At 38.2% G+C, this 144,179-nt stretch overlaps 3 protein-coding genes across 3 annotated transcripts; all 3 read left to right on the plus strand.

The window, feature by feature from the left end:
- Window positions 1-25,994: 25,994 nt before the first annotated feature.
- On the plus strand, window positions 25,995-64,441 carry LOC306639835 (uncharacterized protein; the record flags this gene model as incomplete). The annotated part of the gene is made up of 4 exons (XM_079103541.1): window positions 25,995-26,009; window positions 27,846-27,932; window positions 63,588-63,803; window positions 64,202-64,441. The coding sequence occupies 4 exons, from the start codon at window positions 25,995-25,997 to the stop codon at window positions 64,439-64,441; spliced, it is 558 nt and encodes a 185-aa protein (XP_078959667.1).
- Window positions 64,442-86,350: 21,909 nt separating this feature from the next.
- Window positions 86,351-87,295, plus strand: LOC306639836 (mas-related G-protein coupled receptor member X1-like; the record flags this gene model as incomplete). The annotated part of the gene is made up of 1 exon (XM_079103542.1): window positions 86,351-87,295. The coding sequence occupies one exon, from the start codon at window positions 86,351-86,353 to the stop codon at window positions 87,284-87,286; it is 936 nt and encodes a 311-aa protein (XP_078959668.1). The 3' UTR covers window positions 87,287-87,295.
- A 31,640-nt stretch (window positions 87,296-118,935) lies between these two features.
- On the plus strand, window positions 118,936-127,174 carry LOC306639928 (mas-related G-protein coupled receptor member X1-like). Its single transcript, XM_079103605.1, has 2 exons — window positions 118,936-119,117; window positions 125,910-127,174. Exons 1-2 carry the CDS (start codon window positions 119,107-119,109, stop codon window positions 126,931-126,933), a joined length of 1,035 nt encoding a protein of 344 aa, XP_078959731.1. The 5' UTR covers window positions 118,936-119,106; the 3' UTR covers window positions 126,934-127,174.
- Window positions 127,175-144,179: the final 17,005 nt, after the last annotated feature.

The raw sequence follows: 144,179 nt of genomic DNA on the forward strand, positions 1-144,179 counted from the left end.
ACCTGTCCCAGCAAGAACCCACATTACCTTAAAGGTCCTAAAATAAGATCTTCTTCTTTTCCAAGGATGGAATATCTATTACTCATGGTGTTATAATATCACCTCTACATCTTTATGAATTCCTACACCTGTGAAAATTTTGAGTGGTGCTTGGAACTTATCCCAAGGATGTTGATTGGGAATGTTGGAACCTTGGAATTTCTCATGTAATAGAGCATCTGCTCTGCATTGCAGAGCCAAGGCTTTAGAGTACTCTAGACATGGCTTTGTATACATCCTCCAGGACTCTGGGGCCTTTGATTACTACTTGAATGCTTCAAGGCTCTGTATCCTCTTGTAATGGCCAAACACTGCATCCCACATAGAAGTGTGATGCTGAGAATAGTGACCATACAGCAGGTGCTAATGTCTGGTTTGTATTCCCAAGAGTAACATTAAAGTATTCTGAGCATGAACACACGCATCTCAGCCTGGTAGATGGAACTCACACCACAAATGAAAGAAGAGCTACATTTCTGGAACTTTCTAAAAGAAGATCCTGATCTCTAGCAGAGTGATCCTCGTCTCTGAACTTCTTGTTCTGGAAGGCAACACAGCTGTGCTCTGACTCCTGAGCTCTGCATGTGAGGAACACCTCTCCATCTACATCCTTACTCCATGTGTACACATTCTAATCCCATCTTCTTATAAGAACACCTTTTGTCTTATAGAAGCTCCGCCCTAATAAATATTTCTTAACTTCATTTGCTCTGAAAGGAATCTATCTCAACATACAGTCACATTCTGAAGTAATGAGGAATTATGGCCTCCACATGTATTGTAGATCTTCCACAAGTAAATATGGAAAGGACATAATTCAACCTATAACATCTTCCTTATTGAAAAATTTCTGATATAACTCACTTGAGAAATTTTCTGAATGTTTAGTTAAATTATTTATGAGATAGCTGCTTTACTACAACAAAATTCCTGATACAGCCTACTCAAAGGTCAAGCTCTGGGCCAGGATCCATGGTGAATGACAGGACTGCATAAAGAAGAAGGATTATGATTTCCATCCAGGAAGTAGAGAGTTTATTGAGTGAGGCCAGTCACCTTCTTCATAACCATCACACACAAACTCTATGAGTAGCTGAGAACCAAATTTGCAGAATCCATGCCAAGGACCTAAGACTTCCCACCAAGTCCCATATTTTAAAGATTCCACAGAATATCTCAATACTGCCAACCTAGAGATCAATCAAAATCACATGAATGCTTGGGTGGGGGACACAATGAAACAATATCCAAACCATAGAATTTCACCAATGACCCCCAAAGTTCATATCCATCTTGGCTCCTAATACAAATTATATTCTTTAAAAACAGACATAGTCTAGCATAGCTAGAGCATGAAGAGCAAAAACTGAAGCCATGTAAGAAAAGATTTCAAATGTTGAGTGCCTACATCGCACAAAAATAAATAAAAATTTTCATGAAGTGCAGAGATGACAAAAAATATATGTGCTCAACATTTCATATTTAATAATGGAAGTGAGTAAATTAACTTCTTCATACTGACAAGTTAATTTGTTCTTCAGAAGTAAAAATGAGAAAATAAAAACTGATAGATGTAGGAATTTATGAGTTCAGTAGAATAGAATTCCCAGAGATTTTGATTTTGTTTACATTTCTCTGTAATTTGGAACACAAATATAGAAGTAAATGCATTACTTCATAGGTAAACAACTAAAAAAAAAAAATATGAGGCCAGGGTGTGATAAGACCTGAGAAACCCAATGATATACCTCCTTACTTAGTAATAATGCTCCATTATGAAAATTCACATTGCTTACGTTACTACCTAGGATCATAGTTGGCAATTAAAACAAAGAACAGAAATAACTTATAAAGAGGTGAACCAAAATAAAAAAGATTGAAGAGACTGATATGTGAGTGGAAGTAGGGCAGAACCCAGAAACACCTACATGAAGACTGAAGATTAAAATGATGCTAATCATAAAAGGAAAGTTTGAGAAGCTGAGAATACTGAGGAACACCATGCAGAATGGAAAAAGCAATGCCACATGTGAATCTCAACCTAGGTCCTTTTGCTAGAAAGAGCATTCTTGATGAAACTTGAATGGGAGTTTTGAGAGAAGGTATGCAAGAATACTTTGTACTAATTTGCAGCCCCACCAGCAATGTATGAGTGTACCTTTTTCCCCACATCCACGCCAACACCTATTGTTACTTGTATTCTTAAAAATCGCCATTAATTGGGGTGAGATGAAATCTTAGGGTAGTTTTGATTTACATTTCTCGTATTACTAGAGAAGTTGAACATTTTTTAATATATCTGTTGATTGCTTGTAGATCTTCTTCTGTGAAGTGTCTATTTATTTCCTTAGCCCATTTGTTGATTGGATTATTTGTATTCTTGGTAGAGTTTTTTGAATTCTTTATATATTCTGGAAATTAGTGCTCTATCTGAAGTATGAGTGGCAAAGATATTCTCCCACTCTGTAGGCTCTCTCTTCACATTACTGATAGTATCCTTTGCTGAGAGAAAGCTTTTTAGTTTGAATCTATCCCGGTTATTGATTCTTGTTTTTATTTCTTGTGCTATGGGAGTCCTGTTAAGGAAGTCTGATCCTAAGCCAACAAGTTGAAGATTTGAACCTACTTTTTCTTCTATAAGACGCAGGGTCTCTGGTCTGATTCCAAAGTCCTTGATCCATTTTGAGTTGAGTTTTGTGCAGGGTGAGAGATAGGGGTTTAGTTTCAGCCACTCTGGAAAGCAAGGTGGAAATTCCTTAGAAAACTTGGAGTGGAACCACCATTTGACCCAGCTATCCCACTCCTTGGCCTATACCCAAAGGACTTAAAATCAGCATACTACAGTGATGCAACCACATCAGTGTTCATAGCTGCTCAATTAACAATAGCCAGATTGTGGAAGTTTCATCAACCTAGATGCCCTTCAATTGATGAATGGATAAAGAAACTGTGGTATACATATACAATGGAATATTACTCAGTCGTGAAGAATAATAAAATTATGTAATTTACAGGCAAATGGATGAAATTGGAGAATATCATGCTAAGTGAGATAAGCCAATCTCAAAAAAAAAGGACTGTCGCTGCCCGTGGCAAAAGCCACGCAGATATTGTTACCGCCTGCAGCAACAATTGCGCGGGTATTTATCGGAGGTGGACTGGAAATGAACTACTTCTACTATCTTCATTTAGTGGGCTGCTTTCTTGCTTGTTTGAACCCTAGCTTATAGAGGAAGAGAGGCTTTGAGAGGAGAGGGAGAGAAAGGCTTTGCATAAGAGAGAAAGAGTCTTTGAGAGGAGAGAGAGAGGCTTTGCCCAAGAGAGTATCTTTGCTTAAGAAAGAATCTTTGCTTATCAGAGAGGCTACACTTTCAGAGATGCTACTTCTTAGTTCTGCTGCTTCTTCTTAAGGGTGCATCCTGCATCCTGCGTTCTTCACTCTGCAATCTAGAGATGTGGCTTAGTCCTGTGTTCTGCCATCTGCAACCTACGTTCTGCCATCATTCAGAGGTGCTGCTTATCCCCCGCCCAGTGATCTAGAGGTGTGGCTTATTCTCTCTACTAGCTGCTTATCTGGTTATCCGTGGTGCTTCCTATAGGTGTGTCTTATATACCTAAGGCAGCCAATCAGCTTAGGATTAACACAATTGAGGCACGCCCCGCAGTACTAATCAAGAAAGAATGGAAGGGTTTCAAGATGGCAGACTAGAGGGTGGCTGCATTTCATGTTGCTCCAGGACTCAGGATTCAAAAGAGGAGATATTGAGAGACTTGGGACCAACTCAAAGCAGCCGAGTGAGTCTCTCCCACTGGGGAGGCGTCACGGATGGAACAGTAGTCCTAGAACGCAGGGAACTTTGTGAAGTAGAGCTGCCCAGCGAGACACCCCTCCCCCCGCTGGAGCAGTGAACTCGGACAACTGGGAGCATCTGCTCAGCACAGCGCTTGGACTCGGAGCAACCACTGGGGCTCCAGCGGCTGCCCAGGGGAGGAGTGGCAAGGAGAGTTGTGTGGACTCAGAGCAACCACTCCTGAACACCGGGGTCTGCCCGGAGGAGGAGGAGGAGGAGGAGCATGGCCGCTTGGATTCGAAGTGATATACCAGAGCTACTGGAGGTTGCCAGAGGAGGAGCTACGTGGCGAGCTGCTTGGACTCAGAGCGACCACTTCTGAACACCGGGGACTACCTGGAGGAGGAGGAGGAGGAGGAGGAGCGCAGCGGGTCGTTTGGACTCGCAGTGACTGCATTAGAGCTCCAGGCGGCTGCTCAGAGGAGGAGGCGATTGGTGAGTTGTTTGGACTCAAAGCGACCACTACTGAACACTGGGGGGCTGCCTGGAGAAGTGTGGTGGGTCGCTTGGTCTCGAGTGGCCACACCAGAGCTCCGGGCGGCTGCCCGGAGGAGGCGTGCAGTGGGTCACGTGGATTCAGAGCCACTCAGAGTGACTGCTCCTGAACACCCGGGGAGTAACATGGAGGAGGAGGAGGAACAGGGAGGGTCACTTCGACTCGGAGTGATTGATTGCCCAGGGCTACGGGAAGTTGGTGGGAGGAGGCACACAGTGAGTTGCTTGGACTCCTAGTGACCGCACTGGAACACCGGGCGGCTGTCTGGAGGAAGAGGCGTGCGGTGGGTCTTTGGGACTTGGAGCAATTGTATGGGACCCCAGGTGGCTGCTCAGAGGAGGGGCCGCATAGCCAGGCGATTAGGTGCAGAGCAGGGTCCCAGGATCTAGGAGGCTTCTTGGTGGAAGAGCCGCACAGAGACACGCTTAGGGGCGGAGCGAAGGTTCCAGGACTGCGGGCAGATTCTCTGAGGAGGGGCAGCCTAAGGAGATTCATCTGCGAAGGGTGAGGCTCCCAGGCCCAGGAGGTAGGGCTGGGCCCCTGGGAACTTTACAGAGGAAGGCAGCCCAGCTCAGGTGGTAGCTGTAAATTGAGGGGAATCTCTAGGAGGGGAACTGACCAGTGAGATCTCCCCACCGGGTGAGTCTTCCCTGCCGGGTGAGGTTTCCTCACAAGGACGGTAAAACCAGAGACACAGGCCCAAACAGGCCTTGCCTCAGCCTGCAGCCTAGTTCCCCTTTTGATGACCATTGGTCAAAAAGTGGAGACACCTCTGCCCACTAGCAGGGAATATACCCAACCTGAAAGCCACCATTCCTAGAGAGGCAGCTTCCTTGTGGAGCACCGCATTATCAACTTCCTCCAAGACTTGAGCATACTGAAGGCTAAGAGGGGATATATAGAAATCTTCAGGGACATTATAAATCAATAGAGGAAATCTGCACTATCTCAGCGGTCCACTGATACCTGAACAATATGAGAAAACAAGGGAAGAAAATGCCGCAAACAAATCTAGATGTTACATCAATAAAATCCAATGACAGCATGACAGAAGAAATGACAGAAAGGGAGTTCAGAATGTAATAATTAAAATGATCAGGGAAGCAAACGAGGAGATGAAAGAGCAAATGCAGGCATTGAATGATCGCACCAATCAACAGTTAAAAGAGCAAATACAGGAAGCAAAAGATCATTTCAATAAAGAGTTAGAGATATTGAAAAAAAAAACAAACAGAAATCCTTGAAATGAAGGAAACAATAAACCAAATTAAGAACTCCATAGAAAGCATATCCAGTAAGATATAACACCTGGAAGACAGAACCTCAGACATTGAAGACAAAATATTTAACCTTGAAAACAAAGTTGACCAAACAGAGAAGATGGTAAGAAATTATGAACAGAATCTACAATAACTATGGGATATCATGAAAAGGCCAAATTTAAGAATTATTGGGATTAAGGAAGGCCTAGAGAAACAAACCAAAGGAATGAACAATCTAGTCAATGAAATAATATCGGAAAATTTCGCAAATCTGAAGAATGAAATGGAAAATCAAGTTCAAGAGGCTTATAGGACTCCAAATACACAAAATTACCACAGACCCTCACCAAGGCACATTATAATGAAAATGCCTAACATACAAAATAAAGACAAAATATTAAAGGATGTGAGAGCAAAGAACCAAATTACATTCAGGGTGAAACCAATATGGATATCAGCAGATTTTTCAATCCAGACCCTAAAAGCTAGAAGGGCCTGGAACAATATTTTTCAAGCCCTGAAAGAAAATGGATGCCAACCAAGAATCTTACACCCAGCAACACTTACCTTCAAATTTGACAATGAAATAAAATCCTTCCATGAAAAACAAAAGCTAAAAGAATTTACAAAAAGAAAGCCAGAATTACAGAACATTCTCAGCAAAATATTCCATGAGGAAGAGATGAAAAACAAAGAAGCAAATCAGCAAAGGGAGGAATTATCCTAAAGGAATTGTCAAATAAAGGAGGAACCAAGTCGTGTCAAATAAATAAATAAATAAAATTTTAAAAATGAACCAAATGAACGGGAAACCAAATCATATCTCAATAATAACCCTGAATGTTAATGGCCTGAATTCATCAATCAAAAGACATAGACTGGCAGATTCAATTAAAAAGAGAGATCCAACAATATGCTACAAGAGACTCACCTCATAGAAAGGGATACCCATAGACTAAAGGTGAAAGGATGGGGGAAAACATACCATGCACATGGACTCAGCAAAAAAGCTGGAGTATCCATCCTCATTTCCGATAATGTGGACTTCAAGCATAAATCAGCAAGATATAACAATCATAACCATCTATGCCCCAAACAGTGGCTCATCCATGTATGTCAAACAAATCCTTCTCAATTTCAGAAACTAAATAGACCATAACACAATAATACTAGGTGATTTTAACACACCTCTCTCACCACTGGACAGATCTTCCAAACAAAAATTGAACAAACAAACCATAGATCTCAGTAACACAATCAATAATTTAGACTTAACGGACATTTATAGAATATATCATCCAACAAAGAGTGAATACACTTTCTTCTCAGCAGCACATGGATCCTTCTCTAAAATAGACCATATATTATGCCACAAAGCTAATGTTAGCAAATACAAGAAGATGGAGACACTACCTTGTATTCTATCAGATCATAATGGATTGAAGTTAGAAATAAGTGAAAGAGTAAAAAACAGAAACTATTCCAACATCTGGAGATTAAACAGTATGCTATTATATGATGAATGGATAACAGAAGATATTAGGAAGGAAATGAAAAAATTCTTAGAGGTAAATGAGAACAAAGAAACATCATATCAACATCTCTGGGACACTATGAAAGCAGTACTTAGAGGGAAATTTATTTCATGGAGCGCATTTAATAAAAGAAGTAAAACTCAACAAATAAATGACCTAACACTACAGCTCAAAGCCCTAGAAAAAGAAGAACAGATCAGCACCAAAAGTAGTAGAAGACAGGAAATAGTTAAACTCAGAGCTGAAATCAATGAAATTGAAACAAAAGAAACAATACAAAAAAATGACAAAATAAATAGTTGATTCTTCGAAAAAATAAACAAAATTGATAAACCTTTAGCCACACTAACAAAGAGAAGATGAGAGAAAACCCAAATCACTAAAATTCAGAATGAACAAGGAAATATCACAACAGACAGGATTGAAATACGAAACATAATTAGAAGCTATTTTGAAAATCTATACTCCAACAAAATAGAAAATTTCAAAGACATCAACAGGTTTCTAGAGACATATGAATTGCCTAAACTGAACGAGGAGGACATACACAATTTAAATAGACCAATTTCAAGTACTGAAATAGAAGAAGTCATCAAAAGCCTTCCAACAAAGAAAAGTCCGGGACCAGATGGGTTCTTAGCCGAGTTCTACAAAACCTTCAAAGAAGAGCTCATTCCAATACTTCTCAAAGTATTCCATAAAATAGAAGAGGAGGGAACCCTCCCAAACTCATTCTATGAAGCCAATATCACCCTGATACCTAAACCAGACAGAGACTCATCAAGGAAAGAAAATTTCAGACCACTATCCTTAATGAACATCGACGCAAAAATTCTCAACAAAATTTTAGCAAATCGCATACAAAAACATATTAAAAAGATAGTGCACCATGATCAAGTGGGTTTCATCCCAGGGATGCAAGGTTGGTTCAACATCAGGAAATCAATAAATGTAATTCACCATATCAATAGACATAAAGTCAAGAATCACATGATTATTTCAATAGATGCAAAAAAAGCATTTGATAAAATACAGCGTTCCTTCATGCTCAAAACACTAGAAAAAAATAGGGATAGTGGGAACATTCCTTAACATTGTAAAGGCCATCTATGCTAAGCCCATGGCTAATATCATTCTAAATGGTGAAAAACTGAAAGCATTCCCCCTAAAAACTGGAACAAGGCAGGGATGCCCTCTTTCACCACTTTTATTCAACATCATTCTTGAGACTCTAGCCAGAGCAATTAGACAAACCAAAGAAATTAAAGGGATACGAATTGGAAAAGAAGAACTCAAACTATCCCTGTTCGCTGATGACATGATCATATATTTAGAGTAACCTGGAAATTCCACCAGAAAACTCTTAGAACTCATAAGTGAATTCAGTAAAGTAGCAGGTTACAAGATCAATGCTCATAAATCCAATGCATTTTTATACATAAGTGATGAATCTTCAGAAAGAGAAATCAGGAAAACTACCCCATTCACAATAGCCTTGATAAAAATAAAATACTTGGGAATCAATCTCACAAAAGAAGTGAAAGATCTCTACAATGAGAACTACAGAACACTAAAGAAAGAAATTAAAGAACACCTTAGAAGATGGAAAAATCTTCCATGTCCTTGGATAGGAAGAATTAATATTGTCAAAATGGCCATACTACCTCAAGTGCTATACAGATTCAATGCAATTCCAATTAAAATCCCAATGACGTACCTTACAGAAATAGAGCAAGCAATTATGAAATTCATCTGGAGGAATAAGAAACCCAGAATAGCTAAAGCAATCCTTAGCAGGAAGAGTGAAACAGGGGGTATTGCAATACCAGATCTTCAACTCTACTACAAAGCAATAGTAACAAAAACGGCATGGTATTGGTACAAAAATAGAAAGGTAGATCAATGGTACAGAATAGAGGACACGGACACAAACCCAAATAAATACAATTTTCTCATACTAGACACAGGGGCCAAAAATATGCAATGGAGAAAAGATAGCCTCTTCAACAATTGGTGCTGGGAGAATTGGAAATCCATATGCAACAGAATGAAACTAAACCCATATCTCTCACCATGCACGAAACTAAACTCAAAATGGATTAAGGACCTCGGAATCAGACCAGAGACCCTGCAGATTATAGAAGAAAAAGTAGGTCCAGATCTTCAACATGTCAGCTTAGTCCTTAACAGGACTCGCATAGCACAAGAAATAAAAGCAAGAATCAATAACTGGGATAGATTCAAACTAAAAAGCTTCCTCTCAGCAAAGGAAACTATCAGCCCTGTGAAGAAAGAGCCTACAGAGTGGAGAAAATCTTTGCCAATCATACTTCAGATAGAGCACTAATCTCCAGAATCTATAAAGAACTCAAAAAACTCTACACCAAGAATACAAGTAATCGAATCGACAAATGGGCTAAGGAAATGAATAGACACTTCACAGAAGAAGATCTACAAGCAATCCACAAACATATGGAAAAATGTTCAACATCTCTAGTAATAAGAGAAATGCAAATCAAAACTACCCTAAGATTCCATCTCACCCCAATTAGAATGGCGATTATCAAGAATACAAGCAACAACAGGTGTTGGCGAGGATGTGGGGAAAAAGGTACACTCATACATTGCTGGTGGGATTGCATATCAGTGCAGCCACTCTGGAAAGCAGTGTGGAGATTCCTTAGAAAACTTGGAATGGACCCACCATTTGACCTAGCTATCCCACTCCTTGGCCTATACCCAAAGGACTTAAAATCAGCATACTACAGAGATACAGCCACATCAATGTTCATAGCTGCTCAATTCACAATAGCCAGACTGTGGAACCAACCTAGATGTCCTTCAATTGATGAATGGATAAAGAAACTGTGGAATATATACACAATGGAATATTACTCAGCCATAAAGAATGATAAAATTATGGCATTTGCAGGTAAATGGATGAAATTGGAGAATATCATGGTAAGTGAGATAAGCCAATCTCAAAAAACCAAAGGACGAATGATATCGCTAATTAAGTGGATGATGACACATAATGGGGGGAGGGAAGGTTTAGTGTTAGGGTTAGAGTTAGAGTTAGGGAGGGGGGCAAGAATGGAGGAAGGAAGGGCTGTATAGAGGGTAAAGAGGGGTGGGAGGGGTTGGGGGAAGGGGAAAAATAACAGAATGAATCAAACAACATTACTCTATGTAAATTTATGATTACACAAATGGTATGCCTTTACGCCATGTACAAACAGAGAAACAACATGTATCCCATTTGTTTACAATAAAAAAAGTAAAAAAAAAAAAAAAAAAGAAAGAATGAAGAATATCTGATGACCACTAGTACAAAGGAGACATTAACTAATCAGGCAAAAGTAGATCACACCGTGTTAACATTAATTATGTGCCACCTCTTAGCTCAACGCCAGCCGCCATCTTAGGGTTACCCAAAAATGTCTTCTGCAAAGGACAAATGATTTCAATGATAAGTGGATGATGAAACATGATGGGGGGTGGGAAGCAGGCAAGAATGGAGGAAGGAGAGACTGTATAGAGGGAAAAGGGGGTGGGAGGGATGGGGGGAAGAAAAAAATAACAGAATGAATCAAACACCATTATCCTATGTAAATGTATGATTACACAAATGGTATGCCTCTACTTCATGTACAGACAGAGAAACAAGATGTACCCCATTTGTTTACAATAAATAATTAATTAATTAATTAATTAATTTAAAAAGAAGCAAAAAAAACCAATTTGTACTATTTAAACTTTTCTGTAAATTTGAAACTTTGTCAAAATTAAAGAAAAGCAATATGCCTACATTTTCATTTTTGAAGAGGAAACATGAAGTTTTCTTGAGGAAGATCCCCCAAATACAACATAAATGTATAAATAGTGATTCCTAGAGTCCTTTGAGACCTACTGCCAATAATTAATCACAGTGTTCATATTTGAGTAAAAGAAAATATCTATATCTATTGAGGGCTATATGTTATAGTCACAGCTGACCCAAACCTCCATCATTGCCTCATGTGACAAATGGTAACCAAGTAATAGACTCCCGGGGCATTAATGTCTGACATTATAGGCCAATCCTGGTCATCTCTTCACTTCTAAAATACAGCATTGGAATGGCAGACTGACTTAGCAGTTAACAAAACCCTCTTATTAGTATTGGTGTAAAGGACTCTAATATGAAAGATCAGGTGGATACCCCTGAAATTCTACCACCTTCTATTCAATAGATGTAAATAATATTGCATTCCAGGGAAATGGTAGAAATTGGCTATGTCAAACATATAACAGATGTGTGTGTGGTTATCCTGATGGGATGACCATAGTTTTACCAGTAATACAGTAACGCAGTAACACAGTAATACAGTAACACAGTAACACAGTAATACAGTAACACAGTAACACAGTAATACAATAACAGGACACGTCAGATGGTAGATAACTGATATCTATCAACCAGTAGTATTAATTGCAGCTACTGAGCCAGATTTGACATCATTACTAGAACACAAAAATATGGACTAGGAATATAGCACTACTTTTGACCCAACAAATGTATTCTTTTCAATATCCATTAGTAATGAGAAGTAGAAGCACTATGCTTCAGGTGGGTTAGGAAATAGTATACAATACTTACATACTCTCTGTCAGACAATGTCCTGAATGTAGAAATACTGTATTTCTCCACTATATTGATGACATCATAGTAATTTGAAATGATACAACTGGCAACTGCTCTGGATATCCAGAGAATGATAATTACAAAGAATCAAGGTCCTGACCACATTTGAAGTTCTTAGGAGTTTGATAGTTTAAGGTTTGTTGGGACATCCCCTTCAAAGAAAAAGATCCTTCCACATTCAGCATTCAAGAAAAGAGTTGGAGAAATCCCAACATTTAAAACTATCAGGTTATTTTAAATAGGTACATTATAATTATACATAATAGTTGGATTCATTGCTACATATTTGTACATGAACACCACAAAATTTAATCCAGGGGAATTAAATTGACAAACCTCTTTGATTTTGGAGGTAGCACATTGCAAGCAGGGAGATATGGATCTGATTCAGTTTTCCTACCACTGTTTTGAACACTCAGGGCCTGAATGTCTCAGAAGTTTGCTCTAGCCTCTTACCAAAGGTTGTGGAAAGCTGGCAAACTTCTATGGGCTGCAGGAGCTTGAGAAAAGGGGGTGTAGCACACCAGGAACCTTATCCCCAGACCTTTCTTAAAACACACACTGAAACAAAAGTGTATTATTCAGAAAGACTGGAAGCAAATTAATAGAGTAGTAGGAAATGATACTAATCTTTAGGGAAATGTTTATTTCATATAAAGGCAAAAATAAAATACATTTTAAATGTTTATAAAAATCCCATCTTGCTCTGTGAAAGTAGCCAGGCAATAAAAACACATTGCAGGATGCCATTCCTGTAAGATTCCCACAACAGACAAATCAGTAGAGGCAGGAATTCTCTGGGTCTAAGGAAGAACAGGATTTGGAAGGATGCAAATTAGAAATGGGGACAAACAGCTAAAAGATACAGGGTTCCTGGGGGTGAAGAAAATGTTCTACAATTAGATTGAGAAGGTGTTTATACAGCTCTGTGTATATACTAAAAACCAGTGTACTCTGCATTTGTGTCACACATAAATGCCACTAGAAAGCACACACTGCAAGAGCATGAAACAACCAAATGAATAGGATCCAGCTGATACCAGTCAGCCTCTGTGCTTGGCCACCCTAAGGCTGGTATAGTGAGATCATGGACGGAGCAGCCATGGTACCAGGGGTGAAAGTTAGGTATGGGCCTTGCAGCACCGTCTCACTCTCTCTCTTAAGGTTTGTATATGAGGTGTCCTCTAAAAGCTTCTGTTTATCTAGAAATATGCAGATGAAATGATTAGGTTCTGAGAGCTGGAACACAATCAGTGGATTCATTCGTTTGATGGATTAATAATTTGAATGAACTCAGAAGCAACTATAAGCAAGTGAGGCATGCCTGGAAGAAGTAGGTCTTTACTGGTGGAGTGGCTTTGGATTTCTTTTTATTTTACTCTTTCTCATCTCCCCTCATCTCCCCTACTCTTCTCTCCTCTCCTCCTTTTCTCCACTCTTCTCTTTTCTCTCTCTCTCCTTTTACTTCTCTATCCCCTACTTCTTCTACCTGGCACTCATGAGCTGGGGAACTTTCCTCTGACATGCCCTTCCACTATGCTGCTATGCCTTACCTTAGACCAAGAGCAATGAAATCAGTCAACCAGGGCCTGAACCTATGAAAATATGAACCCAAATAAAATTTTTCTCCTCTAATTTGTTATTGTTAGTTACTTTGGTTACAGTGAGAAAGCTGACTAAAATGTTCATTAGTTGATCTGACTCATGTATGCTGCTGAATGCCCAACCAGTCAATAATGAAACCCTATATCGTTGCCCCCATGATGGTATTATCACCTAAGAAGACCAACCAGCACATATTGACAGTTGGTGATAGCTTGAATGTTGCATCCACAAAATGACAGCATTTCATCCTGACCAGGGTTGACATGTACTTCAGGTGTGACTATTTCCCTTTTCTTCCCACCATGCCTCCAACAGTACCATGATCCACGGACTCACAGAATCAGGGACAGGAGCAAGGTGACACAAGTGAGATACTTAGCCTATAATAGGAAATGTCATCTTAAAGATTGTTTCCAATGCCCCTTCTCTATTTGCTCTAATACCATCTCTGCACAGAGAATCTCCTTCACCAACTTTACTCATACAGCATTGAGTGGGGCCAAGCAAAACTCTCAATGGCCAAAGAGGAAAGCAGTGGGTGCATGGAATCCACTGATCATATCTAGTACCCCTAGGTAGTTATAGTGGTGAAGAACCCTCTTCTAGATACAATCGAGGCATTATGGATCCTTAAACCAAGAGTCACTATCGGTGGAGAATGAACCTTGAAGGGAAAAACATTTAAGCCCATAAAAGAAAAGATGGAATAAGGCGTGGGCCCACTAACCATCACTCTCAGAGACTGTTCAGGGAATGGACCTTCCACACAAGCAACAAGAGGCTATGAGCACCTCTAGGTTCTGTTTCCCAAAAGACCATGTGCACACCAGTGTCCAAAACAAGAGTCTCCCTGATCTTGACAAGGTCACTGCTCCTGACCTCCATGTGTCCTCCATGCCAACAGAACATCAAAGAAAGGACTCAGCATGATTCCAGGTACAATTGACGCTGATCACCATGAGGACGTGAGGTTGCTGCCACATAGGAGACTGATTTTTTTATATAATATGTGAAAGCAATTTATTTTTAGCATAAATGGCATTTTATCACTTAGGCAGTTTTTTATGATCACTTTTTAATTTGATAAAATTTATTGTCTACTCACAGTCCTCACAAACAGGAAAGTAAGATTTAAGTCTCATTTTTGATTCTTGCACTTATTTTTTTCATGTTCCTACACATTTTTATAATGATAATGAATAAGATCGTGGTATGCTTCTAGCACCAATACCTTATTACTGATTTAAGGTTTTTTGGATCTATGTTATTTTAAAATAACTTTAATTATATTCTGTTTGTATGTGGTATTTTCTTTTAGTCATTATTTATTAAAACAAAATTTATTTGGGAAGACCTCATCTATAAGAGATAAGCTTTGAAATAACATTGAAAATTGTGAAAGTATTTGTGCCTGAATATTTAGTGAGATGTTTTCCACAAGTTATTTGGACTAGTGATTTTAAACATTCATTAAAAATTGTTTGTCTAGTTATGTTGGATCGATTTAAACATTTTTCTTTTATTTTCTGTGAATACTTTTTTTATCAAAATCTTTTTTCATTTTACAGACTGCATTTTGATTCATTGTACACATAAATGGGATACAACTTTTCATTTCTATGGTTGCACACAATGTAGATTCACACCATTCATGTAATCATACATATACATAGGGTAATACTGTCAGTTTCATTCTACTATCTTTCTGTCCTCCACCCTTCCGACCCCATTTTCCTCTACACCATCCAAAGTTCCTTCCTTCTTCTCTTCCCCTCCACCACCCCTCCCTTGTTATATATTGACATGCACTTATCAGAGAAAACATTTGGCCTTTGGTTTTTTGGGCTTGGCCTATTTCACATAGCATGATATTTTCCAACTTCATTCATTTACTAGCAAATGCCATAATATTATTCTTCTTTATGGCTGAGTAATATTCCATTGTGTATATATACCACAGTTTCTTTATCCATCAGTCAGTTGAAGGCATCTAAGTTGGTTCCACAATCTAGCTATTGTGAATTGGGCTGTTATGAACATTGATGTGACTGCATCACTATAGTATGCTGATTTTAAGTCTTTTGGGTATAAACCGAGGAGTGGGATAGCTGGGTCAAATGGTGGGTCCATTCCAAGCTTTCTGAGGAATCTCCATACTGCTTTCCAGAGAGGCTGTACCAATTTGCAACTCCACCAGCAATGTATGAGTGTGCCTTTTTTCCCACATCCATGCCAAAATTTATTGCTTGTGTTCTTGATAACAGCCATTCTAATTGGAGTGGACGAAATCTTAGGGTGGTTTTAATTTGCATTTCTCTAATTACTAGGGATGATGAGCACCTTTTCATATATTTGTTGATCACCTGTATATCTTCTTCTGTGAAGGGTCTGCCCATTTCCTTAGCCCATTTATTGACTGAGTTCTTTGTATTTCAGTTGTAAAGCTTTTAAGTTCTTTATAAACTTTACAGATAAGTGCTCTGACCAAAGCGTGTGTGGAAAAGATTTTCTCCCACACTGTAGGCTCTCACTTCACATTATTGATTGTTTCTTATGCTGAGAAAAAACTTTTTAGTTTGAATCTATCCCATTTATTAATTCTTGCTTTTATTTCTTGTGCTATGGGGGTCTTGTTAAGAAAGTCTGGTCCTAAGCCAACATGATAGAGACTCAGGTCTACTTTTTCTTCCATTTGATGAAGGGTCTCAGGTCTAATTCCTAGATCCTTGATCCGTTTGGAGTTGAGTTTTGTACAGGGTGAGAGATTGGGGTTTAATTCCATTTTATTACATATGGATTTCCAGTTTTGCCAGCGCCATTTGTTGAAGAGGCTATCTTTGTCTACATTGTAAGTTTTTGGCATCTTTGTCTAGTATGAGAAAATTGTACTTATGTGGGTATATCTCCATGTCTTCTATCCTGTACCATTGGTCTATCTCTCTATTTTGGTGCCAATACCATGTCATTTAATAATACACTGCCTTCAAGAAACTCATTTTATAGGAAGAGAGTTAGACTGAAGGTGAAATGATGGGAAAAATCATATCTCTCAATGGATTGCAAAAACAAGTGGGGGTTTCCATTCTCCTATCAGATAAAGTGAACTTTGAACCAAAGTTAGTCAGAAGGGATAAACAAGTACTTTTTATACTTCTTAAGGGAATCATACACCAACAAGACTATCAATAGTAAACATTTCCAAACAGTGGAGCATCTACATATATCAAACAAACCCATCTCAATTCAACAATCAAATAAATCAAAACACAAACATACTCATTGATGTTAACATACCTCTCTTACCACTGGAAATATCTTCCATTCCAAGACTAAATAAAGAAACTACAGACTTAAATGATACAATCAATGATTTACACTTAACAGACATATATATATATATATATATATATATATATATATGTGTGTGTGTGTGTGTGTCTATATATATATTCCATCCAGCAATGAGCGAATACACTTTCTTCTCACCAGCACATGGATCCTTCTCTAAAATAGATCTTATGTTATTGCCACAAAGCAACTCTCAGCAAATACAAAAAAAATAGAGATAGTACTCTGTGTTCTATCAGATCATAATGGAATGAAAAAAGAAATCTATAAAATAAAAGATAGACCCTACTCCAACACCTAGAGGCCAAATCGTATGCTATTGAAAGGTAAATGGATAGCAGAAGACATCTGAAAGGAGATACAAATATTCTTAGAGGTAAATGACAGCACCAATACAAAATCAAAATCTCTGGGACATTATGAAGGGAGTGCTAAGAGGAAAGTTCATTGCCTTGAGTGTATTCATTTAAAAAATAAAAAGTCAACAAATACATGAACTAACATTACATCTTAAAGCCATAGAAAAAGAACAAATCAACACCCAAAGTAGAAGATAGGAGATAATTAATAATAATAATTAATAATTAAAATCAGAGCTGAAGTCAATGAAAGTGAAACAAAAGAAACAATTCAAAAAATTGACAAAACGAAAAGTTGATTCTTTAAAAATATATGTACAATTGATAAACCCTTAGTTACACTAAAAAGAGAAGAAGAGAGAAGACTCAAATTACTAAAATTCATGATGAAATAGGAACTATCACAACAGACACTACTGAAACACAGAAGATAATTAGAAACTATTTTGAAACTGTGTATTCCAATACAAGAGAAAATATTGAAGAAATCCACAAATTTCTAGAGACATATGACCACCCAAACTGAATCAGGAGGACATACACAATTTAACAGATCAAATTCAAGCAGTGAAATAGAAGACACCATCAATAGCCTACCAACCAAAAAAGTCCAGGACCAGAAAGATTCACGGCTGAGTTTTTCAAGAACTTCAAAGAAGAACTAGCACAAATACTTCTCAAATTATTCGATGAAATAGAAAGGAGGGAATCCTTCCAAACTCATTCTATGATGCTAATAGCACCCTGATTGAAAAAAAAAAAAAAAAAAAAAAAAAAAACAGACAAATCCACATAAAGGGAAGAAAAATTCAGATCAATATTCAGAATATTTTTCCTGAAACGAGGTATGGGCATTGCTGGGTTTCAGAATGGGAATTTCAGGGATTCAAGATGGCGGACTAGAGGGTGGCTGCGTTTCGTGTTGCTCCAGGACTCAGGACTCAAGAAGAGGAGATATAGAGAGCCTTGGGACCAACTCAAAGCAGCCGGGCGAGAGTCCCCCACTGGGCAGGTGTCCCCGACGGGGCAGGAGTCCTGGACGGGGCGGTAGCCCCCAAAGCAGGGATCTTTGCAAAGTAGAACGGCCGGCGAGGCGCCCCTCCCCCCCGCCGGAGCAGTGATCGCAGACAGCTGGGAGCATTGAAGAGGGGGCTGCCCAGAGGAGAAGGAGAAATACGGGCTCGGCACGTCGCTTGGAATTGGAGCAGCTGCGCCAGGGCTCTGGGCGGCTATCCGGTGGAACAGCGTGGTGAGTGGCTTGGTCCCAGAGCATCCGCTCCTGAACATAGGGGGGTTGTCTGGAGAAGGAGGAGGAGCACGGCGGGGTGCTTGGGCTCGAAGTGACTGCACCAGGGCTACGGGAGGCAGTCGGGACAAGAAGGTGCACAGTGAGTTCTTGGGACTCGTGACGCACCAGATCTCTGGGTGACTGCCTGGTGGAGAAAGTGGTGCGTGGTGGGTCACTTGGTCTTAGAGCGACCGCACGGAACAACAGGTGGCTGCCGGAGGAAAAGGCGTGTGGCGGGTCACTGGGACTCGGAGCGATTGTAAGGGGCTCCAGGTGGCTGCTCAGAGGAGGGGCCGCATAGCCAGGCGAAAAGTGCAGAGCAGGGTCCTAGACGGCTTCTTGGTGGAAGGGCCCCACAGACAAACTGAGGGGCAGAGCGAAGGCTCCAGGACTGCAGGCAGCTTCTCTGAGGAGAGGCAGCCGAAGGACATTCGTTTGCGAAGGGTGAGGCTTCCAGGCCCAGGAGGTAGGTCCGGGTCCCTGGGAACATTGCAGAAGAAGGCTGCCCAGCCCAGGCGGTAGTTGTGAATTGAACGGAACCTCTGGGAGGAAAACCGACCAGCGAGACCTCCCCACCGGGTGACTCCTCCCTGTTGGGTGAGGTTCTCCCAAAAGGACCGTAAAATCAGAGACACAGGCCCAAACTGGTCTTGCATCAGCCCATAACCTACTTCCCTTCTGGATGACCATTCATCAGCAAGTGAAGGTACCTCTGCCCACTAGCAGGGAAAATACCCCACCAGAAGGCCACCACCCCTAGGGAGTCAGCTCCCTTGTGGAGCACTGCATTATCAACTTCCTCCAAGATTTCAGGCTACTGAAGACTAAGAGGGGATATAATAGAAATCTTCAGGGATATTATAAGACAATAGAGGAAATCTGCAATATCACAGCGGTCAACTGATACCTGAACAATATGAGAAAACAAGGAAAGAAAATGCTGCAAACAAATCTAGATGTTACATCAATGAAACCCAACGACAGCATGGCAGAAGAAATGACAGAAAGGGAGTTCAGAATGTAAATAATTAAAATGCTCAGGGAAGCAAATGACGAGATGCAAGAGCAAATGCAGGCACTGAATGATCGCACCAATCGACAGTTAAAAGAGCAAATACAGGAAGCAAAAGATCACTTCAATAAAGAGTTAGAGATATTGAAAAATAACCAAACAGAAATCCTTGAAATGAAGGAAACAATAAACCAAATTAAGAACACCATAGAAAGCATAACCAATAGAATAGAACACCTGGAAGACAGAACATCAGACATTGAAGATAAAATATTTAACCTTGAAAACAAAGTTGAACAAACAGAGAAGATGGTAAGAAATCATGAACAGAATCTCCAAGAACTATGGGATATCATGAAGAGGCCAAATTTGAGAATGATTGGAATTGAGGAAGGCTTAGAGAAACAGACCAAAGGAATGAACAATCTATTCAATGAAATACTATCAGAAAATTTCCCAAATCTGAAGAATGAAATGGAAGATCAAGTACAAGAGGCTTATAGGACTCCAAATATACAAAATTACAACAGACCCACACCAAGGCACATTATAATGAAAATGCCCAACATACAAAATAAAGACAGAATTTTAAAGGCCGCAAGAGAGAGGAATCAAATTACATTCAGGGGGAAACCAATACGGATATCAGCAGATTTTTCAATCCAGACCCTAAAAGCTAGAAGGGCCTGGAACAACATTTTTCAAGCCCTGAAAGAAAATGGATGCCAACCAAGAATCTTATACCCAGCAAAACTTACCTTCAAATTTGATGATGAAATAAAATCCTTCCATGATAAACAAAAACTAAAAGAATTTACAAAAAGAAAGCCAGCATTACAGAACATTCTCAGCAAAATATTCCATGAGGAAGAGATGAAAAACAAAGAAACAAATCAGCAATGGGAGGAACCATCCTAAAGGAATTGTCAAATAAAGGAAGAACGAAGTCGTCTCAAAATAAATAAATAAATAAATAAATAAAATGAACCAAATGACCGGGAATACTAATCATATCTCAATAATAACCCGGAATATTAATGGCCTGAACTCATCAATCAAAAGACACAGACTGGCAGATTGGATCAAAAAGAAAGATCCAACAATATGTTGCCTGCAAGAGACTCACCTCATAGAAAGAGATACACATAGACTAAAGGTGAAAGGATGGGGGAAAACATATCATGCACATGGACTCAGCAAAAAAGCTGGGGTATCCATCCTCATTTCAGATAAGGTGGACTTCAAGTCAAAACTAGTCAAAAGGGATAAAGAAGGACATTACATATTGCTTAAGGGAACCATAAATCAGCAAGACATAACAATCATAAACATCTATGCCCCAAACAGTGGCTCATCCATGTATGTCAAACAAATCCTTCTCAATTTCAGAAACCAAATAGACCATAACACAATAATACTAGGTGATTTTAACACACCTCTCTCACCACTGGACAGATCCTCCAAACAAAAATTGAACAAAGAAACCATAGATCTCAATAACACAATCAATAATTTAGACTTAACGGACATTTATAGAATATACCATCCAACCAAGAGCGAATACACTTTCTTCTCAGCAGCACATGGATCCTTCTCTAAAATAGACCATATATTATGCCACAAAGCTAATGTAAGCAAATACAAGAAGATAGAGACACTACCTTGTATTCTATCAGATCATAATGGTTTGAAGTTAGAAATAAATGAAAGAATAAAAAACAGAAGCTACTCCAACACCTGGAGATTAAACAATATGCTATTACATGATGAATGGATAACAGAAGATATTAGGAAGGAAATTAAAAAATTCCTAGAGGTAAATGAGAACAAAGAAACATCATATCAAAATCTTTGGGACACTATGAAAGCAGTACTTAGAGGAAAATTTATTTCATGGAGCGCATTCAATAAAAGAAGTAAAACTCAACAAATAAACAACCTAACACTTCAGCTCAAAGCCCTAGAAAAAGAAGAACAGACCAACACCAAAAGTAGTAGAAGACAGGAAATAGTTAAACTCAGAGCTGAAATCAACGAAATTGAAACAAAAGAAACTATACAAAAAATTGACAAAATAAATAGTTGGTTCTTTGAAAAAATAAACAAAATTGATAAACCCTTAGCCACTCTAACAAAGAGAAGACGAGAGAAAACCCAAATCACCAAAATTCGGAATGAACAAGGAAATATCACAACAGACACGATTGAAATACAAAACATAATTAGAAGCTATTTTGAAAATCTATATTCTAACCAAATAGAAAATTTCGAAGACATCAACAGGTTTCTAGAGACATATGAATTGCCTAAATTGAACGAGGAGGACATACAAAATTTAAATAGATCAATTTCAAGTAATGAAGTAGAAGAGGTCATCAAAAGCCTACCAACAAAGAAAAGTCCAGGACCAGATGGGTTCTCAGCCAAGTTCTACAAAATCTTTAAAGAAGAGCTCATTCCAATACTTCTCAAAGTATTCCATGAAATAGAAGAGGAGGGTACCCTCCCAAACTCATTCTATGAAACCAATATTTCCCTGATACCCAAGCCAGACAGAGATAAATCGAGGAAAGAAAATTTCAGACCGATATCATTAATGAACATTGACGCAAAAATTCTCAATAAAATTTTAGCAAATCGCATACAAAAATATATTAAAAAGATAGTGCACCACTATCAAGTGGGTTTTATCCCAGGGATGCAAGGTTGGTTCAACATCAGGAAATCAATAAATGTAATTCACCATATCAATAGACTTAAAGTCAAGAACCACATGATTATTTCAATAGATGCAGAAAAAGCATTTGATAAAATACAACACCCCTTCATGCTCAAAACACTAGAAAAAATAGGGATAGTGGGAACATTCCTTAACATTGTAAAGGCCATTTATGCTAAGCCCATGGCTAATATCATTCTAAATGGTGAAAAACTGAAAGCATTCCCCCTAAAAACTGGAACAAGACAGGGATGCCCTCTTTCACCACTCCTATTCAATATCGTTCTTGAGACTCTAGCCAGAGCAATTAGACAGACCAAGGAAATTAAAGGAATACGAATAGGAAAAGAAGAACTCAAACTATCCCTATTTGCGGATGATATGATTATATACTTAGAGGAACCAGGAAATTCCACCAGAAAACTGTTAGAACTCATAAGTGAATTCAGTAAAGTGGCAGGTTACAAGATCAATGCTCATAAATCCAATGCATTGTATAAAAATGCATGCCTCACATAAGTGAGGAATCCTCAGAAAGAGAAATTATGAAAACTACCCCATTCACCATAGCATCGAAAAAAATAAAATACTTGGGAATCAATCTCACAAAAGAGGTAAAAGACCTCTACAATGAGAACTACAGAACACTAAAGAAAGAAATCGAAGAAAACCTTAGAAGATGGAAAGATCTCCCATGTTCTTGGATAGGCCGAATTAATATTGTCAAAATGGCTATACTACCAAAAGTGCTATACAGATTCAATGCAATCCCAATTAAAATCCCAATGACGTACCTTACAGAAATAGAGCAAGCAATCTTGAAATTCATCTGGAAGAATAAGAAACCCAGAATAGCTAAAGCAATCCTTCGCAGGAAAAATGAAGCAGGGGGTATCGCAATACCCGAACTTCAACTTTATTACAAAGCAATAGTAACAGAGACGGCATGGTACTGGTACCAAAATAGACAGGTAGATCAATGGTACAGAATAGAGGACACGGACACAAACCCAAATAAATACAACTTTCTAATACTAGACAAAGGCGCCAAAAATATGCAATGGAGAAAAGATAGCCTCTTCAACAAATGGTGCTGGGAGAATTGGAAATCCATATGCAACAGAATGAAACTAAACCCATATCTCTCACCCTGCACGAAACTGAACTCAAAATGGATTAAGGACCTTGGAATCAAACCAGAGACTCTGCAGATTATAGAAGAAAAAGTAGGTCCCGATCTTCAACATGTCGGCCTAGGACCAGACTTCCTCAACAGGACTCCCATAGCACAAGAAATAAAAGCAAGAATCAATAACTGGGATAGATTCAAACTAAAAAGCTTTCTCTCAGCAAAGGAAACTATCAGTAATGTGAAGAAAGAGCCTACAGAGTGGGAGAATATCTTTGCCAATCATACTTCAGATAGAGCACTAATCTCCAGAATCTATAAAGAACTCAAAAAACTCTACACCAAGAATACAAATAATCCAATCGACAAATGGGCTAAGGAAATGAACAGACACTTCACAGAAGAAGATGTACAAGCAATCAATAAACATATGAAAAAATGTTCAACATCTCTAGTAATAAGAGAAATGCAAATCAAAACCACCCTAAGATTCCATCTCACCCCAATTAGAATGGCGATTATCAAAAATACAAGCAACAGGTGTTGGCGAGGATGTGGGGAGAAAGGTACACTCATACATTGCTGGTGGGGCTGCAAATTAGTGCAGCCACTCTGGAAAGCAGTGTGGAGATTCCTTAGAAAACTTGGAATGGACCCTCCATTTGACGCAGCTATCCCACTCCTTGGCCTATACCCAAAGGATCTAAAATCAGCATACTACAGAGATACAGCCACATCAATGTTCATAGCTGCTCAATTCACAATAGCCAGACTATGGAACCAACCTAGATGCCCTTCAATTGACGAGTGGATAAAGAAACTGTGGTATATATACACAATGGAATATTACTCAGCCAGCCATAAAGAATGACAAAATTATGGCATTTGCAGGCAAATGGATGAAATTGGAGAATATCATGCTAAGTGAGATAAGCCAATCTCAAAAAGACAAGGGATGAATGATATCGCTAATAAGTGGAGGATGACACATAATGGGGGGGAGGGAAGGGTTAGTGTTAGGGTTAGAGTTAGGGTTAGGGAGGGGGGCAAGTATGGAGGAAGAAAGTACTGTATAGAGGGTAAAGAGGGGTGGGAGGGGTGGGGGGAAGGGGAAAAAAATAACAGAATGAATCAAACAACATTACTGTATGTGGATTTATGATTACACAAATGGTATGCCTTTGTGCCATGTACAAACAGAGAGGCAACATGTATCCCATTTGTTTACAATAAAATAAAATTAAAAAAAAAAAAAGAATGGGAATTTCCAGAACTTTCTCCCTTCTGATCCATATCCCCATAAGCTCTCCTGTATTCATCCCTTTGAAATCTGTTTTCCTTAAGAGAATGGAAATTTCTACATGAATTTAAGGAACAGTTGACAGTCTGGAATTGCATCCAGACATGAGCTGTTATGAACACAATTTCACTGATTAACTTGCTTTTCAAAATGATTCTACATTAAGTATCTGAAAGGTCTAAAGGAGGAAATAGAGCAATCCAACCCAGGGTGGTTACATGGCTACTACTCTTTGTCAGTACCTAGTAACATGGGGTTATAAATACCTTGAAAACACTGAAAATTATGGTCCTTTTTAAATTTAATTCTCTTAAAAGTATTATGTGACAGGGGAGAATTGAAATTGGAGAAATTAGCAATTTCTACACACCCATGTCTCTCAGATTCATCACTCACATGAAAATATTCTCAAAACTTCTCAAAAAAAATAAGCAACATAAGAGAGATCAGTGACAAATTTGTAGATAGTACTTGAAGTCTCAGGTGCTGTGTCCTATGCCTGTAATCCCAGAAGCTCTGGAAGCTGAGGCAGGAGGATCATGAGTTCAAAGCCAGCCTCAGCAATTTAGTGAGGCTCTAAGAAACTCAGTGAGTACCTGTTTTGAAATAAAATACAATAAAGGCTACAGATGTCTCTCAGTGGTTAAGTGTCCCTGAGTTCAATCCCCAGTACCAAAAAATAAAAATTTCTTAGGTAGACCAGGGGCTGGCATCCGAATGACTCCTGTTGGTGTCATTTCAGAAAATTTTGGCTCTAGCACTTATTAGCATCAGACTAAAGCAATAGCTTAAAAGAAAGAAAGAGAGAGAGAAAGAAAGAGAAAGAAAGAAAGAAAGAAAGAAAGAGAGAGAGAGAGAGAGAGAGAGAGAGAGAGAGAGAGGAAGGAAGGAAGGAAGGAAGGAAGGAAGGAAGGAAGGAAGGAAGGAAGGAAGGAAGGAAGGAAGGAAGGAAGGAAGGAAGGAAGGAAGGAAGGAAATATGTCTGTCAAATCTTCAGTCTCTTATATTAACAGAGGATATTACAATAGATGGTCATTAAGGAACACAGGGTTCATTAGTGAAAAAAATAAACATAACTTATGTAATATTGAGCTTCTAATTGAAATGAATCAAACATCACACCCTAATGACAGCTGTGTGAACTGTAAGTCTTTTCAATGCAAAGAACACAGGTTCTTGTTTTCTTTTCACATCTTTTTCTGGCCACTCAATGATGGGAAGCTTCTTCTCTAAGACAGTACATGATGGAGACCATCTCTTCGGGCCTGGATACCTCTAAAATTTCAGAAGACATTAACTAATTGGAGGCCTCATTTCCCTGTGAGTACTCTTGATTCCTAAGTCATGGCTCTATTTCTGAGACAACGATGGGCACCTGGAATGTATATTCCTAACAAGTTTGGAATATACATTCTACCACCTTTCTATTGTTCTCTATTTAACTGGATCCCCTCCAATTCTGGAATGTACTTAGGCTACATTTCATTTTCATCCATAATTTGACCATCATGTTGCATATAATGTGGGAATTGCTCCTCTGCTTTTCCTGCATCCATGTGGGATCAGCACACAGAGGGTGTAAGTCACAAGGACTGGACTGAGGGCAGACCATGAGACAGCACTGCAGGGTTCAAATTCATAGTAAATGAGGTCAAGGGCTTATAACATCCTGTTTGTACTACAATTTCATCCTCTATAAAATGGGCAAATACAAATTCTTGTATGAAAGTTTTCCCACAAGATTCAAGGATACAATGAACAGTAAATTCTCAAACACATGCCATTTGTTTTCCACTCAGGAAGGAGCATGCCCTTTGCCCCAGTTGATACTTGTATGAGAAACTCACCTTCTATTCAAGCCCTAAACTTCTTCTTCAACACCTTACAGAAACCTCCCCAAAACATTTTATCTCCAAAGTAACTGTGCTAAGAATCATCTGGGTGAGAAAATGAAGTACATTTCTACTATACACACTGCAGAGCACCACTTAATAGTCCTCCAAATACTCCAACACTTATCTCTCTCTTCAGTGGCATTTGGAACCCACATGGCTTATTTGTTTCTCATTGGTGTTGCTAGAAGTCAATTCAAATACAAACCCCACTCCCACTGTGGATGAAAATGCTTTTAAGTGCTCAATAAACCATCTTGAAGCCTCATTTTAAATGTATTCAGTACTCAGCTTAATTTCTTTTGAGTACACATAAGAAACGCTAAATATACCCAGAAATTTTCACAAAAATACTGACAATCTCAGGTTTCTTTCATCTCACTTTTTATATATTTTCTAATATCTTTTATTGTATTTTCATTAAATCAGAATCTTCACTATGGTTAGAATTCATTCATGCATTCATTGAATGAATATGAATACACAAGATGCTGCACATAGAACTAGATGCTGGAAATACAAACACTGCTTCTGTCTTCACTGAGACTTACACTTGAGTCACTTCTAGTTCACCAGGCCAAGTCATCCTCATATCTGTCTGAGAAAGAACCCACATTCCATTCTGAGTCTTAAAACAAGGTCTTCTTCTGTTCTTAGGATGCAACATCTATTAGTCATGGTGGTGTCATGGCCAACTCTACATCTTTCTGAATTCCTGAACCTGAGAGAAAATTTCTGAATGCTGCTCACACTCAGTGGTGCTTTGCTCCTTCACTCAAGCATGTTGAGTGGAGAATGTTGGGAATAGAATTCCCCATGCAATAGAGCATCTGCTCTGCAGTGCAGCATACAAGCATTGGAGAGGGTCAGAAGTAGGTTTGTATCCAGGTCCCAGTTGTGTCTGGTCTTTGATAGTTTCCCTAAACTCTGCAAAGCTCTCTTTCCCCACTTCTAACATCCTGGTAGTAAATCAAGTGTAGCAGGATTGTCTTGAGAATAGTATTCATGCACCAGATGCTCACATCTGGTCTGTGTTCCCAGGCACAACAGGGAGGGTTTCTCAGCATTAATCCAAACATCTCAGCCTGAGGGATGGAACTCACACCAACAGATGGAAAGGACAGGACTATCACTGCAACTTTTTTTCAACATTTTTTAAATTATTGATAGACATTTTTTACTTATTAATTTATATGGGATGCTGAGAATCAAACCAAGTGCCTAACTTTTAACAAGATCAATCTGATCCAGAATGTGGTGATCCTCATCTTCCCAGGTTGTTCTGGCAGGTAATGTGGTTGTGCTGTGACTTCTGGGTTTTTACAGGCAGAGAAACACTACTCCATCTACATCCTCAATCTAACTAGTGTCTACTTCCTCTTCACCTGCTACATCATTATGGATTTCTTGCAGGTACTCATCAGGGATTTCCATCCCAACACTATCTTCCTCCATGTCTTTGCCATGGATCATACTGTGTACACTGCAGGCCCCACCAGGCTCAGTGCCATTAGTACTTAGCACTGTGTGTCCTCACTGGCCTATCTGGAACCACTTCTGCCACCCAAAACACATTTCAGGTGTTTTGCCCTGCTCTGTGTCTGCTTATTGATTCTGAGCTTTCTGAACAGGTATTTTCATAGATTCCTGGATATAAAATATGAAGATCATACAAAAGAATGCAAGGCCTGGTGTCTTGCATCTAATGTTTTCAATTTAATGCATCTAATATTATTAGGTGTGAGTTGCTCTGAGTCCTGAATGGCACTGTTGGCTTGGTTCTTCTGTGGATCCCAGCAGATGCAGTTGACAGGCCTTATGTGAAAATCCAGCTCTTGTGTAAGTCTTCCTCCTCTGAAGCCTGTACACCCACTTTAAAACATTTTTTTTTTCTCCTGACTTTTCTAGTTTTCTTAAGTAAAATGTTGGTCAGAAGGTAAAATATCTCCATCCTAGATGACAACACCAGTAAACTTCTCAAGTTATCTTGCTCCTAATCTTTCTTATTAAATGTTATCTCTTTTTCAATTTTTCTGCAATGGAAAGAATAACTAACCAAATCCACAATTGTCTGGATTTCTACCAGATATTGCAGGAAAAGAACAAGCCAGAAAATTTGCCATCAAACATCCTCATGGTTCAAAGTCCTCACCAATTCTCTACATTCATGAAAACAAAAGACAGATTATGTCAAATAGCCCTCATGCTACATTTTGACATCAAAACAAAATATTCACTCCTAAAAACATTTTTAGATGGAGAAACTCCATATAGTTAGATCACAGGCATTGTTCCATTCCCTATTCCCACAACTGTGATTGAGCAAAGGATCGCTTCCCTCCAGGAAGCTGGCGCTTCCTGTGCCTTTCCATGAAAATTTGGTCATCGCGGAAAGATTCCTCTTAAGAAGCTGGAGTGTTCAAGGAAACTGCCATGTCTCTTATGGCCTTGAAGTGACTAAACTGGCATACTGTTTAAAAATTAATTGAAGTCAAGTCCAAAATACTGTCAAATCCAAAACAACCAGCCATGTGAACCCAGGACAAAGCCACAACCTGTTGTTCCTATCCTCTTCCAAGGAATATGTCCAACATACTGGGTCAGAAACCACAAATGAAAACCAAAGAGTAATAGAAAAAGGAAAAGCTTGTGAGGTAAGGGACAAAGAGTGAAGCAATGGAATATACCCACATTTCTGATGATTTTTGACCTGCTAAAAGCCTTTGTTGAGAGCAGGAAAGATAACTAATCTTCCAAATAAATTATAAATATTATTCCTCACAAAAAAAAAAAAACTCAACATTAAACTTTTTTATAGCCTTGATGTACTTAAAGGCTTAAGAATTGGTAAAGATTTTCAGAAATGCATCTAAATTTTGCATGTCACCAGCACTTCTTTGTGCATATAGTACCAATACCATCTCTTTGGTTTCTTTGTTTCAATGCAGGTCCTCTCACATGTCTAGCTAGTGCTCTGCACCTGAGCTCCACTCCAGCCAAGACCCTCCTTTCAGATTAAACCTTTGTTTTAGCATCCTGTGATACATCTGTCATGATAATGCTTATCTACTGGACAAAGGCTGAAGAGCACAGTGGAAGAGTAGATGGAACCTTTATCTGTAGTTCTACCTGTAAATTATTATTTATTTATATTCACACCACAAATGAAAGAAAATATCACAAAAATTTCTACATTCACTTATTTATAGTGGTGAGTGTGTGAATGCTTATGATATATTGTACTGGCCTTTGAACCTAGCTTATAAGATTCTCTCTAGCATCCCCTATGTCCTCATTTATGTTGACTTCAACATTCATGTAGGTTGTCCATCTGACAAATGAACATTTGAATTGTCTTTAAGCAATTCCTTCTGTAATAATTAAAGACTAGCAAAAACTGTAAAGATAGCAGAGTTTCTGTATATCCACTACCCAGACTACACTATTGGTGATATTTTACATTAATGTAGTACATTACCAAAATCAGGCACTTGATGGTAGTACCATCAAATCACCTACACTACAGATCTCATTTGGGTTTCATTGTTTTATGTAGGCACTGCTTATGTGTGAAAACCTATGACATTTAATTATTTTTAAAAATAAAAAAGGTAACCAGAGTACCTGAAATACTTTACCTCTACCAATATATAAATAATCCAGTATCCAAATACTTCCCACATTTAAATTTGAAAATATATATATATATATTATAAGTGGACTATAGCAGTATCTTATGTGGGTGTGTTATGAGATATAATTCCATGCCTGTAAATGGTATCCTTTTCTTCTTGGTCCTCCTTCTGCATGTCTGTTACTTAACCTCCTCTACTTGTAAGCATATTTACTTTGGATAAGATTCACCTTAATGAATTTCTCTTAATTCTTTTGAAGGATGCCATCTCCAAATAGTTATATTCTGAGATAATAGAGATTAGGACTTCCAAATAAATATTTCTAAGACAATTCAACACATAATTAAGGTTCTCATGAAATATTTGTCAAATCAACCCACAGAAGAAAATTTCTGAATTTTCAAATTACCTTCTTTATTATTTAGCTTTACCTACTATAACAAAATTTTGGACACAGACACTCATGAAATGAACAGGTTACATTAGCTTATAGATTTGATTGAAAGTCAAAACCTCATAGCCCACTCTGGGTAAGGCCCTATGGTGGGTGGTGGAAGTGGGCCTGGAATAAGGGTCATATCTCCAAACATGAAGCAGACAGCTGGGCGGGGCCAAGGTTGCTCCTTTATAAAGACTCTCTCACAAGAAATCTAGGGATTGCATGAGAACTACATTAACAAAAAAGCCTCCAATGACCTAAAGAATATTACTATGTCCCACCTTTCAAATATTCCACAAAACCTCCCCCAATGCCACTCTTGAAATATTGCAGCAATCACATGAATGCATGAGAGAACATAAGCCATATCCAAACCAAATCATTCTTCAAGCCCCCAAGATTTATGTCATCTTAACTTCCCATTCAAATTACACATTTTAAATTAATTTTTAATATATTCTAATTAGTTGGGCATGACAATAGAATACACTTGTACATTTTGAGAGATCATACATAAATGGAGTGTAATCTCATTTTTCAGATTATACATATTGTAGGGTCACATCGGTCATGAAGTCATACATGTATATGAGGTAATAATGTCTGTTTCACTCTACTGTCATTCCTTCCTCCATACCCCTTCCCCTCCATTCACTCCTGTCTACCTGATATAAAGTAACTCTATTCAACTCTAACCTCCCCGCTTTATTGTCAATTAACATCTACATATCAGAGAAAACATTCAACCTTTCGTTTTTTGGATTTGGCTTATTTCAGTTAGCATGATATTCTCTAACAAATGATATATAAACTACTATGAGTATAATAAGAAAAACAAAAAGGGAAACATGAGATAAAAACAAAATTTGGAATGTCTACACAACATGAAAATTTAATATAAAAATTTCATAACATGCAGGAAGAAAAAAAAGAATGTTTAATGTGCTGAACACTTCACATTTTCTAAGAAATGTCAGTTGATTAACCTCTTTATAATGGCACATTAAATATACAAATATGTTTGCCACAAAGAGTTGAAAATGAGAAAAATACAAATGGGTAGAGCAGTAAGAAGAAAATAGGATTCAATGAGAATAGGATTTCCATTCTTTTCCTCTGTCATTTGGAAAAAATGTATAGAAATAAATTTATTATTGATGAGACAAAAGCAAAAAAAAAAAAAGAAAAAGTGGGGCCAGGGCATGATGAGCCTCTAATGACCCAATGATATACTTTGTCATCTATCAATGAAACTCAGTATGAAAGCACACTTTGCTTACATTGTTATCTAGGATCATAAGTGACACAGCACAGAGAAAAGCAACCACTTACAGGGAGGTGGAGTGAAAGGGATGGAAGGGAGAGGCCAATATGTGAGTGGAATTGACACAGATGCCCAGAAACACCGTCATTAAAATGAGGCCTCAAATGACTGTGGTCTCTAATTTGCTCCCAATCCAAGGACTAAAAATCATAGGGCCATTCAGAATCTTAAAAGCCTCAGTTGATCACCAGCTTTCATGTACAGCTTCCATAGGTATCTCTCCACTGGGAGAACCAAGAATTGTACCGTGGGGTCACTCCATCCCAGAAAGATTCTCACCTAATCTACAGCTCAGCTCTCCACTTCTGCACAGGAGAATGGAAGAAAGGTAAGAACTGTCCGAATTCTTCTGAGGTATGGGGGTTTGCTCTCAGTTCACATCCCTGTGTTTCTACCATAGGGGGCTACAGGGAGGGGATCATGGCCCTTCTTTAAGGGAAAGTCAGGAGACAGACTCATACTTCTGAACACTGGTTTCTTGAAGCTCCCAATTTGAGAGTTGAAAATAGCATTAATGAGAACTTTTCTCTTTCTGATTTAGCTCATTCTCACCTTTTCCAATGATTTATATCTGCTGTCATGGGTAGATTTCTGACTTTTATAAAAATTCATTTAAAAAGTAAAGCCACATGGAGGTATTACTTATTGGAGATAAGACGCTATAAAATGGGTTTCATTGCTTTCATTTACTTTTCAAAAATACTTTCCTTTTGTATTTCTTAAGGTTCTAACAAGAAACAGATGGTTTAAATTGGAATGATTGAGAAATACACCAGGAGTGATTATTTTCAAAGATGTGCAGGATTACGGGAAGAATAGCAATGCATGGAGAGGCACCCTCAGGAAAGCAAGGGTCGAGCACTGTTTCCATACCTAGACTGTAAGGGACAAAGGAGGTAGCACTAACCAGGGACAGAGCCTAGCCTGGGTGTAGCTGTATTACTAAAGAGGACCAGGCAGGTGGAGGAGCAGTGCCACTGCCAACACACTGCCTGCAGGAGAGAGTTAGGAGATTGAAAACTCAAATCCCTCTCCTCCCATTCTCTACTGTCCTGTCTGTATCACCAGGTAGCTCAGTTCACCCAGAAAAAGAAGGAAAAGGATGCCATTGTTGGGGTGCTAAGAAGCCACCAGTTTGGAAACTCTATCAAGGGAGAGAAGAAGGATGGAATAAAAACTGTCAGGACAATGAAACTGTCCCTCACTGCTCCTGCTATCTTCCTACACTCTGGGGTTTTCTCAATCTAATATCATTGAATCCGTTGCCATTTTATATCCACTGAAATTATTCTTCTTATTAACATATTATTTTTCTTGCATTAACTTTATGAAACTATCACCTACATTAATAAAAAATGGCTTGAAAGTGGAATGTCATTTTAAAGGCAAAATCTTTATTCTTCTTTGAGTGAAAGTGTGACTAAAACTGAACCACTAATGAACTTAACAGGATATGTGTTAGACCCGTGCTGTAAGCTCCAGAGCAGCAGACTCAAGGAGACCTTGATAGTGCTGCTCCCCAGGCCTGGAAGTGTCCCATCATCCTGTGGTCCTAAATGGTTCCAGATATATCAGAAGGGATACAGGAGAAAATAGAGAAAGAAATGCAGGCTAGTGCTAGTGTTAATCCTATAACCCAGCAGTGGTTACATCACTCTCCTCACTGCATTTGGCCAATGCCTAGTCATGTGGTGATATCATCATTAAGATAGGAAGGTAAATGGGATACCTGAGACCTAAAACTCAGAGAATCAGTATCACAGAGGAGAAAATTGGTGTTATTGGGATAATTTAGAACTTGTAACAGGTGCTAATGGTGTCTCACATTCTGTAGTCATATGAGATTCCATGGAAGCTCTGAAAACAAAACAAGGCAAGATGGGACAGAGAACAGTGGCAAAGAATCAGATAGGGCTCCAGGAAACCAGAGGCTGGAGTTGGACCTGCTCTTGAAGATGTGATTTTGGAAAATTCCTTTGAGTAAGCCTGAGTTTATTTTTGTGTTAGGTAAGGTATTATGATAGATGATCTGTAAAGAACACATGCTAAGTATTGGGGTCAAGTAGTGAATAAAGCAAACAAGACATGCCTTGAAATTGGAAGGTCTTTATAGAGCTATATGTTTGATGCCAAAGGCATATACACCATACCCTAAAGAGAAATATGGAAACTGCATTCAGTCAAGACACCAACATTTCCATTTTTCCTTCCTGTTTCCTGTGCAAATCAACAAATGTTGAGGAAACTTAGCTATCTAAGAAAACTTATGATGGATGCCTTCATTTCAGATGCCTCTCTGTAGACCCAGAGGAGAATGTGCCCTCTATTCCCTTCAAAGCCTCCTTCCCCTGTGTGTCCTCTGGATTCCGAGGTCATAGATGCCTTTGTGAGACAGCAAAGGGCTTCTGAATTCTCATATCTGCTCCTGATTTATACCCATGTCCCTTTTGTGCCCTATTTGATTGGCTTCTCTTCCCCTCTGTTTCTGAAATTTGCTCATCTTAGATTTTCTTTTATTCTCAATTTGACTGCCATCTGAGATATAACTTGGGATTTACTACTCTGTACCTTTCTCATCCACATGCAATCAACACAGAGTGGTGTCAGGTCCAAAGAGCTGGCAAATTGTAAATCCTTGGGTGTCAAAATGCACAGTGTGTGACATCAGGGGTTATCAAGTGATCCTGCTTGTTCTCCAATTTCATCCTCTATAAAAATTGCACAGAAGAGCTCATAGGCTCTTCAGAAGAACCAAAGAAATTATGTGGTAACCTCTAAATTAACTCCTGTTAAATGTTATATTACGAGTGAGAGCCTCTCAATGCAGAGCTAGCCACAAGTCCCCAAGCCAGCGGAGACCTCCGACACGCAATCAGCTTCTGGGACCAGGGCTGGGCAGCCAGAGACCTCTCCAGGCAGCCTTGTCCCCCTCCACCTGCAGGCTTTTTCCACGGGGCGATCCAAGATGGTGGACTAGAGGGTAACTGCATCTCCAGTCGCTCCAGAACCCAGGATTCAAGAAGGGGAGGCATTGAGAGACTCGGACTAAAACAGAACCACGGGGTGAGTCTCCCCCACCCAGCGAAGCTCACCTGGGCAGCAGGCCCGGATTCGAGTGGCTTATTAGAGTAGGACAAGGCAGATAGAGTCTCCCCCAGGCAGCTCTGTGCACTCTGGTGGTGAGCTACTCCCACAGGGACAGAATCTCCAACCTCGCGGAGCAGGCCCCCCAATGAGAGGCTTTCTGCACAGAAACAGCGTGGCCAGCTCCGGCCCGCCCCACTGCCAGCTCCAGGCCGCCTGCAGGTTGCTTCAGTGACCAGCACAGGGCGCCAGAGACTTCCCCAAGCAGCCCAGCCCCCTCCGGTGGGAAGCACCTCTCTAGGCTAGCTTCTCGGGGCAAACTGCCCAGTGAGAGCCTGTCTATACAGAGCCAGCCACAAGTCCCCAAGCCAGTGGAGACCTCCGACCTGCAACCAGCCTCTGGGACCAGGGCTGGGCAGCAAGTGACCGCTCCAGGTCTCCCTCCCTGGAACCAGTAGCGGGCTAGGGGCAGCGTTCTTCGGAAGCACTACATTATCAAGTTAATCCAAGACTTCAGGCTACTGAAGGCTGGTAGGTGATACACTGGAAATCTACAGGGACACTATAAGCCAATAGAGGAAATCTACAATATCACAGAGTCCCACTGACATCTGACCAATATAAGATAACAGGGAAGAAAATGTCTGAAACAAATCTAGATACTATATCAATAAAACCCAATGACAGCACAGCAGAAGAAATGTCCGAAAGAGAGTTCAGAATGTACATAATTAAAACAACAGGGAAGCAAACGAGGAGATGAAAGAAAAAATGCAGGCATTAAATGAATGCACTAGACAACAGTTAAAAGAGTAAATAAGGGAAGCAAAAGAACATTTCAATAAAGAGTTAGAGATACTGAATAAAACCAAACAGAAATCCTTGAAATGAAGGAAACAATAAACCAAGTTAAAAACTCCATAGAAAGCATAACCAATAGGACAGATCACCTGGAAGACAGAACCTCAGATATTGAAGACAAAATATTGAATCTTGAAAATAAGGTTGACCAAACAGAAAAGATGGTAAGAAATCATGAATAGAATCTACAAGAATTATGGGATATCATGAAAAGGCCAAATTTAAGAATGATTGGGATTGAGGAAGGCTTAGAGAAACAAACCAAAGGAATGAACAATCTATTCAATGAAATAATATCAGAAAATTTTACAAATCTGAAGAATGAAATGGAAAACCAAGTACAAGAGGCTTATAGGACTCCAAATATACAAAATTACAACAGACCTACACCAAGGCACATTATTATGAAAATACCTAACATACAAAATAAAGACAGAATTTTAAAGGCCGCGAGAGAAAAGAATAAGATTACATTGAGGGGGAAACCAATAAGAATATCAGCAGATTTTTCAATCCAGACCCTAAAAGCTAGAAGGGCCTGGAACAACATTTACCAAGCCCTGAAAGAAAATGGATGCCAACCAAGAATTTTATACCCAGCAAAACTTACTTTCAGATTTGACGAAGAGATAAGATCCTTCCATGATAAACAAAAGCTAAAGGAATTTACAAAAAGAAAGCCGGCATTACAGAACATTCTCAGCAAAATATTCCATGAGGAAGAGATGAAAAACAACAATGTAAATCAGCAACGGGAGGAACTAACCTAAAGGAATAGCCAAATAAAGGAGAAACCAAATCATGTCAAAAAACAAAAATGAGTCCAATGACTAGGAATACAAATCATATCACAATAATAACCGTGAATGATAATGGCCTGAACTCATCAATCAAAAGACATAGACTGGCAGATTGGATTAAAAAGAAAAATACAACAATATGCTGCCTGCAAGAGACCCATCTCATAGAAAGAGATACCCCTAGACTAAAGGTGAAAGGATGGGAAAAAACATATCATGCACACAGACACAGCAAAAAAGCTGGAGTATCCATCCTCATTTCAGATAATGTGGACTTCAAGCCAAAACTAGTCAGAAGGGATAAAGAAGGACATTACATACTGCTTAAGGGAAGCATAAATCAGGAAGACATAACAATTATAAATATCTATGCCCCCAACATTGGCTCATCCATGTACGTCAAACAAATCCTTCTCAATTCCAGAAATCAAATAGACCACAACACAATAATACTAGGCGATTTTAACACACCTCTCTCACCGCTGGATAGATTGTCCAAACAAAAATTGAATAAAGAAACCATAGATCTCAATAACACAATCAACAATTTAGACTTAAACGACTTATATAGAATATACCATCCAACACGAATACACTTTCTTCTCAGCAGCACATGGATCCTTCTCTAAAATAGACCATGTTTTATGCCACAAAGCTACTGTTAGCAAATACAAGAAGATAGTGATACTACCTTGTATTCTATCAGATCATAATGGACTGAAATTAGAAATAAATGACAGAATAAAAAAACTGAAACTTCTTCAATACTTGGAGGTTAAATAATACACTATTATACGATTAATGGATAACAGAAGACATCAGGAGGGAAATTTTAAAATTCTTAAAAGTAAATGAGAACAAAGACACATCATATCAAAATCTCTGGGACACTGTGGAAGCAGTACTTAGAGGAAGATTTATTTCATGGGGCGCATTCAACAAAAGAAGTAGAAATCAACAAATAAATGACTTAACACTACAGCTCAAAGCCCTAGAAAAAGAAGAGCAGACCAACACCAAAAGTAGTAGAAGACAGGAAATAATTAAAATCAGAGCCGAAATCAATGAAATTGAAACAAAAGAAACAATCGGAAAAATTAACAAAATAAATAGTTGGTTCTTTGAAAAAATAAACAAAATTGATAAACCCTTAGCCACACTAACAAAGAAAAAGAGGGAGGAAACTCAAATTACTAAAATTCGGAATGAACAAGGAAATATCACAAAAGACAGGATTGAAATACAAAACATAATTAAGAGCTATTTTGAAAATCTATACTCCAGCAAAACAGAAAACTTCGAAGACATCAACAAGTTTCTAGAGACATATGAATTACCTAAACTGAACGAGGAGGACATACACAACTTAAATAAATCAATTTCAAGCAATGAAATAGAAGAGGTCATCAAAAGCCTACCAACAAAGAAAAGTCCGGGACCAGATGGGTTCTTAGCCAAGTTCTACAAAACCTTTAAAGAAGAGCTCATTCCAATACTTCTCAAAGTATTCCATAAAATAGAAGAGGAGGGAACCCTCCCAAACTCATTCTATGAAGCCAATATCACCCTGATACCTAAACCAGACAGAGACACATCAAGGAAAGAAAATTTCAGACCAATATTCTTAATGAATATCGACGCAAAAATTCTCAACAAAATTTTAGCACATCGCATACAAAAATATATTAAAACGATAGTGCACCACAATCAAGTAGGTTTTATCCCAGGTATGCAAGGTTGGTTCAACATCCAGAAATCAATAAATGTCATTCAGCATATCAACAGACAAAAAGTTAAGAATCACATGATTATTTCAATAGATGCAGAAAAAGCATTTGATAAAATACAGCATCCCTTCATGCTCAAAACACTAGAAAAAACTGGGGTAGTGGGATCATTCCTTAACATTGTGAAGGCCATCTATGCTAAGCCCATGGCTAATATCATTCTAAATGGTGAAAAACTGAAAGCATTCCCCCTAAAAACTGGAACAAGGCAGGGATGCCTTCTTTCACCACTTATATTCAACATTGTTCTTGAGACTCTGGCCAGAGCAATTAGACAAACCAAAGAAATTAAAGGGATACGAATTGGAAAAGAAGAACTCAAACTATCCCTGTTCACTGATGACATGATTATATATTTAGAGTAACCTGGAAATTCCACCAGAAAACTCTTAGAACTCATAAGTGAATCAGGTAAAGTAGCAGGTTACAAGATCAATGCTCATAAATCCAACGCATTTTTATACATAAGTGATGAATCTTTGGAGAGAATAATTAGGAAAACTACCCCATTCACAATAACCTCGAAAAAAATAAAATACTTGGGAATCAATCTCACAAAAGAGGTGACAATGAGAACTACAGAACACTAAAGAAATAAATTAAAGAAAACCTCAGAAGATGGAAAGATCTCCCATGTTCATGGACAGGAAGAATTAATATTGTCAAAATGGCCATACTACCAAAAGTGTTATATAGATTCAATGCAATTCCAATTAAAATCCCAATGATGCACCTCACAGAAATAGAGCAAGCAATCATAAAATTCATCTGGAAGAATAAGAAATCCAGAATAGCTAAAGAAATCCTCAGTAGAAAGAGCGAAGCAGGGGGTATCGCAATACCAGATCTTCAACTATACTACAAAGCAATAGTAACACAAATGGCATGGTATTGGTACCAAAATAGACAGGTAGATCAATGGTACAGAATAGAGGACATGGACACAAACCCAAATAAATACAATTTTCTCATACTAAACAAAAGGGCCAAAAATGTGCAATGGAGAAAAGATAGCCTCTTCAACAAATGGTGCTGGGAAAACTGGAAAACCATATGCAACAGAATGAAATTAAACCCCTATCTCTCACCCTGCACAAAACTCAACTCAAAATGGATCAAGGACCTCAGAATCAGACCAGAGACCCTGCATCTTGTAGAAGAAAAAGTAGGTCCAAACGTTCAACTTGTTGGCTTAGGATCAGACTTCCTTAACAGGACTCCCATAGCCCAAGAAATAAAAGCAAGAATCAACAACTGGGATAGATTCAAACTAAAAAGCTTTCTCTCAGCAAAGGAAACTATCAGCAATGTGAAGAGAGAGTCTACAGAGTGGGAGAATATCTTTGCCACTCATACTTCAGATAGAGTGCTAATATCCCGAATCTATAAAGAACTCAAAAAACTCTACACCAAGAATAAAAATAATCCAGTCAACACATGGGCTAAGGAAATGAACAGACACTTCACAGAAGAAGATGTGCAAGCAATCAACAGATATATGAAAAAATGTTCAACATCTCTTGTAATAAGAGAAATGCAAATCAAAACCACCTTAAGATTTCATCTCACCCCAATTAAAATGGCGATTATCAAGAACACAAGCAACAATAGGTGTTGGCGAGGATGTGGGGAAAAAGGTACACTCATACATTGCTGGTGGGGTTGCAAATTAGTGCAGCCACTCTGGAAAGCAGTATGGAGATTCCTCATAAAACTTGGAATGGAACCACCATTTGACCCAGGTATCACACTCCTTGGCCTATACCCAAAGGACTTAAAATCAGCATACTACAGAGATACAGCCACATCAATGTTCATAGCTGCTCAATTCACTATAGCCAGATTGTGGAACCAACCAAGATGCCCTTCAGTTGATGAATGGATAACGAAACTGTGGTATATATATACAATGGAATATTACTCCGCCTTGAAGAATGACAAAATTATGGCATTTGCAGGCAAATGGATGAAATTGGAGGTTATCATGCTAAGTGAGATAAGCCAATCTCAAAAAACTAAAGGATGAATGATCTCGCTGATAAGCGGATGAGGACATATAAGGGGGTTGTAGGAGGGGTTAGTGTTAGGATTAGGGTTAGGTTTAGGGTTAGGGATAAGGACGGTGGTAAGAATGGAGGAAGAAAGGACTGTATAGAGGATAAAGAGGGGTGGGAGGGGAGGGGGGAAGGGAAAAAATAAGAGAATGAATCAAACAACATTGCCCTATGTAAATTTATGATTTTTAATTAAAATTTAAAAAATGTTATATTACAAGAGGTTCCCTTTACCTGTTTGAAAATTGTTTGAACAACTCTTTATGCCCCAAGCCATGCCCTCTATCAATTTCATTACATATACTCTTCTCACACAAAAACATTCATCAAGAAGAAAAATGCTACTGAGGATAACCTCTGAGAATGAAGTAGGTTAATATTGTATACACCACTTAGTAGTCCACTGTAGATAGTCTCCTATTTCAAGTACTTCTTTTCAGGGGCACTTGTACCCCACCCTCATTAAAACCCTCCTGTTCTGTATTGCTAAGCATTTCAGCTGAGACACAAATCTGACCCCCACTCTGTTCATCAAATGCCTCTGGGTGCTAAACAAAGCCATCTTGCATCCACACTGCAAAGGCACATGAGTAGTCAACAGCAGTTATTTGGTCACACTAAGTAATTTGCTTCACTCCAAAAGACACACATAAATTTAAAGTGAAAACAGGAAGTGTGGGGATGTAGTAGTTTCAGAGCATTTGCCCACCATTCTTAAGGCCCTAACCTCAATGTCCATACTCTATAAATGTTGGAAAGAAGAAAAATGATATTCTATATCACTGTAAACCAAATGAAATCAGGGATGCATGCATAAAGAGGATGATTCAGAGATGGAAAGACAGATGATAGATGATAGATGATAGAAAGATAGATGATAGATAGATAGATAGATAGATAGATAGATAGATAGATAGATAGATCAAATGAACAAGGCTTTATGTCAAACATGAAAAGAGACAAAGAATGTATCATGTAATATAAATGAGGTCAATTAATTAAGAGCATATAATGATTGTGAATATATATGCACCTGACATTGCAGCCCACAAATAGACAAAGAAAATATTACAGGATCTAAAGGATCAGAAAGATGGCAATATAATAATAGTGGGAGATTTCAATATGCACTTTCAATACTGGACACCTAACCTAAACAGAAAACTGATAAAGAATCACAGAACTTGAAAAATACTTTAGACCAAATGAACCTAACAAACATATAGAGAATGCTGTATCCAACTGAAAGACCAACCACATTCCCCTCAAGTGCACACAGAACATCTGCCAAGATGGACCATAAGTAGGACACAGAACAAATATTGTTAAATCTAAGCATTTTCATACCACATAATGTTTCTGAAAACAAAGGTAAAAAATAAGAGTAGATAAAAGGTGACAAAGAGGAGAGCATAAGGAATAGGAAGAAGAAAGAGAAGGAAGGAAGGAAGGAAGGAAGGAAGGAAGGAAGGAAGGAAGGAAGGAAGGAAGGAAGGAAGGAAGGAAGGAAGGGAGGGAGGGAGGGAGGGAGGGAGGGAGGGAGGGAGGGAGGGAAGAAAGAAATATATATGGATCACCATAAAATGCAATAAAATGGGGTATATCTGGACATAAATATCAATAATAACCTTGAATGTAATTGAATTAAATTCTCACATAGAAACACACAGTGTGACTTACAGGATTTTAAATAGTCATCAAGAAGAATTTTGTAAAGTTCACAAATGCATGAAAATCAAACATACTCCTGAACCACAAATGTAGCAATAAAGAATCAAAAGAAAAATTGCTAATAATATTGAGAAAGATGAAAAAAAAATGAGCACAACATACCAAAACATGTGGAGTGCAGCAAAGGCATTTCTAAGAGGAAAACTTATAGCACTAAATTCAAACATTAAAAGCAAAGAAATATTTCACATGAACAACTAAAGCAATGTCTCAAGAAAATAAAAGAGGAACAAACAAAACCAAATGTTAGCCCAAGGGGGAAAAAGTTAATATCAGAGCATAGAAAATAAAATAGACTTGAGAAAAACAATACAACAATGAAAAAAGGAAAACATAGTTTGACTTTGAAAAGACACACAAAATCAACTAACACTTATCTACACTAACAAGAGAAAAAGAACAGAGACTCAAATCAATAAAATCAGAAATCAAAGATAAGATACCACAACCAAAGCCACAAAAATAAAAAGATCCCAAGAAGCAATTACTAACAAGTACATTCCAAAAAATTGGGCACAATAATAAAATGAATAAAATCGTAGACATCTATAACATAGTAATGCTTAATCAAGAACAAGTATGAAATATCATCACAGCCATAATAAGCAAGGAGATGGAAGCAGTGATTAAAAAACAATTCATATCAAACCAAAAACCCCATTTGATCAAAAAAAAATTCAAAATTGATGTCATCACTGCTCAATTGGATCAAATAAAGAACTCACCAATTCCCCACAAACTTTCCCAAAAAGTAGAAGAGAGACTGTAGTCTTGTGTCTTCTTAGAAGACTAGCACTAACTTAACACTAAGGTCATACACAGAAATAAAGAGACGAGAAAGCTACAGGATACTATTCATGATGAACATATACACAAAATTTCACAATAATCTCCTAGCAAACCAAATCCCATACAAAAAATATCAAACACCACAATCAAGTTGAATTTATCCCAGGGGTACAAGAAAGCGTACACATTCTTAATTCAATAAATATGAATCCACATTTAAAAAATAAGTGGGACAAAAGTCATATGACCATTTCATTAGATGCATAAGGATCATCTCATCAATTCAATATTCTTTCAAAATAAAAAATATAACAAATTAGGGATCAAAGGAAGGTACTTCAGCACAATAAAGCCCATACATAGGAACCTAAAAATAACACTATTCAACACTTAAATATTGAAACCTCTTCTCCAAGAAATGGGCCAAGACAAGAATGCTCACTCTTGTCACTTCTACTCAACATCAGAACACTGAGGAAACCAGAAAGACCAGAAAGTAAAAATAAAGGAAAGAGGGTCACTGTTTTCTGATGACATGATTACATATACAGAAACTTTATAAATTCCATTTAAAAAGTGATAGATGATATAAAATTCAATAAAGTCGTAAATACAAAATGATTGCACCAAAGTCAGTAATGTTTCTCAATGCTAACAATGAAAATTGCAGAAAAAGAAATGAAGAGTAACTCCATTCCCTACAATAAAAATCCCAACAATTTTATAATATTTATAATATTCATAATTAAATAAAATAACAAATAATACAATTATAACAGAAAAATTAACTTTCAAAACCTTGGGGTAAATTTAATTAAGAAAGTGAAAACCCTGTAACTATAGTGTAAACCCTATAAAACATTTATTAAGGAAATTAAAGGAGATACAAATAAATGGAGAAATATGTACATGAGTAAAAAATTAAAATTTTTAGTGTATTTGGATTTATCACATCACATTGAACATATGTATTTATTTTACTTGGACACCTCATTTTTTCCAATTCTAGTTATTTAATAGTTTAAATTTTACTCATTTCTTTGACATGCAAACTATATAATATACTACATTCACTTATGCATTAGAAGTTCAATTTGTAGAATTTGTCATTATTCAACTTTTCCAGTACAATGGTATACTTATTCAGACATTATATTGTTTTAATCATCCCAGTTTCTCTTCTCTTTCAGAATAAGTAATTCTGATTCATTTTCTCTTATTTGTAATGGCCTCTTACAGATACAGACACACTAATGACTGTTGGTACAATACATGGCACGCCACCACCTGCTTAAACTCTCTCCTTGGCTGAGGTGGTGTTTCAGAAGAGACCTGGGGGGTGTCCAGGAGTTCCAAGCCATCCCTGCCAGCTGCTGGCATACCTGCCCCACTTGGCCCTCAGGACACTCTCCTTCTGAAACCATGTTATCAAGCTCAGCAGCAATTCCCCAGACTTAAATCAGAGGTCATTTTAAATACCTCTCATCTGCTACCTGCACTGACCAAAGACTCCATTACTTGGCATTCTGAAACACCCCACTCTCTGGGTTTTCCCCTTTATCAAGCAGTTTTTCCTTATTATGTTTCACTCACTAATCTGATACTAAGCTTCACTAAATTCCCATTTTCATTTCTGTCTAATTCTGAGACATTTGATTCATTCCCTATTTCCTGATTGTGAAGATTGCTGGGTCCAATGCTTCCTCCAGATTTGTATCTGATGAAGACCCCTTTAGAACTCTTCATTATTCACTCTCTGTTTGGTTTCTCTTGGAATGTTTCAGCCCTGAAGGATGAACTCCATAAAGCTCATAGTCTAATCTAGGTCACACTGAAATGCCAATTCCTGACAGACTGGGTCTGTATTAGTTTGCCAAGACTTTAATAACAAAGTATTATACATGTGGTAGATGAAACAAGAGAAATTTATTTTCTCACAATTTTGGAAGTTAAAGACTGCTATTTTGGAGTTGAATTGATCCATTTTTCTGAAGAGCCACCTCTCCAGGTTGCTTTATGTCATCATCTCCTTCATGTATTTTCATATGATCTTCCCTTTCTGGATCACTGTCCTAATCTCCTCTTCCAGTATGGACGAGAGTCATGTTAAATTAGGAACTACCCTGATCATCTCATTTTAACTTTATCACCTCTTTAAAGAATCCCATCTTCAAAAAACATAATATTCTGAGGTACTGAAGATAAGGTCTTCAGAATAGGAATTGAGGGAGAAATACAATTGAGCCCATAATAATTTTCCTGTTGAATATTTGCTAAACAAATCAACTGAAAAGCTCTTCTGAATATTTGAAACTGGTTGTAATTCAAATGTTATTTTTAAAAATGATGAACAGTTTAGATGACTGGAGCATGAGCCATAAGAAGGAAAGTCATATGAGATGAAGACTTAAAATTTTGATCTCAATGCAAAAGGAAATAGCAATTACATTAAGTGGAGTGAAGAGAAACTATATGTTCTATGAGCCACACTCTTTACATTTTATTAAGGAAGTCAATTAAAGGAAAGTCAACTAAAGTCAATTAAAGGAAAATGGTGCAACCATTATGGAAAGCAGAACCACTATGGAAAGCAGTATGGAACTTCCTCAGAAAACTTGAAATGGAACCACCATTTGACCCAGTTATTCCACTCCTCAGTATATTCCCAAAGAACTTAAAATCAGCATACTACAGTGATGCAGCCACATCCATATTTATAGCAGCTCAATTCACAATAGCTAACCTCTGGAATGAAACTACATGCCCTTCAACTGATGAATGAATAAAGAAAATGTGATACAGATGTGTGTGTGTGTGTATATATATATATATATATATACACGTAATTTATAATTTATATATATTAATGGTATATTACTCATCTTTAAAGAAGGATGAAATTATGGCATTTGCTGATAAATGAACAGAATTGAAGAATGTCATACTGAGCAAAATAAGCCAAAACCAAAAAAAAACAAAGGCTGAATGTTTCCTCTGATATGCAGATGTTAATTTACCATAAGTGGAGGATGTCTGGGGAAGAACAGAGTGACTCTATATTATGTAGAGGATAGTAAAGAGAGGGGAAGGAGTATGGGGATAGGAAGAATACTAGAGTGAAACTAACAATATTACCTCATGTACATATGTTGACTGCATGAGCAATGTGATCCTATAATATGTACAATGAGAAAAATGAGAAATGACACTCCATTTATGTATGATGCATCAAATGTATAATGCTTTTTACTTTCGTGTACAACTAAATAGAACAAATAAAAAACTAATGAAAACAATTATTATTCAGAGCTAATAATTGTGAAAGAAACTGGAATGGAAAGCACAGTAAGTAATGGCTGATAGAGAAGGGGATTCTGGAATATCTGCCTTGTATATAATTCTTTGTTGTTGGGAAAGAAATTATACGCATGAATGCATTACCTGTGATAAAACAAATACCCCAAAACATGGGAACAAGCCATGATGATCTTTGAAGAGCCATTCATATATTTTACAAAGTGCACATTGTAAGTCTGCATTGCTAACAATGCTATCCTGGCTCACAGTTGACAAGTGATCCAGAATAGCAATAACTCACAGTAGGTGAATTGGTTGGGATGGAAGAACATGGAACAGAGGCCAAGAATATCTTGCAATAGAGCATACCTTGAATGCCTCTGGTTTCTGGATTGCCCACAGTACTGTACAGGAAATCAAAGGGTTTAATGTCTTTATTAGCTTTCCTTGGACACCAGTTTTCACTCCAACTCCTGCAGGCAGATCCCTTGTAAATAACAGAAAAGAGCAGTCTGGCATCACTCAATCCTATAAGTGTAAACCCCCTTCATCCTGGGTAAATTCTCCACGTCTGGGCAAAAAATGAACAAAAGGAAAGGTTAAACAGCAAAAGTTGTCCTCTTTCCCTAGCTGAAATCTGCACCAGCAATTCTTCTTATATTCAATCCTGCACTTTTTCTATAATTACTCCAGTCAATTCTTTGGTCTGCGAAGTAACTGTCCTAAGAATCCACTGGCAGATAAAATGAGGTACGTTTCTCTTGTACACACCCAGGAGAAACACTTAGTAGTTCTCCACTCATATCCCAACATTATCTCTCTTTTCAGCCGCACGCAGACCCTACCATTGCTTATATCTTTCTCTTTGTGTTGGTGCATAATTCAGTCCAAATACAAATTTTACCCCAACACTGTATAACAATGCTTCTTGATGTTCAACAAAGGCATTTAAGTCCTCACTTTTGAAATGTGAAAATAAAACTTTCTTCATCTTCTTTTTTATGAATTTTTGAATACCTTTTAATGTATTTCCTTTAAGTCAATATCTTCACTACTCTTACTTAGACTCTTCATTCATTCATGCTTTCATTCATTGAATAAATATGAATACACAGTGTTGGGAGTCATATATGAATTATGGGTTTGTTTGAGCCAACATAAAGGATGAAGCTAGTTTTCTGGGAATTCCTAGGTGAAATTTCTTAGTTTGAGGATACACAGATCATGTTAGTGCCATGTCTTAGCTCACAGACTAGCATCAAACAGCCTCCCAGAGATGGGCATAACCTCCCAAACACCAAATAACCTGTTTACTGCAAGACCCCTGCCACACTGAGAAACAAGACCCTCTCCCACTGTAACCTTTTCCCTGCCTTTGATGTACTCCTCCTTAAAGAACTGGGACATTTTTCTGTCCTTCAGTTCTAGTTCCTATCAGGGCAGGAACACAAATCAGGAGTTACATTTTTTTAATCTAATTTTTGGCTCTGTCTTTATTTCTTACTGATTATTTCAGACTTTTTATTTTCCCAGGTGCTTCACATATCCTGCTCTGTCAGGGTGCTGATCACCCCATCAGAACACAGGATGCTATACACAGAGTTAGATGCTGGAAATATACAGAGTATTCTGTCTTCACTGACTGGCACATTTTGCCATTTATAGTTCATAATGCTCAGCCATCCTTATACCTGTCCTCGCATGAACCCACATTCCCTTAAAGGCCCTAAATCAAGGTCTTCTTCTGTTCCAAGGATGGAATCACATATTAGTCCTGGTGGTGTCATGATCACCACTACACTGTTATGAATTCCTACACCTGAGAAAATTTTGAGTGGTGCTTGGGGCTTTAACCCAAGTATGTTGAGTGGGAATGTTAGGACTACAGAATTCCTCATGAAATAGAATATCTGCTCTGCAATGCAGAGTCAAGATTTTAGAGTACTCTAGACATGGCTTTGTATCCAGCCTGCAGAACTCCCTGTATGCTGATTAGTGCTTGAACCCTTCAAGTCTCTGTATCCCCCTTGTAATGGCCTAACACTGCATCCCACCTAGAACTGTGACCCTGAGAATAAAAATCACACAGCAGTTGCAAATGTCTGCTTTTCATTCCCAAGAGTAACAGTCCAGTATTCTGACCATAAGCTAATACATCTCAGCCTGGTAGAAGGAACTCACACCAACAAATGGAAAGGAGAGGGACATTTCTTGAACTTCCAAAATAAGATCCTGATCTCTAGCATGGTGATCCTCATCTCTGAACTTCTTTTTTTGGCAGGCAACACAGTTGTGCTCTGACTCCTGAGCTTCTGCATATGAGGAACACTACTCCATCTAATCATTGACTCATGTGTACACATCTTAAACCCACCTTCTTTTCAGAACATCTTTCATCTTATAGAAACTCCACCCCCATTGATACTTCTTAATGTAATTTGCTATTGAAGGATTCCATCTCCACATATAGTCATGTTCTGAGATAATGAGGAATTATAGCCTCCACAGGTGAATATTATAGATCTTCCACAAGTAAATATTGAAAGGACATAATTCAACCTATAACATCATCCTTATTCAAAATTTTCTGAATTAAACCACTGAATAAATTTTCTGAATGTTGAGTTAGCTTATTTATGAGATAACTTTTTTTTTTACTACAACAAAATTCCTGACACAGATACTCATGAAGGTAAAAGGTTAAATTAAATTAGCTCTGGGCCAGGATCCATGGTAAATGATGGGAATGCATACAGAAGAGAAATCATATTTCCAGCCAGGAAGTAGAGAGCTGATTGAGTGAGGCCAGTCATGCTCTTTAATAACAAATCTCTCACAAGTACTTTATGAGTAGCTGAGAACCAAATTCTCAGAGCCCATACCAAGGACCTAAGGACCTCCTACCAGGCCCCATATTTTAAAGGTTCCACAGAACATCCCAATACTGCCACCCTATAGACCAATCAAAATCACATGAATGCTTGGGCGAGGGACAGAAGAAAACAATCCACCAATGACCCCCAAAGTTCAAACCCATCTCAGCTCCTAATACAAATTACACTCCATAAAAAAGACAATATCCTTTCCAAGTTTTCTGAGGAATCTCCATACCGCTTTCCAGAGTGGCTGTACCAATTTGCAACAACACCAGCAATGTATGAGTGTGCCTTTTTGCCCACATCCAAGTCAACACTTATTATTGCTTGTGTTTTTGATAATAGCCATTCTAATCGGAGTTAGATGAAATCTTAGGGTGGTTTTAATTTGCATTTCTCTTACTAGGAATGATGAGCACTTTTTCATATATTTGTTGATCACCTGTATATCTTCTTCTGTGACATGCCTGTCCAGTTCCTTAGCCCATTTATTGATTCGGTTCTTTGTATTTTGGGTGTAAAGTTTTTAAAGTTCTTTATAAACTTTGGAAATTAGTGCTCTGTCTGAGGTGTGTGTGTGTAAAAGATTTTATCCCACTCTGTAGGCTCTTTTTTTTCACATTATTGATTGTTTACTGAGAAAAGACTTTTTAATTTGAATCTATCCCATTTATTGATTCTTGCTTTTATTTCTCATGCTATGGGGGTCTCCTTAAGGAAGTTTGGTCCTAAAACAACGTGATGGAGATTCAGGCCTACTTTTTCTTCCATTTGGTGAAGGGTGATTCTCAGGTCTAATTCCTAGATCCTTGATCCATTTTGAGTTGAGTTTTGTACAGGGTGAGAGATTTGTATTTAATTTCATTTTACTACATATGGATTTCCAATTTTGCCAGCACCATTTGTTGAAGAGGCTATCTTTTCTCCATTGTAAGTTTTTGGCACTTTTGTCTAGTATGAGATAACTGTACTTAATGTGAGTATGTCTTCATGTCTTCTATCCTGTACCATTGGTCTACCTACCTATTTTGGTGCCAATACCATACCATTTTTGTTACTATTGCTCTATAGTAGAGTTTAAGGTCTGGTATCATGATACCTCCTGCATCACTCTTCCTGACCAGGATTGCTTTGGCTATTCTGGGACTTTTGTTCTTCTAGATGATTCATGATTGATTTCTCTATGTCTATGAGAAATGTCATTGAGATTTTAATGGAATTGTGTTAAATCTGTATAACACCTTTGGAGGTATGGCCATTTTGATAATATTAATTCTGCCTACCCAAGAACATGTGGGATCTTTCCATCTTCTAAGGTCTTCTTCAATTTCTTTATTTCGTGTTCTGTACATTTCATTGTAGAGATCTTTCACCTCTTTGGTCAGATTGATTAGATTGGTTCCCATGTTTTGTTTTGTTTTTGAGGCTATTGTGAATGAAGTTGTTTTCCTCATCTTCTTCTCAGATGTTTCATCATTTATGACTAAAAATGCTTTTACTCAAAGTACTCCAGGAAATAGAAAAGGGGGAAATTCTTCCAAACTGATTCTATGAAGCTAGTATCACTCTGATACCAAAGCCAATAAAGACACATCAAGGAAGGAAAATTTTAGACCGATATCTCTAATGAATATAGACACAAAAATCCTTAACAAAATTTTGTATGCAAATTGCATAAAAAACATATTAAGAAGATAGTGCACCATGATCAAGTGGGGTTCATCCCAGAAATGCAAGTTTGGTTCAACATCCATAAATCAATAAATGTAATTCATCACATCAATAGACTTAAGGTTAAGAATCATATGATTATTTCAATTGATGCAGAGAAAATTTTCGACAAAATACAGCTCCCCTTCATGCTCAAAACACTAGAAGAAATAGGGATAGTAGGAACATACCTCATCATTGTAAAGGCTATTTATGCTAAACTCACAGCCAATATCATTCTTAATGGAGTAAAATTTAAAGCATTCCCTTTAAAAACTGGAAGAAGACAGAGATGCCCTCTTTCACAACTTCTATTCAACTTCGTACTTGAAATACCAGCTATGGCAATTAGACAGACCAAAGAAATTAAAGGAATCCGAATAGGCAAAGAAGAACTCAAGCTGTTACTATTTGCTGATGACATGATTCTCTATTTAGAGGATCCAAAAAACTCCACCAGAAAACTTCTAGACCTCATAAATGAATTCAGTAACAGCAGGATATAAAAATCAACATGCATAAATCTAAAGCATTTTTATTCATAAGCCATGTTAACATCTGAAGGGAAAATAAGGAAAATGATGAAAACCACCCCATTCACAATAGCCTCAAAAATATAATTGGGAATCAATCTAACCAATGAGGTGAAATATCTCTATTTTTAAAAAATGCAAAAATGGCAATCTGAGTATCTGAATTACTTTACCACTAGGAACATTTTAAAAATCCAGTTTATCCAAATGCTTCCCACATTTAAATTTAAAAATATTATATATATGTACATATATATATATATATATATATATATATATATATATATTATAAGCAGAGTATAGTGGTTTCTTATATGGTTGTGTTATGAGACATTTTTTCATGCCTGTAAATGGAATCCTTTTTTTCTTGTTTCTTCTTCTTGGTCCTCCTTCTGCATGTTTGTTACTTAATCTCTTCTTCTTATAAGCACACCACAAAGCATTTACTTTGGATAATATCCAGCTTAATTGATTCCTCTGAATGTTCTTGAAAGATGTCATCTTCAAATAGTTATATTCTGAGATAATGGAGTTTAGGACTTCCAAATAAATATTTCTAAGACAATTCAACACATAATTATGTTTCTCATGAAATATTTGTTGAATCAATCCACAGAAGAAAATGTCTGATTTTTTAATTTACCTTCTTTATTATTTAGCTTTACCTACTATAACGAAATTTCTGACACAGCTACTCATGAAATAAAGAGGTTAAATTAGCTTGCAGATTTGACTGAAAGTCAAAACCTCATAGCCCACTCTGGGTGAGGCCCTATGGTGGGTGGTGGAAGTGGGCCTGGAATAGGGTCATATTTCCAAACATGAAGCAGACAGCTGGGTGGGGTCAGGCTTGCTCCTTTATAAAGACTCTATCACAAGAAATCTAGGTGTTGCATGAGAATTACATTAACAAAAAAGTCTCCAATGACCTAAAGAACATTATTATGTCCCACCTTTCAAATATTCCACAAAACCTCCCCCAATGCCACTCTTGAAACAAAGCAACAATCACATGAATGCATGAGAGAACAGAGAAACCATATCCAAACCAAATCATTCTTCAAGCCCCCAAGATTTATGTCCATCTTAGCTTCTCATTCAAATCACACTTTTAAATTAAATTTTAATATGTTCTACTTAGTTGTACATACCTGTAGAATGCACTCATACCTTTTGAGAGATACATAAATGGAGTGTAATCTCTCATTTTTTAGATTATACATATTGTAGGATCACATTGGTCATGCAGTCATACATGTACAAGAGGTAATAATGTCTGTTTCACTCTACTGTCATTCCTTCCCCCATACCCCATTCCCCTCCCTTCACTCCCCTCTACCTAAAAAAGTAATTCTATTATTCCATAGCCCCACCTTATTATGAATTAGCATCCACATAACAGAGAAAACATTCAACCATTGATTTTTTGGATTTGGTTTACTTCAATTAGCATGATATTCTCTAACTCCATCCATTAACAAATCATATGTAACCTACTGTGAAAAACAAAATGGGAAGACATGTATGATAAGAAATAAATTTGGAATGTTCCCACTACATGAAAATTTAATGATAAAAAATTCCATGAAGTGAAGGGAGGGAAAAAAGAATGTTTTATGTGCTGAACACTTCACATTTTGTAAGAGATGTCAGTTGATTAACCTTTTATACTGACACATTAAAAATGGAAATATGTTTGTTAATCAGAGCTAAGAATGGGTAGAGTAGAAAGTAGAAAATAGAAGTCAGTGAGAATAGTTTACCATCCATTTTCTCTGTCAATTGGAAAAAAAAATGTATAGAAATAAATTCATTATTGATGAGATAAAAAATAAAAACATATGGGGCCAGGACATGATGAGCCTTTAATGACCCAATGATATACTTTGTTATCTAGTAATGAAACTCAGTATGAAAGCACACTTTGCTTACATTGTTACGTAGGATCATAGGTGGCAAAGCACAGAGAAAAGCAACCACTTACAGGTAGATGGAGTGAAAGGGATGGAAGGGAGAGGCCAATATGGGAGTGACTGATATAGATGCCCAGAAACACCATCCATTAAAATGAGGCCTCAAATGACTGTGGTCTCTAATTTGCTCCCAATCTATGGACTGAAAATCATAGAGGTCATTCAGAATTTAAAAGCCTCAACTGGTCACCAGCTTTATACGCAGCTTCCATAGGCATCTCTCCACTTGGAGAACAAAGAATTATACTGTGGCATCACTCCATCTCAGAAAGACTCTCTCCTAACAGCACAGTTCAGCTCTCCACTTCTGCACAGGATGATGTGCAGGATGATGATGAATGGATGAAAGGTAAGAACTGTCAGAATTTCTGTGAGGTATGAGGGTTTGCTCTCAGTTCACATCCCTGTGTTTCTACCATAGGGGGCTACAGGGAGGGGATCATGGCCCTTCTTTAAGGGAAAGTCAGGAGACAGAATCATACTTCTGAACACTGGGTTCTTGAAGCTCCTAATTTGAGAGTTGAAAATAGCATTGATGAAATCCTTTATTCTTCTGATTTAGCTCATTCTCACCTTTTCCAACGATTTATATCTGCTGTCATGAATAGATTTCTGCTTTTATAAAAAATCATTTAAAAGTAAAGTCACATGGAGGTATTGCTTACTAGAGCTAAGATGCTATAAAATGGGTTTCATTACTTTCACTTTCTCTTCGAAACTACTTTCATTTTATATTTCTTAAGGTTATAACAGAAATAGATATTTCAAATTGCAATAATTGAGGAATACATGAGGAGGGATTATTTACAGAGATGTGCAGAATTAAGGGAATAATAGCAATGCATTGTGAGGTGACCTAAGGAAAGCAAGGATATAGCTCTGTTTCCATACCTAGTCTGTAAGGGACAAAGGAAGGAGCACTTATCAGGGATAGAGCATAGCCATGGGTGTAGCTATATTTCTAGAAGATTACCAGGCTTATGGAGGAACAAAGCCACTGCCAAAATGCCTAGCAGGAGTAAGGAGATTGAAAACTCAAATGCCTCTCCTCCTATCCTTTACTGTTCTGATTGTATCTCCAGGTAGCTCAGTTCACCCAGAAACAAGAAAAAAATGAATCATTGGTGGGGTGCTAAGAAGACACCAGTTTGGGGATTCTATCAAGGCAGAGAAAAAGGATATAATAAAAACTGTCAGGACACATGAAAATATCCCACTCTGCTCCTTCTACCTTCCTATTCTCTGGGGTTTTCTCAATCTAATACCATTTGAGCCCTTTGCCTTTTTTTCTCCATGAAATATTTTTTACTATTTACATATTATTTTCTCTTGCATTAATTTTATAAAACAATCACCTACATTAATAAGAAATTATTTGAAAGTGGAAGCTCATTTTAAAAGGCAAAACCATCCTTCCTTTTAAGAGTGAAAATGTGGCTAAAACTGAAGCACTACTGACCTTAACAGGATATGTGTTAGACCTGTGCGGTAAGCTCCAGAGCATCAGGCTCAAGGAATTTGATAGTGCTGCTCTCCATGCTGGGTGTGTCCCATTATCCTGTGGTCCTAAATGGCTCCATACATATCAGAACGGACGCCTTGAGAAAATAGAGAAGGAAATGCAGGCTAGACTCCTTCTATTAGTCCTATAACCCAGGAGTTGGTTACATCACTCTGCTCCCTACCTTTGGTCAATGCCTAGTCACGTGGTGATATCATCATTAAGACAGGAAGGTAAATGGGATCATTGAGACCTAAAACTCAGAGAATCACTTTGACAGAAGAAAAAATTGGTGTTATGGGGGTAATTGAGAAGTCGTAACAGATGCTGATGATGTCTCACATTCTGTGGTCCTATGATGATGTTTTGGAAGCTTTGAAAACAAAATAAGATAAGAGGGGGAAGAGAACAGAGGCAAAGCATCAGATAGGGCTCCAGGAGACCAGAGGCTGGAGTTGGACCTGCTCTTGAAGATGCGATTTTGGAAAATTCCTTTGAGTGAGACTGAGTCTCTTTTTGTGTTAGGTAGGTTATTACAATAGGTAATCTGTTAAGAACACAGCCTCAGATTGCTCACTGTCAGGCGTTTGTCATCCACCATTTGCCTGCCTCTCACCTGTCCATCGCCTGCCTTGCCCCTATCCATCACCCAACGCTCGAGGTTCACCTCCCGATCCTCCGACAGCTGCCAGCAGATTGACCGCAGACTGCCAGTGGAGAACCAGCTGCCTGCTGCTGCCTGGAAGTTCACTGTTACAGTACCTGCAGGTTTGATTACACGTGGCTGCTGCCATTTTGAGACAAAAGCCAGACCCTGTAGGACCCCTGACAGGACTGACTGAGTCCCATCTCCAGGATCCCTCAGCCCAACCCAGCACTCCCTGCCTCTGGGGCCCTCACATCAACTGACTGCTCCCTGCTGCCAGGACCCCCAGACCAACTGAGTGTGCCCTATCACCGGGAACCCAGACCAACTGATTGCACCCAGCCTCCTGGATCCCACAACTACACCAAACACACCCAGACCACTGCTGGACCAACTGCATCCTGTCTCCAGGACCTCCAGCTGACCACATCCACCCCTGAGCTGCAGCTCCCCATTTGCCAACACATTTGGAAGCCAGAGCAGCCATCTTGGATAATCCTGGAAGCCATAGCTCCGACCTTCGGGTGGGGCAAATCCCATCCTGAGATGCCTGCTGGAGGCTTGAGCTTATTGTCAGGTACCTCTCATACATCAGGCTACTGAACACTGGGAGATTTCATTAGTATATGACTATTATACAGTAGATTTTCTTTTTTCTCCTTTTTTAAAAAAAATATTTAAGTTTTTATTTCTTTACGTTTCTTGCTTTCTTTTATTCTGTTTACCTGTTCCCTCAGAGTCGCTTTCTCCCTTATTTACATAATGTTATTGTCCCCATAGGGGCTATTTGGTCTAGGATTGCATAGTGTCTGATTTGGGTACTGCTAATATTGATCTCCCCTTAAAGAAAGGGTTTTGGACACATATAGGGACGCTATAAGCCTATAGGGGGAAATCTGCAATACCCCAGATCTGCACTGCTAGAGGGGAAGATACATGAACAACATGAAAAAACAAGGGAAGAAAATGATCCAAACAAATCTAGATTCTATACTAATAGAATCCAATGACAGTATGTTAGAAGAAATGTCAGAAAAGGACTTCAGATTATACATGATTAAGATGATTCGCAAAGCAAAGGATGAGATAAGAGAGCAAATGCAGTCAATGAATGATAATACCAGTAAGCTGAAAGAGCACCTGCAGGAAGCAAAAGATCATTTCAACAAAGAGATAGAGATTCTCAAAAAAAAACCAAACAGAAATCCTTGAAATGAAGGAGACAATAAACCAAATAAAAAACTCAATGGAAAGCATGACCAACAGACTAGACCACTTGAAAGACAGAACCGCGGACAATGAAGACAAAATATTTAATCTTGAAAACAGTTGCCCAAACAGAGAAGATGGTAAGAAATCATGAACAGAATCTCCAAGAACTATGGGACATCATGAAAACACCAAATTGAAGAATTATTGGGATTGAGGAAGGCACAGAGATACAAATGAAAGGAATGAATAACCTAGTCAATGAAATAATATCAAAAAATTTCCCAAACCTGAAGAATGAAATGGAAAATCAAATACAACAGGCTTACAGAACACCAAATGCACAGAATCACAACAGATCCACACCAAGGCACATTATAATGAAAATGCCTAATATTCAAAATAAAGATAGGATTTTGAAGGCCGCGAGAGAAAAGCATCAGATTACATATAGGGGGAGAGCAATACAGGTAGCAGCAGACTTCTCAACCCAGACTCTAAAAGCTAGAAGGGCCTGGAACAACATATTTCAAGCTCTGAAAGAACATGGTTGCCAACCAAGAATCCTATACCCCGCAAAACTAACCTTCAGATTTGAAGATAAAATAAAATACTTCCATGATAAACAAAAGTTAAAAGAATTTACAAATAGAAAGCCTGCACTACAGAATGTTCTAAACAAAATATTCCATGAGGAGGAAATGAAAAACAACAATGGAGGTCAGCAAAGGGAGGAACTACCTTAGAGAAAAACCACTCAAAGGAGAAACCAAGCCAACTTAAAAACCATAAGTAAGCCAAATGGCTGGGAATACAAATCATTTCTCAATAATAACCCTGAACATTAATGGCCTAAACTAATCAATCAAAAGACATAGACTGGCAGAATGGATTACAAAGAAAGACCCAACAATATGCTGCCTGCAAGAGACTCACGTCATAGAAAAAGACATCTACAGACTAAAGGTGAAAGGATGGGAAAAAATCTACCACGCACATGGACCCAGTAAAAAAGTGGGGGTTTCCATCCATATATTAGATAAAGTGGACTTCAAGCCAAAGTTAGTCAGAAGGGATAAAGAAGGACATTTCTTAAGGGAACCAGAAATCAGGAAGACATAACGATAGTAAATATTTATGCCCCAAACAATGGTGCATCCCTGTATATCCAACAAATATTTCTCAATTTCAAGAATCACATAGACCACAACACAATAATTCTGGGTGACTTTAACGCACCGCTGGCACCACTAGATAGATCTTCCAAACAAAATCCAACCAAAGAAACCATAGAACTCAATAACACAATCAATAACCTAGACTTAATAGACATATATAGAATATTCCATCCAAAAACGAGCGGATACACTTTCTTCTCAGCAGCACATGGAACCTTCTTGAAAATAGACCATATGTTATGCCACAAAGCAGCCCTTAGGAAATGCAAAAAAAATAGAGATACTGCCTTGTGTTCTATCACCTCATAATGGACTGAGAGTAGAAATCAATGACAAAGTAAGAAAAGGAAATTACTCCAACACTTGGAGACTAAATAATATGCTATTGAATGAAACATGGATAACAAAAAACATCAGGGAGGAGATTAAAAAATTCTTAGAGGTCAATGAGAATGATGATACAAATTATCAAAATCTCTGGGACACTATGAAAGCGGTACTAAGAGGAAAATTCATTGCCTGGAGAAAATTCCAGAAAAGAATGAAAAGTCAACAATTAAATGACCTAACATTACAGCTCAAAGCCCTAGAAAAAGAAGAACAGAATAACAGCAAAAGTAGTAGAAGACAGGAAATAATTAAAATCAGAGCTGAAATCAATGAAATTGAAACAAAAGAAACTATTCAAAAAATTGACATAAAAAAAAGTTGGTTCTTTGAGAAAGTAAACAAAATAGATAAACCCTTAGCCACACTAACAAAGAGAAGGAGAGAGAAGACTCAAATTACTAAAATACATGATGCAAAAGGAAATATCACAACAGACACCACTGAGATACAGAACATAATGAGAAGCTACTTTGAAAATCTGTATTCCAACAAAATAGAAAGTACCGAAGACATTGACAAATTTCTAGAGACATATGCTCCTCCTAAACTGAACCAAGAGGACATACACGATTTAAACAGATCAATATCAAGCAATGAAATAGACGAAGCCATTAAAAATCTACCATCCAAGAAAAGACTAGGACCAGATGGATTCTCAGCCGAGTTCTACAAGACCTTCAAAGAAGAACTCATTCCAATACTTCTCAGAGTATTCCAGGAAATAGAAAAGGAAGGTACCCTACCAAACTCATTCTATGAAGCTAATATCACCCTCATACCCAAACCAGGAAAAGACACATCAAGGAAAGAAAATTTTAGACCAATATCCTTGATGAATATAGATGCTAAGATCCTTAACAAAATATTGGCAAACCGTATCCAAAAACATATTAAGAAAATTGTGCACCACGATCAAGTGGGGTTCATTCCTGGAATGCAAGGATGGTTTAACATCCGTAAATCAATAAACGTAATCCATCATGTCAATAGACTTAAGGATAAGAATCATATGGTTATTTCAATTGATGCAGAAAAAGCATTTGACAATATACAACACCCCTTCATGCTGAAAACACTACAAAAAATAGGGATAGTAGGAACATACCTGAACATTGTAAAGGCTATTTATGCTAAGCCCATGGCTAACATCATTCTTAATGGAGAAAAACTGAAACCATTCCCTTTAAAAATGGGAACAAGACAGGGATGTCCTCTTTCACCACTTCTATTCAACATTGTCCTAGAAACTGTAGCCAGAGCAATTAGGCAGACTAAAGAAATTAAAGGGATATGAATAGGAAAAGAGGAACTTAAGCTGTCACTATTTGCGGATGACATGATTCTATATTTAGAGGATCCAAAAACCTCCTCCAGAAAACTTCTAGACCTCATCAATGAATTCAGCAAAATAGCAGGCTATAAAATGAACACGCATAAATCTACAGCATTTTTATACGCAAGCGATGAAACAGCTGAAAGGGAAATGAGGAAAACAACTCCATTTGCAATAGCCTTAAAAAAATAAAATACTTGGGAATCAATCTAACCAAAGAGGTAAAAGATCTCTACAATGAAAACTACAAAACACTGAAGAAAGAAATTAAGGAAGACCTTAGAAGATGGAAAGATCTCCCAAGTTCTTAGATAGGCAGAATTAATATTGTCAAAATGGCCATACTACCAAAAGTGTTATACAGATTCAATGCAATTCCAATTAAAATCCCAATGACGTACCTCACAGAAATAGAGCAAGCAATCATGAAATTCATCTGGAAGAATAAGAAACCCAGAATAGCTAAAGCAATCCTTAGCAGGAAGAATGAAACAGGGGGTATTGCAATACCAGATCTTCAACTATACTACAAAGCAATAGTAACAAAAGCAGCATGGTATTGGCACCAAAATAGACATGTAGATCAATGGTACAGAATAGAGGACACGGACACAAACCCAAATAAATACAATTTTCTCATACTAGACAAAGGTGCCAAAAATATGCAATGGAGAAAAGATAGCCTCTTCAACAAATGGTGCTGGGAAAACTGGAAATCCATATGCAACAGAATGAAATTAAACCCCTATCTCTCACCCTGCACAAAACTCAACTCAAAATGGATCAAGGACCTCGGAATCAGACCAGAGACCCTGCATGTTATAGAAGAAAAAATAGGTCCAAATCTTCAACTTGTTGGCTTAGGATCAGACTTCCTTAACAGGACTCCCATAGCACAAGAAATAAAAACAAGAATCAATAACTGGGATAGATTCAAACTAAATAGCTTTCTCTCAGCAAAGGAAACTATTAGCAATGGGAAGAGAGAGCCTACAGAGTGGGAGAATATCTTTGCCTCTCATACTTCAGATGGAGCGCTAATTTCCAGAATACATAAAGAACTCAAAAAACTCTACACTAAGAATACAAATAACCCAATCAACAAATGGGCTAAGGAAATGAACAGACACTTCACAGAAGAAGATGTACAAGCAATCAACAGATATATGAAAAAAATGTTCAACATCTTTAGTAATAAGAGAAAAGCAAATCAAAACTACACTGATTCCATCTCACCCCAATTAGAATGGCGATTATCAAGAACACAAGCAACAATAGGTGTTGGAGAGGATGTGGGGGAAAAGGTACACTCATACATTGCTGGTGGGACTGCAAATTAGTGCAGCCACTCTGGAAAGCGGTGATTCCTTAGAAAACTTGGAATGCACCCTCCATTTGACCCAGTTATCCCACTCCTTGGCCTATACCCAAAGGACTTAAAATCAGCACACTACAGAGATACAGCCACATCAATGTTCATAGAGGCTCAATTCACAATAGCCAGACTATGGAACCAACCTAGATGACCTTCAATTGATGAATGGATAAAGAAACTGTGGTATATATATACAATGGATTATTACTCAGCTATAAAGAATAATAAAATTAGGGCATTTGCAGGCAAATGGATGAAATTGGAGAATATCATGTTAAGTGAGATAACCCAATCTCAAAAATCCAAAAGAGGAATGATCTCACTGATAAGCAGATGATGACACTTAATGGGGGGTGGGAGTGGGACAAGAATGGAGGAAGGAGGGACTGTATAGAGGGAAAAGACAGGTGGGAGGGGTGGGGGGAAGGAGAAAAATAATGGAATGATTCAAACATCATTACTCTATGTAAATTTATGAATATGCAAATGGTATGCTGTTACTCTATATACAAACAGAAACAATATGTATCCCATTTGTTTACAATAAAAATAAATTTAAAAAAAGAACACATGCTAAGTATTCGGGTTGAGTAGTGAATAAAGCACACAAGACATGCCTTGAAAATGGAAGGTCTTCATAGAGCTTCATGTTTGATGCCAAATGCGTCACACCCTAAAGAGAAATGTGGAAACTGCATTCATTCAGGACACCAGCATTTCCATTTTTCCTCCTGTTTCCTGTGCAAATCAACAAATGTTGAGGGAACTGGGCTATTTAAGAAAACTTTTGATGGATGCCTTCACTTCAGATGCCTCTCTGCAGGCCCAGAGGAGAATGTGCCCTCTATCCCTTGGAGGCCTCCTAAGCCCTATGTGTCCTCTAGATTCTGAGGTCATAGATGCCTTTATGAGACAGCAAAGGGCTCCTGGATTCTCATATCTGCTCCTCATTTCTACCTATATCCATTTTGTGCCTTATTTGATTGGTTTCTCATCCTCTCTGTTTCTGAACTTTGCTCATCCTAGATTTTATTTTATTTACAATTTGCCATCTGAGATATAACTTGGGATTTACTACTCTGTACCTTTGTCATCCATATATGATCAACACAGAGTGGTTGTAAGTGCTGGTACAAAGGTAGAATCTGGGATGTTGAAATGCATACTGTTTGACAACAGGGGTTATCAAGTAATCCTGCTTGTGCTCCAATTCTATCCTCTGTAAAAATTGCACAGATAGAAATTCTTACCTCATAGGATTTGGGGAAGAACCAAAGTGAAACTATGTGGTAACATTGAAATTAATTCCTTTTAATTGTTATGTTAAGAGTTGGTCCCTTTACCTTTTTAAAATCTGCTTGAACAACTCTTTGTGCCTCAAGCCATGTCCTCTTATCAATTTCACTGCATGTACTCTTCTCACACAAAAACATTCATCGAGAAGAAAAATGCCACTAAGGATGACCTCAGAGGGAATGGGGCAGGTTAATATTGTATACACCACATAGTTCTCTGTAGAAAGGCTCCTTTTACAAGTACCTCTTTTCAGGGGCACTCGTACTCCACCCTCGTTAACACCCTCCTGTTCTGTTCTGCGAAGCATTTCAACTGAGACACAAATCTGACCTCCACGCTGTTCACCAAATGCCTATAGGTGCTACATGAAGCCATCTTGAATCCACATTGCAAAGGCACATGAGTAGTCAACGGCAGCTATTTGGTCACACATAAGTAATTCTAAATACACCCAGGACTGCTCACATTAAGGATTATAGTGAATGGCATTTTCTTCATCTCATTATGTGTGTGTTAAGGTCTTTCACTGTATTTTCATTTTGTTTTCCACTTAGCCCACATCACCTAGCACTGTAAGGATTCAAGTTCATATATTCATTCATTATATAGATACTGAGGGCATGTGGGCCACACATAGAGCTCAGCACTGGGATTAAAAAGTAAACTTGTCTTCAATGACTGACACACTGAGCTATTTCTATGCCAAGTCATTCTCAGTCCTGCTTTAGCAAATCTCACATTACCCTCATGGCCATAAAGCCAGGTCTCCTTTTGCCTCCTTAAATGAAGCCCTCGTTGTGATGGGGATATTGTAATCACCTCTTGGTCTGCCTCAATTTCTGTACCTGAGAAAAAAACTGTCCCAGGATAGACAACTACTGGTCCCCTCTGAGTGGGAGTGTTCAGATTATAGCGTATTTCTTTGTCATTTACGTTCAGGTCAGAGAGCTCAGGGTGTTCAGAAAATGACTACTGATTTTGATTTCATACTTCAGGAATCCCCTATACTTCACCTATGTTTCCCTAGTCTTTGAAATGGATATAGTAATCTCCACATAGCAGGGTGATCCTGATCAGCTGAGCTGTTGCTCCTAGTGCTCAAGTGTTCTTTGTTCCCAGGGGCCCCACTGAAGAGATGAGGAGCCTGGGACCAACCATCTCAGCCTGGAGGACAGATGCCATGCCAACCAATGGAAGTTATGAGGACCTTCCTCCAATTGGTGACATGAATGAACTGATTCTACTAGTGTAGAATCATTTCCCTGTTTGGGCTGGCAGGAAATGCATCTGTGCTCTGGTTCTTGGGTTGCTGCATGCACAGAAATGCCTTTTACATCTACATCCTAAACCTGGCTGCTGCTGACTTGCTCCTTCTCTGCCTCTATATTACTACTTACCTGATAGAATTCATCAAAAACATCTTGAATATTCACATTGTTTCCTATAGCATCATACAAATGGGGGTATTTATTTTCTACATTGCAGGCCTATTAGCACTGAGCGCTGCCTGTCAGTCCTGTGGCCCATTTGGTACCACTGCCATAGCCCAAGACACACATCAGTTATCATGGGTGCCCTGCTTTGGGCCTTGTACCTGTCTCTCAATACCCTTGACAGGGTCATTTTCTTTTTTATCTCAAAAAAAAAAAAAAAAAAACAAAGTTCATTCTAAAGGATTTCATTTTACCCTAATTGCATGGCTGGCTTTTTTATTTATGGTTCTCTTAGGGTCCAGCCTGGCCCTGCTGGGTCCAAGCAGAAGCCTCTGACCAGGCTGTGTGTTACCATGTTGCTCATGGCTTTGGTCTTCTTTTGTGGTATGCCCTTCAGGGTCTGTTTGTTCTTGTTAATCAGAATTCAGAAATATATTATCACAAACAGTTTCCTTTTTCTGTCTTCACTTGTCTTATCCTCTGTTAACAGCTGTGCCAACCCCATCATTTACTTCTTCTTTGGCTCCTTTAGGCAGCAGTTGCAGGCATGGAACCTCAAGCTGGTACTTGAGTGGGCTCTGCAGGACACTCCTGAGAAGGAGGAATGTGGAGGCAGCCTTCCTCAGGGAACCCTGGAGATGTCAGGCAGCAGAGTGGAGCAGGGGTGAAGAGCCTTTGCTCTGGTCCATCAGATGTGCCTTCAAGAGGCAACAGTGCCCAGCCACACTGACAGTTGTCTGCTCTTCTCTCAGCCTTGTGCCCTTGAAATATTTCCATGCCTTCCAATGGGTTTATGTTAACCTAGGTTTTCTTCTTTCTCTTATGGAAACCAATCTTAAGAACAACTCAATCCACTTTTTATATTTTCAATAACTGTCTCATGATATCTTCATCTAAATCTTTTCACTGATGCTTTTCTTTGACATATTTATTCCAATGGAAAAATAATACTCACACAAAGTTATAAACCTCTTATTTTTTACTACTTTCTACATGAAGTTATAGAAAATAATGATCTCTTACCTCTGTCTATGCTATGAGCAATTAGTCTTGTTATCTGTTGGGACATTGATGCAGATAGAAAGCCTGGTTCTGAATCAGTGAGTTCTGGTACAGTAAATGTAGAGTTCTCTGTGGTTTGAAAGTAGAGTCTACCTGCATAAGAACAATACAGGAAATTAAGTTTATGTAAAGTGTTCTTGTAACATTTGTCCATGCCATAATGACTAGTTGCCTTGGGTTTTAGCAGTTAAAACCATGACCTTTTTTTCCTATTTTTATCCCTTTAATTTCTTTGATCTGTCTAATTGCTCTGGCAAGTGTTTCAAGGAAGGTGTTGAATAGAAGTGGTGAAAGAGCGCATCCCCATCTTGTTCCAGTTTTTAGAGGAAATGCTTTCAGTTTTTCTCCATAAAGAATGATATTGGCCGTGGGCTTAGCACAGATAGCCTTTACAATGTTGATGTAGGGTCCTACTATGCCGTTTTTCTAGTGTTTTGAGCATGAAGGGGTGCTCTATTTTATCAAATGCTTTCTCACCATCTATTGAAATAATCATGTGACTCTTAAATTTAAGTCTCTTGATGTTATGAATTACATTTATTGATTTCCTGATGGTGAACCAACCTTGCATCCCTGGGATAAACCCCACATGATCATGGTGCACTATCTTCTTAATATGCTTTTGTATGCAATTTGCATACAAAGTTTTGTTAAGGATTTTTGTGTCTATGTTCATCAGGGATATTGGTATAAAATTTTCTTTCCTTGATGTGTCTTTGTCATTTTGGTATCAGAGTGATATCAGTCTCATTGAATGACTTTGGAAGGGCTCCCTCCTTTTCTGTTTCCTGGAATACTTTGAGGAATATTGGTATCAGTTCTTCTTTAAAGGTCTTGTAGAATTCGACTGAGAATCCATCTGGTCCTGAACTTTTCTTGCTTGGTAGGCTTTTGATGGCTTCTTCTATTTCATAGCTTGAAATTGATCTGGTTAGATTGTGTACATCTTCCTGATTCAGTTTGGGAGGATCATATGTCTCTAAAACTTTGTCAATGTCCTCGATATTTTCTCTTTTGTTGGAGTATAGATTTTCAAAATAGCTTCTAATTATGTTATGTATTTCATGGTGTCTATCATGATCTTTCCTTTTTCATCAAAAATTCTAGTAAATTGAGTTTCTTCTCTCCTTCTCTTCATTAGTGTGGCTAGGGGTTTATCCATTTTGTTTACATTTTCAAAGAACCAACTTTTTGTTTTGTCTATTTTTTAAATTGTTTCTCTTGTTTCAATTTCATTTATTTCAGCTCTGATTTTAATTATTTCCTGTCTTCTACTATCTTTTTGTGTTGATCTGTTCTTCTTTTTCTAGGGCATTGAGGTGTAATGTTAGGTCATTTAGTTGTCGACTTTCTATTTTTTTTAAGTATGAGCTCAATGCAATGAACTTTCCTCTTAGTACTGCTTTCAGAGTGTCCCAGAGATTTTGTTATGTTGTGTCATTGTTCTCATTTACCTCTAAGAATTTTTTAATTTCTTCCCTGATGTCTTCTGTTATCATTGCATTATTCAATAGCATATTATTTAGTCTCCAGGTGTATGAGTAGTTTTTGCTTGTTATTTTATCATTCATTTCTAATTGCATTCCATTATGGTCTGATAGGATACAGGGTAGGATCTCTATTTTTTTGTATTTACTAATGGTTTCTTTGTGGCACAGCATATTGTCTATTTCAGAGAAGGATCCATGAGCTGCTGAGAAGAAGTATATTCACTCAATGATGGATGGATGAAATACTCTGTAAATATCCATTAAGTCTATATCATTGATTGTATTATTTAGTTCTATAGTTTCTTTGTTCGGTTTTTGTTTGGAGGTTCTATCCATTGGTGATAGCAGTGTGTTAAAGTACCCCACTATTAATGTGTTTTGGTCTATTTGATTCTTAAAATTGAGAAGGGTTGAAGAACTTAAGCTATCACTATTTGCTGATGACATGACCCTATATTTAGAAGATTCAAAAAACTCCACTAGAAAACTTCTAGAACTAATAAATGAATTCAGCAAAGTAGCAGAATATAAAATCAATACATGTAAATTTAATGCATTTCTATTCATAAGTGATGAATCCTCTGAAAGGGAAATTAGGAAAATCATTCCATTCACAATAGCCTCAAAAAAATTAGTTGGGAATTAATCTAACAAAAGAGGTAAAAGACCTCTGCAATGAAAACTACAGAACATTAAAGAAAGAAATTGAAGAAAACCTTCAAAGATGGAAAGATCTCCCATGTTGTTGGATAGGCAGAATTAACATTGTCAAAATGGCCATTCTACCAAAGGCTATATACAGTTTCAATGCAATTCCAATTAAAATCCCAATGACATTTCTCATAGAAATAGAGAAAGAAATTTTGAACTTCATCTGGAAGAACAAGAGACCTCGAATAGCCAAAACAATCCTGAGTAGAAAAAGTGAAACAGGAGGTATCACAATATCAGACATTAAACTATACTACAGAGCAATAGTAACAAAAACAGCATGGTATTGGTGCCAAAATAGACAGGCAGACCAATGGTACAGAATAGAAGACAAAGAGACAAAACCACATAAATACAGTCACCTCATACTAGATAAAGCAGCCAAAAACATACCTTGGAGAAAAGACAGCCTGTTCAATAAATGGTGCTGGGAAAACTGGAAATCCATATGAAATAAAATGAAATGAGACCTCTATCTCTCACCCTGCACAAAACTCAACTCAAAATGGATCAAGAACATAGGAATTAGACCAGAGACCCTGCACCTAATAGAAGACAAAGCAGGCCCAAATCTTCATCATGTTGGCTTAGGATCAGACTTTCTCAACAAGACTCCCAAAGTACAAGAAATCAAAGCAAGAATCAATAAATGGGATGGACTCCAACTAAAAAGCTTTTTCTCAGCAAAGGATACAATCAAGAATGTGAAGAGAGAGCCTATAGAGTGGGAGAAAATCTTTTCCACATGCACTTCAGATAGAGCACTTATCTCCAAAATTTATAAAGAACTTAACAAAACTTTACAACAAAAATCCAATCAATAAATGGGCCAAGGAACTGGATCTACATATCAATCAAAACCATCTCAATTTCAACAATCAAATAAAATAAAACACAATAATACTCAGTGTCTTTAACACACCTCTCTCATCACTGTATACATCTTCCAAACAAAAACAAAGAAATTATAGAACTCAATAATACAATCAATGATTTATACTTAACAGACATGTAGAATATTTCATCCACTAATGAGCAAGAATACTTTTTTCTCAGCAGAACATGAATCTTACTCTAAAATAGACCATGTGTTATTGCCACAAAGCAACTCTCATCAAATACAAAAAATAGAGATAGTACCCTGCATTCTATCAGATCATAATGGAATAAAATTAGAAATCAATAAAATAAAAATAAATGCTACTCCAACACCTGGAGACTAAAAAATATGCTATTAAGTATGAATGGATAGCAGAAGACTTCAGAAAGGAGACAAAAACATTCTCTAGAGGTAAATGAGAGCACCAATACAACATATCAAAATCTCTGGGACACTCTGAAGGCAATGCTTGGAGGAAAATTCATTGCATTGATCATATTCATTAAAATAACAAAGTGTCAACAAATACATGACCTAAATTACATCTTAAAGCCCTAGAAGAAAAGAACAAATCAACACCAAAAGGAGTAGAAGACAGGAAATAATTAAAATCAGAGCTGAAATCAATGAAACTGAAACAAAAGAAACAATTCAAAAAATTGACAAAATGAAAAGTTGGTTCGTTAAATATATATATATATATATTATATATATATATAATATATATATAATATATATAATTGATAAACCCTTAGTCACACTAACAAAGAGAAGGAGAGAGAAAAGCTGTAAAACTCGTGATGAAAAAGGAAATATCACAAAAGACACTATTGAAATATAAAATTAGAAATGATTTTGAAAATATATATTTTGATAAAATAGAAAATCTCAAAGACATCAAAAAGTTTCTAGAGAAATATTATCTACCCAAACTGAATCAGGAGGACATACACAACTTAACAGATCCATTTCAAGCAATGAAATACAAGATACTATCAAAAGCCTACCAACCAAGAAAAGTCCAGAACCAGAAGGATTCTCAGCCAAGTTTTTCAAGACCTTCAAAGAACTAGTACCCGTACTCCTCAAACTATTTCATTAAATAGAAAAGGAGGGAATTCTTCCAAACTCACTCTATGAGGCTAATATCACACTGATAACAATACGAGAAAAAGACACATCAAGGAAAGAAAAGATCAGACCAATATTCAGAATATTTTTCTTGAAACAAAATACAGGCATCACTGACTATTGGGTTTCAGGATGGGAATTACCAGAGCCTTCTCCCTTCTGATCCATCCCCCCATAAGATCTCCTACATTCATACTTTTGAAATATGCTTTCCTATAAAGAATGGCAATTGTTACATAAATTTAAGGAATAAGGTGACAGTTCAGCATTGCATCCAGATATGAGCTATTATGAACCCGATTTCACTGACTTATTTGCTTTTCAAAATGATTCTACATTGAGTATCCAAAAGATCTAAATGTGGAAACAGATAAATCAATCTGAAATAATTGAGGATTATTAAAACTGGGAAGGAGAGGACCCTGGCCGGACTGACTGAGCCCCGTCTCCAGGATCCCTCAGCCAGACCGATTGCTCCCTGCCTCTGGGGCCCTCACATCAACTGACTGCTCCCTGCCACCAGGATCCCCAGACCAACTGACTGCGCCCTATCACCGGGAACCCAGACCGACTGATTGCACCCGGCCTCCAGGATCCCACAACTACACCAAACACACCAGACCTCCAGGACCCCTGCCGGACCAACTGCATTCCATCTCCAGGACCTCCAGCTGACCACATCCACCCCTGAGCAGCAGTTACCCATTTGCCAACACTTTTCGAAACCAGAGCGGCCATCTTGGATAATCCTGGAAGCCATAGCCCCGATCTTTGGGTGGGGCAAATCCCATCCTGCGATGCCTGCTGGAGGCTTGAAGCTCATTGTCAGGTACCTCTCATGCATCAGGCTACTGAACACTGGGAGGTTTCATTAGTATATGACTGTTATACAATAGATTTTCTTTTTCTCCTTTTTAAAGAATTTAAGTTTTTATTTCTTTACTTTTCTTGCTTTCTTTTCCTTTTGTTTACCTGTTCCCTCAGAGTCTCTTTCTCCCTTTTTTGCTAACATCTGATTTCTTTTGATTACACTCTCACCCTTTCTATTTTCTAGAACTTCTGTATATTCTTTTCTTATCCCATTAACAGCCATATTCTACATCCCTCTGCATCCTCTTTGTACTCCATTAGAAACTGCAGACCTTATTGCAAACCTGTTTGTTTTACCGAAGATAACATTTGAACTCATTTTGCTTATTATGGCAATTTTGTTATTGTCTCCATAGGGGCTATTTGGTCTAGGATTGCATAGTGTCTGATTTGGGTACTGCTAATATTGATCTCCCCTTAAAGAAAAAGTTTTGGAAACCTATAGGGCCACTATAAGCCTATAGGGGGAAATCTGCAATACCCCAGATCTGCACTGCTAGAGGGGAAGATACATGAACAACATGAAAAAACAAGGGAAGAAAATGATCCAAACAAATCTAGATTCTATAGTAATAGAATCCAATGACAGTATGTTAGAAGAAATGTCAGAAAAGGACTTCAGATTATACATGATTAAGATGATTCGTGAAGCAAAGGATGAGATAAGAGAGCAAATGCAGTCAATGAATGATAATACCAGTAAGCTGAAAGAGCACCTGCAGGAAGCAAAAGATCATTTCAACAAATGGATAGAGAGTCTCAAAAAAAAAAAAGTGGAAATCCTTGAAATGAAGAAGACAATAAACCAAATAAAAAACTCAATGGAAAGCATGACCAACAGACTAGACCACTTGGAAGACAGAACTGCAGACAATGAAGACAAAATATTTAATCTTGAAAATAAAGTCACCCAAACAGAGAAGATGGTAAGAAACCATGAACAGAATCTCCAAGAACTATGGGACATCATGAAAACACCAAATTGAAGAATTATTGGGATTGAGGAAGGCACAGAGATACAAACGAAAGGAATGAACAACCTAGTCAATGAAATAATATCAGAAAATTTCCCAAACCTGAAGAATGAAATGGAAAATCAAACACAAGAGGCTTACAGAACACCAAATGCACAGAATCACAACAGATCCACACCAAGGCACATTATAATGAAAATGCCTAACATTCAAAATAAAGATAGGATTTTGAAGGCCGCGAGAGAAAAGCATCAGATTACATATAGGGGGAGACCAATACGGATAGCAGCTGACTTCTCAACCCAGACTCTAAAAGCTAGAAGGGCCTGGACCAACATATTTCAAGCTCTGAAAGAACATGGTTGCCAACCAAGAATCCTATACCCAGCAAAACTAACCTTCAGATTTGAAGATGAAATAAAATCCTTCCATGATAAACAAAAGTTAAAAGAATTTACAAATAGAAAGCCTGCACTACAGAATGTTCTCAACAAAATATTCCATGAGGAATTTCAAAGCCTCACTTTAAATGCATCCAGTGGTCAGTTTAATTTCTTTGAGCACACATAGGTGTGCTAAACACACTAAGAAATTTCCACAAAAGACTGACAATATGAAGTTTCTTTCATCTAACTTATATTTTCTAATATCTTTTACTGCATTTTCATTAAATCAAAATCTTCACTGTGGTTAGAATCCTCATTCATTCATGCATTCAATGAATGAATATGAATACATAAGATGCTGTACATAGAACTAGATGCTGTCAATACAAACACTGCTTCTATCCTCACTGAGACTCACACTTTGAGTCACTCCTACTTCACCAGGTCAAGCCATCCTCACACCTATCCTAGCAAGAACCCACATTCCCTCCTGAGCCCTAAAACAAGGTCTTCTTCTGTTCCCAGGATGAAACGTCTTTTAGTCATGGTGGTGTCATGACCACTTCTATGTCTTCCTGAATTCTTGCACCTGAGAGAAAATTTCTGAATACAACTCCTACTGAGTGGTGTTTGGACCCCTCACTCAAGCATGTTGAGTGGGGAATTTGGGGAATAGAATTTCACATGTAATAGAGCATCTTCTCTGCAGTGCAGAGTACAGGCTTTAGTGAGGGCCAGAAATGGGTTTGTATCCAGATTCCAGGACTGTCTGACCTTTGATAGATTACTTAACCTCTGCAAACCTCTCTTTCCTACCTTGTAACAGCCTTATAGTAAATCAAATGTAGCAGGGTGGTCCTGAGAATAGTAATCATGCAGCAGGTGCTCATGTCTGGTTTGTGTCCCCAGGAGCAACAGGGAGGGTTTCTCAGCATCAACCTGAAAATCTCAGCCTGAGGGATGGAACTCACACAAACAAATGGAAAGGACAGGATCATCACTGCAACTTTTAATGAGAAGAATATGATCCAGGAAGTGGTGATCCTCATATCTACCCAGGTTGGTTTGTCTGGCAACATGGTTGTGCTGTGGCCCCTGGGTTTTCCAATGCACAGAAACACTATATCCTCAATCTTTCTGTGTCTGCTTCATTCGTGGGTTCCTCAGCATTAACCCAAACATTTCAGCCTGAGGGATGGAATTCACACCAGGAAATGGAAAGACCAGTATCATCACTGCAACTTGGACCAAGTAGAATCTGATCCAGAATGTGGTGATCCTCATGTCTGCCAAGGTTGTTCTCGCAGGCAATGAGGTTGTGCTGTGGCTCCTGGGCTTCCGCATGCACAGAAACAATACTCTATATCTACATTCTCATCTTAACCGGTGTCTACTTCTTCTTCACAGGTTACAACGTTATAGATTTCCTGCCACTATACATGACATTTTCCATCCCAACACTATCTTCTTCCTTCATGGTTTTGACATGTATCATATTTCTGTACATTGCCCACCACAGCATTCTCAGAGCCATTAGTACTTAGCACTAACTCTCCACGCTGTAGCCTAGCTGGAACTACTTCTGACACTCAAAACACACTTCAGGTGCCGTGCATGTCCTCCTCTGGGCACGCTCATTGCTTTTGAGCATTCTGAACAGGTATTATCATGGATCCCTAGAATAAAATATGAAGACGATACAAAAGAATGTACAACCTGCTATCTGGTATCTAAGGCATTCAACCTTCTGTCTGGTATCTAATATTTTCATGTGTGAGTTTCTCTGGATCCAGAATGGCACTGTTGGCTAGGTTCTTGTGTGGATTCTAGCAGATGCAGTTGAGTAGACCTTACGTGAACATCCTGCTCTTATTCAGTCTTCCTCCACCGAAATCTGTATACCCTCATTAAAAACATTGTTGTCCTGACTTTTCTAGTTTTCTTAAGAAAATAACAGGTCAAAAAGTACAATATCTCCATCCTACTTGACATTACCAGTAAACTTACCAGTAAACTTCTTCCTTATTATTCTTATTAAATGTTATCTCTTTGCAAGTTTTGACTGCAATGGAAAAAAATCACTGTTGTAATCCACAATTTTCTGGATTTCTACCACATATTACAGAAAAGGAAGACACTAGAAGGTTTGCCTTCAAACATCCTCAGGGTTCAACATCCTCACCAATACTCTACATTCATGAAATCAAAAGACACATTATGTCATGCTATACTCTGACATCAAAGCAAAATGTAACTCCTAAAAACACTTTTTGATGAAGAACCTCCAGGTACCTGGGCCCCAATCATTGTTCCACTCCTTACTCCCACTACCCTGTTATCAAGCAAATTATTCACTTCCCTCCAGCCAGCTCACCTCACCAACCAGAACTCAAAATACCTAGGGAAGCACAACCTGAGTACTGGATGGGGAAGAGTACTTCACCTAGAATCAGGTTATCTGTATTCTCAAGCTGATCAGTGACCACCGGGGCCACATGCCTATCCAGGGCAACTCAGGCAGGTAATGAAGTTACAGAATTGAACTGATCTGATCTTAATACCACAAGACGTATGGAATGTGTGTTCAGAGTAAATGTGCAGTGTTTGATATGAACTGAATGCAACTACTATACTGAGGAGGAAAGACTCACAAGTTACTAACTCTATACCATAAGTATACACATAATGAACATAGACTCTTTGCACCTGTTTGTCAGATACCTGCATTTTGCGGAAGCATTATGATGCTCTTTCTGTATGTCAGTATAAATATACTGAACCCAAATACTGACAATACACCAATGCTGACCCTAAAAATAGGTGTGATTTGGTTCCTGTGCCTGGAAGATTACTGTAGAGAATGGAAGATGAGATTCCCTTATATACACAGAAAATGTAGGCACAACTGACTCTGAATCCTTCCAAGATACAAGATGAGATGGGGAAGAGAGAGGGAGAAGATCTCAATAGCAGTTGCATATACAGAGATGAGTAAATCTGGCAAGTCTTCTTGAGGTACTTAAAATTTAAACTGACGACTCTACAGTTTTGCCAACTATACCAGCTTTTGGTGGTAGGCATTCAAGGATAAATAGAATCTAGACAAAATGAAATGGAGAAAGGTAATTCATAAGGTGTTTTTAATAAATTATTATGGTTCTTTAGTGAATGGTTATCACAATGCATACATCTAATTCCCTGTGTCTCTCCATGTATTTGGTCATACTGCAAAGATTCTCTTTAAAAGTTGGAGTGCTTAAGAAAGCAGTCATGTCTCTCATTGGCTTGAAGTGACAGAAATTAACATAATGCTTAAAACTTCATTAGAGTCAACTCCAAAATGCTGTTAAATTCAAAATAACCAGTTGTGTATGCCCATGGCAAGGTCATAACCTGTTCTTCCTACCCTCTTCCAGGAATATATCCAACCTATTGGGTCAGAAGCCACAAAGGAAAACCAAAGAGAAGGAAAAGCTTGGGACATAAGGGGAAAAGAAAGAAGCAGTGGAATATATCCACTTTTCTGATGCTTTTTGACCCGCAAAAAGTCTTAGTTCAGAGCAGAAAAGGTAACTCATTCTCAAAACAAATTATAAATATTATTCCTCACATAAAAATCCAACACTAAACTTTTTTATAGCTTTGATATGATTGATGGCTTAAGAGTTGGTAAAGAGGCAGAGGTTGGACGTCGTCGCTGAGCCACCACACCCCCACTCCAGGTCAGACACCAGCGCTAGCCTGCCACCTCACACTGAGGTCAGAGGCCAGTAGCTGAGCCTGCCTACTTTCCCCCTTACTGCTGAGGGACACTGCACCTGCCACCATGCTGACTCAGTGCACCCTCACAGGCTCCCCAGCTCCTTTGGAGGCTGGTGCAGGCATTTTGAATTATTCCTGAGGGTGTGGCCATCATCATTGGAAGGGTGGCTACCTTCTGAGACACCTACAGGAGACTGGAGACCTTTTGACAGGTACCTCTATTTACTCACATCCTACACCCTTCACCATCCTCTTGTTCATAATGAGAAATACTGTAAATAGTAATCAAACTGATCCTGTTCATTACAATAATGTTAAAGTCCTTATAGGGGCTATCTGGTTCAGGGATGCATTTTCTCTGTATTGGGTGGTACTGTTATTGATCTCCCCTTCAAAGGAGAGGTAGTGAAAAACTGCAGGGTCATAATAAGCCTGCAAGGGGGGAACTTCAGTATCTCATATTCACTGCTAGAGGGGAATATATAGAAACAATATAAAAAGCAGAGGAAGTAAGTGTCCCTAATAAACCAAGATGCTATTGTGATAGAATCCAATGACAGCATGGCAGTAGAAATGACAGAAAAAGAGTTTAGAATCTCCATACTTAAAATGATCCATGAAGCAAAAGATGAAATAAGAGAGCAAATGCAGGCAATGCATGACCATTCCAGTAATCACTCAAAAGAACAAATGCAGGAAGTAAAAGAACACTTCAATAAGAGATAGATTCTGAAAACAAAAAAAAACAGAAATACTTGAAAGAAACAATAAGCCAAATTAAAACTCAATAGAAAGCATCACCAACAGAATAGATCTCATGGAAGACAGAATCTCAGACAATGAAGACAAAATATTTAATCTTGAAAATAAAGTTCAACAAACTGAGAAGATGTTAAGAAGTCATGAATGGAACCTCCAAGAATTATGGGATATCATGAAAAGACCAAATTTAAGAATTATTGGGATTGAGGAAGGCACAGAGATACAAACCAAAGGCATGAACAAACTGTTCAACAAAATAATATCAGAAAATTTCCCAACCCGGAAAAATGAAATGGAAAATCAAATACAAGAGGCTTACAGAACACCAGGTACACAAATTTACAACAGATCCACACCAAGACACATTATAATGAAAATACCTCACACACAAAATAAAGATAGAATTTTAAAGACTGTGAGAGAAAAGTGTCAGATTACATATAAGGGGAAACCAATACAGATATCAGGCAGATTTCTCAGCCCATACTCTAAAAGCAAGAAGGGCCTGGAACAATATATTTCGAGCTCTGAAAGAACACAGTTGCCAATCAAGAATCCTATACCCAGCAAAACTAACCTTCAGATTTGATGATGAAATAAAATCTTTCCATGATAAACAAAAGTTAAAAGAAGTTACAAATAGAAAGCCTGCACTACAGAATATTCTCAGAAAAATATTTCATGAGGAGGAAGTGAAAAGCAACAATACAAGTCAGCAAAGGGAGGAATTACCCTAAAGGAAAAGCCAATCAAAGGAGAAACCAAGTCAAGTTAAAAACCAAAAATAAGCCAAAATGACCAGGAATACAAATCATATCACAATAATAACTCTGAATGTCAATGGCTTAAATTGAATCATCAAAAGACATAGATTGGCAGACTGGATTAAGAAAAAGGACCTAACAATATAATGCCTGCAAGAGACTCATCTCATAGAAAAAGACATCCACAAACTAAAAGTGAAAGGATGGGAAAAAACCTACCAGGACATGGACCCAGCAATAAAGCAGGGGTCTTTCTCCTCATATCAGATAAAGTGGACTTCAAACCTAAGTTAGTCAGAAGGGATAAAGAAGGACATTTCATACTGCTAAGGGAAGCATAAAACAGCAAGATATGACAGTTTTAAATATTTATGCCCCAAACAATGGAGCATCTATGTATATCAAACAAACCCTTCTCAATTTTAAGAATCAATAGACCAAAACACATTAATAGTGGGGGACTTTAACACACTGCTATCACCAATGGATAGATCCTCCAAACAAAAACCGAACAAAGAAACTATAGAACTAAATAATACAATCAATGATATAGACTTAATAATTACAGAGTATTTCATCCATCCATCATTGAGTGAATATACTTTCTTCTCAGCAGCTCATGGATCCTTCTCTGAAATAGACCATATGCTATGCCACAAAGAAACCATTAGTAAATACAAAAAAATAGAGATCCTACCCTGTATCCTATCAGACCATAATGGAATGCAATTAGAAATGAATGATAAAATAACAAGCAAAATCTATTCATACACTTGGAGACTAAATAATATGCTATTGAATGATGCAATGTTAACAGAAGACATCAGGGAAGAAATAAAAAAATTCTTGGAGGTAAATGAGAACAATGACACAACATATCAAAATCTCCGGGACACTCTGAAAGCAGTACTAAGAGGAAAGTTCATTGCATTGAGCTCGTACATTAAAAAAATAGAAAGTCTAAAACTAAATGACCTAACATTATACCTCAATGCCCTAGAAAAAGAACAGATCAACACAAAAAATGGTAGAAGACAGGAAATAATTAAAATCAGAGCTAAAATAAATGAAATTGAAACAAGAGAAACAATTCTAAAAATTGACAAAACAAAAAGTTGGTTCTTTGAAAATGTAAACAAAATGGATAAACCCCTAGCCACACGAATGAAGGAGAGAAAAAACTCTAATTACTAGAATTTTTGATGAAAAAGGAAAGATCATGATAGACACCATGAAATACATAACATAATTAGAAGCTACATTGAAAATCTATACTCCAACAAAATAGAAAATATTGAAGACACTGACAAATTTTTAGAGACATATGATCCTCCCAAACTGAATCAGGAAGATGTACACAATCTAACCAGATCAATTTCAAGCAATGAAATAGAAGAAGCCATCAAAAGCCTACCAAGCAAGAAAAGTCCAGGACCAAATGAATTCTCAGCTGAATTCTACAAGATCTTTAATGAATAACTGATGCCAATACTCCTCAAAGTATTCCAGGAAATAGAAAAGGAGAGAACCCTTCCAAATACATTCTATGAGGCTAGTATCACTCTGATACCAAAACCACACAAAGACACATCAAGGAAAGAAAATTTTAGACCAATATCCCTGATGAACATAGATGCAAAAATCCTTAACAAAATACTGACAAATGGGGGCTGGGGATATGGCTCAGTTGGTAGAGTGTTTGCCTTGCAAGCACAAAGCCCTGGGTTCAAATCCCCAGCACCACAAAAAAAAAAAAATACTGACAAATGGCATACAAAAATATATTAAAAAGATAGTGCATCATGATCAAGTGGGGTTTATCCCAGGGGTGCAAGGTTGGTTCAACATCAGAAAATCAATAAATGTAATTCATCAATAGACTTAAAAAGAAAGCAATCATGTACTTCATCTGGAAGAACAAGAGACCTCAAATATCCAAAACAATCCTGAGTAGAAAAAGTGAAATAGGAGGTATCACAATACCAGACATTAAACTATACTACAGAGCAATAGTAACAAAAACGGTATAGTATTGGCACCAAAATAGGTAGACCAATGGTACAGAATAGAAGACACAGAGACAAACCCACATAAATACAGTCACCTCATACTAGACAAAGGAGCCAAAAACTACAAAGGAGAAAAGATAGCCTGTTCAACAAATGGTGCTGGGAAAACTAGAAATTCATATGCAGTAAAATGAAATTAAACCTCTATCTCTCACCCTGCAATAAACTCAACTCAAAATGGATCAAGGACATAGGAATTAGACCAGAGACTCTTCACCTAATAGAAGATGAAGTAGGCCCGAATCTTCATCATGTTGGCTTAGGATCAGGCTTCCTCAACAAGACTTCCAAAGCATAAGAAATCAAAGCAAGAATCAATAAATGGGATGGACTCAAACTAAAAACTTTTTCTCAGCGAAGGATACAATCAAGAATGTGAAGAGAGAGCCTACAGAGTGGGAGAAAATCTCTTCCACTCATACTTCAGATAGAGCACTTATCTCCAAAGTTTATAAAGAATTTACAAAACTTTATAACAAAAATACAAAGAACCCAATCAATAAAAGGGCCAAGGAACTGGACAGACACTTTACAGAAGAAGATATATAGGCAATTAATAAATATATGAAAAAGTGTTCTACATCTCTAGTAATTAGAGAAATGCAAATTAAAACAACTCTAAGATTTCATCTTACTCCATTTAGAATGGCTATTATCAAGAACACAAACAATAGTAGATGTTGGCATGGATGTGGGGGAAAATGGCACACTTTTACATTGCTGGTGGAATTGCAAATTGGTGCAGCCACTCTGGAAAGCAGTGTGGAGAATCCTCAGAAAAGTTGGAATGGACCCACCTTTTGACCCATTATCCTACTCCTCAGTTTATACCCAAAGAACTTAAAATCAGCATACTACAGTAACACAGCCACATCAATGTTTATGGCAGCTCAGTTCACAATAGCTAGATTGTGGAATCAACCTAGATGCCTTTCAATAGATGAATGGATAAAGAAGCTTTGGCATATATACACAATGGAATATTATTCAGCCATAAAGAAGAATAATATTATGGCATTTGTAAATAAATGAATGAAATTGGAGAATATCATGCTAATTGAAATAAGCCAATCCCAACCGAAACCAAAGGCCAAGTGTTTTTCCTGATAAGTGGAGAATGATATATAATGGGAGTGGGGGGTGGGGAGTGAGAGAAGAATGGGGAAACTTTAGATTATGTAGAAGGAAATGAGAGGGAGGGGTATAAAAATGGTGGAATGAGACAGACATCATTACCCTATATACATGTATGACTACACAAATGGTATGAATCTACATTGTGTACAACCATAGAAACAAAATGATGTACCCCATTTGTGTACAATGAATCAAAATGCTGTCTGTAAAAAATTAAAAGGTAAATTTTTAAAATAACTTTAAAAAAAAAAAGAGTTGGTAAAGAATTTTCAGAAATGTGTTTAAATTTTGCATATCACCAGCACCTCTTTTGGCTTATAATACCAATACTATCTCTTTGGTTTTTTTTGTTTTGTTTTGTTTTTGTTTTTGTTTTTTTTGTTACATCGCAGGTTCTCTCACATGCCTAGCTGGTGCTTTACTGAACTCCACCTCAGCCAATACCCTTCTTGACTTTCAGATTAAATCTGTGTTCCACATCCTGTGACATATGTGACAGAACAATGCCTAACACCGGACAGGTTCTGAAGAGTGCAGGGGGGAATAGATGCAGCCTTGATCTGTAGTTCTACCTGTAAATATTTATTTATTTATATTCAAATTGCAAATGAAAGAAAATATCCTGAATTTCAACATTTGCTTAATTATAGTGGAGAGTGTGTGAATGCTTATAATATTTTATACTGGCATCTGTACCTGGCTCATAAAATTCTCTCTAGCATCCCCTAGGTCCTCATTTATGGTGATTTCAATATTCATGTAGGTTGTCCATCCCACAAAGGAAAATTTCTACTATTTTTAAGCTAACTCCTTCCAAATTAATTAAAGACTAGCAAAAACTGCAAAAATATTAAAATTTCTGTATATTCACTACCCAGACTACACTATTGGTGACATTTTACATTAATGTAGTATATTACCAAAATCAGGCAGTTGATGGTAGTACAACCAAATCACCTACACTACAGATCTCACTTGGGTTTCATCATTTTATGTATGTACTGCTTATGTGTGAAAATCCATGACATTTATTTTTTCTGTTTATTCTAATTAGTTTCATATGACAGTACAATGTATTTATGCATTTTGATTAATCATATATAAATGGAGTATAATTTCTCATTTTTCTGATTGTACATATTGTAGAATCACATTGGTCATGTAGTCAAGTATGTATATGAGGTAAGTTTTCCTGAGTAGCTGAATTACTTTCCTACTAGAAATATATAAAAAATCTAGTTTATCCAAAAGCTTCCCACATTTAAATTTAAAAATATCTTATATATTATATGCAGAGTATAGTGGTTTCTTATGGGCGGGTTATGAGATATTTTCCCATGCCTGTAAATGGGATCCTTTCCTTCTGGTGTCTCTTTGGTCCTCCTTCTGTGTTTCTGTTTCTTAATCTCCTCTTCTTATAAGCACACCATTTACATTGGATAGGATCCATCCTAATGGATTCACCCTAATGGATTCCTCCTAATCTTGAAGGATGCCATCTCCAAATAGTTATATTCTGAGATAATGGAGATTAGGATTTCCAAATAAAATTTTCTCAGACAATGCAACACATAATTAAGATTCTTATGGAATATTTGTTGAATCAACCCACAGAAGAGAATTTCTGAATTTTTAAATTACCTTCTTTATTACTTAGCTCTACTTAATATATCAAAATTTCTGACAAAAACTACTCATGAAATAAAGAGGTTAAATTAGGTTACAGATTTGACTGAAAGTAAAAACTTCATAGCCCAGGCTCTGGGACCAGCCCCATGGAAGTGGGATTGGAATAATGGCCATATCTCCAGTTAAGAAGCAGAGGGCTGGTTGGGGCCAGGCTTGCTCCTTTATAAAGACTCTATCACTAGAAATCTAGGGGTTGCACGAGAACTCCATTTTTAAAAAGCCTCCAATGACTTAAGGACCACTACTAGGAACAACCTCTCAATTATTCCACAAAATTTTGCCCTCCTGCCATTCTTGAAACCAAGCACCAATCACATGAATGCCTGAGGGAAAACATGAAACCATATCCAAACCACTGTACTCTACCAATGGCCCCAAGATGATGTCCATCTCTGCTTCTAATTCAAATTACAGTTTTAAAAAATGATATGCAACCTACTATGAGTGAAACATGAAGAACAAAAAGGGAAGTCATGTGAGATAACACATAAAATTTTGAATGTCTATACGAGATGAAAATTTAAAAATAAATTTTATGAAGTTCAGGGAAGAAAAAAAGAGTGTTTTATGTGTTCAACATTTCTTATCTGTAAGAGATGTCAGTTAATTAACCTCTTTATACTGACAAATTAAAAATAGAAATATATTTGCTAGTCAGAGCTAATAATGAGAAAAATAAGATTGGGTAGAAGTAGAAAGTAGAGAATAGGATTCAGTGAGAATAGGATTCCCATCCTTTTGCTCTGTTGTTTGAAACAAACTTAGAGAAATGAATGCATTACTAATGATATAAAGAAATAAAAATATGGGGTCAGGACACGATGAACCTTTAATGACCTATGATATAGTTTGTTGTCTAGTAATGAAACTCAGTATGAAAACACACTTTGCTTCCATTGTTACCTAGGATCATAGTTGGCAAAGCACTGAGAAAGGCAACTACTTTCAGGTAGGTGGAGTGAAAGGGATGGATAGGAGAGGCCAATATGTGAGTGGAAATGGCCCAGATGCCCAGAAACATCTTCATTAAAATGAGGCCTCAAATGACTGTATGCTCCAATTTGCTCCCAATTGAAGGACAGGAAATCACAGGGGCCATTCAGCATTTTAAAAGCCTCAATTGGTCACCAGCTTTATATACAGCTTCCACAGGCATCCCTCCACTTGGAGAACAAAGAATTATACCGTGGGGTCACTCCCTCTGAGAAGGACTCTCTCCTGTCAGCACAGCTCAGCTGTCCACCTCTGCAGATAAGAATGGAACAAAGGTAAGAACTGTCAGAACCTGTTAGGTGCGTTTTGCTCTGAGTTCACATCCCTGTGTTTCTACCATAGGGGGCTACAGGGAGGGGATCATGGTGCTTCTTTCAGGGAAAGTCAGGAGACAGAATCATACTTCTGAAGACTGTGTGCTTCGAAGGTGCTACTTTGAGAGTTTAAATAGGATTAATGAGACCTTTTTTCCTTCTGATTTAGCTCTCATTCTCCCCTTTCTAAACATTTAAATCTGACATCATGGATAGATTTCTGCATTTTTTAAAAAATTAATTTAGAAAGTATAGCCACGTGGAGGTATTGCTTACTACAGATAAGATGCTATAAAAAGGGTTTCATTGCTTTCACTTGCTTTTCAAAAATACTTTCCTTTTGTATTTCTTAAGATTCTAACAAGAAATAGATGGTTCAAATTGGAATGATTGAGAAATACACCAGGAGTGATTATTTTCAAAGATGTGCAGGATTAAGGGAAGAATAGCAATGCATGGTGAGGCACCCTCAGGAAAGCAAGGGTCGAGCACTGTTTCCATACCTAGACTGTAAGGGACAAAGGAGGTAGCACTAACCAGGGACAGAGCCTAACCTGGGTGTAGCTGTATTACTAAAGAGGACCAGGCAGGTGGAGGAGCAGTGCCACTGCCAACACACTGCCTGCAGGAGAGAGTTAGGAGATTGAAAACTCAAACCCCTCTCCTCCCATCCTCTACTGTCCTGTCTGTATCACCAGGTAGCTCAGTTCACCCAGAAACAAGAAGGAAAAGGATGCCATTGTTGGGATGATAAGAAGCCACCAATTTGGGAACTCTATCAAGGCAGAGAAGAAGGATAGAATAAAAACTGTCAGGACACATGAAACTGTCCCTCACTGCTCCTGCTATCTTCCTACACTCTGGGGTTTTCTCAATCTAATATCATTGAATCCATTGCCATTTTATATCCACTGAAATTACTCTTCCTGTTTACATATTACTTCTCTTGCATCAATTTTATGGAACATTCAACTACATTAATCAAAACTGTCTTGAAAATGGAATGTCATTTTAAAGGCAAACCTTCCTTCTTATTTAGAGTGAAAGTGTGGCTAAAAAAGATCCACTAATGACCTTAACAGGATATGTGTTAGACCTGTGCTGTAAGCTCCGGAGCATCAGACTCAAGGAATTCTTTGATAGTGCTGCTCTCCAGGCCTGGGAAGTTCCCATCATCCTGTTGTCCTAATGACTCCCAGAAATATCAGAATGGAAGCCTGGGAGAAAATAAAGAAGGGAATGCAGAATAGGCTCCTTCCATTAATCCTATAACCCGGGAGTTGTTTACATCACTCACTTCATTATTGCCTTTGGTCAGTGCTTAGTTTCGTGGTGGTATCAGCATTAAAAGATGAAGGCAAATGGGATCTTTGAGACCTAACACTCAGAGAATCGCTGTTACAAGAGAGAAAAATGACATTGTGGGACTTTAAAGAAGTGACATATGCTGATTATGTCTCAGATTCTGTGGTTATATGAAGATTCTTGGGAAGTTCTGAAAACAAAATAAGATAAGAGGGGGCAGAGAACAGAGGCAAAGCATCAGATAGGGCTCCAGGAGACCAGGGGCTGGAGTTGGACCTGCTCTTAAAAATGTGATTTTGGAAAATTCCTTTGTTTGAGCCTCAGTTTCTTTTTGTGTAAGGTAAGGTATTCTGATACATGATCTGTAAAGAACACAAGCTAAGTATTGGGTTCGAGCAGTGAATAAAGCAAACAAGACTTGCCTTGAAAATGGAAGGTCTTCATAGAGCTTCATGTTTGATGCCAAATTCGTCACACCCTAAAGAGAAATGTGGAAACTGCATTCATTCAGGACACCAGCACTTCCATTTTTCCTCCTGCTTCCTGTGCAAGTCAACAAATGTTGAGGGAACTGGGCTATCTAAGAAAGCTTATGAAGGATGCCTTCACTTCAGGATGCCTCTCTGCAGGCCCAGAGGAGAATGTGCCCTCTATTCCCTTCGAGGCCTCCTTCCCCTCTGTGTCCTCTGGATTCTGAGGTCATATCTGCCTTTGCCAGATAGCAAAGGGCTTCTGGATTCTCATATCTGCTCCTCATTTCTACCCATATCCATTTTGTGCCCTATTTAATTGGCTTCTCTTCCTCTCTGTTCTGAACTTTGCTAATGTTAGATTTTATTTTATCTACGTTGACTGCCATCTGAGATATAACTTGGGATTTACTCCTCTGCTTTTCTCTCATTCACATATAATCAACAGTGTGAAGTTCAGTCCAAAGTGCTTAAAAAATGTAGACTGGGGTGTTGAATTTTCACTGTCTGATACCTGGGGTAGTTGAATGATCATGCCTATCCTCAAATTCCATCCTTTGTAAATATTGGACAAGTAGAAATTATAACCTCATAGGCTCTTGGGAGGATTCAAAGAGAAATTATTTGGTAAACCCTAAATTAACTCCTGTTAATCATTAAGACATGAGTGGATCCCTTTACCTGTTTGAAATCAGCTTGAACAACTCTCTTTACACCTCAAGCCATGCCCTCTATCAATTTTACTAAATATTCTCTTCTCACACAGAAACATTCATCAAGAGGAAAAATGCTACTAAGGATGACTTCAGAAGGAATGGAGTAGGTTTATATTGTACACACCACTTAGTAGTCCTCTGTAGATATTCTCCTATTTCAAATACCTCTTTTCGGTGGTATTCATACCTCGCCTACATTCACACCCTCTATTCTATACTGTTGAGCAATACAGTTGAGATACAAGTCTGACCCCCATGCTGTGGACCAAATGCAAAAGCCACCTTGAATCCACACTCCAATGGCAAATCAGTAGTCAACATGACTTATTTGGTCACATATAAGTAATTCAAAATACAGCCAATACTGCTCACATTAAGAATTACGATGAATGACATTTCCTTCATTTCATTATGTGTGTATGTGTTAAGGTCTTTCATCGTATTTTCATTTTTATTTTCCATTTAACCCAAATCATCTTATAGTGTAACAGTTTGAGTTCATATATTCATTCATTAAATAAATATTGAGGTCATGCGGGCCACACATAGAGCTCAGCACTGGAGATTAAAAAGTGAACCTGTCTTCAATGCCTGACATACTGAGCTATTTCTATGCCAAGTCATTCAGTCCTATTTTAGCAAAAGTTCACATTACCCTCATGGCCATAAAGCCAGGTCTTCTTTTGCCTCCTTGAATGAAATTCTCTTTGTGATGGGGATATTGTAATCACCTCTTGATCTGTCTCAATTCCTGCACCTGAGAGAAAACTATTCCAGGACAGAGTTGCTGGTCCCAGTCTAAGTGGGAGTGTTCAGATTACAGGGTATTTCTTTGTCATTTAGGTTCAAGTCAGAGAGCTCAGGGTGTTCAGAAAATAACTACTGATTTTGATTTCATACTTCAGGAATCCCCTATACTTCACCTATGTTTCCCTAGTCTTTGAAATGGATATAGTAATCTCCACATAGCAGGGTGATCCTGATCAGCTGAGCTGTTGCTCCTAGTGCTCAAGTGTTCTTTGTGTTCCCAGGGGCCCCACTGAAGAGATTAGGAACCTGGATCCAACCATCTCAGCCTGGAGGACAGATGCCATGCCAACCAATGGAAGTTATGAGGACCTTCCTCCAATTGGTGACATGAACAAATTGATTCCACAAGTGTTCATCTTCATCATTTCCCTCTTTGGACTGGCAGGAAATGCATCTGTGCTCTGGTTCTTGGGTTTCCGCATACACAGAAATGCCTTTTACACCTACATCCTAAACCTGGCTGCTGCTGACTTCCTCCTTCTCTGCCTCTATATTACTATTTGCCTGATAGAATTCATCCTTCACATTAACATTTTTACAAAAGACATCATACGAACAGGAGTATTCATTTTCTACATTGCAGGCCTGAGCATGCTCAGCGCTATTAGCACTGAGCGCTGCCTGTCAGTCCTGTGGCCCATTTGGTACCACTGCCATCGCCCAAGACACACATCAGCTATCATGTGTGCCCTGCTCTGGGTTTTGTCCATGTTTCTGAGCATCCTGTACTGGGCCTATTTTTATCACCTCAACACAACTGAAGATTATAAAAAAGTTGATCTTACTATAATAGCATGGCTGGTTTTTTTATTTGTGGTTCTCTCAGTGTCCAGCCTGACCTTGCTGGGTAGGATGCTCTGTGGATCCCAGAGGAAGCCTCTGACCAGGCTGTATGTTACCATCCTGCTAACAGTGTTGGTCTTCTTCTTCTGTGGTTTGCCCTTTGGAGTTTATTTGTTCTTGTTAGTCTGGATTCTAAATCTTTCCCAGGTACATTTTTACATTGACATGGTTTTAATTCTCTTGTCCTGTGTTAACAGCTCTGCCAACCCCATCATTTACTTCTTCGTTGGCTCCTTTAGGCAGCGATTGCGGGGGCAGAACCTCAAGCTGGTGCTTGAGCGGGCTCTGCAGGACACTCCTGAGGAAGATGAAGGTGGTGGTAGCCTTTCTCAGGGAACCCTGGAGATGTCAGGCAGCAGAGTGGAGCAGGGGTGAAGAGCCTCTGCTCTGGTCCTTCAGATGTGCCTTCAAGAGACAACAGTGCCCAGCCACACTTGACAGTTGTCTGCTCTCCTCTCAGCCTTGTGCCCCTGAAATTCTTCCATGCCTTCCAAAGGGTTTACATTAAGCTGGATTTTCTTCTTTCTCTTATGGAAACCAATCTTAAGTTAGATGTCTCATCATATCTTCATCTAAAACTTTTTAATTGATGCTTTTTGTTGACATATTCATTCCAATGGGAAAAGAATCCTTGCAGAAAATTATAACCCTCTTAGATTTTACTATTTTCTACCTGAAGTTATGGAAAATAATGATCTCTTACCTCTGTCTATGCTGTGAGCAATTAGCCTCGTGTTATATGTTGGGACATTGATAGAGATAGAAAGCTTGGTTCTGAATAAGTGAGTTCTGGTACCTTAAATCTTGTTGGATTCCCTGAGGTTTGAAGACAGTCTCTACCTGCATATGGAAAACCCAAGAAAATTAGTTTATGAAAAGTCTTCTGATAACATTTGTCCATGTCATGGTAGAATTTGGCCTTGGGTTCCAGCAGTTAAAATCATGACTTTGCTCCTGAGAACTGATACGTGGTTATTTAGCTGTTTTCTGTACCAATATACAACCTAGAAACATGTTCCAAAACCTGACATGTGTAGTAATAGAGATCTTGAGAGTGCTAGATTATAGAGTGCCCAAGACATGGGTTAGGTCACCTGGAGTCTCAAGCTGATTCCATGAATAAATTGGGTGACATGCTCACCTCAAGCAATCCAAGGAGGTACTATGTTTATTGACTTGCCTAATCTGAATATTGTGGACTGGAATTTATGTTTCAGAATAAGACGGGCATTTGACATTCTATCGACATGAACTAAAGGAAACAGCATTGTAAGACAAGGAGCCATGAAGTTGTGAACATTTGTCGGACTTTTTAGGACTGGTTTATTTCACTTGGCATGATAGTGTCCAGATCCATCCACTTATGGCAAATACCATAAAGTCATTCTTCTGTATGACTGAGTAATATTCTATTGTGTATGTTTTCTTTATCCATTAATCTGTTGAGGGGCACCTGGGTTGGCTGCAAAACTGAACTATTGTGATTTGTGTTGCTTTAAACCTCAATGTTGCTGGATCACAGTAGTATTCTGATTTTAAATCCTTAGGCTATATACAGAGTAGTGGAATAACCGGGTCATGTGGTGATTCCATTACTACTTTTTTGAGGAATCTGCATACTGCTATTCGGAAGCTATTCCAAATAACAGTATTGGGGGTAAGGAGAGAAGAAAGATCAGTAGACTAGACAAAGGGAAACTTAGGAAAGGCAGGAAGAATGGGATAGGAACAGACAGTGAAATGAATCTGACCTAATATTCCTATGTACATATATAAATATACCCCCAATGAGTCTCACCATTGTATATATCCACAAGGTATTAATTTTTTAAAAAACTATAACCAAATAACTGAAAGATCAGAAGAGTAGAAGGAAAGGAACAGGAAGTGGAAAGAAGGGAGGTGAAGGGGAAGTAGGGGGACTGAATTAGAACAAATTATATCCATGCTTTTATAATTTTGTCCTAATGAAACCAATGTCATGTCTAACTACTCCATGGCTATAATTGGAGTGAGCATATAGTCTTCCACCAATGTGGCACATACCTGAAGTCAGGAGATAGTGTGGTATATATTGGGAATCAATATTATTCATACACCAAATTGCACCTTAAAAATAGTTTAATTTGGGGTTTTTTTGGGGGGGAGATTAGCATACAGTTTAAAATAAGTGATGTCTTCAGAGATCAGATGTAATTAGTCTAATCCTTTGTTATGGTTTGGATGTGAGGTGTCCCCCAAAAGCTCACATGTGAGACAATGCAGAAGTTTCAGAGGAAAAATAATTGGGTTGTAAGAGTCTTAACCCAATTAGTGAATTAATCCCTGATGGGATTAATTGATGGGATTAATTGAAGTGATAGGGTGTGGCTGGAGATTGGGATTGGGGTGTAGTTTGGGGGTACATATTTTGTATCTGGAGAGTGGAGTCTCTCTGTCTTCTTACTGATGATGTGAGCTGCTTCCCTCTGCCACACTCTTCTGTCATGATGTTCAGTTTCACCTTGAACCCTGAGGAATGGAGTGGGCCTTCTGTGGACTAGGACCTCTGACACTGTGAACCCTCAAATAAACCTTTCCTCCTCTATAATTGTGCTGGTCAGATCATTTAGTCACAGCAGTGAAAAACCTGACTAAAACATCCTCCCAGCATGCAAACACAGACTCAGGGATAAGTGTGCAAGAAGACTTCATGTGTAAGTGGGTGTTTGATGGCCAGTGGACAGGGAAGTCTTCCTGAAATACTTGGAATTTGAACTGATAATTCTACCATCACCTAACATGTGCCCTGCAAACTTTTCAGTCACATCAATGCTTGAGGTTGGCAATGAATGATGAATAGGACTTGGATGGATGGAAATGGGAGAAGAGATGGTTCATGGTGACAATGTAGATCACCAAAAAGAAAAGTGGGATAAAATGAAGTCTGCCTGAACTTATCCATCAGTAAATACCTTGAATGTAAATGAATTACATTCCCAAATATGAAGACAGAGAGTGACTTGTCGTTTTTTTTTTTTAAATGAAACAAATCCTATTATATACTGCCTATAAGAAATTTGTATCACTCCAAAGGGCACACATAGATTTAAAGTGAAAACATGAAGTCTGGGAATATAACTGTTTTAGAGCACCTGCCCAGCATGCATAAGGCCCTAGGCTCAATCTCCAGAACTCCAAAAATGTGGGAAAGAAGAAAAATTTTATTATGTACCACTGAAAACCAAATGAAATAAGGGATGGAGAGATAGATAGATAAATGAATGATAGATAGATTACAGATGATAGATTATAGATGATAGATGCTGGATAAATAGATGAATGAAATAAGATGAACTAGGCTTTAGGCCAAACATATAAAAGGAGACAAAGAACACATTGTATAATAAAAAGAAGGTCAATTAATTAAAAGGGTGTAATGGTTCTAAATATATATGCACCCGACAACAGAGCCCATAAATATACCTATCAAATATTAAAGAATCTAAAGAATGAGATACATTGCAATATAATTGTCTTCTAGACATGAGCTGCTGTGAACCTGATTTCACTATTTACTTGCTTTTCAAACTTATTCTACATTGTGAATATGGGAAGTCTAAAGGAGGAAACAGATGAATCAATCTGGAATAATTAAGAAAGATTCCATGAAAGAACTATGCAGAAAACTGGACAGAATGATGCATAGTAAAGTGTCCTAAGCAATAGGGAAACCTCATTTTCATCATTTTAGGTCTAAAGTGACAAGGGAAGGAGCAGGTGCCAAGGACAGCAGCCATAACTGTAACTGCAGCAGTATGAGACAATGACCAGACAGGAGAAGAGGTCCTGCCATTGGCAACACAGGGCCTGTGGGAACATGTACTCCTTAGTTAAAGTTAGACTATTCTAACAGACACCAACTGTTATAATGTCTTAGATGAAATAGAAAGTATTTTATACCTGAGCTGTGGGCTCCAAGGCATCAGATACTGAAACTCCTTCCAAATTTGCTACTCTTCTATCCCCTAATAGGTACCCTCATCCTGGTTTTCCTACAAGGTTCCAGGATATTCAAGTCCCATTGAAGAAGGCAGGAAGGAAAGAGTTGCCCACATCAACATGGAGGAGGGAGAGGAAATTAAGCCCAGGCCTTAAACTTGAAACCCAATACCAGGCCATTCCAGTCAAATCTAGTACTGGGGAGAGTACAGGCCCTGACACCAGGTCAGTAATCCAAAGAATGATTCTCTGGACCTTCATTAGCCAGGGGGCCAAGCAACTGTCTCCACCACCCTCTCTGAACCTCAGCAGCAGACTCCACCTGCTGGGAGGTAGGGCAGCAAAGTGAGCACAGAACTTTACCTTAGAGTTAGGTCCCAGGTGCACTGTGGTGAATTCTAGGCAGAACTAAAATATCCCTATCCTTGGGTGAACAGTTGCAGACACAGTGGAGACGTGCCCTGGCACCTGGCAGAGATCTTTGCCCTAGACGGACAGACCTGCATTTTGGCCAGCATTGCCATAAATCTCACAGTGGGCCTGGGGTGAACCTCCAAGACTTTGAAGGTCCTTAAAGCTATGATACTCAGTTGTGACCCAGCTTAGAATCATTCAAGGGAATGTTTCCTTTATCCCCTCCCCAACTTCAGGGTGTACAGAGGGAAGCAAAGCTCCATGCACTAGGGATTAACACAGTAGTAAGCACAAGACTTTGTCTTGAAATGCACTGTTGGGCCAACTGGGAAATGACAGCTATCACTAGGTTATCCTTACAGCCCCTGTCTTCTGGTAGGTATCCGTAGATAGGTTTGTGGACCTTCCAGGCAGAGAGTCATGTGGCTCAGTTGATTGGACTTGTGTCCTGGCCAAAATCACCTTCAGATAGTTTCATGGGTCTCAGCCTTGACTTTATCACAGCAACAAGCAGTCTGATAGCATGGGTCCTGGTGTGCACCCGTGTTGCACTATTTAAGTGTATTGTGCAGTCTGAGTGGGATCCAGCATGGTGGCATGGAGTTGGGGGCACAGAATTGCCCATCACATCTTTCCCCAATACAGGCAGTACAAACAAAGAGAGAATAATTGTCTGTGGACAGAGAAGGGAGGTAGGAGCCAAGTTGTTGCATAGAAGCCTGGAGCTCGTCCTCCATAGAGATGCACAGAGCTGGAGAGAATCCCACAGTGCCTAGCTGCATAGTGTTGAACAGATAAAGTATTTGTGCCTGCCATGGCATTGGGGAGAGAATTACAGAGAGAAACTACACCTCTTAGGCACTCCCCTAGATTATCCAGAAGAGCATGCCAACTGTGATTTTGGGGAAAGCTTGGGCTTAGACCATCCCCTAGTGATGAAAAAGCAACAACACACTAACAGCAAAATCACAAACCTGGAATGAGGGTGCTACCTAGGTATGAAACAGGAAAATGAACCAAGGACTCAGAGAAAATAGGCAGGCTGATTAGAATTTCCAAATTGTAAAAACTGGAATAAATACTCAACCCTTCAATATGCATAACATGTAAGCCAACAACTGTCAGGAAGGTCTGTTGTAGAGAATATGCTTCAACACAAAACAACTTAGGTTCAATCTTCAGCATCAAAAAATATTTTAAGCAAATAAATACATGACAACAACAACAACAACAATGATGACTTTCAGTGAATCATGACTTCACTTAATGAACAAAGCAAAATGCTGGGAAAGGACCATAGAGTAACCAACATGTGCAAACTGATAAGTTGGCAGAGAATTCAAATGACTGTATTAAGGAAACTAAGAAAGCTTCATAAAAGCACTGCAGAACAATTCATGACTCATTCAGAGAACAGAGAGATTGAAATGAGTTTTTTGTTATAGTGTGTGCATTTACAAATATGTACAACAAATACCGTCAACATATGACAAGTCTGTTGCGCCAATGAAAATGAGTAAACAAAAATAACATTAAAAAAATCAGTAAGCTGAAAAATGCACTAAGTAAAATATTCAAACAATAAAAGGCAAAAATGGCAGAGATTAAACAATCAAAATCAGTTAACTCAAAGCTAGGCTATATGGCAAGACATAGGTAAAGGAGAAAAGAAAAATAATGAAGAGAAATGAGAAAACTTACGAGAGCTTTGGAGCAGCCTTAAAGAATGATATTTTTGTTATTGAGATTCAAGAGGGACATGAGAAGGCCAAGGGAGCAGACAGATCATTCAGACAGATAAAAATGAAAATTTTCCCAAACCCAGAGATGGGTACAAATATCCATAAAGTCAAAGGTCACCAGTCATAATCAACACAAGCAAGTGTACCCCAAGATGTGATAATCAAGCCTTCAAAACTTAAAGACAAAGATAAGATTCTCAAAGTAGTAAAGGAAAAGGAATAATAACACTTAAGGGTGCTCTAATTTATCTGACTGCAGACTTCTCAGAAAAAAATTTAGAGGTCAGGAGGAAGTAGGATGAGATTTTCACAGTTCTGAAGGACAAATACCACCAACCAAGAATATTATGCATATCAAAGCTAGCCTTGGAAATGAAGGAGACATAAAGTCAATTCCAGAGGATCAAAAGCTGAGAGAATGAATGAGCACCAGACCTGCCCTACAAGAAATGCTGAAGGGAGTTTTTCAAGCTGAATGGAAGAGATGACAAGGAGACAGAGGAAAACATCAAAGTTATAAAAATCATGGGTAGGAGTATTATACAGAACAATATAGAAAGTTCTAATATTATAAGTATGTTTATTTAGTATGTTATAAACATGGTGAGTAAAGCAACCATCTGTTTAGTATGAAGACTAAAATACAAAAACATTAATAATAATAAATACACTAATATTTTAAGAAATAAGAAAAATAGAATGTTGTGAATTGGAACTCCAAAAATTTAAAATGTGAAGAGGAATGGACCGTAAGTGTAGAGTTTTTATTAGTATTTTTTCCTTCCTTGTTTCTTTTACTACCTTTGTGATGAACATTTAGTTACTCTTATTTTTAAATACTCTTATTTTAAAATATCTTGTTAAACTCAAAAGATGTATTTTTTTAGGCTTATGGTTAACCTAAAGCAAAATTCTGTTATAATAGAGACACCAAACATAATAAGCAAATAATCAAACCACACTATGAGATTAAATCAATCACACAGAAAAACTATTTAAATAAACAGAACTACAGAAATAGAAAATAACTAACAAAATGGCAGTGGTAAGAATGTGTGTACCAATAATTGCCTTGAAAATAAAAGATTGGGAATGAAGGGAAGGGAGGGAGGAGGGAAATCGGAAAGACAGTAAAATTAATCGGACACAACTTTCCTATCTTTGTATTTGAATACACGACCAGGGTAATTTCACATGGTACACCCAAAAGATAGGATCCTAATTAGAATAAGTTATACTCCATGTATGTATAGTACATTCTACTGTCATATATATCTAAAATGAAAAAATAGATAAATAAATAGATTGAATTCTCTAATAAAAACACACCAAGTGACTGAATGGATGTTAAAAAAGACACAACACACTACTTACAAGAAATTCTCTTCACCTTTAAGTGTATATATACACAGACAAAAAAAGAGGAAATGGAATGAGCTAGTCTATGCAAATGGAATTCCAAAAAGCAGGAATAGTCAAAACTATGTCAGATAAAGTAGACTTTAAATCAAAAGCATAAAGAGAATGGAAGGTCCTTGTCATGATAAAGGGGTCAGATCAGCCACAGCAGGTAATACTTGTAAGTATATGAGCGTCCAATATTGAAGCATCCATATATCCAAATCAAACATTAATAGACTTAATTAAAAGAAGAAACACACTTAAAGTGTATTAGAAAAAATATACTTAAACCCGATAATAGTAATGAACTTCAAAATCACACTTAAAATAATTAACAGATCAATCAGACAGAATATCAATAAAGAAATAGCAAGGCAAATCTGCACCCTATGGCATCTGTAGGACATTCTGTCCAATACCTGCAGAACAGAAATGTGTCCAAACAGCATATTGATCACTCTCCAGGAAGGTAACATGGTAACCACAAAGCAAGTATCAAAAAACTCTTCAAAAATTGAAATCTTATCATGCATCAACTCTGAGCATAATGCAATGAAACTGTAAACCAATAAAAATTTTGTAAAACACAAAAACAGAAAAATTAGTCAACTTACCCCCAACCAATGAATCAGAGAGTAAGAAAGTTTGAAATTTTCATCATATGATTGAAAATGGAAACACAACACACCAAAACCTAGGGGATGCAGCAAAAGCAATACTAAGAGGAAAATTTGGAGCAGTCAACACTCAAAATCAGAAAAAGCCAGTCATGGTGGCTCATGTCTGTAGTCCCAGCTATTTGGAAGCCTCAGGCAAGAAGGTTTTTTGACCCTGGATTTCAAGGCCAGCATGGGCAAAAAGTAACAAGACCTCATCTCATAAACTAAAAAAAAAAAAAAAAAAAGCAGAACGATTTCAAATAAATAATCTATCGAGGACAAGAAAAACAATAACAAACCAAATACAATATTAGTGGAAATAATAAAGATCAGAGCCAAAATAAACTAGACACTAAAAAAAAAAAAAAAAAAAAGCTCAACAAAACAAAGAACTGGCTCTTCAGAAAAATAAACCAAATTGGCAAGCACTAAATTGTGTAGAAGGGGGACTACTCTACAAAGATGGGAGAGATTAGAGGGAAAATGTCAATGCAGGTGAGCTGCCCTAAGGAAAGAAAGAATGAGGACCATTTCCACCCTTAGACTATTAGGGAGGAAGGGGAGGAGCCATTACCAGGGAAAGTGTAGCCATAGCTGTAACTGTATTAATAGAAGGCGACCTGGCTGGTGGAGAAGCTCCACCACTGTCAACACACAGCCTCGCAGTAGAGAGCAAGATCAAAATTCACAACCCTCTCCTCCTGCCTTCCAGTGCCCTGAAAGTGTCACCCAGTAGCCCAATTCAACCAGGAACAAGAAGGAAAAGGAAGCCCCTGATGGTTTCTTGTAAGCCACCTGATAGGAAGTCAAACATGGCAGAGAAGAAGAATGGAAATAAAATTATCCTGACCCATGAGACTGTCCTTCTCATCTCCCTGTATCTTCCTATTCCCCAGGGGATTTTGTCAAACTAAATATTGCTGCAACATTTCTCATCTTATCTGCACTGAAGTTATTTTCCCTGTTTGCATATTCTTTCTTTGTGTAGATTTTATGAAGCAATCTCCCACATTGATCAGAAATACACTCAAAATGGAATATAATTTAAAATGAAAACACATTCCTTTTTGATTAGACTCTAAGTGTGTCTATTGAAATGCAGAACCATGACAATGACCTTAAGAAGACAGTTATGAGACCTCAGCTGGAGCGCCACGGTATAAAAACAAAGACCTTCAAAATTTCTATTCCCAAACCCTAGAAGGGTACCATCATCCTTGCATTCCCACGTGACTCCCAGCCATGGCAACATTCCATCCTAGGACAGAGGAAGATAGGAAAGGGCGGCTATGCCGCTTCTGTTAACCCCATAATCTGGGAGTTGGTTACATCACTCTCCTCACTTCCCATTGGTCAGTTCCTAGTCACATGGTACCATCAGCATCAAGAGGGGATGGAAACAGGATACAATTTTTTACCTAAAATACAGCCAATCACTGTTACAAAAGAGAAGAATGGCTACTGAGGGATTCTAGCCATCTCTACAAGCCCTGTGTTCTCTCAGATTCTGTACCCATATGAAGATTTGGGGTGAGCTCCTAAGGAAAAGATTCATCAGGCCAAGAAAAGTGGCAAAGCCTCACACAGAACTCCAGGAGACCAGGGTTGACATTGAACCTTCTATTGAAGATGTCTATTAGAGCATCTGTTTCTTTCGTGTTTGGTGAGAATTTTACAATTAATGGCTCTTAGGGAACACATTCTAAACATTTGGTAGTAAATAAAACCCTCATGACATAGTCCTACAGAGCTTCACTTTTGATGAGGCAGACAGACACATTGCACCCTAAAAACAGATGTAAGAACTGTGAAGGACCTGGAATAGAGAGAGCAGAATTCCTACTTTGTCTTCCATTTCCCCTTAAAGCCAACCAAGGTTGTGAAGCAAGACTTTCTAGAGGATCCCATATGAATGCATCCACTTCTGGGTGCCCCTCTTCAGGCCCGGAGGAAGGTGTGTCCTCCTCATTCCAATTGAGGGCTTCTTGCTCTGATGAGTCCTCTAGATTCCAAAGTAGTGACTGCCTTTTGGGGGCAGCTACTATCTGTTCCTTAATGACTTCCACCCACCTCTTTTATGTTGCCTTATGTGATTGGTTTTTCTTTCCCTCTGATTCTAAAGCTTGTTTATCTAGATTTTGTTTCATCCACAATTTTGACTGCCAGGTAGAATATAACTTTGGAATTACTCCTTTGCTTTTCCCACATACACTACAGTAAACACAGTGGCGACAGGTCCAAAGTGCTGGTCAAAAAGGTGAAACCTCATGGGCTCAATTCCACACTGAGAGACCAGTGACTCTCATCCTTTGTGTTCTCCAATTCCATCTGCTATAAAATGGACAAAATACTATTTTGACCTCATAGGATCTTGAAAGAATTTCAAGAAAAAAATATAGGATAAATTCTCCATCAGATTCTATTCATCACAAAGTATGTACCAGTCCCCTTTCTCTAGGTAAAATCTGTGTGAGCAACTTCTTTAAACTTTAAGCCCTGAACACTTTCTATTTCCCCCCATAGATTCCTTTTATAAAGTTTTCATCAGAAAGAATACTCTACTTAAAGATGCTCTGGAAGAGAGAATGAAATAGATTCAGAGAATCCATAGCACACTAGTAAGTACTCCTTCATTAGATATTCCTGCACTTTAAATACCTTATTTCAATGGCATTCAGACATCACAATTGCTTAGTACTTTCTTTTCTATAAAGCGGAACTATTCTGATCATACTCAAATCTTACCCCCACACTGTGCACCAAGGGACTCTAGGTACTCAGCAAAGATACACTGAAACCTCACTTTAAAGGCACATTGGTGGTAAAAATCTCACTTATTTCAGAACATGTAAGTACTTCTAAATAAACCAAGAGCTATCCATAAAAAGAATGATGATGCATAAAACTTCTTTATCTCATTTCTTATGTGTTTTCTAATACCTTTGTGGTATTTTCATCTTTATCTTCCACTTAACCCAAATCATCTAATATTACAAAACTCTTCACTCATGTGTTCATTCATTGAATAAGAGTTGAGAACATTTGGGCCACACAATGTAAGCACTAATATAAAACAGGCACCTGCCTTCAAGGTCTCACACACTGAGCTATTTCTAGGCCCAGTCATCCTCAGACCTGTCCCTTCCTGGCCCTAAAAGGACTTCTTTGGAGGGAACCATCTTAGTCATGGGGATGTCATGATCATTTCTGCATCTGTCTCAATTCTTGCTCCTGAGAGAAAATTTCTTGCCCAAATCCAAATAGTGCTGGTCCATAGTTCTAGTCCATTAAGTGGGAGGGTTTGAACTACAGTGTTCTTCCATGTCATTTAGAAGTCTTGAGGTTCAGGTCTGGGAGCTCAGAGTGTTCAGGCAATGAGTACTGATTTGAATTCAAATTTGAATTCCATGATATTCTCCAACTCCACCCATTTACTTGCAATGCCATAATTTCATTCTTCTTTAAAGCTGAGTAATAGTCCATCATATACATATACCACATTTTCTTTATCCATTCATCAATTGAAGGACACCTAGGTTGGTTCCATAGTTTAGCTATTGTGAGTTGAGCTGCTATAAACATTGATGTGACTGTGTCACTGTAGTATGCTGATTTTAAGTCCTTTGGTTATAAACTGAGGAATGGGATAACTGGGTCAAATAGTGGTTCCATTCCAAGTTTTCTGAGGAATCTCCATTTTCTTTCACTGAGGAATCACCATTTTGTCGTCCCACCAGCAATGTACAAGTGTACCTTTTTCCCCACATCCTCACCAAAATTTATTGTTGCTTGTATACTTGTTAATTGCCATTCTGATTGGAGTGAGATAAAATCTTAGAGTTGTTTTGATTTGCATTTCTCTAATTGCTAAAGATGTTGAATATTTTTTCATATATTTGTTGATTGATTGTGTTTCTTCTGTGAAGTGTCTGTTCAGTTCCTTAGCCCATTTATTGATTGGGTTATTTGGTTTTTTTGGTGTTAAGTTTTTTGAGTTCTTTGTATATCCTAGAGATTAATGCTATATCTGAGGTACCTTGTGGTGAGGACTTTGTCACATTCTGTAGGCTCTCTCTTCACATTACTGATTGTTTCTTTTGCTGAGAAGAAGCTTTTTTAGTTTGAATCCATCCCATTTACTGATTCTTTATTTAACTTCTTTAGGGGTGTTGTTAAGGAAGTCAGATCCTAGGCTGACATGGTGAAGATTTGAAAACCAAAGGCCAAATGATATGCAAATGCTCATTCACAATATGGGGGTGCAGGGATATGGAAGAACAGAGTTACTTTATATTAGGTAGAGGGAAGTGAAGGGAGGGAAAGGGGCCTGGGGAGTAGGAAGGGTAGTACAGTGAAACAGACATTATTACCTGATGTACACATATGACTGCATGACCAATGTGATCCTACAATATGTACAATCAGAAAATTGAGAAATTACACTCCATTTATGTATGATCTATCAAAATGTATAAATGCATTCTACTGTCATGTACAACTAATTAGAACAAATAATTTTTTAAAATGAGTCTCAGAAATATATACTAAATAAAATTAAAAATCAACCAGATTATCATTCATAGTTCTCTGAGGAACATTCTCTAATTTTAAATGTATTTTTGTTCTTTTGGTTTTCCTATCAGTTTTTCTTTATTTTTTTCTATTATATTGGTTCTTCTTGGTTATATATAACAGGTGAATCCACTTGCATAAAATTATACAAGCATGGAACTACATTGCTTTTTAAATATTATCTGTCATATGACAAGTACCTAAAATTTGTTTCTAGGAATTTCATTCTTTTAATTGATCTGTTTGCCCTTACATTAGCATCATAGTATTATTAACTAAAGCTTTACAAAAAATTCTGAAGAATTAGGTTGGCTGATCTTACTGATTTATTTTCTTATAGGGTTTTAAATCATCAAATTCCATGAAAAACTATTCTGACAATTAGAATTGTTGTATTTTAACTGTTTAATCTCTCAATCCATTAATGCAGCACCTCTCTTTGGGTACTTATTAACTCATATCTTATAATAAAGGTTTTATAAATCTCTTCCTAAAAAAAATTGTATTTTAGGAATCTCTAAATCTTGCTAGGTAACTTCATCTCTATTCCCATCTTCCTCCTCATTATTTGTTTTTTAATTTGATTCATTGTACACAAATGGTGTACAACTTTCATTTCTCTGGTTGTACACAAAGTAGTCACAGTGTTTGTGTAGTCATACATGTACATAGGGTAATGTTTCAAAATAATTTTTATGCAGAAGACAGTACTAAAATGTAATAAGTAGCATAATTTGTAGCATAAGCCATAAACAGGGCAGACATAGAAGATAAGGCAATATTTTTAAGTTCTACTCTAAATGAATATAAATAAATATTATGAAATTAACTAAAGAAAAACTATATGTATTGAACTCTTTAAATTTCATAAGAGAATTCATTTGACCCAGTTCTTCATACTGATAAATTAAAAATAGAAATACAAGTTTATTATTCAAAACAAATGATAATAATAGAAGTGAGAAAGGGAAGGGTGGAAAGCGGAGGCCTCTGGAACATTGGGTGCAGGGAGACTTTGAACTTGCCTACACTTCTCTGTCATTTGGAACAAAACTATACACATAAATGCATTACTGCTGTGACAATGAAAATAAACAAAAACAAGGGGGTCATGCCATGATGATCCTTGACTCAACAATATCCATAATTCTTTAGTTATAAAGCCCCATGATGTACACTCACATTGCCTGACATTGCAACCTAAGCTTGTAGTTGCAATTAAACACAGAATAGCAATTACTTATGGGAGGAAGATGAAATATGTTTGAGAGAGGACAGGATGGATGAAAAGGGGACAAGATGTGGGTGGAAAGGGAAAGACCCCAGAAACATCTTGATGAAGACTCATGTTTCAAATGATTCTTCTCCAACTTGCTTCTAGTTCCTGTATAGGAAATTATAGGGGCCATCCAAAAATCTTGATAAGCCTCCCTTTGTCATCAATTTTTATTCCAGCTACTGTGGGAATCTCGTGATTTTAGAGAACAAAGAAGCGTACTCTTCCATCACTCAACCTGAGACACATTCTTCCCCTGGAGCACCTCTGCACAGGTGAATGGAAGAGAGGTAAGGCTCATTCCAAGTCCTAGATTATTCCCAAAGTTTGTTAAGGTGTTGTGGCCTAAGGTCACATCCTTGATTTTCCAGTTAGGGGTGCTGCATGCAGGGGGTCATGGAGCTTTCTTAAGCGAAAGAGATGTGTCATGGGTGCATCTACTATTGGAGATCCAAATGGAGTCAAAGAGATATTTGTCCTTTCTTATCAAGCTCCTCATATTCTTCCTGTATTCCAACCATTAAAATCTACTTTAATAGTAAAGTAGACAGTAACATCCTACGTTCACTTGGCAAGCAGGTGACACGCAGGTATTGCTTCCCAGAGCAGGGTTGCTGAAAATCCAGATTTCCCCGTTTTATACGCATTTCAAAATTATTTTCCTTTGTGTATCTGGAAAGGTTCCAGGAAGAAGCAGGTAGACAAACTGGAATAAATGAGTAGAACTAAATGAAAGTATTACTTACAACAATGGGTACATGTAAGGAAAAGCAACAGTACATGATGAAACACTCCAAGGCAAGCGATAGTGAAGCACTATTTCTACATTTAGGCTTACAAGCACAAGAGAAGGAGCCATTTCCACACAAATCATAGCCATTCTACAGCTGTAATCACAGGACAATATGATCAGGCAGGTTGAAAAGCACAGCCATTGCCAACACAGAGTGTCATGGCACGAAACTGAGACACGCAAATATCAGCTCAGCAGTTCAACTGAGGCACACCCTATGCCTCTGTGTGCCAAGATGCTTCTAGGTACTCAAAAAAGTTATATTGAATCCTACCTCAAAGGCAATTAGGGATCAACTTCAGTTATATGGGCATACACAAGTCCTTCTCAAGGTACATGTCTGTCTACAGTAAGAATTATAATAAACAAAATTATCTTCATAATATTATGTGTGCAGGCTTAATGCCTTCTTTGCATTTTCATTTTTTATATTCCACTTAACCCAAACCATCTAACACTTTAAGTCTCCTCATCCACACATTCATTCATTGAATGAATATCGAGAACACTGTGGGGCATGCAAAGCTAGGCACTGGGGATATAAAAGTGCTCCTTTTTAATGCCTGATACACTGAGCCATTTCTAACCCACAGTTGACCTCCCACCTGTCCTAGAAAGGCCTCATTCCCCTCATGGTCCCAACCTATGGTCTTCTTCCTCTTCCACACACGGGCCAGTCTTTTTCACAGTGTGGCATGACTCTCCATGTGTCTTAATGAATTCTCCAAAAAATGGTCCTGAGAATCAACCATCAAGCAACAAGCACTAAGTCTTTTTTTGTATCCCAGTGTTATCAGTGGAAGATTTCTAAGCATGAATTCAAGTATTCCAGCCCAGGAGAAGAAACTTACACCTGAATGGAAGTGATAAGGCCAGTCCTAGAACTTCCATCATGAAAATCTTGATCCTGAACCTTTTTACTTCTGAATCAATCAGAGTTAAGAAAAAAGCCTCTCAAATCTAGGTTAGATTCAGGACATTATTTCAACTATGCATTATTATCATAGTTATCATTAGCTTCATTACTACATTTGTTGAGTATTTTTTATGGGTTATGCTCTGTATATGTTTCCTTACAAAAATTATAGCTTTGGAGCTCCACATTAACCTTATGATTTTTAGGTCATTACCATCCCAGAATTGTTAATGGAAATAAAAGTGGGTGTGATACTTTTTTAAAAATTTTTTAACATTTATGTTAAATGTTAAAGAATAAAAGGATAAATTACAGACTGGAAAAAATATTTGAAATTTATATGTTTTAGGTTCTCCAGAAAAAAAAAAAAAAAAAAAACAGAATCGTGTGTGTTTGTGTGGTGTGTGTGTGTGTGTGTGTGTGTGTGTGTGTGTGCATGCACACATGTGTAGTGAGAGATTCAATTTTTTTTAAATTGGCTAACACCATTGTTGGAGCAGGCAAATTCAAATTGTATAGGGCAAGCAGGAAGAAGTCTAGAGATCCACAAAAGAGGTGATACTGCACCTGGAGTGTGAAGGCAGAATGGAGGAGATTTCTATCATGCTTGGGAATCTGAGCCTTTTTTATGAAAGATCTTGGATTGATTGGATGAGTCCTTCCCACATCATGAAGAATCATCTACCTTACTCAAATTCCACTGATGTAAGTATTAATGACATCCAGAAAGCAACATTCAGACTGGCATTTAACCAGGCATCTGCATACCTTAGACTAACCAAGTTGACCCATAAAATGAACTAACATCACATATCCAACAACAGAGTTACACTCATTATACGTGAAGAACATCAAAACTTAATAGTAAGAAAATAATACTTTTTAGAATGAGCAAATGTTTGAACACTTTATCAAGGAAGATATACAGAAAATCAAGAAGCACATACAAGATGTTCAACACCATTAGGTGTGGGGAGTCATCCTTATCTAGCAGAATCAGAGAAGGTTGAACCTCAGGACACAGAGACCTGACTTCTTGGAACTGGCAGACAGGGAGGTCAGTCCCAGATTTCAGGGGAGTATGTAGCACTGAGGGAGTGGTTCCCTGCCTGGTTATATAATAGTTTCCCTGAGCAAATTGGCTCCCCTAACTCCACCCCATCCTGTTCATCACAGAAGAAGCCCTTCCCCTTCCGGGCCCGTTACCCGTGTGACGAGTTGGGCTACTCCAAGTTGTTAGAGTCCAGATCTGGTATGGCCAGACCTGTCACATCCTTCTCTCATTTAAAGAGAGTATTGGCTCTGTGTGTTTATTAATGAGATAAGTTTATGGGTAATTTACTGATTTATAGCCAACATCATCTTCTGGCAGTTAACCCTTTTCTCATCCACGTGGGACGCGTCAGAGAAACCCCCACATTTAGGCATTTAGAAATGGAAAATAAGCCATATTGAGATACCACTATATACCTATTAAAATAGTTCAGGTAAAAGTGTTGACAATACCAAGAACCCACAAGCGTGCAGAACAACTAGAGCTTGCATATTTAGTTGGCAGCAATGAAAAATGGTACGGTCATTCTGGAAGATAGTTTCTTCTGAAAACTTAAACATGCACTTCCATATGACCCGCGTTGAGGAAAGCTGGCAACCTTCTATGGGCTCTAGGGGTTTGTGCAGATGGATTGTAGAATGTCCTGGACACATATCCCCAGACCTTGTTTAAAAGACACACTTGAATGAAAACCTTATTATTCAGAAAGAGCAGTGGCAAATTAACAGGAAGAAATGACTCCCATCTTAAGGTGAAGTGTCGTTTACTATTAAGACAAAAATAAAACATATTTTAAGTGGTTTCAAAAAATCTTTCTCTGAGTAAGAAACCAGACAAGAAAAAAACACATTATATGATGCCTTTGCATAAAATGCCCACAACAGACAATCGATAGAGACAGAAAACCTGTGGAACAGAGAAAGTGGTGTGGATGAGAATCAGAAATGAGGGGTAACAGTTTAAAAATACAGGGTTTCTGGAGGTGGATAAATATGTTCCAAATTTAGATTGAGATGGTGTTCACACAACTGTACATTCTAAAAACCAGTGCACTGGACGTTTGTATCATACATTAATGCCCACTAGAGGGCGTCCACTGATAAAAGGGAATAGAACAAACAAGTGAATGAATAGCTTCCACTAAATGTCAGCCACCCTCTGTACTTTGCACCCCTACTACTGGTGCAGAAGGATCATGGATGGAAGGGCCATGGTCACAGAGATTACAGTGATGCATGTGGCCTCAGCATGATCTCACTCTCACTGCTATGGTTTGGATGTGAGGTGTCTTTCAAAAGCTCCTGTTTAGGTAGAGTAGAAATGTTCAGAGGTAAAAGGATTAGATTCTGAGAGTTATAACCTAATCAGTGGATTAATCCATTTGTTCCATTAATAATTTGAAGGGAATAACCAGGAAGTAACTGTAGGCAAGTTGGGGGGGGGGGAACTGGAGGAAGAAGGTTGTTACGGGGGTGTGCCTTTGGAGTTTTTGTTTTGTCCCTGGTGTCTCTGTCTCTGTCTCTCTCTGCCTGTCCGTTTGTCTCTCTATCCCTCTCAGTTTCCCTTTCCTCCCTGGCTGTCATGAGCTGAGGAGTTTCCCCTCTGCCATGCCCTTTGACTTTGATGTTCTGGCTCACCTTGAAAGGCTTACAGTGATGGGGTCCGTCAATCATGGACTGAACTGTTAGGTCGGAATTTTGGTGACTTTATGATGGAGAGCAGAGTAACTGAGGCAAAGGGCAGTGCACCACACTGCAACCAATCAAACAGGCAGGAAAACTCCACTGACCCTTACCTCCACCTGTCACTCAACAGGACTCTGCCCATTCCAGCCTATAAAGACCCTGAGCAGCCAGGGACATGTGAGATTTTCTCCGATTCCCTACCCTGACCTGTACCCCGGAGGGCTGGGAATTTTGCCCAAGAGACAATTTCCAATAAAGCTTGCTTCGGCCGCTTTCTGTCTGATTTTATTTGGCCACTAGCCATGCCCCCGAGCTTACATGAACCTATTTTACTTCTGAAACCATAAGCCCCAAGTAAACTTTTCATCCTCTAGTCATTATTGTCATTTATGTCAGTCACAGCGACAGAAAGCTGACTACCACAATCACCAAGGTTGATCAGGCTACTGCACTGCTGCTGAATGTCTAACCTGTCAACAACAAAGACCTATACTGAGGGTCCTAGCTGGGTATCATTAAACAAGGAGGCCTAGCAGCCACATATTGACATCTGAGTAATAGTTGGAATCTTGCATCCAGAAAATGACAGCAGTTCATCCTGACCAGGGTGACATACACAATAGGTGTGACCATCTGCCTTTTCCTTCTCACAACACCTCCATCAGTACCATTATACAAGGACTCACAGAATCAGGGACAGGAGCAAGGTGAGAGAAGTGAGGCACCTGGTGTAAAATAGGAAATGCCACCTTAAAGTTGGTTTCCAAGGCACCTCACTCTCCTCACCCTAATCCCACCCCTGCACAGAGAACCTGCTTCACCAACATGAAACCACATACAGCCTTGTGTGAGGCCAAGGGTTGCTCTCATTGGCCAAAGAGGAGAGCAGAGAGTGCGTGAATCCACCAATCATACCTTGCACCCCATCATCTGAAACTGATAGTGGTGAAGAGCCTTCTTCTAGATACAAACGAGGCATCAGGGAGCCTTAAACCAAGAATCCCTCTAGTTGGAGGAGACTTCTTGGGTAGAACATTTGAGCCTACATAACAAATGACAGAATCAGGAGTGGCCCCATTAACCATCACTCTCAGAGACTGCTCAGGTAATTAGGGCTTCCCACACAAGCAATTGTAGGCTATGAGTATCTCTAGGTTCTGTTTGCCAAAAGACCATGCTCACACCAGTGTCCAAAACAAGAGTTTCCCTGATCTTGACTGCCCCTAGTCTCATTGTGATCTCCATACCAAAAAAACACCAAATAGAGCTATCAGCATGCTTCCAGGAATAACTGACCCCTATCACCCTGAGGACGTGGGGTTGCTGCCACATAGGGAGGCAAGAAGGAATGTGCTGTCCACAAGAGTCTCTTCTTATTCACACACCAACTTTAACTGTAAATGGGCAAAACTTAGCACACATTACCAAGAAAGGACATGACCAAACAAAGCTTAGACCTTCAGGATCTAGTCACTATACCAGATAAACCACCTAGACCAGCAGAAACACTAGCAAGTATAGAGCAAATAGTAAGTTGTGGCCTTGGGACCAGTTACAAAACCAAGGGCTATAACTTCCCATATCCCTCTCCAGCTAGCCATGGCCAGCATGAATCCTGGAGAAATTGTGACAAGATAGGGTGAACTCCATATGTGAAGTAAGTGGTTCTCAGTGGTGCAAGTGTGGACAACAGCAGACACTGTTGGTGCCAGTTGTGTACACTTATCCCCAGGTGTCAACTGAATTCCTCTTAATAGCTCACAAGGGAAATTCCACCAATGAATTGCCTTTGGGAGATTGGACCTGCTTCACAGCGTACATATCTCAGTTCAGGCTGCCTGGATCCAAGGACTGAGCATGGTGTGTGGTGCACAGGAGCCCACTCCCTGACTCAAGCAGAGACAAACTCCCTGGTGATCTACACACCAGAGACCCCTGCAAGACTATTGTGAGGCTAGACTCTGATGAAAGCTTATTTTTGTTCAGATTCTTCTCTTTCCCTGTAATCCTTTACTCATTTCCTTACAGGCCTCTCTTAAGAGCATTTCTTAATAAATTACATGCACACCAACCACCATGTTAGATTCTCTTTCTCAAGAACCTGGCCTGAAATTATAGAAGTGATCTCTATTTTAACATGCACACAGAGTTTTAGTGAAGGCTTAAGTTGAAGAAAAACAATGTGAAAGTCAGTCTCAGGACCAGTGACTCCCAAGAGCTCAGCGTCCCTAAAATCATAGGGTAGAGTTCTTAAAATGCCATTTCCTAGTTCCTACCCTAGATATTCTTACCCAAACTCCAGGATGGTGACTTAGAAATCCCGTTTTTAAAGTTTTCTTTCTGTGTTTGCTTATCAAGGGTTTGGAAGCCATTGGTTTAGAAAACACCCTGGTATTGAATGATTTATACATACCTCTATAAGAACTGGGATACGTAAAATAAAATTTTGAAATCCCATTCAATTTTACAAGTCTGTGATCTAGTTACCTATTACAAATCCCTTAACCCTTAACTTAAAAAATGATCTTGCTTTCAAACCAATCTAGAATGGTTATTAATTAAATGTAACATTAGTATAATAGTTTCTGAATTTTGACAAAAAAAAAACAGGTGTATTTAGTTGATTATATTTTATGAAATAGCAATAGTATTAGAAATATTACATAGCTTTTTATGCATATTACTAAAAGAGTCAGTATAGACAGGGGTACTCTCAGGCAATCAATACCAACAATACCACTGGCTTAATGCAGTGAAATTTGATTTCTTGTTCATTCAAACACAACAGCATGTCTGGGCACCCCTCCAGGACTACCATTCAAGTCTGCCATGCAGCAGTGCACACAGCTTCCACCCTGAGGCCCTCACATCTCATTTAGAGGCCATTGTTACTAGGGATACTCCCACTTGAAATTAAGTGTATATATGTAAGGCATCACTGACCAGGGCTGTTGATCACATGGATCACAACCCCTGGCCAGAATATGTCATGTTGCCCTAGAATCAGAGCAAGAGCCAAAGAATGTTGATCCTGCTGTATGCTCAGAATGAGAGGCTAACTGCCTACTGCAGAGACAAGCAGCATCAACCACAGTTATTAAATAAAACTTGGAAGGTTTGAGAAAATGGAAATCACTACTATTAGTTAGTGGCTTATTTCCTTTGAATCTTTGATAATATAATGTCTTTTTTAAATTTTTTAAAATTTGTTTTAATTAATCACACAAGACTGTATATCATATATAATGATGATACATCATATATAATGGAGTATAATTTCTTGTTCTTATGGTTATATATGATGTAGTATCCCACTGGTCACATCATTATATATGTACACAGGGTAATAATATCTGATTCATTCTATCCTTTTTATCCCTATACTCCCTTCCTTCCTTTCAATACCCTCTACCTAATCTAAAGTAACTCTATAATGACTTTTGAACAACATTTTTATTGACAATTATTCATTTCACTATAGAGTATCTTTCAATTACATCAATACACACAAATGAAAATATAACCCTTTATAACCCCTGCAAATGCATATCATGTGAGTTTTAATTGTTTTGGAATGATTATTTGCAATTATTTGTAATATACTTGGTCTCCTTATCTATATATGTAAATTCTACCTTAATTCCAATCTGCCACTGACTACTAATTGTGATTTGGAGAAAGAGAGTTTTCAGAAATTTAGTCACTCCAGCTCGAAAAAAAAAAAAAAAAAAGATCTCTAAGATGGCTTCCAGTTCTGTGCATGTGAATATCTGTAACTCCTGATGTCTGGACATCATTCACTCATCCTCTCTTTTCTCCCATAGGCCACATACAGGACCTTTTCAACCTTGGAGCATCAAGACCTTGAACCAGCCTCGCCCAGAGCCCACTTTAAGAATCTGGAACTCTTAATCAGTATTAGGGCTCTGGTCTGTCAAGTTAATGTCCAGAGGTCTCCATTCCTTTCACTGTGGTGTATAAATATCATGACAGCTCTGAACTCCTGACCAGGAAATCCTTGCCAAACTACCATTACATGGAATTCATGAATCTTAGACTGTAGTTAGAAAATAACATTAGACAGTGTTTCCAACAGAACAAAATCTTCTCAAACAAGGACTTTCTTTTGCTCTTGCTCACAACTGCAAAACCCGTTAGTTAACACAGTTTTGGACGCAGAGTAGGTAACCAGTCATTTGAATAAGTGACTCTAACCTTACACCTCCATAAGGTGTAATTCTCAAGAAGGACTCATGCAACATCAGCTTCTACATCTCTAGCAACTAAGAGCTGGTCATCTCCTGAAACAACTCAGCCCATTATTTCCCGAAGAAATAAGTATACCTAGAGGAGGACAGTGTTAAGTTTAACCCTCTGATCCAACTGCTAAGTCAAGAACTGAGGGGCAGAGAGATGGATAAGCCAAATGAGCAAATGTCAGCTCAGTGACAGGAAGCAAATTTTTCAAAAAAATTGACTTCCCATTTGTAAACTGTGCTTACTTAACATGACATCCATTCTCATTTTTTATTCTACTTTGTGGATTAGACAAAGGATTTATTAAATAAAGTATTTTCTAAAGGCAGAAAATTCCTACAATATTTAGATAGGTCACCAGGGAGGCATAGGTTGCTTAAATGCTTATAGACCAGCAGAGACCTGAGGAATCAGAAGGTTCTGCTGGATTTCAAGAATGAATATCAGATATTCAGGTCTCATTCTTGACCATTTTTTTTTCTATATTAAGAACTATTTTGTTTTCTTTTTTAACTTGTTAACCAAATTTTACTCTATATAGAAACAAAATAGCACACTTTTTATGACTGTAGAATGGATTTTGATAGTCATACATAAACAAAGCAACTTCTCATTCTTCTGGTTGTACATGAGATAGAACTACACTATGGTGTAATCATATATGCACATAGTGTAATGATGTCTGATTCATTCCACTGTCCTTCCCACCCCTATACCCACTCCCTTCCCTTCAATCCTCTCTGTCTAATCCAAAGTACTTCTATTCTTCCCTAGACCCTCCCCTCTTATTGTGAATTAGAGTCCACATATCAGAGAAGATATTCATCTTTTGGAACTTCAGGATTGGCTTATTTCGTTTATCATGACATGATAATCTCCAGTTCCATGTAACCTGCAAATGCCATACTTTCATTCTTCTTTAAGGCTGAGTAATATCCCATTGTGAATATATATCACATTTTCTTTATCCACCATCTATTAAAGGGCACCTAGGTTGTTCCATAGTTTATCTGTTGTGAGTTGAGCTGCTCTAAACATTGACATTCCCGCATCACAGTAGTATGCTTTTAAGTCCTTTGGGTATAGACTGAGGAGTGGGATAACTGGGACAGATGATGGTTCCATTCCAAGTTTTCTGAGGAATCCATACTGCTTTCCATAATGGTTGTACCAATTTGCATTCCCCCCACCAATGTATGAGTGTACCTTTTACCCCACATCCTCATCAACATTTATTGTTGCATGTATTCTTGATAATTGTCATTCTGACTAGAGTAAGATAGAATCTCAGTGCAGTTTGATTTGCATTTCTCTAATTGCTAGAGATGTTGAACATTTTTTCATGTATTTGTCAATCAATTGTATTTCTTCTGCTGTAAAGTGTCTGTTCAGATCCTTAGCCTATTTATTGATTGTTTGTTTTTTCTGGTATTGGTATTAAATTTTTTGAGCTCTTTATCCTGGAGATTAATGCTATAGCTGAGGTACATATGGTAAAGATTTTTTCCCAATCTGTAAGCTGTCTCTTCACATTATTGATTGTTTCCTTTGCTGAGAAGAAGCTTTTTAACTTGATTCCACCCCATTTATTGATTCTTGATTTTAATTCTTACACTTTAGGAGTCCTGTTAAGGAAGTTGGGTCCTAAATCAACATGGTAAAGATTTGGGCCTACTTTTTCTTCTATTAGGTGCAGGGTCTCTGTTCAACTGATTAAGTCCTTTATCCACTTTGAGTTGATATTTGTGCAGGGCGAGAGATAGGGATTTCATTTCATTTTTCTACATAAGGATTTCCAGTTTTTCCAGCACCATTTGTTGAAAAGGCTATCTTTTCTCCAATGTATGTTTTTGGCATCTTTGTCTAGTCTGAGATAACTGTATTTATGTGGTTTTTGTCTCTGTGTCTTCTATTCTGTACCATTGGTCTACATGTCTGTTTTGGTGCCAATACTATACCATTTTTATTAGTACGGCTCTGTAGCATAATTTAAGTTCTGATATTGTGATGCCTCCTACTTCATTCTTCTTGCTTGGGATTGCTTTGCCTATTCTGGGTCTCTTATTTTTCCAAATGAATTTCAGGATTCCTTTCCTAATCTATGAAGAACATCATTGGGATTTTAATAGGAATTGCATTAAATCTGTATAACACTTTCAGTAGTATGCCATTTTGACAATGTTAATTCTGCCTATTCAAGAATGTAGATTTTTCCATCTTCTAAGGTTTTATTCAATGTCTTTCTTTAGTGTTCTGTAGTTATCATTGAAAAGGTATTTCACCTCTTTTGTTAGATTGATTTCCAAATTTGGGGGTTTGTTGTTGTTGTTGTTGTTTTGTTTGTTTTGTTTTGTTTTGAGGGCTATTGTGAATGGGATAGTTTTCCTAATTTCTGTTACAGTGGATTCATCACTTAGGTATAGAAATGCATTAGATTTATGAGTGTTATCCTGCTGCTTTGCCTAATTCATTTATTAGTTCTAGACATTTTCTGGTGGAGTTTTTTGGGTCTTCTAAATATAGAATCATGTCATCAGTAAATAGTGATAGTTTCAGTTCTTTACCTATTCCTATACCTTTAGTTTCTTTCTTCTACTTGCTCTGGCTAGAGTTTCAAGGACGATGTTGAATAGAAGTAGTGAAAGAAGGCATCCTTATCTTTTTCCAGTTCTTGGAGGGAATGCTTTCAATTTTTCTCCATTTAGAATGTTGGCCTTGGTCTTAGCATAGACAACTTTTACACTGTTATGTACCTACTATCCCTAGTTTTTCTAGTGTTTTGAGCATGAAGGGGTGCTGTATTTTGTCAAATGCTTTTTCTGCATCTATTGAGATGATCAAATGATTCTTGTTTTTAAGTGTATTGTTAGGATGAATTATGTTTATTGATTTCCATATGTCGAACCAACCCTGCATCCCTGGAATGAACTCCACTTAATCATGGTGCACTATGCTTTTAATATGTTTTTGTGTGCCATTTGTCAGAATTTTATTGAGAATTTTTGCAACAATGCTCATCAGGGATATTGGTCTATAGTTTTCTTTCCTTGATGTGTCCTGGGTTTTGGTAATCAGGGTGGTAATACTTCATAGAATGAATTTGGAAGAGTTCTCTCTTTTTTCTATTTCATGTAATAACTTGAGGAGTATTGGTGTTAATTCTTCTTTGAAGGTCTTCTAGAACTCAGCTGAGAATCCCTCTGGTCCTGGACTTTCTTGATTGGTAGACTTTTGATGGTGTCCTCTATTCCACTGCAAGAACTTGATTTGTTTAAATCACATATGTCCTCCTGCTTCAGTTTTGGTAGGTCGTCTCTAGAAATTTGTTGACGTCTATTGTATTGTATAAATTTTCAAAATAGTTTCTGATTATCTTCTGTATTTCAGTAATGTTTATCATGATATTTCTTTATCCAACACAAATTTTAGCAATTTGAGTTTTCTCTTTCTTTCTCTTCATTAGTGTAGCTAAGGGTTTATCAATTTCATTTATTTTTTCAAAGAACCAACTTTTTGTTTTGTCAATTTTTTGAATTGTTTCTTTTGTTCCAGTTTCATTGATTTCAGCTCTGATTTTCATCCATCAACAAGCAAATACACTTTTTTCTCAGCAGCACACAGATCTTTCTCTAAATAGACCATATCTTATGCCACAAATAAACTCTTAGCAAATACAAAAAATTAGAGGTAATAACCTGCATTCTATCAGATCATACTGGAATGAAATTAGAAATCAATGATAAAATAAAAAATAGAAGCTACTTTAACACCCAGAGATTAAATAATACACTATTGAATGGTGAATGGATAGCAGAAGAAATCAGGGACGAAATTAAAAAAATACTTAAGAGATAAATGAGAATAGTGATACAACATGTAAAAATCTCTGAGATACTATGAAGGCAGTGCTAAGAGTTAAGTTCATTGCATTTAGCTCTTTTATTAAAAGAATAGAATGTCAATGAATAAATGACCTAACATTACATACCAAAGCCCTAGTAGAAGAAGAACAAATCAACACCAAAAGCAGAAGACAGGAAATAATTTAAAACATTTTGACCCTTTCTAAAACAAAGAAACTATTTGAAAAGGGAAATTACCAGGCATGGCAAATACTTGAGGTAAATTTCATCTAGTGAAACAGGTAGATAGAAATCCCTGATTTATTATTGCTTATTGGGCAGCCAGAGGAGACCCAGAGGCAAGAGACCTACAGCTACAGGGTACAGCTTTGAGGGGAAGGGATCCCAAGACCTTGCTGATACGGAATTGGAGTGGTACAGTAATTACCTGCTGGTGCAGCCTCACTCTCTAAGATCGGGCCCGTCTCCTTGTAAAATGTTAAGGCTACAGGAACTATAGGAGCATCCAGCCTTTTCTCCAGTCTTCTCTTTTTCATATGGGAAATCTGAGACCCACAGAGAAATATATTACTTGTCCCAGTTCAAATGATTATATATTTGCACTGGCTAGATTAAAACTCCAAAAGTTATTTCACTATTTAACTGTGTAAATGGTGGGAGGTGCTCTTTCAAAATAACCCTTTGGGTTTAGAACATTCTAAACTCTGTTGAAGACTAAGACTGGTCTTTATAGAAGGGTTTATTCATTGTGATCTCTTTGCTCAAAAGAGAGAAAAGAAGGGAGGGAGGAAGGGAGGAAGAGAGGAAAGGTGGGAAGAAAAAATAAATAGATATTTTGTTGGGCTGGTCTTCAGGCACCTTCTTCAGTTTCCCTGACATCCTAGCAGCTATGCTGCATTGTTCAAAGTTCTCATTTTGTTCAAAGTCAAAGACCAATCCATGCTTTTGTGATTATGTCAAGATGTATCCTAGTGTTGTGACGTAACTAAAAAGATTTCTTTTTAATTTTTTTAATAAATTAAAGGCCGACAATAAACTCCAAAGGATAAACTGGCCAAGGGCACAGTTATGCCATAATCCAAAGTCAAAAGAGCAAAGGGTAGGGAATTCCTCTAATCATTTGCAAAACAAGTAAGCATTGTCAGGAGCACAACTCATTTCTGAAGTTCAGACTTGGATGGGAAAATGTGGGAGTCAGAAGGAGAAAGGCCCTCAGAATTATCTTATTCACAAGCTTCACTTTACAAATGAGGAATGTGTGCTTTGGAGGGGAAGCAATACAATCACAATTCAAAAATTCACAGAGGCCAGGGAACAGAAGCAAGATGAATCAGATAAGAGATATCTTAGAAATGTCACAGGAAGTGGTGACTTTCCCCTTCAAGAAAAACAACAAGGCAAAAATGCTGCAAATGACAAGTAAAATTTAGCCTTAGATGAGGTTTAGAGTGTGGGCTATGGCAAATTGGACACACCCAGCCTCAAGGGGACAACTGCTGCCCATCTCCATTTGCAAACTGTCATATAATGATATAATTCAATATTCTGTTAATTCTTTATAAATATGAATTTTTACTTGAAGTGCTTTGTAAGAATGACAAATGCTTCGAATTAGTTGCAGAGTAAACAAAAATCTTCTAGAGTCTGATTCAGTCTCAGCCTTCTAGTTTTGCCCTCTGCAGAGAGGACTTTGGGTAGGAAGAAAGGGACCTCTGAAAAGCCCAGGATTCATCATTTTCACCTCAGCAGTCCATTTGCTTCATAAACTTTCAGAAATCACCTCTGTAGCTTAGAAAGAAAAAAAAAAAAAAAATATATATATATATATATATATATACATGCTTAAAAAAATAGCACTGTAACCTGTGTCTAGCACCAGAAATAAAAATATCAAGGAAACATGGAGGAAGATAACAGAGACTGTGGTTTTCCTTCACATTCTCCTGGGATCATGCAGAACTGCAGGAACCGAGAGTATGTGATGGATGCCTTCAGTCTTAATGCACAGAGGACCCTTCCTTCTTCCACTAGGATCCTCCTGCTTTGTTAAGTCCTGGGCAGTCTGGACTCACTAGGACTTTTCAAAAACAGAAATGGACACCTGAGCTTCAGAGTCTGTTCTCTGTTATCCTCCACCTGACTCCTCTGGTTTACATATTAAATGAATTGTTCTCACTCAAAGTTTCCAAAGTTCACCTATTCTGTTTGCCATTTCTACATCACTGAGAGTAAATGTTTCAGCCTTCATGCTCTGTTCATGAGAAGTAGGCACATGAACTAGCAGTAGAGCTTCAGGGCTGAAGGGCAAGGGCTCTGACACAGATATGTGGGATGAATTCCTGATCCTGTCACATTTGGGAATGAAGCGAGGATCAAACCACTCGATCTCCTTGTGCCTCTGTCTTCTGGTAGGCAAGCTGGGAATGATAATAGGGCTTTTCTCCTATGGTTATTGAGGTTTAGAAGAAGTACCAGTTAATCCGTCAATCAGCAGATACTGTTCAACTACCTGTAAGTTGGTCCATATTACCCAGATGAAATCTGCATGACCAACTCTACTTTCACCCAAAGCTCTCATAATGTGGAGTGTGGAAAAGAGCACAGACAAAATAAAATAAAATAAAAGCATTCCCCAAAGAAATATCTGTGGTCAGGATGAAGACCCTGATCCTGGCCTTCTAAAACTCAGTGCAGCCCTCTCTGGGCTGTGCTCTGCTGCCAGGGCTTCCACATCACAGGAACACCTCCTCAATGTTCATTCTTAACCTAGTCAAGTCTGATTTCCTCCCCCTGTGCAATCAGATTATAAATGACCCTGAGAAACCTTCAACTGCTTCCATCCCATCTCCATTTCCACCTCCATCCCTGCATCTACATCACACTGATAAGCTTTCCCCACATTACAGGCCTTAGCATGATCAACACCATTACTGGTGCTGCCTGTCTGTCCTTGGCCCATCCGGTACCACTGCCACCACCCGAAGTACATCTTAGCTGGTGTGACCTGCTCAAGGCCCTGGCCTGGTTGCTGAGCATCATGTAAGGAAACTTCTGTGGCTTCCTATTGGGTACTCTGATTTTATTTGGTGTCAAGCATTCTGTTCCTTTATCAGCACATTGCAGTGTTCTTATTTGTGGTACCTTCTGGATCCAGAGTCACCATGCTGGTCAGGTTCCCCTGTGGTTCCAGGGATGTAACTGACCTGGTTCTGTGTGACCATCCTGTGTCTGGTCCTAGTCTTCCTCTCTTACCACCTGCCTGATGGCATCCAAAGGTTCCCTGGGCTTTGGCTTCAAACTGAGTTTGCTTCATTCTTTTGTGACCTCCTTGCACTGTGTGTATCCTGCCCTGAAACAGCTGAGCCAGCCCCATCAGTTACTTCTTCTTTGGCTCCTTCAGGCAGTGGCTGAAGCAGCAGACCCTCCAGATGCTTCTTCCAAGGGCTTTGTGACACTGGGGAGCTGGATGGATGTAGAAGCATCTGTTCTCAGGAAACCCTGGAGATGCCAGGATGCAGAGTGGAGCAGTGTTGAAGAGCCACTTCCCCAGTCATCAGAAGTGGCTTTGCAAGTGAACTCGACCCAGTGACACTTGACAGCTGTCTGCTCGCCTCTCAGCCCCCGAAATGCCTCAGTGATGCCTCAGTGTCATCGAATGCATTTCCATTAACCTGGTTTGCCTGGGTTGTCTCAGAGGAAGTATCTGAAAGCAGAATAACTGAGACTAAATATATCCCTCTCTAAAAAAAATAAACTTCTCGTGTTTTCTTCTCTAAATCAGTTCTTATTTAGAACTACTTAGTTTTACTTCTTATTTATTAGTAATAAGTTACTAATTACCATTACTAATTACTTATTAGTTTCACTAAGTAATAGGTAATGTGCTTTATAACACATTACAAGTAAGTTGTAAGTTCTGAGAGTAATGTTTAAATTCTTTTTAAAATGTATTTTCTACAGAAACTTGATTTTTAGTTACTTGTATTTCTAACATCCTGTTACACATGTAAGAGACTAATGCACACTGATTTCAGAATCTAAGCAGAGCCACCAAGAGATGCTGTAACGTTGTATCATTTGTTGTATCTGTAGTCTTATGTATTTGTTTTTAAAGCAGATCAGTGACAAAAAAAAATTTAAATATGTTTAATGTCGCTGGTGTGTTTTTGGATGCCTATTATATTATTTCATAGTCTAAATGTCTACTTTCAGGACTTTTCCAGCATCAATCTTGTCCCCATCTGTGGTATCATCAATATCCACCAGGATGGTCAATCCAGCATCCTCACCTATCCTCTTGACACCTCCTCCCTTTAGCCCTGCTGCCCACTCCATTGTAACCATCCAGTTCTGCATTTTGTCACTGCCCACACTGGTGGGACCCCAAGGTCTCAGTTTTGAGATCACCCTCCCTGGCCCTTATCTCTGATCTGGACCATGATTTTCCTGGGAGACTCAGGATAACTTCCCACTCCATCCACATTGGTTCCAGTCTCTTGATCTGACATATCTCACTGACAACCTCTCCCTTACCTACATGCTTACAAGCTGTAGGTTCCAGAAACTGCTATTACAATTACTGCCTTGCACACACATTCTTCATCTTCTCACCACACTCCCCCTGCCAATTATCCAAGCAAAACCCCATATGGTAAATCCATCTCCCACTCCCTGAAAGCCTGTTCCTATGACTCCACCTTCTTTACACTTCATAGGGGGAATAGACATACACTTGTAAACAGAAACTGATTTAAAAATGGAAACGAAAATATTTACTATTCAAAAATGTCATCTTTCATTTTTTTGTTGTTGCTTTCAGATATAAGACAGTAGAATGTATTTTGACATATTACACATACATGAAGTATAACTCATTTCAATTAGGATCCAATTCTTGTGGTTGTACATGATGTGGAGTTACACTGGTCATGTAGTCATATATAATATAGGGCAGTTATGTCTAATTCACTCTTTTTTCAGAGCTGGGAATTGAACCCAGGCTCCACACATGCTAGGCAAATGCTTTAACACTGAGCTACACTCTGGCCCCCAAAATGTAATCTTTCCTAAAAAAGATATAAAACAAAAACTAACACATTGTTGCTTCTTGAAAATGGGGTTTAGGAGGCCATTCACCTTTTATTTGAAACATTTCTGGGGCATTGGGAAAGAAGTTAGAAACATGTACCTATTACTGCTTTAGTTGGAAAGCCCTCCAGCGTGGTATTGCTTGGCAGGTAGCAGCAAGAGGCTCCAAAACAGCAATTGTTTAAAGGAAGGAGTGTGGGATGTGGTGGGTAGAGGCAGAGGTTGAAGAGATAAGACTAGTGCCATATCAAGTGTTTTAGAAACCTCTCACGATGAACCTGACACAACAGACTCCACACTCTCACTGTCCAGCAGGTCTCTGCACAGGAAACCACTGGGCTGTCCAGCATCTCGATAAGCCTCTTGCAGGCACCAAACTTCCCTCCAGCTCTAGGAGGCACTTCTTCTAGAGGCAGAGAGGTATCCTTCAGCAACTGTCAATCCAGAGGCTCGTCCCTTCAACACAGGCCAGCTTGCCACATCCATCAGGAAGAATGGAGGAAAGGTAAGTCTTTATCAAGAACTTATTTCTACAGTCACTGTGCTTTTCCTCTCCATTTATGTCCACATTGGGGTGGAGTTCTCAGGAAGCTCTAGGACCCAAGGAATAGAACACAGGAGAAATGAAGCTCCCTCTCAGTGACTTTGGCTCTCTCAAGGTTAAGAATGAGGGAATTAAAAGTTACTAACCAAGAATGTTAATTAGGGTCCCTCTTCATCCACTTAACCTTAAGTCTTCTCTTGCAAACTTTTGAACTGATGAACCCAAATAATTGTATTTTCTGACCAGGCATATACTCTGTGGCCCAGTGAGATCTGACCCAATTGTGGCTCACATCCAGCAGCTGAGCTGATGGCAGATCTCAGCCACTGATCTTGAAAAATAACAGAGTCCTCTACCCTAGCTGACCTACAGAAAAGGCACTATTCCAGCCATGTAGAAAAAAATGAGAATGTTCTCTGCTCACCTAAGGACATTAGCAGCTGCCTATCCAAATCCTAGGCTAGACTACGTACTAAAGGTCTTTTCCTGCCAAAGAACATCAAAGATGACTGTCTACACAGATGTATAAATATCAGAGAGAGAGAGAGAGATTATAAAGACTCAGGAAATTATAATACCTCCAACAGAAACTACAAAGCCCAAACAATGAACGCTAAACAATGGGATATCTAAAGTGTGACAAACAAAAAAAATTCAGAAAAGTCCTCTTTAAAAGTTCAGTGAACTTAAAGAACATAAATATAAAAAATTAAATATAATGTGGGAGTAAGTAATCATCTCCCACAGAGATGCCAATTTGAATAGCTCTTCCTTCACTGAAGTACATCCACAGGAGCTAAGGAAACCAGGGGAGAGACTGGTTTTAATATAATAATAAGTCCCATTAAGGAAGGCAGGAAGGAAGGAAAGAGTTGTCCATGTCAACCTTCCTTCAAACTCTGGGGAGGAAAATGCCCACCATTTGGAAGAGGGAGAAGAAATTAAGTTCAGGCCTTAGACTTGAAACCCAACACCAGCCCCATCACAGTCGAACATCCTGCCAGACAGAGCACACAGCCCCTGCCTCCAGGCCAGTATCTAAGGACTGATATTCTGGACCTGCACTAGCCAGGAGGCCAAGCAACTGTCTCCACCACCCTCCTCCAATCTCAGCAGCAGACTCCACCTGCAGGGAGGTAAAGGTAGCAAAATAAGCACAGGACTTTCACTTAGAGTTCAGTGCCAGCCACTCTGCAGTGAAACACAGTTTTAGACAGAAATAAAATATTCCTATTCCTGGCAAAATTTTGCAGACAGAGTGGAGACTTGCCCTGGCACCAGGCAGAGATATTTGCCCTAGATGGACAGACCTGCATTTTGGCCAGCATGGCCATAAATCTCACCAGTGAACCTGGGATGTACCTCCAAGACTTTGAAGGTCCTCAAAGCTGTGAAATTCAGTCATGGCCCAGCTTTGAATCAGTCAAAGGAATGTTTCCTTTATCCACTCCCCCAACCTCAGAGTGCACAGAAGGAAGCAAAATCTTCATGCACTGGGGATTAACACAGAGTAGTAAGCATAGGACCTTGTCTTGGAACTCACTGTTGGGCCAGGGACAGCTATCACTGGGTAGATCCTTATGTACCCTGTCTTCTGGCAGGTATCCGTAGATAGGTATGTGGACCTGCCCTGTTACCAAGCAGTTATGTGGCTCAGTTGATCTGACTTGCGTCCTGGCCAGAATCACCAATGGATAGTTGTATGGGTCTCAGCCTTGTCTGTACCACAGCAGCAAGCAGTCTATGAGAGCATGGTTCCTGAGTACACCTGCACCACACTATTTTAAGTGGGCTGTGCACTCTGAGTGTGTTCCAGCATGGTGGCATCAGAGGGCCACAGGATTACTCACTCCCTCATGCCCAATGTAGGCAATACAAACAAAGGATGAATAATTTTCTGTCTGGGGACAGAAAAGGGAGGTAGGAGCCAAGTTTTTGAATAGGAGCGTGGAGCTGGTCCTCTACAGAGATGCACAGAGGTGGAGAGAATCCCACAGTGGTGAACTACATAGTGTTGACCAGACAAGTTATCTATGCCTACATGATATCCAGCAGAAGACTGTGAAGACAAATTATACCTTTTAGGCACTCCCCTAGATCATTCAGAACACACCAACTGTGGTTTTTGGAAAAGCTTAAACCATCCTCTAGGGATGAAACAGCAACAACACACAAACAGCAAAATCACAAACCTGGAATGAGGGTGTTATCTAGTTATGAAAGAGGAAAATTAACCATGGACTCAGAAAAGAAGCAGGCTGATTAGAATTTCTGGAGAATAGACACAATGTCAGATTGTGAAAACTGGAATAAATACTCAACCCTCAATATGCAGACCATGAAAGCCAAGGAGGACCAAAAACTGTCAGGAAGGGTGGAAGGTAGAGTATGTGCTTGGATATCGTTAACACCTCTGGTTCAATTTCCAGTACAAATAAAAAAATAAATAAATAACAACAGGACTCTCAGAGAACCATGATTTCACCTAATGAACAACACCAAATGCAAGAAAACAACCATAAGGTTACCAACATGTGCAAACTGATAAGTAGGACAGAGAATTCAAATAGCTGTATTTAAAAAAAAAACTGAGCAAGCTTCAAAAAAGCACAGAGGAACAATTCAAGACTCATTCAGAAAACAGAGAGATTGAGTGATTTTTTTAAATCAAACAAATCTTTGAACTGAAAAGCACACTTAGTAAATTTTTAAAACACAACACAAGGCATAAATAGCAGAGTAGATTAAACAATCAAAATGAGTGAACTCAAATTTAGGCTGTATGGTAGGACATAATTAAAGGAGAAAAAGGCAAAAAAAATGAAGAGGAATGAGAAAACTTATGAGAGCTTTGTGACAGCCTTAAAGAATAATGTTTTGTGTTATTTAGATTCAAGAGGGGCATGAGAAAGCCAAGGAGGCAGACAGATCATTCAAACAGATAAAAATGAAAATTTTCCCAAACCCACAGATGGGTACAAACATCCAATACCATAAGGTCAAAGGTCACCACTCACAGTCGACTCGACCAGGTATACCCCGAGACATGATAATCAAGCCTTCAAAGCTTAACCACAAAGATAGCTTCTCAAAGTATAAGAGAAAAGGAATAAGTAACATGTAAGGGTGTTTTAATTTATCTGACTGTAGACTTCTCAAAAGAAGATTTACAGGCCAAGAGAAAGTAGGATGAGATTGTCACAGTTCTAAAGGACACATACTACTGACCAAGAATACTATGCACATCAAAGCTAGCCTTGGAAATGAAGAAGAGATAAAGGCAATTCCAGAAAATCTAAATCAAAAAGAACTTATGAGCACCAGACCTGCCCTACAAGAAATGCTGAAGGGAGTTTTTCAAACTGAATGGAATAGATGACAAGGAGACAGAGGAAAACATCAAAGTTATAAAAATCATGGGTAGGAGTATTATACAGAACAATATAGAAAGTTCTAATATCAAAAGTATGTTTTATTAGTATGTTATAAACATGGTGAGTAAAGCAACCATCTGTTTAGTATGAAGACTAAAATACAAAAACATTAATAATAATAATTACATTAAGATCTCAAGAGAGAAACCATATAGAATGTTGTAAATTGGAACACCAAACACTAAAATTGCTAAAACTAAAACACTTAGTCACACAGGAAAACTGGAAGAAAGGGAGAAAAAAAAAAAAAGAAAGAATCCACAAAAAAAAGAAAGAAAGAAAATAACTAACAAAATGGCAGTAGTTACAATGTGCCTATCAATAATTTCCTTAAACATAGATGGATATAATTCTCTAATAAAAACACACAAAGTGACTGATGAATTTTTTAAAAAGACACAATGATCTACTCACAAGAAATTCACTTCACCTCTAAGGGTATCCATAGACTGAAAGAGAAAGAATGGAATAAGATAATTCATGCAAGTGGAATTCCAAAAAGCAGGAATAGTCAAAACTATATCCTATAAAATAGACAAACTTAGTCAAAAGCAAAAAGAGAAAAGGAAATCATTATATTATGATAAAGGGATCAGATCAGCAAGAGTGAGTAGAACTTGTAAATTTATGAGCACCCAATATTGAAGCACCCATATATCCAAATCAAACATTAATAGACTTAATAGATAATTAAAGGGAGAAATAGATTTAAATACGCTAATAGTAATGAACTGTAAAATCCCATTTGAAATAATTAACAGATCATTCAGAGAGAATATCAATAAAGAATAGTAAAGTAAATCTTCACCCTAGACCAAATGGATCTAAGACACATCTATAGGACATTCTTTCCAATACCTACAAGACAGAAATGCATCCAAACATCCCATGGAACATTCTCCAGAATAGATGACATGGTAACTCCAAAGCAAGTGTCAAAAAGTCCTTAAAATTTTATCTACTAGCTCTTGAGATTTTACAGTTCCCAAGCTGCCATGATGGTAACATTATACATCCTTATTATTCATAATTGCCTACTGGGTACAAATGGTGTTTTTGAGTCCATTTGTCAATGCCTGATCATATTGTAGAATCAGCATCAGAACTGAATGGGAAATGAGATCCTTTTCCTGACCTAAAACTCAGAGAATTGCTGTTACAGAAGAGACATGATTTTTAGGAGACTCTAGCAGTCTCTGGAGCCCATGATGATCTCTCAGATTCTTTATACATATAAAAATGATTTGAAAACACCACAGAAATAAGGGGGAAATTGGGACAAAGAACAGTGGCAAAGCATCAGACAGGGCTCCAGGATACCAGAGGACAGTATTGAACTTGCTTTTGAAGATGCAATTTTAGAAATTTGTCTATTTAAGCCTGTTTCTTTTTAAGTGAAAATATTATAAAAGCTGGTCTGTAGAGAACACAAGCTGAATATTGGAATTTAGTAGTAAATAAAATAGACATAGCATAGGCTTTATAGAACTTCATGTTTCTTGAGAAAGACCCATATACCATACTCTAAAAACATATGCGAACTGAAAAGTGCCTTGAGTCTGGCAAGCAGAACTTCTGTTTTTCCCTCTAATTCCTGTTCAAGTCAAGCAATGCTGGGGGAAACTGTCATTCAAAGAGAACTCAGAAATGATGCATTCTTGTCTCAGTTTCCTCTACAGGTCAAAAGAGGAGAATGTGACCTTTTTCTACTTGGAAGTCTTCAGCCCCTCTGAGTCCTGTGTTGTTCTGAGGTCATGGCTGCTTTCATGAGACAGGAGAGGACTTCTCATTTTTCTTATCTTTTCCTGACTTTCGCCCACCTCTTTTTTTCTCTGTTAGATTGACTTCTCTTCCTGTCTGTTTCTGAAGTTTGCATCCATTAGCTGTTATTTCACCCATAATTTTGACTGCTGTCTGGGATGTAACTTGGAAGTTACTGCTCTGCTTTTCCTTCATCCATATATAATGGACACATGGTGGTGGTGGGTCCAAAGTACTGCTCCATAGTATAGAACCTGGGGTTTCAAATCTATACCTTATGGGGAAAAAAAGGGGCTATCACTCATTCTGTTTTGCTCTGATTCTATCCATGGGGGGGAAAAAAAAAGCTAATTCTTACCTCATAGCTCTTGAGAAAATTCAAAGAGAAATTATCCAGTAAACTCTCAATCAGTTCCTACTAATCATTAGGGTCTGATCTTGTCCTCTGTCCTCAGTGGAAATCTGTTGAGCAGTCTTTTTACACTCCTGTCTCTCAACTCTTTCTGTATAACTACATACACTCCTCTCACACAAAAGCTTTCCTCAACAAAGAAAATGTAAATAAGGATCACCTGGGAGAGAATGGAGTAAGTATATATTATACCCACCATTCAGTAGCCCTCCATAGATAGATATCCCCTTATTTAAAATACTTATTTTCAGTGACTCTCAAACCTCACCCATACTCACACCCTCTTCTTCTATACTGGTGAGCAAATTCAGCTAAGACACAAATCTGACACATATCCTGGGCACTAAAATGCCTCCAGGTGCTGAAAAGGTCATTTGAATGTTTACTTCGAAGGCACATAGGCACCAAGCAACAGTTTTGGGGGGATGTGCAAGTAATTGTGAATACCCACTGTTGTTCACAATAAGAATTATAATGAATGATATTCCCTTCATCTCATTATATGCATGTCAAAGCCTTTTATTCTATTTCCAATTTTACTTTCCATTTACCCCAAATCACCTAACACTGCAAGTCTCCTCATTAATTCATTCATTTCTCAATGGGTATTGACAATACATGGGCCACACACAGAGCTAAGCACTGGGGATTAAAAAGTGATCCTATATTCAATGTCTGACACACCAAGGTACTTTTAAACCTAGCCATCCTCTCTCCTGTTCAACCAAGAGCTCACATTCCCCTCACGACCATAAAGTCAGGTCTTCTTCTCCTTGGAAGGAACACTCATAGGCATGGGGCTGTCGTGATAACCTCTGGGTCTGTCTCAATTCCTGCACCTGATATCAAACTTCTGGGCCAGGGCTGAGCAGTGCTGGCCCTTAGTTCTATCTTGTGAGTAGAGGTGTTTGGATCATAATCTATTTCCATGTCATTTAGGTTTAGGTCAGAGAGCTCAGACTTTTCAGACAATGAGTATTGGATTTGAACCCATATCTCAGGAATCCACCACTCTTTGTAGGTTCCTTCATCTCTGCAATCCTATTTCCCTCCTCTTTAAAATGGAGATAGTAATCTCCATGTAGCAGGGTGAGCCTGATAAACTGAGCTCATGCAACAAGTGACTGGGTCCTGTTTTGTTCCCAGGGGCACCAGGGCAGAGATGGAGAGCCTGGATCCAACCATCACAGTCTGGAGAACAGAAGCCACACCAACCAATGGAAGTTACCAGCATTACCAGCACCTTCCTCCAATTTGCAACAGGAATAACCTTATTCCAACAGTGTTGGCCCTCATCATTTCCCTGGTCGGACTGGCAGGAAACGCAGCTGTGCTCTGGCTCCTGGGCTTCCGCATGCGCAGGAACGCCTTCTCCGTCTACATCCTAAACCTGGCTGCCTCCGACTTCCTGTTTCTCTGCTTCCACATCACTGATTTCCTGGTGGACATCATCAAAATGTTCCTTCACTTCTCTGTCCCTACATATGGCATCTTTCGAACTGGGGGAATCATTTCCTACATCGCAGGCCTGAGCACACTCAGTGCTATTAGCACGGAGCGCTGCCTGTCGGTCCTGTGGCCCATCTGGTACAGGTGTCGCCGCCCTAGACACATGTCAGCTGTCATGTGTTCCCTACTCTGGACCCTGTCCATGTTTTGGGGCATCCTGGACATGGTCTATTGTTCTACTCTGATTATCGATAGTGAGGTTGATTGGTGTATAAAAGCTGATTTAATCATAACTTCATGGCTGATTTTTTTATTTGTGACTTTCTCAGGGTCCAGCCTGGCCCTGCTAGGGAGAATCCTGTGTGACCTCCGGCATAAGACACTGACCAGACTGTATGTGACCATCCTGCTGACAGTGCTGGTCTTTCTCCTCTGTGACCTGCCTTTTGGCATCTATTTGTTTCTGTCAGACTGGATTTCAATTGATTTTGATGCATTCGCTTGTCTTTATATGGTTTCAGTTGTCTTTTCTTGTGTTAACAGTTGTGCCAACCCCATCATTTACTTCTTCGTTGGCTCCTTTAGGCAGCAGTTGCAGTCACGGAACCTCAAGCTGGTGCTTGAGCGGGCTCTGCAGGACACTCCTGAAGAGGAGGAGTGTGGAGGCAGCCTTCCTCAGACAACCCTGGAGATGTCAGGCAGCAGAGTGGAGCAGGGGTGAAGAGCCTCTGCTCTGGTCCATCAGTATGTGTTTTGGGGAATCAAAATGCCCCACCACACTTGATAGCCCTCTGCTCTTCTCTCAGCCTGGGGCCCCTGAAATTCCTCATGGTCTTCAAATGGATTTATTTTAAACTGGATTTCTTGCTTTTCTTAGAAAAACCAGTATGAAATAAGAACATTTCCATTCTTACTGATATTTTCAATAAATTTCTCATCCTATCTTTCTCTGAAACTTTCTTATTGTTGTTTTTCTCTGCAGTCTTCATTCCAGTGGAAAGAATCCTTGTTCAAAATGCTAAACCTTTTATTTATGATTGTTTTCTCCCAAAAGGTAAGAGAAAATAATGATACCTTATTTCTCTCTCAGAGGGAAATTATGTTGCAAATTGTCATCTGAAGAAAGCTTGGCTCTGATTGAGTTCCAGTCCCTTGACAGTTCATTGAATTCTTTGGGTTTGGGGAAAATAATGCCATTACTGTCCTGCATAAAACAGCTCCTAACAAATGGTAGAATTTATCCATGGACTGGTAGCAAATTGGCCTTGGTTTCTAGGGATTTTAACCATAGCCTTTCCACCTCAGAACTGGCAAGCAGTGATATACCTCTTTCCCTGACCAATAAACAATCTAGAAATGTATCCCAAAAGTTGAAATTTTGCTATTATGGCTTAGATATGAGATGTCCCCCCAAAGCTCATGTGTGAGACAATGAGAAGGTTTAGAGATAATGATGGGGCCCTAAGACTGACAACTGAAGTCAGGTAGGCTGTGGCTGGAGGCGGTGGGTCATTGGGGAGTATGATATGCGGGTACGTATTTTGTTCCTGGTAAGAAGAGAACTCTCTGCTTCTGATACCACGTTCCCAGCTGCTCTCCTTTACCACACACTATTCTGTTCATGTCCTATCACACATCAGGCCCCAAGGAATGGAGTATACCACCTGTGGATTAAACTTTTCCTCCTTAAAATTGTTCTTGTCAGATCTTTTGGTCACAGAAGTGAAAAGGCTAACTAAAACACTTGGGATATATTGTGATATAGAACCTGGAAATGCTAGATTGGAAAGAGCACTGGACATGGGGTTAGGACACATGGATTCTCACACTGACCCATGACTAAACTGGGTCACAAAACTCAAATTTGAATCTCAAGACTTCCGTGGTCTGGAATCTGTCTTCAGAATAAGACAATGGAGTTTGCCTTTACCATGGCATGGACTAAAGGAAACTACCACTATGAGTCCAGCAGCTCAGAAGTTCATCTCTCAAGTTCTAGGTATGGTTGCAAGACCGCTTTAAAGAAAAAAGCTTAATGCTGGAGTGCTGCGAGAAATGAATAATGACTGTGTAGCCTTGAAGTGATGGGGTTGGCAGAAGTCTTGTAAAATTAGTTGGAATCAACTCTACAATACTGGCAAGTGCATACAGAATCACTCAAGTCACCACAGCAGGACACACAGAAAATAATATTGGGCTCTCTATACCCTCCCCCCCAGGGACATGTCCAATACAATGGTTCAGAAACAGAAATACAAACAAAAAAGAGATGTAACAAAATGGGTACATTGTAGCAGAGACAAAGAAACAGTAGAATACACCTGCTTATCTTGTGGTCTTTCTTCCTGCAAAAGGCCCGAATGGAGCATGAAAATAGTTCATCCTTAAATAGTTCAACCTTTTATTCCTCACATAAAAAGCAAACACAAAACATCTTTATAGCCTTGATAGGTATCATGGTTTAAGAGTTGCTAATCAGTTAAAGGAAACTTCATATTCAAAGTCCGCCTGTCACCTACACCTCTTTCGAAGTGCAATATTTTGATATTTAGAATAAACCACTGTTTTAACATGATGCGACAGAATAAGGCATATCAGCCTCTAAAATTCTTAAGTGTACATATAAAAGAGATGCAGGACTTTATGCTTTAGGTGTATCTGTAGAATTCTATTTATTCATTTTTAGACAGTAATTGGAAGAAACATGATGAAAATTTAACGTATGCTTCATCTGGAGAGTGGGTGTATGAATGTTTATCATACACTCGTGTATTGCATCCATAGGCAATGTCGTCTTTGTGCAAACATACAGAGTTGACTTACATGGTCTTAGATGGTAACAGAACAGCCTATTATTTCTAATTCTATGATGAGCAAACAACACAAAATGACATCAAGCACAAGAGAAATGAAACCATGAGAGACTTAAGATGAGATATCTGTGGCTGCTGCCAACACAACATGCACACAATTTTACAGCAGAACAAGGTATATGCCATTCTTTTATAGTGATGTCAGAATTGATTCTACTGTCATGTATAACTAAAAATAACCCTTAAAAAATAAGTAGGTCAATTTTTTGAATTGTTTCTCTTGTTTCAATTTCATTGAATTCAGTTCTGATTTTATTTCCTGTCTTCTACTACTTTTGGTGTTGATCTGTTCTTTTTCTAGGGCTTTGAGATGTAATATTAGGTCATTTCGTTGTTGACTTCTTATTCTTTTAATGTATGAGTTTAATGCAATGAACTTTCCTCTTAGTGCTGCTTTCAGAATGTCCCAGAGATTTTTTAATTTTTTTTTTATTTTTACAGAATGCATTTTGATTCATTGTACATAAATTGGGTACATCATTTCATTTCCATGGTTGTGCATGATGTAGATTCATACCATTCATGTAATCATACATGTACATAGGGTAATGATGTATGTCTCATTCCACCATCTTTCACATCCCCTCTCATTTCCCTCTACACAATCTAACGTTCCTCTATTCTTCTCTTACCCCCCCCCCACCAACCCCATTATATATCATCATCCACTTATCAGGGAAAATACTCAGCCTTTGATTTTTGGGGATTGACTTATTTCACTTAGCATGATATTCTCCAACTCCATCCATTTATCTGCAAATGCCATATTATTCTTCTTTATGGGCTGAATAATATTCCATTGTATATATATACCACAGTTTCTTTATCTATTCATCTGTTGAAGGGCATCAAGTTTGGTTCCATAGTTTATCTATTGTGAATAGAGCTGCTATAAACATTGATGTGCCTGCTTTACTGTAGTATGCTAATTTTAAGTCCTTTGGGTATAAACTGAAGAGTAGGATAACTGAGTCGAAAGGTGGTTCCATTCCAAGTTTTCTGAGAATTCTCCGCACTGCTTGCCAGAGTGGCTGCACCAATTTGCAACTTTACCAGCAATGTAAAAGTGTGCCTTTTTCCCCACATCCACACCAACATCTATTATTGTTTGTGTTCTTAATATTAACCATTCTAATTGGAGTAAGCTGAAATCTTAGAGTTGTTTTAGTTTGCATTTCTCTACTTATAGAGATGTTGAACACTTTTTCATATATTTATTAATCACCTGTATGTCTTCTTCTGTAAAGTGTCTGTCCAGTTCCTTGGTCCATTTATTGATTGGGTTCTTTGTATTTTTGGTGTAAAGTTTTGTAAGTTCATTATAAGTTTTGGAGATACTTGGGAATCAATCTAACAAAAGAGGTGAAAGACCTCTACAATGAAAACTACAGAACACTAAAGAAATTAAAGAAAACCCTAAAAGATTGAAAGATCTCCCAAGCTCTTGGATAGGCAGAATTAATATTGTCAAATGGCCATTCTACCAAAGACACTATACAAAGTCAATGCAATTCCAAATAAAATCTCAATGACATCCCTCATAGAAATAGATAAAGCAATCATGAACTTCATCTGGAAAAGTAAGAGACCTCGAATAGCCAAAATAATCCTGAGCAGGAAAAGTGAAGCAGGAGGTATCACAATACCAGAACTTAAACTATACTACAGAGCAATAGTAACAAAAATGGCATGATATTGGCAACAAAATAGGCAGACGATTGGTACAGAGTAGCAGACACAGAGATGATCCCACATAAGTACAGTCATCTCATATTAAAGAAGCCAAAAACATACTATGGAGAAAAGATAGCCTGTTCAACTCATGGTGCTGAGAAAACTGGAAATCCATATGCAGTTAAGTGAAATTAAACCTCTATCTATCGACCTGCACAAAACCCAACTCAAAATGGATCAAGGACTTAGGAATTAGACCAGAGACCCTGCAGCAAATAAGAAGGCAAAGTAGGCCCAAATCTTTGTCATGTTGGCTTGGGATCAGACTTCCTTAACAAGACTCTAAAAGCACAAAAAAATCAAACAAAGCAAAAATCAATAAATGGGATGGACTCGAACTAAAGAGCTTTTTCTCAGCAAAAGACACAATCAATAATGTGAAAAGAAAGCCTACAGAGTGGGAGAAAATCTTTTCCATGTGCATACTTTAGAAGTATAAAACAAACAAATAGATAAAAGGAATCAATTAGAAGTATGAGAATTGAAAATAAAGAGGCCAAATTATCTCTATTGAAAGAGATAAGATAGTTTCATTATATCTGGAAATCCTAACATTATCAATAAGAGCATTACCATATAATTAAAAACAAATTAGATATTTATTTGGTAAGGTTAATTAACTTACAAATTCAATAGCCTTCATATATAGTCATGATTCACAGTTAGAAGATAAAATGGATAAGATCCTATTTCCGTGGCCATAAAAAAAATGTAAACTACTTAGTAATACACTTGTCAGGACTATGTAGAATCTGAGGGAAACAGATTCTGCAGAAAAATACAAAAATAGATTTGAATAAATTCAAATACATATTGTATTGTTGGACAGGTAGACTAACTATCATGATGATGTTAATTGCCTCCCAACCTAAAATATAATAGTATGACTCAAATACTAATAGGATTTTATTTCAGACAAATTGATTCTAAAGTAAATGTAGAAATAATAAGCAAGTAAAGATAACCAGATAACCCTGAAGAAAAGAGGAAGAAAGTAGCTAGAATTCCTAAACAAAAAAAAATTATAAAACTTCTATCATTAAAACAGTGTGGTTCTGGCAAATGAATAAGCAAATAGAACTATGTGAAATGGAACTATGTGAAAAGTTCAAAAACAAACCCGAATACATATGATAATTTAGCATATGGTAAAGAGGAGCTCTCAAATCACTAATAAAATTATTTTTAAGTGTTTCTGAAAAACTGAATCACTATTTGGAAAATGAAATAATCAGATTTATAACTTATACCATCCTCTAGAGTATGCTCCAAATACATCATGGTTCCAAGTTTATATATTAATACCACTTAGCACTAAAAGAAAGAAGCAACTTATCACCTCAGAGTGGGGAAAACTTTCTAACTATACCACAAACCTAGATGTATTAAATACAGTGAAAACCCATTAGACTGATCATTTCAAAATTTTTCATGGTAAATAAACACAGCAAATGACATTAAAAGACAAACACCACAATGGGAAAAATTACGACTCATCAAAAAGAACTAATTTCCAGTTACATAAGGAGTTCCTAGAAAACAAGAACTAAAGTATCAACAACACAAAATTTTTTAAATGAGCAAAAAAAATCTTAGAAACTTGAGCAAAGTTGAGTACACTTGTTTAAAAGTGTTTAAACCTGCAAGATGATTAAATCAGTCATACTCAGGAAAATGATAAATACCTGAGATACCATGCCTCACTTGTTAGAGTGATTAAAATCTATAAGTTGATTAGTAACTTCTGTTGGTGAAACTGGAGAAACAGACATTTTCATACTCACCATTGCTGTTGAGACCAGTATGATCTCTGTAGAGCACAATTTAAAATATCCAAACTTTTTAAAAAATATGTACTAACACTTCAATCCAGAAATCTAACTTCTAGGAATCTAACCCAAAACACGGTTAGGCACATACTAAACAAATAATCACAAAGTTAGTCATGTGGCATGGTTTAAAACAGGAAAAGAATGAAATTACTAATATAAAATACTAATCAGCTGTAACAAAGAGGAAGAAGAAGAGGGGGAAGTTGGAGGTGAGGAGGTGGAAACTCTGTAATACTATGTGGTGAAACCCAAGATACATAAAGTAAGAAAAAGTGAAATTGTAGAACAGAATCTGAAAACAGTTCCTTTTATTTTAAAAAAAGAGGAAAGAAAGAGCATATGTATATATCTCGTTTTATTTGAAAAACACACCAGAATAAATCTGAAACTAATAAAGTTTTTGAGACTGGGAGAGAGGATGGAGAGTAAAGAGAGAAGCAAAATCACCCTAGGAATGTTTCTTTATAAATTTTCACTTCTCAACAACATGGAGTTTTTACATATTCAAAAATTAAATTGAGAAGAAACAGAAACAAATTCTAAAATCAAAAACAAACTAGAAGAAATGTAACTAATTACCTATCAAATCAAAAAAATACTCATCAGCAAAACTTTTTTCCAGTGAACTTTGTATATCCTTAGTGGAATGCAAGAATGACAACTTTGGCAATTTAATTAGAAGTAGTACCATCAGTGTTTTTATTTTACGTATGTTGTAGAATAATGCTGATGAATTGTTGTCAGCATTCTTAGGCAAAACACACAAATAAGAAAATCAAGGAGGTTAAGTTAAAACCCAATAAGTTTAAATTTAAGTTGAAAATTCAACACTAATTCACAATTTTTTAATATTCATTCCCTAGTTCTGTCTATTCAAAACAATGATATCCCTAGTGTAGATTTTGGTATTTCAAAATTACACTCTTCATTAAATGAAACCAACTATACTGATTGTAAAGCTGAGAAATCCAAATTCTGCAGGACAAGCAGGAAAGTTGGAGACCCATGGAACAGTTGATGTTGCAGTTGCGCCTGAAGGCCACCTGGAGGCAGAATTCTCACTCAGGGGACCTCAGTCTGTCTCTTAAGACCTTCAACTGATGGAGGCCCACACACAGTAGGGAGGTATTCCACTTGACTCTAAGTCTACCTTTTTAAATGTTAACCACAACTTAAAAGCAACATCCATCCAGACTGTTGTTTAACCAAACATCTTCACATCGTATCCTTGATAAGTTGACACATAAAATGAAGAACTACTGTGTCATACTTGGAGAAAAGGAAGATGGTAAAGTACCATTTCCCTGAAATGCGCCTCTCACTTCCCAAGAACCTAACCAAGTTAAGGCAACACTGACCACAAGTCTGGGCCAACATGTATACATAAATACTCTCTCCCAGAGGACACCCACTTTCTCTCATGCATCCTGGGAAGGAAGGTAAGTTAGTGCTATCTTAGAAAGCTGCTTCCTTGCATACATGCCAGGGTTTGGGGACACTGGTCACACAAGGGGGAAAATTGTGCTAAGCTTGTGATGTCACAGCTACTGTAGTCTAACTTATACAACTCCTCTCCCTGAGGTAACTTGCACAGAATTAAGAACACTGAAAAGAATAACTGCCATTCATCCAGAGAACATCTTTGGACAAGGAGTCACGTGAGACAGAGATACTATTTTCTGGTAAAGCATCAAGAAGGACAAAGGTGCTTTTTGTCTAGACTGCCCACATTGGACTTCCTGGGATAGTGTCAAGAAAAACTGAGACACTACTTGAGGAAGTGTGGAGAGGTGTGGGGTGACATCTGTCCAGCCTATTGCCACTGGACATTGCCCATAAACATTTTTCAATCAGACCTGTGTTGATTGACATCTCCAGGTACTTTCTTTTGTCCTGAGATGTGTAACAATAAAGTAGGGAAAAGACAGAGGAACCTAGCACCATAGTGGTACTAGTAGTCACCCGTCACATGCTTCAGAAAGTAGACACAACAGGATATAAGACTAAATGAAAGGGGTGAGAGAGAGTGAAGAGGCAAGGTGTCTTTGGGGTTTGAAGCTCGAGCAAACCAGAAAGATGATGTCCACCATTACTCATGTGGGTAGGCCTATTGAAGGAAGTGGTTTACATGTGGAAATAAAGACTTCAGCAGAGACATGTAAGTATAGTCAGCCGGTGAGGTAGGCAGAATTCAAAGGTTATGCCTAATGATCCACACCCTTCTGTAATGCCCTCAACTTGTGTATGGGTGGGAACCTTAATTTAAATTTACCCAGTAGAATACAACAGAGATGATGGGCTATCACTCACTTGATTATGATACATAGCATAGTAAAAGTGGAGGAATTTTTCAGTTGCAATTAAGTTAATCAGTGGGAGATTATCCCGAAGCAGTGGATGAACTAATCTGTTGAGATCTTTCAAAGGGGTCTAGCTGAGAGAAGAAACTCAAGACCTTCTCGTGTTGTCTTGTAAAGTGCTGTGATATGGAGAGGACAGCATTCTGCCAACAGAGAGTTTAAACAAAACCCTGAGCCTCAGATGGGACCCATAGCTCCAGCCAACCCATGACTGCAGCCTTGTGAGACCTTGAGCAGAAGACTCGCCGAGGACAGACCCTGCCTCTTGACCCATGGAAAATGTAAGATGATAAATGCCTTGTTTATCCCTCTAAATTCATCCCAATTAGTTATGCAGGAATATAAAAACAAATACATTAGGCAATATGAAATGTGAGTATGGAAGTAAGAGGTTATGCTGGAGGAAAACTCATCAATCTAGATCACTTTTGTGCTCTTTATTGTCTGCTGCCCCACTGCTACTACTCCCCACCCTTCTTTCTCTGTGCCCAGGTGGCTGCCTTCAGTGGCTGCACACAGAAGCTCCCTTGGGTCCACCAATGGGAGGACAAAGCAGGAGGTGAGAAAGCAGGAGACTTTCCAGAATGTGACTCTCCCTACTCCCTCCATCTTTAAGTAGTACATCACTTAATGTGGATAACACTGGCCCCTGCCAAGCCAACAAAGCTCCAAGGGCAGGCGCAGCAACTTCCTAACCCACTCCATACCCTGCAGGGTTGGTCTTAGTAGGAGCAGTGATAATCACCTACATTAGCTTGCTTTCTCAAATTTTGTGACCAGCATCCCAAAGAACTTGGCATGTACACAAGAAAACACTTGCTCTCATTGTTGCCTTAACTTAGCAAGGTTCTTGGAAAGAAAGAAGTACCTTTCAGGGAAAAGGTATTCTACTGTCCTCCTTTTCTCTAAGGATGACACAGCGCAGTTGGCATCAGTAGGAGCTGTGACAGTTCACCTTCAAACAGGGGCAAAGGTAGAGTGTGTGGTTAAAGATGCAAGTTGGTGGTATGTGTAAAGGTGGAGATTTGAGGAACTGTTCTTCCAGTTGTGTCTATTCTCTGAGCAAAGGCAATCAGCTGAAGTGAGGATGATGGAGAGGTGTTAGCAATTTATTAGAGAAGGTCATGAAAAAGTCATCAAGGAGAATGAAGAAACACACCTAGGTTGCCAGCAGCATTAAGGATTCAAATGAGGCTGTTGGGCATTTCTAAAGTGTTATTACTCAAAATATTCCGTCTTCTCTATGTTCAGTTGTGAGGGTGCAGACACAAAATAAGCACAGAGTTGTTGAGTATTGAGAGCTGTCCAGGTATCACAGACACTGCAGGTGACCTGTCCAGCTCTCATGAGAAAGCATTTATCAGATTGGTTCCATAACCCCTCCACCAGCTGGAACAGCTTCCACTGCTAATAGCTCACACCTGCAACCTTCCCCAGAGGATTATTCTTGGGTGAGTGGAACCACGTTATCCTATGAGGACTGAACTCAGGGAAAGTTAGAAAACTCTTCTTTTTGCCACAGGATGGGACAGAGTTCATGCCATAGTTGATAGTCAAGATCATAATGAGGTTTGACTTTACCAGAAACCATGTCCATGATCAGCTCTGCCCCTTCCCTGTTCTGCTTCCCTCTCTCTTGCAGGTTTCTCCTGAGAACCTTCCATCATGTAATATCCACTTCTGGCTCTGATCCTCAGAGCAGCACAAATGAATGAATATTTTCCAAGGGAATAAGGAACAATGACAGGGAAGATGGAGAGATAAGTCATTGGTGATTGTCCTCTGCAACCGATGGCAATAGCAGGAGATTCTGTTACAGGACTGGGTAGGCACTAATTTTTCTTCTGTGAATTATTACCCCTAAGTTTGCCAATCATTGATTTTCTGGTTCCATTCATTTTCAGTAGACATTCTATTGTAAGAAAATACTTTTTCTTCTCATTTGTTTTGTTTATTTACATATTCATGTCATTTTGAAGTCATTGATTTCTATAATTCAATGAGATAAATCTGATATATGAACATTTTCTTGCTCAAATTGATGTAATAGCTACTGTAGTATGAAAGATCAAGTGGGTGTCTCTAAACACTATATTTTTTTACTCAAAAAGTAAATATAAATAACATTGCATTATGGGAAAATGGCAGAAATTGGTACTATCCTCATAGGTTGTCCTGATGGTATATACATCGATCTCCCTGGTCTCACCCTGGGAAGAAAAACTAAGAGACATGTCCAATGGTGACTGACAGACATCTATCAAGTACCAGTTGCAGCTCTTGAGTCACATTAGCATAATTACAGCATGATAACATGAACTCTGGTATATGATGTTGCTTTTGATGTAACAAATGTATTCTTTTTAACAACCCTCAGGAAAGAGGATCAGAAACACTATTTCAGATGGAATGAGAGAGGATCTGTCAAAATACATTCTGAATTTATGTGGGTTTGTCTGTCTTCTATTCTGTATCATTGATCTATGTGTCTGTTTTGGTGCCAATACCACACTGTTTTTGTTACTATGGCTCTGTAATATAGTTTAAATTCTGGTATTGTGATGCCCCCTGCTTCATTCTTCTTGGTAAGGATTGCTTTGCCTATTCTGGGTCTCTTATTTTTCCAAATGAATTTCATGATTTCTTTTTCTAATTCTATGAAGAATAACATGGGGATTTTAATTGGAATTGCATTAAATCTGTTTAACACTTTTGGCAGTATGGCCATTTTGACAATATTAATTCTGCCTATCCAAGAACATGGGAGGCCTTTCCATCTTCTAAGGTCTTCTTCAATTTCTTTCTTTAGTCTTCTGTAGTTTCCATTGTAGAGGTCTTTACCTCTTTTGCTAGATTGATCCCCAAGTATTTTTTTTAGGCTATTGTGAATAGGGTAGTTTTCCTAATTTCCCTTTCATTAGATTCATCAATGATGTATAGGAATGCATTTGATTTATGAGTGTTGATTTTATAACTTGCTACTTTGATGAATTTATTTATAAGTTTTAGAAGTTTTCTGGTGAAATTTTTGGCTCTTCTAAATATAAAATTAATCATGTCAGCAAATAGTGATAGTTTGAGCTCTTTTTCTATTCATATTCCTTTAATTTTCTCCTGTCTAATTGCTCTGGCTTGAGTTTCAAGGGCAATGTTGAATAGAAGTTGTGAAAGAAGGCATCCTTGTCTTGTTCAAGTTTTTCAATTTTTCTCCATTTAGAATGATGTTGGTCTTGGGTTTAGAATATATATCTTAGCCTATTCAATAAAAGGTGCTGGGAAAATTGGAAATCCACATGTAACAAAATGAATTTAAACCCCTATCTCTCACCCTGCACAAAAATCAACTCAAAGTAGATCAAAGGCTTAGGCGCTAGAACAGAGACCTTGCACCTAATAGAAAAAAAGTAGGCCCAAATCTTCACCATATTGGCTTAGGATCTGACTTCCTCAATAAGACTCCTAAAGCACAAGAAGTTAAATAAAGAATCAAATGGGATGGATTCAAACTAAAAAGCTTCTTCAGCAAAGAAAACAATAATGTGAAGAGTGAGCCTACAGAATGGGAGAAAATCTTTACTACATGCACCTCAGATAGAGCATTAAACTCTAGGCTATATAAAGAACACAAAAAACTTAACACCAAAACAATAAATAACCTAATCAGTAAATGGGCTAAAGAACTGAACAGGCACTTCACAGAAGAAGAAATACAATCAATCAACAAATATATGAAAAAATGTTCAACATCTTTAGTAATTAGAGAAATGCAAATCAAACTACTTTAAGAATTCATCTCACTCCAATCAGAATGGCAATTATCAAAAATATAAACAATAAATATTGGGGAGATTGAGGGAAAAGGTCTACTCATACATCACTGGTGGGAATGCAAATTGGTGCAACCATTATGGAAAGTGTATGGAGATTCATCAGAAAACTTGGAATGGAACCACCATTTGATCCAGTTATTCCACTTCTCAGTTTATACCCAAAGGATTTAAAATCAGCATATTACAGTGATGCAACCACATCAATGTTTACAGCAGCTCAATTCACAATAGCTTAACTATGAAACCATCCTAGATGCCCTTCAATAGATGAATGAATTTAAAAAATGTGATGTGATGTGTGTGTGTGTGTGTGCATGTGTGTGTGTGTATGTGTGTATGATGAAATATTACTCAGCCTTGAAGAAGAATGAAATGATGGCATTTGCAGGTAAATTGATGGAGCTGGAAAATATGCTAAGTGAAATTCAATCCTGAAAAACCAAATATGTGATTCTAATTCACAATGGGGGGGACTAGGGAAGAATAGAGTTACTTTAGATTAGGCAGAGATGAGTGAAAGGAGGTGAGAGGTATGGGGATAGGAAAGATAGTAGGATGAATCAGACATTACCCTATGTACATATGTAACTATACAACTGGTGGGATTCTACATCATGTATTGCCAGAAAAATGAGAAATTATATTCCATTATATATGATATATCAAAGTGCATTCTACTGTCATGTATAACTAATTAAAACAAATTTTAAAAATTTAAGTTAACCATAAAAGAATACATCCTGAAGACAGAAATACTATGCTGACCCCCTATATTAATAACATCATATTAATATAAACTGATGGTTACCAAATGGAAAGTGCTATGAATATCAAGGATGTTAAGATGTATAGAGTTTCAGTGTCCTGACCAAACAAGAAATTTTCAGGGATTTGGTGGTTTTAGGCAAGGTTGGACATTTCCTTCAAAGCAAAAGACAAGATATTATACTCCCACATCCAGCCATCAATAAAGGAGCTCATGGTTTAGGAAGCTTTTGGATTTTGGGAGACAGCAAATATATATATATATATATATTTGATGTATATATACTTGATGTATTCATTGAGCCATGTGGAAGGATGTCAGTTTTGAAATGAACCAAAACTAAGAAAAGGTTCTGAATTAGGTTAATTCTACAATGCAAGTAGCATTGTCTCTTGGGTTGTATGACCCACAGATCTCATGATACTAGAGGTATCTGTAGTAGAAAATGAGGCTATGTAAAGAGTTAGAAATGGCTGACAGGAATGGTAGCACATGAAATATGCTGGTCTTAATATGTAAAACATCATATAAGACTGGTAGTAGTGAAGAGGCCTCACAAAGACAAAACCGAGGTGCCAGGTGTCCTTAAGCCCATGACCATTTTAGTTGGAAGAACCTCTGTGGGTAGAATACTTGTGTCCAAGAACCAAAATAAATAGGAGTGGCCCCCATTCACTGTCACTTAAAGTGACCCACTGGGGGAATTTGGGCTTCCCACACGTGATACTCTGGGCTATGGATATGTGGAGGCCTGGTTCCTAAAGGAATACGCTTATTCGATGGTACAAAATCAGAGTCTCCCTGATCTTCACAGGGTGGCTCCCTACAGTCCCATTGTGTTCTTCGTGATAGGAACCCACCAACCAAAGAGAAGCATCACTGTGCTGCAAGAAGCAATCCGCCTTTATCATCATGAGGTTGCCATGACATAATAGGGACATAGAGGAATGAATCTGCCCTAGGTCCCATGCCAAGCATTATTGTAAATGGGCAAAATATACACACCAGGACCTGACAAAAAGCAGTTCAGAGCCATGTGTGGTGGCACATGCTGAGATCCCAGCTCCTCCAGCAGCTGTAGCATGAAGACCACAAGTTCAAAGCCAGTCTGGGCACCTCAGTGAGTTACATACCCACATCCCAGGCTGCCTAGAGATAAGGAATGACTAGTACGTGTGGTGCAGAGGAGCCCAGCTCCCTGACTCAGGGAGAGACAAACACTCTGGTGCAATCTTTATTCCAGAGTCCCCAGCAAAATCAAAATGAGGCTAGAAAATATTATAAAAAATCATAGGCTGATGAATTTGACAACCTAGAAGAAATGGTCAAATTCCTGGAAGTCATGAAAAATAGAAAACTCTTGTTACTACTGATTGTTTGATCTATGCCCCTGAATAATAATCCTTTCTAATGGGATCTAGACTGATAAAGCATTTTCAGGATGTTTTCCATTTCCTTTGCCCATATCCATTACAGAAATCATTATGTTTGGTGGCTGTAACCTTATAAAATATATTTATTTAATAATTATCCTTGAAAGTAACAATTACTCAATCACTCTTTGACCCATTGCTGAAGGATGGATATTGTGTTAGGAATTACGATAACAACATTAATCTCCTTGGACATCTCTTGGATGACAGTGTGCATTTTCAATGAACAATAATGTTTTAAAGGAACTCTTTTCCTGAGCAGTGGATCTCAACAGTGAGCTTAAAATCATTTTAAAAACATGTTATAAACAGATGTGCTGTCATTCAGGCTTTGTTGTTTTTCACAGAGCAAAGGCCAAGTAGATTTAGTATAATTAATAAGTAAGGGTCATAATATTTTCAAAATGGTAAATAGTAGTGTGTTAGATTCAACTTAAAGCCACCAACTATTAGGCCCTACTGAGAGAGGCATCCTGCCTCTGGACACTTTGAAGTCAGGCACTAACATCTCATCTCTAGTTATGAAAGTCCTTGATGGCTTATCTTTCCAATACAAGGCTGTTTTGTGTACATTGAAAATCTGAGTTTCCCTGTAACCGCCTTCATCGATCATCTTAGCTAGATCTAGATAACTTGCTATGACTTCAGTATCAGCACTTGCTGCCTCATCTTGCACTTCTGTATTATGGAGATGGCTTCTTCAGTTAAACCTCTTGAAACAACCCTCACTAGCATCAGACTTTCCTTCTGCAGCTTCCTCATTTTCTCACTCTCCATGTGATTAAAGAGAGTTAGAACTTTGCTCTGGATTAGGCTTGGGTTTATGAGAATCTTGTGATTGGTGCGGTTTTCTATCCAGACCACTAAAGCTTTCCCCATATCAGCAATCAGGCTGTTTTATCTCCCAGTGTTCACTGGAGTAGCACTATGGATTTCCTTCAAGAACTTTTCCTCTGCAGCCACCACTTGGCTAAGTGGCACAAGAGGCCCAGCTGTCAGTCTGTCTTGGCTTTTATCGTGTCTTTCTCACTAAGCTTAATAATTTCAAGATTTTTATTTAAAATGAGAGGTGTGAAACCTTCCTTTCATTTGAATATTTAGAGGGATTTTAGAGTTTTTCATTGGCCTGATTTCAATATTGCTGTGTCTCAGGAAATAGCTCAGCCTGAGGAGAGAAGGAGGGTTAAGAGAACCACCACTCAGTGCGGCAATCAGAACACACAACATTTATCATCTTCTTACATGATTATGATTCATAGCACCACAGAACAATGACAACACTGGAGTCTGGAGATGTAGCTCAGTTTCAGAGTGCCTAGTATGTATAGGCCCTGAGTTCAATTCTCAACACCTCAAAAAAGTGGGGGAGAAGAAAAATCATATGCTATGCAAATGTAAACCATATGAGAACAGGGGTAACTAAACTTATATCAGATTAAATAGGCTTTACATCAAACATGTAAAAAGAAACAAAAAAAGGCAGTGAATAATGAAAAGTGGGTCGATTAATCATGAGGTCTTAATGATTATAAGTATATATGCACCTATCAGTGAAGCACATAAATACACAAAGCAAATCTTAAAGAATCCAAAGGAACAGATAGATTACAATAATAGTAGGAGGAGTACAATAATAGTAGGAGATTTCAATATGGCATGTTCAATTATGGACAGATCCAGAGAGAAAATTAATAAGGACACTTTTGACTTCAACACCACTTTAGACCAAATAGACCTAACAGACATGCAACACATTCCATCTAACAGAAAGGCAATACATAAAACTTTTAAGAACATATAGCATTCCTCAAGATAGATCATAAAGTAGGCCACAAACAAATTTTGACAAATCTAAAAATATTGAAGTTAACAGGAGTAGTTTTGGAAAATTTATAAATATGTGTATTTTAAACACATATTTATATGAGCAACAAATGCATTAATGAAGAAATTGAAAGATAAAATATGAAGCATAATGAAAAGATAAAAATGTATATACAATCTCCCAAAACATGTAGGGTGCACATAGCCATTTCTAAATGCCTACATCAAAAAAGTAGAAAGATTGCGAATAAATAGCTTAATGTTGTGCCTCCAGGAAATAGAAAAGGAACAAACTACACAGAAGAAAGAAATACTGATGATCACAGAAGAAGTAAATGAAATAGACACTAGCAACTCAAACCTGACACATAATGGTATGGACTCTGAGGTCCCATGTTGGTGTCCAGTCTCCATCTGGGATCTGAGTGAAGATCATAACGGGATGTACAAAGGGGTCGATGTGGTCCACAGAGGATCAGGTCTTGGGAAGGCAGATCCAGCAATCAAATGCATGAGTAGCGGTAGCCAAGGTCTGTGCTATTCTAACCAAATTGTTGTCCTCTCAGCCTAGAGAGAGAATGGGAGGAAAAAAACAAAGTTAGTAAAACATAAAATTTCTCATTATGTTTTCTTAAACAAGTGTGTTAGGTCCCCCAAGGATTGTGATGCCCATGCAGAAGAGGCAATTTCTGGTAAATCTCTTGGGACACTTTTTCACTCTACTATGGTAGGCCCAGGATTTTATTCCAGCAAGTTTCAGGGATATGTGGGTCATCAGAAGCATGCCATAAGGTCCTGTTTACTTGTCTTCCAATTTGTTCTCCAGACACTATTCTTTCCAAGTCTTGAGTAGCACCTGGTCCCCAGACTGGAAGGGATGAAGAGGTGGATTCCAAACTTGGAGGGGACCTGAAAGAAGCATATTCATCCACAGTGGTTCATATTTGACTGATTTGTCACAATGTGGTTTCTCCAGCTATAGTCACATCATCCACTTTTCCCCAGGGAACAAGTAAGAGTCTCCTATATACTATTTCATAGGGGCTTAATTTTAGCCTATGCCTAGGGTCACCCATATTTGGAGGAGAGCAACTGGCAACACCTTATCCCACTACAGGTGGGTCTTGGTATAATTTAGCCATCTTTTTCTTCAAGGTGTGACTCATCTTTTCATCTACAGTATTTCCTGTAGACTGAAGTCTCCAGGATGCATGTAGCTTCCCCTGGATATCCAGTGCTTTGTTCACTTGTTGAGTCCCTTTTGCAATGAAAGATGGTCTGTGTTCCCTTTACATGGAGAAGGGGAGCCCATATC

Source organism: Sciurus vulgaris, assembly GCF_902686455.1.
Source record: "Sciurus vulgaris genome assembly, chromosome: 11".
Classification (NCBI taxonomy): Eukaryota; Metazoa; Chordata; class Mammalia; order Rodentia; family Sciuridae; genus Sciurus; species Sciurus vulgaris.